General features: G+C 38.4%; 1 protein-coding gene and 1 long non-coding RNA gene across 4 annotated transcripts; both read right to left on the bottom strand.

Annotated features, from left to right (window-relative positions):
* Positions 1 to 24237: 24237 nt before the first annotated feature.
* On the bottom strand, positions 24238 to 127749 carry LOC136885215 (zinc finger MYM-type protein 1). 3 transcript variants are annotated; one of them, XM_067157649.2, is made up of 7 exons: positions 125938 to 126173; positions 112534 to 112593; positions 80154 to 80228; positions 75032 to 75106; positions 52896 to 52954; positions 31074 to 33141; positions 24238 to 24340 (listed from the first exon to the last, which is right to left on the bottom strand). In XM_067157649.2, the coding sequence occupies exons 2-6, from the start codon at positions 112588 to 112590 to the stop codon at positions 31074 to 31076; spliced, it is 2334 nt and encodes a 777-aa protein (XP_067013750.2). In that variant the 5' UTR covers positions 112591 to 112593; positions 125938 to 126173; the 3' UTR covers positions 24238 to 24340. The 3 variants fall into 3 exon arrangements, with proteins under 3 accessions (XP_067013750.2, XP_067013751.2, XP_067013752.2); XM_067157650.2 differs by lacking the exons at positions 24238 to 24340; positions 125938 to 126173 and adding an exon at positions 127508 to 127749 and having other exon boundaries at positions 28903 to 33141; XM_067157651.2 differs by lacking the exon at positions 24238 to 24340 and having other exon boundaries at positions 28903 to 33141; positions 126143 to 126223.
* LOC136885442 (uncharacterized) lies at positions 67036 to 69286 on the bottom strand. The gene is made up of 3 exons (XR_010861531.1): positions 69197 to 69286; positions 67285 to 67379; positions 67036 to 67183 (listed from the first exon to the last, which is right to left on the bottom strand). It is a non-coding gene; the product is annotated as an uncharacterized lncRNA (long non-coding RNA).
* Positions 127750 to 128495: the final 746 nt, after the last annotated feature.

The raw sequence follows: 128495 nt of genomic DNA, 5'->3' as shown, positions 1-128495 counted from the left end.
CCCCAAGGGTCTATTCTTGGACCTCTTTTATTCTTAATCTATATTAATGACATTTCTTCTCATCTGAACGACTGCAACTATCATCTTTATGCCGACGATCTTCAGATATACTCACACTTTAAGGTCCCCGACATTGACAAAGCAATCCACCATATGAACTCGACTTTAAATTCAATTACCTCATATGCTAAAGAGAACTGCCTATTAATTAACCCGAAGAAAATGCAAGCAACCATAATAGGACAATCTAGACTTTTAAATACGCTAAACATCATACAACAGCCTAACCTCATGCTCTGTGGTGAAGCTATACCTTTTCAGAAGTCTGTAAAAAACCTTGGCATTGTCATGAATGACACATTAAACTGGAATGACCATATAACAAGTGTCTGCAGAAAAGTATATGCATCTCTTCACCCCCTAAAAATGAAACAATCCATTCTTCCACACAGCATGAAAATAAAACTTATTCAAACCCTCATTTTTACAATAATTTATTACTGTGATGTCGTATTAACCGATGCAACTGCAGAACAAACTATGAAACTTCAAAGGGCAATGAACTCTTGCATATGATTTATATTTCCCCTTATTATGAGAAGCTATCCTGGCTGAAAATTGATCAACTAAGGAATTTACATACTGCGACACTAATTTTTCGACTTCTGAACGAATGTACACCTGAATACCTATCCTATCATTTTAACTTCCTCTCATCTTTCCATGGACATAATACCAGATTGACTTCTACCCTTATGATACCGGTTAATCATTCATCTGTATACAGCCAGTCTTTCCAAGTGTCTGGGGCAAGGCTATGCAACACACTCCCTGTCAGTATACGTAATAGCACTTCAACAGTCTCATTGAAATGGCCTTTTCGAGATTTCCTCTTAAATACGTGACCAGCTTGTATGAATGTTAGTGTGTATGAGTGCAAGCGTGATTTAGAACTATTGTTAGGTGATGTAGATGTAGATAGGCTAGATAATATTAATCATTAAAAATAACAATTATAATCTGTTATAATATTACTCCATAAATTTAGGTAGCTCCTAGGGTCTGCTAATGTTATTTTACCAAAGTATGTGATTATGTACTGTACGTAGTGGTTAAGTGTAAGAGAGGGCCGTGAGCCCTAACTTCGCCACATACAAAGGCATAAAATAAATAAATAAATAAATAAATAATATATATAATTGTTTAATTTGTACTTAAGGCTGATGATGGCACATAGATGCCGAAACTAGTACCATTTGACATGTGACTGAATCACAATAAAACGTCATTGAATTGAATAGGTGAGCAGAAATCCCATCTTGAGCAGCATAAATCTGCAGCTGCATACATGGCTAGCATAGCAAGGAGAAATAAGTACAGCAGCAAGAGTAAGCAAACGTTTATTTCTTCTGCAATTGGCAGGCCTGAAGATAACTTTAACTTTCGCCTATGTCAGGCATTGGGACAAAATATCCACATGGGTTGATGCCCCAAACAAGTAGCATTAAAAAAAAAATTAGGCATTGGTGTTTGTAAGCGTCCCATGGAACGTGACCATGAAAATATTCTTTGGAGACATCAATGGCTGCAGTGTACCTAATGAAGCCACTTTAAGGAAGAATTATTTGGATCCTGTTTACCAGAAGACATTAGATGAAATATGAGAAGATACAGGCGATCACTATATTTGGTGTTAAGTCGATGAAACATCTGACAGTTGCAGTCGCTTCATTGTGAATGTGTTACGAGGTGAGCTGGATCAAAATGAACAAGGTAACCCTCATCTAATTCTTTGTAAAAAAACTACATAGAACAAACTAAAAACAGCACAATAGCCTGTGCAGTGAGGGATGCTTTACGCATATTGTGGCCAGCAGAGAATCAAGATAGTAAGTTCCTTTCTTTACTGACAGACAGTGCTGCCTATGGGTTGAAGGTAGAGCAGGTTCTACAGTCCTACCCGAGCATGCTACACATTATGTGCTTGCACCGCCATGCTAAGAAGATTAGAAGCAATTTCAGTGAGTGAACAGCATGGTTCCTTCATTCAAGAAAGTTTTCTTAAAAGCCCCAACATGTGCAGTTTAAAGAGAAACTACCGGCAATAACTCTTCCATCTGAGCCGAAACTTACCCGCTGGGGAACTTGGCTCTTTGCTGCTATTTACTATGCTGAGCACTTAGAAGGAATTTAAAATGTCATCAGTGACTTGGATGAAACAGAAGCTTCCTGCATCACCAAGGCCAAGAAATCGCTCCAGTGCCCGACCCTCGTCGCTTCCCTAGCATATATTAAGACAAATTATTGTTTTATATCAGAAGCTATTCTCCAGTTGGAAGGTGCAACCTTGCCACTCAAAGATTCCCTGGATATCTTTGGCAATGTTTCCAAAAGACAAATATCTGGGCCATTGGGAGTGGCATGTTCTTCGATGCTGCAGACAATCCTTCAACGCAATCCTGGTTTTGAGGATATGAAAGTCATTAAGTATTACAGGGAGAAAAGTATTCAGGAAAATTACCTCTACAACGTGCTGCATTAGCATATATGTAATACGCTCCAATGACGTAATGTTCTGTTGAAAGAACTTTTTCATCATATAAGAACATGTTATGTGACAACAGGAAATCATTTACAGCAGACAATTTTGGTATGTACGTTAATAATTACTGCAATGCCAAAAAATAACTTGCAAAGGAAACAGTACAGTTTTTATGTATATGAAAATGTAAACTTTTGTGAAATAAGTACATAAATAATTTTTACAGTACCACAAAAACAGAAAATTATTGCTGCCTGTATTGATCCTAGAGGCAAAACCTAAAATAACCTATTTTAAGAATACAAGAAACGTAAAGTGAATGGGTTTTTTTTTTTTTTTTTTTGCTTTACGTCGCACCGACACAGATAGGTCTTATGGCGACGATGGGACAGGGAAGGGCTAGGAGTGGGAAGGAAGCGGCCGTGGCCTAAATTAAGGTACAGTTAAGGTACAGCCCCAGCATTTGCCTGGTGTGAAAATGGGAAACCACGGGAAACCATTTTCAGGGCTGCCGACAGTGGGGTTCGAACCTACTATCTCCCGAATACTGGATACTGGCCGCACTTAAGCGACTGCAGCTATCGAGCTCGGTAAGTGAATGTTTATGCCACCTAAATATCCAGGCTCTGGTCATTATTATCTATTAATATTTTCCCACTTTTATCTCTTACTACGCAGCTTTTGGCCTCAGCATTCCAATTTAATATTTCAATGCTCTATTATGTTCTGTCCATCCTTCCTTCAACAATATATTTTCTGATATTATCAGTTACCTCGAACTTCCATGCTTCTTTCGCTCTTCTACACAGAGTTGTAACTTGATTTTTCACTTTTCTGTATTGTTCTTGGCTTTCTATCGTGTTCTCTATCCTGTACTGATTTCTCCTCACTATCAGATCCAATACTTTTCTGGTAATCCATGATATTCTTGGTTCCAGTCTTCTTGTTCCCAATGTTTCATGGGTTTCACCTAGCAAGCCTTCTTGTATAATATCCTATTTCAATTTTTCATTTCCTTTGGTAAATTCATTTGTTTCTTTTTGTACATGAACATACCTAGCGTGATGGTCCCTTAGCTTGGCTAAATCTAAAGATTTTGCTTGTCAGTGATCGATTCTTTTCAGTTGTGTATCGCGAGGTACACCTCAACGCTGTGCATTCACATTCAGCGCCTAAAGAACTCCTCTACTGGTAAAAGAGTGAAACTGAAACTACACCTACTTAGAAGTTTAATCAGAAGAAGTCACCACTAAAATATCGAGTAATTTTGTTATTGTGCAGTTGCCTACACTGACTGAATTCATCAGTGTTTTGGTTGCCATTCATCAAGAAGTTTGGACATTTTCCCAGAGATAACACTACAAAAACTATGATCATGCACCCTGGTGCGAAGCGAAAGAACTTTTGATTTAAAGAAGTTTTGTATTCATAAGTTTTTTTCTGATTGATGTTCATTTATTTTTGGGTTGATAATATTTACCTTTTCTTTCCGCCAGTTTTGAGTCCAACCATTCACTAATTTCTGTAATTAATTTTCTACCTATCACAGGCTTCTTCTTGGATTCTGAATGTTACTTTTGAAATCTAACAATAAAATTCTGTGGGTTTGTCTTGTTTATTCATGAATGATCTCGAACCTTCCCTGAGGGTTTATAAACTGCGACTTTTCACGTCTCTTGGCCAATTGATCGTCACCTTACTAAGTGTGTGTGTCAAAGCAGTACATCAACAAGGTAATAGCCTTATAACATCTTTCTTTCTTGCTTACTTCACAGTTTAACCCGAGGGAAAGGTCCAAATCGTTAACTATGTAACCTACTTTTCTAAAAATGTAACTTTCTGCCGGCTCAGGTAAAAACTTCATAATATCTTTAACTTTAAATCGGGGATAGAGAGTGATGTACCCTCTCGAACTCCCCTTCATCTTGGTTTGAGGTGATACGTTTTTATAACTGTTTTTCATTCTGTAATGTGGTAAAGTAATTTCTATATAAGTCACCTCAGTAGTTTGGGAATAGCCCCTGTTTCGTCGGCCTAGAGCCCCTTAGGTTCTTTTAGTGTGCATATTTAAGAGTGCAAGTATTCGCCTCCATTCAATTTGTGTTTCGGGCCATTTACTTAACCTGTTCTTTTCCGCAAAGGCCCCGTAGGTTGAGTAATAGATACCATTGTATAACCTTACCTTTCAATTTGTAAGTTGTGCCTTGATGGCAAGTAATTGTAATTTTCTGACATCGCCTTGAATAGGCTAGAAGAAACTGAGAGCCTGTTAGCTCTTTTTCAATTTTGTGATTGTAACGAGTGCCTCTGGAAGGCTAGACATTGTTTTTGGGGAGCAAGTGCTCCATGAATTAGGGGGGGGGGGATTTCTGCCCTTGAGTAAATTTGTGCTCCTTTGTAATTTGAGCTTGTAGCTCAGGAAATGTAAAGCTAGGGGCTTAAAGCCCAAGGTGTTAAGGTTCTGAATCTTGAATTTTTTACCAATCTTTGTTTAATGTTTGCTACTTGTACCTGCAAAAATTGTTAAATTTTGAGTTCTGAAAATATAACCTTCAGTTTAAGCTTTTAATTAATTTTGACATTGTAGTTAGACCCATTCACCCCAGCACCTTCTTTAACCTCTTTCTGCTCGACGGGTATCTCCCGTAACAAGTTGGATGCTGCATTTGGCCATAACTAGGCACTGGTCACTGTCAGTCTCTGTCCGAGAATAGCTGTGACTTGTTTTGACTTGATTGTGATATCTTCTGTTAACAAGGATATAGCCATTTGATAACGGGCAGTGTCACCCGGGGCTTTCCAGGTGTATCTCCTGCGTAATGGAATGTAAAATAACATGTTTGTCACAATCATATTGTAATGATCGCAGAATTCTTGTAACATCTCCCCTTAATTGTTCCTGATACCTACCCCAAACTTTCCAATTCTTTCTTGGTCTGATTGCATTCTGACTGAAATCTCCCATGATTATTACATTATCTGATTCCTTTGTCAGATTCCATATTTCAACAATATTCTCATACATTTCTTCTATTTCTTCATCCGAGCTGTTTGATGTTGGAAAGTTTACTTGAACAAGAACCAGATACCTGAAATTTGTTTTGACTGTTATAACGAGAATCCTCTCATTATTGTTGATAAATTTAACCATGATAGGTTAATATGGTTCTTTGATCCATATTGACTAGTCTGAATGTATTACAGAACTATTTAAAATAGTCTTATTTGTATCCACCTTGTCAATACACTTATTAATGAAAGAAAACTATTTATTTAACCATACATGTTTTGGGAAGTCAGCCATTCCCTTCATCAGTGGTCACTTCAAAGAATAAAACAATATAACACAATGTTTTGTTTTTACAATTCGAAGAAGTATTGTGTCCGAATACACCATACCAGTGAATAAAGAAAACTTATGAAATATTATAAAAATGATCAATACATAAAATTTGGTTGAACTGAATGAGAATACTTATATAAATTTAAGAACTTCAACTTTTTCTTCTTTTTGTTCCTGAAATGATCATATGCTAGTCTAGCCTTCTGCACTTCTCTCATTTAAACTTGCTTCAAATTATTTTTTGTGTAAGATATATTTCTAAACTTTCCAGCACAGTCAATAATTTTCCTTTTTTGGCCAGATGTAATAATTTCATGTCATTAGAAATGTCTGTAAATTTATAATTCTTTTCAAACGTATGATCTCCCATTGCCAAATATTTTTTATGTGTGACTGCATTTTTTTTTGCTAGGGGCTTTACGTCGCACCGACAGATAGGTCTTATGGCGACGATAGGATAGGAAAGGCCTAGGAGTTGGAAGGAAGCGGCCGTGGCCTTAATTACGGTACAGCCCCAGCATTTGCCTGGTGTGAAAATGGGAAACCACGGAAAGCCATCTTCAGGGCTGCCGATAGTGGGATTCGAACCTACTATCTCCCGGATGCAAGTTCACAGCCTCGCGCCTCTACGCGCACGGCCAACTCGCCCGGTTGTGACTGCATTAACATGTTCTTTGTACCTTACAGGTGTTTGTCACATTTCCTGACCCGTTACATCTAATTAGCAGTCCTACTCCATTACTGTCTCCACTTGTACTACCACTATAGATCATTCTAAAGTCATCACTGCAGAAATCACCATTTCCTGGCCATCTTGTTTCACATAGGCCCAGAATATCTAGTTCTCTTTCATACACAACAATTTTAGCTTCTCCATTATTCCTGCTTCCAGCAGCAGTCTCATATTCCATGTTGGAATTATAATTGACTCAATATTGCAAGGACTTAGCTTAATGAGGACCTGGAAAGCCTTCTTCCTTCCCGTGCCAGATCTTGGGTTCTGCACCTCATGATCAGTAAAGGATACATTTTGCTGTTACAATACGGCATAATGGTTGCTTAACTTGGAATTAAGTAGTACAGTGGTTTCCCCCTAACCTGGAGAACAGATGCTACAAGGATGTTTTTTGTGATTTTCTCCATTAGGTTCTTCTGTTCTCTCAGCCATTTGGAGTGAGGTTTCTCTTCTATCTGTTCACCAGATTTCACCTCTCACCCTGGCAAGGAGCCCTTACAAGGTGTCACCAGCCTTGCCAACTGGACCAAAGTTTATTTAAAAGTGGTGGTGGTGATTATTGTTTTAAGTGGAAGTACAACTGGGCAACCATCCTCTATATAACACTAATCAGAGAGAAAAAGTGGAAGGGGTCCGACACTTCTAAAAATGAAGGTATCGGCCAAAGGAAGACAAGGGCCACAAAGGGCGTGAAAATGAAAGACTCCCTAGGCCTCCATACGTAATACCGTCATGGTCAGAAAAGAACAAGAGCTGACCAAGGGAGGTTGGATAGGATAGATGAAAGTGAGCAGCCAGGCACAAGTAAGTGGAAACAATGCCAGGACTCAGCTCAGGGCCCCGTGGTCGCCAAACCACGCTCCAAAGTTCAGAGCCCCTGGGGACTCTTGCGACAGGCAGGTGATACCGTGGGTGTTATTCTACCACGCCCACCCACAGGGGGAGTTTATTTAAAGAGGTATTACTCCTCTATCACTCACCCTGTGTCTTGACTTGTGACAGGAAGAGCCTAGCTTCCCAAAACAATGGGTTCAGGTTAGCTAATAAAATGTCAATATTAACAGTGTTAAATACACTTCTGGAAGAGGTAGAAGTGTCAATTTCCTGTCATCCATGGCTTTTCTTATGTCAACCATAATTCTAACTACAGCTGTATCCTTTTCTAAAAGCTGATTGATGGAGATCAAACAGTTATATTGTACCAGTTCTATCTATAGTAGTTTTTCTAGGGATTTAGAGAGAGATGAATGTATGTAAACTCTGATACAGCTTTTACAGGAGAATTCTTTGGAATGGGAATGATAAATAGATTTGTTATTACTGACAAATTATATCAATGATATTGGTGATATAGTGAGACATATCATATTGTCCCAGGTATGTTTATTTGGATATTGCGCAACACTGTGGTATCGCTGCATTTGAAAGACTTTGTTGGCGAGGCGGTTAGCCAACGGCTTTATTCTGGACCGCGCAATGGACGACGGCCGGTAGTTAGGATTGAATCAGCCTGTTATATGAAAGTTTGAACGAGCTCGCAGGGAGTGTCACGGCTTTGTCTAACGTGCGGTGAGTTTGAAGTAAGCCAATCGCGAGCTCTGAAGGCGCGGCCGACGGTCATGGTGAGTCCCAAGACAATTTTTCCGGATTGCCAACTTCATCCATCGCAGTTTAATATGGGAGAAGTGTGATACATAACCGGTGCTCCACGGTTTGGATATGAGCAGCAGTTGAATTTAGAGAGCCATATCTGTTCATATTTTGGCTAACTTCTACACCAACATTAAGTGGCTATATTCCAACGGTCGGGTGCTTTGTTTTGAAAAAGCAGTTGAGACCTCGAGCCATAGTCGACTGGGAACCCCCTCTTTTGAATGACACCGGTGAATCTATAAAACCAGCAGTGGCTAGGTGAAGCGCGGTCAGTCGTCAGTTATTCATTATTCAGAAGGCATGATTGTCATATTCTTTGACTGTTATCTAACTACTACAGTGACGCTATTTCTATATAACTGTGATAGTAATGTTATGAAGAGTGAAGCGTTATTGAAACTATATTAATATGCACCGTCCTGGTGTGAATTGCATTGAGAAATACGGGAGTTATAAATCCGTATGTGTGGTAGTTTCCTCTACACGTGTGACGCTTCGATATTATGCCGAGTGCGGGAGGTACCGCGTATGTAAGAACTTGATAGACAAAAGGACGGTAGCTGTGGATACCGGTACGAGTTGCGTGAACCGAATTAACTGTGCTATATGCTAACATTTATCGGGTCGGTATCGCGATCGCGGGGAAATCATGTGCGTACGTCTCGATAATTGCTCCTGTATACGAACTGATCCGGGACATATTCTATTGTACCTTTATTCTGAACAAAGATTTATTTCTTGTTTCTTTATTTGAGGTAAGCAATATCTGCTTAGGTAGAGTGCGTGTATACAGTTAAGCAAGTATAGAATTATCATATTTTTATTCATTTTAGGAGTGCTTTTCTGCAAAGACTATAATGGAATATACATGTGTTGTTCAGCTGTGTTGTAATGCCATCCAATGTTGTATCATGGCTGAGTAAGTCAACTGACGCTGTAGTTATGCAGATGGTGTGAAAGCTGAGAACAACACAGTTAAGTGGATATGTCATATTTGTAAGCATGTCTAAGGCAAAAGGAGTCAGCTTAGTTTCATCCAGTTTGAGTTTAAATTCATGTTAAATGTCAGCTCGCTAGAGCTGAGCTATGATATCTTCAATTATGTAGTTGGAAATCCAGGGCAAATACATGTTAGTGCCCTTACTTACTTCTTTGTTTAATAGTTAGTTTAATTATGGGTAAACGGTTGTGAATAGGAGTAGGTAGATATGTGTGTGTATGTGATTTTATTTTCAGAGTATTCCAATATGAATGTATTTGGGGTAATGCAGGAAGGCAGTTCTTTATTAACGAGACGAGTATCAAATTATTATATTATATCAAATTATTATATATTATTATTATAATTAATGAACCACCTTTCCAATACACAAAATCCTTATATTTAGGATGAAACCATTTAATCACAAATTGGACATGTTTCACTCAACTTTGTGAGCATCATCAGCAATAGTTAACATAAATCATTGGTGGGTCAGGGCCCTGATCCTGGTGTATATTGCTGATGATGCTCACAAAGTTGAGTGAAAAATGTCCAATTTGTGATTAAATGGTTTCATCCTAAATATAAGGATTTTGTGTATTGGAAAGGTGGTTCATTAATTATAATAATTTGTTACTCTGAACTCCAATACGGTTGGAAAATGAGATTTATAACTTGTAAAGAGACGAGGCCGCCTTATTACTGTGGAATACTTATTATCAAAGAGCAGTGTAGGATTTCTTTATTTACATGTAAATGCGCGTTTTCAGGTATATACTCTCAGCCAAAGGAGCGTCGCCGTTGTGAAGTTAGGATCTTCTAGGAGCAGGGCGGACAGGTGATCGGGAAGGAACGCGACGCGAGTGTTAAGGAAGACAATCTTCGCCTTATATATACTGGGGTGTTAATAGAGGAATTAAAATGCCTGTGAAGAGGGCAAAGAAGGGATATTATAAGTGAGAGCTGCTTTGAAAAAGGATGGGCTTGAATACGCCTGGAGATTCCGAGATAGAGTCAGGATTGATAAATTTCATTTGTTATTCCGTATTGATAGTCACCATAAGTCATAAATGAAAGAGAAGTTCCACCTAATCAATACTATTTTATTGTCAGATGTAGGACCTTATGGCATAATATGTAAATGCAATTCTAGTGTAGCCGAGGATGACCTTTTGAGAGGTCGAAACCGGTCCTACATGTAACAATAAAATAGTATTGATTAGGTGGAACTTCTCTTTCATTTATGACTTATGGTGACTATCAATACGGAATAAAAAATGAAATTTATCAATCAAGATATTAGCGCCAACCAGGCAAAGTGCAATGCATATAAATATAGGAATATCAGAATCAAATTAATGAACACAACTAAGAATATTGCATTTTTTAAGGAATGCCTCGCTTATGACTTAACTCCAAAGTTTTTAAATAAATACAACAATAAACACAGAAACACTTATCAAACATGCGAAACTTTGAGAAAAACTAATAGAATTTGGTTAAAAACCAAAATCAAATTTTTCTATCGTAAAAAGCAGTACCTGAATAATAATACTATACCCCCTACACCTGAAAGTGTCCCAGGAACTGCCACGCAGCTTTTGGGATCACTTCCAGCATGTCACAAACAAAAAAGTAGAAAATTTAGTCATAAAAAAGCAGAATACCTTAGGTAAAAAACTTGAGACCTTAAAACGGACACAGAAAGCACAAGTCACTCACTCCACAAAAACAGACAGCTTAAATCAATCTACAGGGAACAAAATCCACCTGTAAAAAATCTTACGAACACAATATTCAACCAAGCAGAAAATGAAATTTTAAGCAAAGGACCTAAACATAATTGGGGTAACACCTCATTACTACAGGATATCACAACCACGGTAACTGAAACAGAATTAGCTATACAAAGGCTTCCACATGAAATACGAGAAGAAGTCAGACACGAAGTAGCAAAAAAACTACCACAATACGTCAGTAAAGTACAGGCTAACATCTCTGATAACAATAGAGTAAATATAACGCATTTAAATAATCTCAAGAACAAAATCAAGCAGAATAATCTCCTTATAACAAAAGCCGACAAAGGAAACACAACGGTAATTATCAATAAAGATGAATACATTCTTAAAACGAAAGAATGTTTCAACAATGACACGTTTCGCATTATACGTAAAGATCCCACAAATACAGTACAAAGAAACCTAAAGAATCTACTCAAAAACACAAATTTCTTGCTAACTGAAACAGAAGCAAATAATCTTATAACAATGAATCCCCAGCTACCTAATGCAAAAGCCCTTCCAAAAATTCATAAAGAAAACACACCTATGAGAACCATTATAAATTACAGAACTAGTCCCACATATAAACTTTCTATATATATATTCAGAAATTTCTTAGAAACCATTTTTTTTTTTTTCAAGCAAATAAGTCCGTACGAAACTCAATAGACTTTTGTAATAAAACTAAAGATTTACAATTAGAACAGTACCACTCCATAGCTTCTTACGATATAAATAACAAGTACCCAAACATCCCCACTAAAGAAACTATAAGTATAATCAGAACTAATCTAAAAACTTACAGTAAGTTCTTTTGAAATCGAAGAATTCATGACATTACTCGAATTCGCAGTCAATAACAACTTTTTTAAGTTTCACGGGATCTCCCGCATCTGGCATAACAGCAGAAATATACATAGACCACCCAGAATACAATTCTATTTGCAAAATAGAAGGAATATTCTTCTGGTGTAGATTTGTCAATGACGTATTTGTCGTCATCGACAACAGAATAACCAACGATAATATTATACTAGACAAAATAAATGCCATAGACACGCATATACAATTCACTAAAGAATCTGAGAATAATTGTAAGCTAAACTATCTTGATCTGACGATTACTAGGCATGGAAAACACCTGACCTTTAAAATTTACCGTAAACCCACTCACACAATAAATACTATAAAGACGGACTCTGTTCATCCTGACTCCCATAAGAAAGCAGCATACCAAAGCATGATTTACAGAGCCTTTAATTTACCGTTATCATAAACAGACCTCAACGAAGAGTTACAATTAATTCATGAAATAGCCAGAAAAAATGGTTATAAAAAAGGAGATGATAAATTCCATTATTCGTAAGATTGAATCCCGTCCCAAAACTACACTGCTGAAACCAGATAAACCTAGAAAAGATTATGCAACTTTCACTTTTAATAATAAGTGCATATATTCCCTATCTAATGTCTTTAAGAAGCATAATCTCAAAATAGCTTTCAGAACTACACATAACAGCAGGCATATTATACATAATACCAAATCAGCAACAATAACAACAAATATTTTCAATCAGGAGTATATCGAATTAGATGTAACAACTGCCTAACAAGTTACATAGGGCGTACTGGAAGAAATTTTGCGATAAGGTATAATGAACATGTCAATGCTATTAAGCATAATCATTTCTCTGCAATAGGACAGCACATGCACGATTACAAACATAATTTTACGGATATAGATAATGATTTGAAAATATTAAATACAAATCCGAAAGGCCCTTTGCTTAATATATACGAGGAGTTATACACAACATTTGATCAATATACAAATCCCAACTATAATATCAACGAACTAACTGAGAAAACCAACACTTTTTTTAATAAAATTATCCCAATTGTAAAGAATGATTACATCAAATTAGTTAACAAACAGCGTCATACGCAAGCCATAGCGCAGACAGCGGACACGCCCGGCCCCGCCCATACACACAACAAGGCTTCCCCCACACACCCCTCCAACCCCTCCACAACAGCCGACAACATTATCAGAAGTACAAGGTACAATACGCGACAGACAGCCAAACAGCAAACATCTCAACCACCCCACAGCAGTAAGTAAATTTCATAGAACTCACACTAGTACTCAACTTTTATTCCAATCAGAATTTCTAATTCAATCATTTCGACTTGCAGATATTCACCATCATAAGAAAGGAAAGAGCCACCATTAACGACCTTGGATTCAAAAAGTGAACAATTTCTAGAACATTAATCAATGTCAAACAAATAGATTATCCAAAAGTTACGAATACTAAATTGGAAAGTGGTTGAGTAATATTCAATACATATTGGCAATGATTACAATAATTTAAGCTCAAAACTTGCAAACAACATAAGAAAGTGTCTGTCTCTTATTAATTTGGACTGTCAACTGAAGTTTTCATCCAACGCACATTACAGTGATTTTAATGTTTTAATGTGTTTAAGAGTTTTGCTTATGAGCTATTTCACATATTTTAAACATAGGAATTTCATTTTGTCCGTATTGAACTGAGAAAGGATGTTAGGAAAAACTTAAACGGTCCACCTTTTCAATACAAAAATGTTATATTTATTTATAACATGTATTTGCACTTGGAACTAGTTTCGACGCTGTGTTTGCGTCATCATCAGCCAAAATGTGGGAAATAGGCAAGATGTAGGCATTTATATTACACAAGGCATTACATTAAACAATACACATCTTATAAGGAGATAAAAACAGGGACGAATATAGAAACAAATGAATCGTTGAGAAAACAAAAGTTATACATATTAAAAATAACCTTAACCACATATCTTGCAGTGCGAAAGTGTTCTTCTTGAATGATTCCTGAATATAAAAAAAGAAACACACGCGCACACATTTCTGGAGAGCCAGCAGGCAGGACAAAGTAAAGTGAAACATTAAGAGTTCTTCTGAGAAGAGTTCCTCATTTTTTCTATGTTCCGACTAACTAATGAAGTCTCCCTTGAGTTCCTGATAAACATAAATAACAGGAAATTCACCTTCACTCTCAACAATAGCTCTAAAGACCAACGGTAAAATTTTTATTTTAAATATTGTGCAGAGACGTGAAAGCATGATTTTGAACATGATATAACTCCTTCATATAACCCAGTTTTTTAATACAAGGTGTTGCATTAAATAATACACATCTTACGAGGAGATGAAAACAGGGACGAATGTAGAAACACATGCATCGTTGAGAAGGCAAGTTATACATATTAAAAATAAGCTTAACCACATAACTTGCAGTGCGAAAATATTTGCCTTGAATGATTCCTGAATACAAAACGCGCGCGCACACACTTCTAAAGAGGGAAAAGTAAGGTGAAACCTTAAGAGTTCTTCTGAGAAGAGATCATGATTCTTTCTATGATCTGACTAACTAATGAAGTCTCCCTTGAGTTCCTGATAAACATACACAACAGGAAATTAAACAATACATATCTTACAAGGAGATGAAAACAGGGAAAGTTATACATATTAAAAATAACCTTAACCACACATCTTGTAGTGCGAAAATATTCATCTTGAATGATTCATGAATACAAAACACACGCGCATACATTTCTGAAGAGCCAGCAGGCAGGAAAAAGTAATGTGAAACCTTAAGAGTTCTTCTGAGAAGAGTTCATCATTTTTTATGTTCCGACTAACTAATGAAGTCTCCCTTGAGTTCTTGATAAACATGCACAACAGGAAATCCTCCTTCACTTTCAACAATAGCTATAAAGACCACGGTAAATTTCATTTTTAAATATTGTGCAGAGACGTGAAAGCATGATCTTGAATATAATATAACTCCTTCATTTAACCCAATTTTTTACACAAGGTGTTACATTAAACAATACACATCTTACGAGGAGATAAAAGCAGGGACGAATGTAGAACCAAATGCATCCTTGAGAAAGCCAAAATTATACATATTAAAAATAAGTTTAACCACACAACTTGCAGTGCGAAAATATTTGCCTTGAATGATTCCTGAATACAAGACGCACGCGCACATATTTCTAAAGAGCCAGCAGGTAGGAAAAAGTAAGGTGAAAACTTTAAGAGTTCTTCTGAGAAGAGTTCATCATTCTTTCTATGTTCCGACTAATTAATGAAGTCTCCCTTGAGTTCCTGATAAACATGCACAACAGGAAATTCTCCTTAACTCTCAACAATAGCTATAAAAGACCAACGGTAAATTGTATTTTAAATACTGTGCAGAGATGTGGAAGCATGATCTTGAACATGATATAACTTCTTCATTTAACCACCTTTGAAAGTTTCTCTCTATATTACATAGCTTCATTAACACACCATTCTGTAGATGCACAATATAATCTTGTAATCTTCACAGGTCCGGTATTCAGCTCGACAAGAATATAAAATAGGTATTAAGGAATCTTTGTTGAGAGTGTGGAGGTTGACTGTGCCAGTATTTGTGGTCTATTGTTGCAGCGTTACGTGTAGGGTGGGGGCAGGTTTCTATGATGTTTATTGCGGGACATGAGGCGGTAAAGCTATGGCGCGAGATGAACAGGAACAGAGCGTGTTGGATAGTTTAGGTCTGGGCAGCGGCCGTTGTTGGATTAGGAGGGGAGAGGGGCGGAGCGGTAGGGGAGGAGGAGTGGAATGGGGGGAAGTATGGAGTGTGATGAGGTGAAAGTGTGTGGCGTGACAAAGTATTATGCATAATCTGAAAGACAGATCTGTTTTTCGGGATATTCATGTTTTTGAAAAATTCAATGAGAAAGTCGAATAGGATCTTTGGTTTCTCTGAGATATCATTTAAGTTTAGGTTGGGATTGAAATATTGGTCTAAATGAATATAGAGGTTTTCAGTGACGTCTAGGAAAGAACCTTTGTTTAGAATATCTAATACCTCAAGATCTTGATTTATTTCGGTAAAGTTGTGCTTAAATTCTTTTATATGTAGGCCGACCGCGGAAAAACGGTTGTGTTTTATGGCATTGACATGTTCTGCATATCTGATTTTAAAGCTGCGTCCTGTTTGCCCTAGGTAAGAACTTTTGCAGTCTTGGCAAGAAAACCTATATACACCTGATTTAGAAAAAGGACTACTTTTATTTATTGATGAAGAGTTGTGTAGGATCTCTGTGCTTCTGTTGTTAGTACGAAAGGCTATTTTAACGTTGTGTTTTTTAAAAACGTTAGTGATGTTGTAAATTTCTTTATTGAAGGTAAATGTGGAAAACGTGGCAGTGCTAGTATTGTCTTTTATTAGGGTGGTTTTTGGGCGGTGTCTGAATTTATTGATTATTCTTTCAATAAAGGATTCATTATATCCATTGAATTTTGCTATAGAGCGAATGGTGTTCAATTCTTTATTTAAGTTTTTTTTTGACATCGGAATTTTGAATGCTCGGTCTACTAAGCTATTATATGTAGCCGCTTTGTGTGTTTGGGGGTGTAGTGAGTCATTTCTTATAGTAGTGGCCGTTTGAGTGGGCTTTCTATAGATGCTATATGTGAACGAAGAGGGGTGCCTGTTGATTGTTAGGTCTAGGAAGTTGATGGAGTTGTTTGTCTCTGATTCTAAGGTAAATTTAATGTCATGATGATGATGGCTGATGATGACGCAAAACACAGCGTCGAAACTAGTTCCAAGTGCAAATACATGTTATAAATAAATATAACATTTTTGTATTGAAAAGGTGGACCGTTTAAGTTTTTCCTAACATCCTTTCTCAGTTCAATACGGACAAAATGAAATTCCTATGTTTAAATGAAGCAGCCAACCAGGCAAAGTCGTTAGCCTATCATTACTTGGGCTTAAAAATCAAAATTGGGAAAATAGGCAAGGATATAGCATTTATCAAACAGTGCATTACACAGAATTTAACCCCTAATTTTCTAAAAAGCGTCACGAAACAACGTTTTGTTCCTCCCCATCAACAAGATGTTCAGGTTAGGACAAACAAACTTTGGTTAGAAAATGAACTAAAATTTCTCTATAAGAAAAAGTCGTTTTTAAATCATCGCTTATATGAAACTCACTTAGAGGCAGCCACCTTACTCTCAAATGCTCAGTGGAATCTTTTTCAAGATGAAGTCCAAATCAAGTTGTTCAATATTTCGTCCAAAAAACAGATAACACTAGAGAAAAAACTTGTAGCACTTAAAAATAAGGAAAAACACAGCAACTCCCCTCAAAAACCTAACAGCAAACCTAACCTCGCTAATGACACTCTACAACAATTCCACCCACCAGTAATTAATCTTTCCACCACCAACTTAGATGAGGACGATATAAGAATTCTTTCGAAAGGTCCAAAGCACAACTGGCCCTGTTTCAACTTGGCCCTTACAGCCTCCAAACTCGTAGTTGAATCAGAAGTTGCTATCAGCAAAATGCCATATGAACTACACGATGAACTCAGAATGGATGTAAAAAAACAATTAAACAAAAGTTTTTTCTTAAAAAATCACACTGCGACCCCTATCACCAAAATCAACAAAGACTCCCTTACTGAAAGAAAACAAATTCTCAATCTTAAAAAGAAAGTCAAAGACAACCACCTCATCATTACAAAGGCCGACAAAGGCAACACAACAGTCATTATGGATAAAACAGATTACATTCAAAAAACCAAAACTTTCTTAGATAATGACTCTTTTTCAATAGTCAAGAAGGACCCAACACAATCAATTCAAAGGCAATTGAAACAAATTCTAAAGAGCACATCTTTTCTCCTCACTGAACAAGAAAAACAAAAGTTAATTACTATGAACCCAGGCCTACCAACAGCTAAAGCACTACCCAAAATCCACAAAACCGGTGTCCCTATTCGACCCATAATAAACTACAGACCAAGCCCCTTATATAAATTATCTCAATTTATCCAACAATTTCTTAATAAACATTATAAATTCTCATCAAATAAATCCATCAGGAACACTGTAGAATTAGTGAACAAACTAAACAGTTTCAAGCTTCAACCATATCATTCAATGCACTCCTTTGATATAGTCAACATGTATCCCAGTATAAACACCAACTCATTATTCCCGATCATCGAAAAGAACTTACTTGCTAACAATCAACTAAGTAAACTAGAAGTTCAAGACTTTATGACCATATTAAGATTACTAATTAACAATAACTACTTCACATTCGATAAGATCATTTACAAACAAGATGGTTTGGCTATGGGTTCACCAGCCTCAGGAATTTTAGCAGAGATCTACCTTGATTTCCTAGCACACACCGCCATTGACAATAACATCAAATTTGCTAATATCCAATTCTGGGCTAGGTACGTAGATGACACATTTATAATCCTAGATGAATGCTCCATAGACGCGCCATCCACCCTCAAAAACCTTAATAATATTGATCATGACATTAAATTTACCTTAGAATCAGAGACAAACAACTCCATCAACTTCCTAGACCTAACAATCAACAGGCACCCCTCTTCGTTCACATATAGCATCTATAGAAAGCCCACTCAAACGGCCACTACTATAAGAAATGACTCACTACACCCCCAAACACACAAAGCGGCTACATATAATAGCTTAGTAGACCGAGCATTCAAAATTCCGATGTCAAGAAAAAACTTAAATAAAGAATTGAACACCATCCGCTCTATAGCAAAATTCAATGGATATAATGAATCCTTTATTGAAAGAATAATCAATAAATTCAGACACCGCCCAAAAACCACCCTAATAAAAGAAAATACTAGCACTGCCACGTTTTCCACATTTACCTTCAATAAAGAAATTTACAACGTCACTAACGTCCTTAAAAAACACAACGTTAAAATAGCCTTTCGTACTAACAATAGAAGCACAGAGATTCTACACAACTCTTCATCAATAAATAAAAGTAATCCTTTTTCTAAATCAGGTGTATATAGGTTTTCTTGCCAAGACTGCAAAAGTTCTTACCTAGGGCAAACAGGACGCAGCTTTAAAATCAGATATGCAGAACATGTCAATGCCATAAAACACAACTGTTTTTCCGCGGTCGGCCTACATATAAAAGAATTTAAGCACAACTTTACCGAAATAAATCAAGATCTTGAGGTATTAGATATTCTAAACAAAGGTTCCTTCCTAGACGTCACTGAAAACCTCTATATTCATTTAGACCAATATTTCAATCCCAACCTAAACTTAAATGATATCTCAGAGAAACCAAAGATCCTATTCGACTTTCTCATTGAATTTTTCAAAAACATGAATATCCCGAAAAACAGATCTGTCTTTCAGATTATGCATAATACTTTGTCACGCCACACACTTTCACCTCATCACACTCCATACTTCCCCCCATTCCACTCCTCCTCCCCTACCGCTCCGCCCCTCTCCCCTCCTAATCCAACAACGGCCGCTGCCCAGACCTAAACTATCCAACACGCTCTGTTCCTGTTCATCTCGCGCCATAGCTTTACCGCCTCATGTCCCGCAATAAACATCATAGAAACCTGCCCCCACCCTACACGTAACGCTGCAACAATAGACCACAAATACTGGCACAGTCAACCTCCACACTCTCAACAAAGATTCCTTAATACCTATTTTATATTCTTGTCGAGCTGAATACCGGACCTGTGAAGATTACAAGATTATATTGTGCATCTACAGAATGGTGTGTTAATGAAGCTATGTAATATAGAGAGAAACTTTCAAAGGTGGTTAAATGAAGAAGTTATATCATGTTCAAGATCATGCTTCCACATCTCTGCACAGTATTTAAAATACAATTTACCGTTGGTCTTTTATAGCTATTGTTGAGAGTTAAGGAGAATTTCCTGTTGTGCATGTTTATCAGGAACTCAAGGGAGACTTCATTAATTAGTCGGAACATAGAAAGAATGATGAACTCTTCTCAGAAGAACTCTTAAAGTTTTCACCTTACTTTTTCCTACCTGCTGGCTCTTTAGAAATATGTGCGCGTGCGTCTTGTATTCAGGAATCATTCAAGGCAAATATTTTCGCACTGCAAGTTGTGTGGTTAAACTTATTTTTAATATGTATAATTTTGGCTTTCTCAACGATGCATTTGGTTCTACATTCGTCCCTGCTTTTATCTCCTCGTAGGATGTGTATTGTTTAATGTAACACCTTGTGTAAAAAATTGGGTTAAATGAAGGAGTTATATTATATTCAAGATCATGCTTTCACGTCTCTGCACAATATTTAAAAATGAAATTTACCGTGGTCTTTATAGCTATTGTTGAAAGTGAAGGAGGATTTCCTGTTGTGCATGTTTATCAAGAACTCAAGGGAGACTTCATTAGTTAGTCGGAACATAAAAAATGATGAACTCTTCTCAGAAGAACTCTGAAGGTTTCACATTACTTTTTCCTGCCTGCTGGCTCTTCAGAAATGTATGCGCGTGTGTTTTGTATTCATGAATCATTCAAGACGAATATTTTCGCACTACAAGATGTGTGGTTAAGGTTATTTTTAATATGTATAACTTTCCCTGTTTTCATCTCCTTGTAAGATATGTATTGTTTAATTTCCTGTTGTGTATGTTTATCAGGAACTCAAGGGAGACTTCATTAGTTAGTCAGATCATAGAAAGAATCATGATCTCTTCTCAGAAGAACTCTTAAGGTTTCACCTTACTTTTCCCTCTTTAGAAGTGTGTGTGTGCGCGTTTTGTATTCAGGAATCATTCAAGGCAAATATTTTCGCACTGCAAGTTATGTGGTTAAGCTTATTTTTAATATGTATAACTTGCCTTCTCAACGATGCATGTGTTTCTACATTCGTCCCTGTTTTCATCTCCTCGTAAGATGTGTATTATTTAATGCAACACCTTGTATTAAAAAACTGGGTTATATGAAGGAGTTATATCATGTTCAAAATCATGCTTTCACGTCTCTGCACAATATTTAAAATAAAAATTTTACCGTTGGTCTTTAGAGCTATTGTTGAGAGTGAAGGTGAATTTCCTGTTATGTATGTTTATCAGGAACTCAAGGGAGACTTCATTAGTTAGTCGGAACATAGAAAAAATGAGGAACTCTTCTCAGAAGAACTCTTAATGTTTCACTTTACTTTGTCCTGCCTGCTGGCTCTCCAGAAATGTGTGCGCGTGTGTTTCTTTTTTTATATTCAGGAATCATTCAAGAAGAACACTTTCGCACTGCAAGATATGTGGTTAAGGTTATTTTTAATATGTATAACTTTTGTTTTCTCAACGATTCATTTGTTTCTATATTCGTCCCTGTTTTTATCTCCTTATAAGATGTGTATTGTTTAATGTAACGCCTTGTGTAATATAAATGCCTACATCTTGCCTATTTCCCACATTTTGGCTGATGATGACGCAAACACAGCGTCGAAACTAGTTCCAAGTGCAAATACATGTTATAAATAAATATAACATTTTTGTATTGAAAAGGTGGACCGTTTAAGTTTTTCCTAACATCCTATTTCACATAATTCTAACATAATACCCACTGCAACAACGCAAGAACTACTATTATCTGCTGTTTGAGACAGTCAACAGTGCAATTAAGTTAAACCATGTCCACTAAATTTTTATTGTGACTTATTGTTTTAATGTGTTTAAGTGTTTGTTTATGTGCTAACTTCTTATTATTCTAATATAACCCGAACTGTACAACGCAAGAACCAATATTACCTGCCGCATTAGACAATCAACAGTGCAGTCAAGCACGTTAAACTATATTTACTAATGTTTTATTTTGGCTAGTCATTTGTTTTATTGAACTATCAACATGTATATCTCTACATTTAGTGTAAATTATTGTTAAAACGACTATAATACTGATCATTTTACAATTGTTCAATTAAGTTCATTTCATACAGGACTAAATATTCAAAAGATTGGAGATCAATTAAACTGACTAGGCAAATGCCTATGTTTAAAAATACTCTGACATACTCATCACATTAAAGAAAAGACGAACTCATATTAGTTTTTCACATATGTACATTGAGTGTAGTAAGAGCAATTAATTTTTGTAATTGTATAATATTGAATTCTCAACATGGGTATAACCACTTTAAAATCATTGAATTCTGGAGTATGTCATTAGCTCTCAATATGAGGCATAATATGTAAATGCAATTCTAGTGTAGCTGAGGATGACCTTTTGAGAGGTCGAAACCGGTCCTACATGTGACAATAAAATAGTATTGATTAGATGGAACTTCTCTTTCATTTATAACTTATAGAGTCGGGAATCGAACTCCCAAAGCGCTAAGACGGAAGGCCATGTGTGACATCTTCTTCGAAGGAGATTTGTGTGGCCAATATGTTGAGATATGACGACAAGATGTTTCTGTTGTTACAGAATATTTTATGAACGGGAGAGATAATTAGTTTTAACGCACCGTGAGGCAGCAGTTGTTAACAAAGAGAGTGAGTGAGCCCGACGTGAATGTAGCCATGTGTGAATGGCCTGCGTTGCTCTGCGAGATACCATTCTTGACGTTACAGCTGTTTGGCAGTCCAGCGAAAGGGAAAGTCACCAATTACCCCAAGAAGGCGACCATTCAGCCCGGTCTTGACTGGCTCGTGTATTACGTGACCTGGTTATTAAGAAGTGGTTTGCCTCTGTATATATATTTTATTTATCTTGTGATTTTGCCTTCGTCTTTCTAGAATTGTTTGTTCATTTATGTGCCATGTATCGATGTGTATTGTCGTGTTTATTGTCATTGTGCAGTGTCAACGTTGTGTAATTATTTGCATCTTAATTTAGCCCAGAGCTAATTTTCTTGTGGGTAGTCGGCTTTATGCTGATCGATTCGTGACAGATTGGGTCTGTCAGTAGATGTTGTGTAGTATATGAGCTTAGGACCCCTGGATTTCAACCTTATTGTGATTAACTAATTTGTGTATGTAAATAGGTGTACATTCGGACTGAAACTTACTTGACTTTCTTTTGCAGAAGCATAGCTTGTGGACGATCACAATCGCAATTCCTCTCGGGGATATCGGCATATTCATTTGGTGACGTTCTAATTAACGATGTAGATCCGGCCAAGATTTAATTATGTTTTTATAATTTGTTTCTTTTATTTGATTGGCGTCTGGACCGACGAATCTTGTTTATGTTAACTTGTAATTATTTCCGACGTGCTACTTGAATGACGGTTTGTTATCATTTGATTTTGGATAGTATGAATATTCAATAAATCTATTTTACTCCTTATTTGCCTCTCATTCACGACAAACGCAACTGTTTCCCTTTTGTATATACCACTGGTATTTACTTCCTAGGAAATTAGCTTTAGTTTTACGCCCATTCTCGACCGAACGAACTGTGGAAGCTCACCGACTTAGCCTGGCATATCTATACTGTATGTGTGGATGGGAACGGTTCAATAAGAGATAGGAATGTCATCTGCTTCCACAGCTGGAGACTTCCTTACTTCGTGCTCTGTAATTGTTTGGAATGTGAATGTTGTGCGATCTGGTGGTTGTTGCCTTAGGAAACAATTTATGGTATCTTACATAGATTGTTTTCTGTGTTTAGGACTTGTTGAACTCATCGAGTGGGATTTCATCTCCATCATGACGCTAATGGTCGGAGGTATTTCCAAGATATTCCAATATTTATACTTTTACCTAAGTGTCGGAAATATCTTGTCACGTTTTAAGGCTTATTACACAAAATAAGAAATTAAAGACCATGTGATAATATTTAGAAATGTTAAAACACTGTAACATCAAATTTAAATGAGGTTAGAAATAAACAACATCTAGGTTCAGGATGCGGGAAACGGTGGAATTAGCTAAAGAGGTTAGCTAATAAGATGTCAATATTAACAGTGTCGAATACACTTCTGGAAGAGTTAGAAATGTCAGTTTCCTGTCATGCATGGCTGATAAATTGTCACCCTATGAGGCAGTGGAACAAAGATTTTTATGGCTGAATCTTCAGAAAGAAAAATTATATTCCTAAGAGTCCTGTTTACTATATAAAAGTACTGTTCAAAAATTCTAAACAAAACAAACAACATTTAGCGAACATGATATTAAATAAAAGGTTAGGTAGTCAAGAAAATTGGGCTTAATGTGGATGGCCGGATGAGTGTTAATAAGCTGAAAATCATTAAAATAAGTACCCATACCTTCAAGCTTCTTGGTTTAGTGGTACAGGGTGATGAAGGCACAAATATGTCATCACTAAGATGGACAAATTGAGGGCTGCAGCAGGATATCTCGAAGGCAAGATATACAGATGGTTCGTCCAGACTTGGTTCTGGTTGCTGAGCAACCAAAAAGAGGAATGCTTATTGCTGAAATTTCACATGATAAATATCATCATGATTCCATACCAATAACATATTTGTCCATCTAGTCAATGCAGTTATTAAATTTCAAAATCGTTACATAATTAGGATGTATTTTGGCCTATCTTCAGCTACATTAGAGAAACATTGTCTGAACAATCAAAATGTTACATCACATTCTTAAGTGATAAAAGTTCACGTTTTAAAATGTTCTGAGAAATGCTCTCAACATGAGAAAAATGAGCTGAAAAATTAAATTGAATTTGTAGTCCTCAGTATATTAAACAATCTTGTAGAAGTGTAGTAAAAACTCACCGTATTTGAAATTACATATGATTCATTTAATAAATGTTGTCAAATCTCTTGCTAAGAATCATCTTGTTAGCTCATTGTCAAAAAGATGGAAAACCAGTAAAATTTTAAAATTATTCGCGACAGAAGCGTTGTCTTATAAGGGTGTGAAATATTTATTTAAAACAGAAAACTATTAAGAATGAAGAAGTAAGTAAAAGGAGGAAAAGGCAAAGGTGAAATATCAGCTGTGCTCTGTTACTCACCACTCACCAGCCGCGCTGACACTAAATTTTCCGTGGGGGTGCTAGTAATGTCATCAGAAGAAGGGAACATGAGGTGCTGGTGGGAGGCGTGTTATGTAACATAGGCATTTAAATAGATAAGATGTAATGTATTGTAACCTAACAATTTTGAAATTATAAGCTGTATTGACTTGGTGGACAATCGTATGCCAATCCGGCTACCAAGGAAGCAAACTATTTTATGCATTTAGAAATTAATATAATGAAAATCAATAAGCATATCAGTTTTCTAAAACAATGTCATGAAAATGGGATCATTCACAAATTTCTACATTTCAATCAATCGTTACGTAATTCTGGCCTCTTTTGGGCATCTCCAGCTTATTAGACAATACAATCAGAATGTCACATTGTGATAAATGGTTCAAGTGTTAAAACGCTCTCTTAAAAAGCAACATGAGAAAAATGAGCTGAAAAATGAAATTGAATTCATTGTTCTTAGTACCGTCAAATGTGGTTACATGGGACAGTTTTATTTTTCAAATGCCTCTACAACCTAGAAATTAAATGTCACAAATGTTTTGATTTTACATAAACTCCACTAACTGTTAATGTTCATTTTCATCAATTAATTAATGTATGCCTTTTGATTTTACCCCAAAAGTACATTTTTTTTTTACTGTCCCAAATTACCCTCAAGATGGTGTAACTTAATCTTCATAATAGTCTTCTGTTCTGATGTCTCTGTCCCATGTTAAACACTGTATGTGGGACACTACCGCAATTAAGTAAAAGAGAAATAATTAATTGTCACAATAAATGAATTTATCTTCTAATTATTATGTAATTTCTTAATACAGACACAGGTACCATAGGCTACTTGATTCAACGAAAGCTAGGTACTCATTATCTTAACTGGCACAATAACCTCTTTCTTAGCATTATCTATCTCATCAGCTGTAAAGAAGACAAATATATCATTTTTCTTTTCTTCATATTTTTGCAGGAATTCGCACTGCTGGATTCTATCATTTTCTATTGAAAGAACTTACCTTACAAACAACTTTTCCTTCTGTTCCTTAGTGCCATCAAGTTTAATGGGTGTATCCAGAGGGCTCCTTGCAATTCATATCATCACCAAAACTCTGAGTCACTACTTTCATCAGATGAACAATTAAGCACTTCTGCATAAAATCTATTGAAATCCAGTTCATCACTTGTATCGTGAATTGAAAATGGTTCACTCCCCCTCATGACTGGAGTGAGACACTCTAGGCTGCCGAGAGTGTATACCCTTGCTGCAAACATTTGAGGTGAAACGCTTTGGGTTGCAGAAAGCTGAATTTTCTGCCATTTCTTCTGTGTTACAGAGTTTCTCAAGTCTGTGGTTCTTTTAAAAATTCTTCCAATGATGCTTTCCAGTGACACCCTTCTACAGTTTTCTCTGATAGCCATCTTGGAACTTAATGTGAATCAAGAGGATTTATTCCCCTTGCTTAGCTAGGTGATCCAAACACTTGTTCCACGATGCACCTTCTTCCACTCAAAGAATGTTGATCTAAGGCCCAAGAGTTGGAGTCCATGTGTACTATCACCAAATAATGAAGCAGGTTGGCCACATTCTTTACTGCTGACTGCAGACTGGGGTATACCAATGTCTGAGTTTGATGTAGAACTTCTTGTTGAAAGATTTCACTATCCAGCATGATTTTTGCGGCAAAGCGTGCACGAATCCAATCATAAATTCTCCGACATAGACAAAGACCTGAAAATTATTGAAACCATGGAAAAGGGACCCCTACTCAATATCAAAGAAATGTTTTACATATCCTTAGACCAACAAGTTAATTTTAATCATAATCTGAATGAATCCACCGAAAAAAACAAACATTCTTTATGAGACCATTCATCCCCTCATCATCAAGACATATCTAGACAGAATGGCTCGACAACGAATCACTTCGCCTCTCTCGCACACCTCCTCCACACCTCAACCAACCCAAAGCAAGCCACACCCGTTCCCCCCTCCTCTCCCCCACCGTCACCCAGCCAACAATAGCACCACACGCACACACACAGACACAAGCACAGTTAAACAGATAGCAACCACTCTTCTAACAGGCTGGTCAGCGTGAGCGGGTACAGAACACCTTCAATGCAAGTTTCCATAAGCCATGGCCATACCATCACCATTCTACATCAACAATAGTCGGCGACAGATACAACCGCATTAGCAAGTGTTCCATAATGAAAGGATGTTCCCCCAGCTCTTCAACCAACTTAAATCTACTAATAAGTTCATTCCATCTATCCTAAAACACTGCACGATCATGTAAACTAAAACCAGCAAGTTCTAAATGTTTCCATTGTCAAACATACTTTCATTTCAACTATGTCATATATCAAGTTGTTTGAATCAGGGCCGACAATCAAGTTCCGTGTTCCACTAACACACGGTAATAATTCTACTTTAGGCCCAAGATCTTTCTTAAATACAAAGCATCTCAGGCCAATGTATAATTTTGGCTGATTACCAAACGTTTCATGTGATGTGTGGTTGCAATAGACAACAAGGTTTGGTTTTTTTTTTAAAAGGTTCACATATTCCTGTTGATTGTGACAGGACCGCTCGACAAGTCTATGCCAAGTTGTGCAATCATACATATCAGTATATAAACTTTCAATCAATATATTCTCAACTGTGATAGTGCATTCGTTTCCAGTAGATTGAAGCAGGACCAGCTAGTTCTATTCTTTGTTCCACAAACACATGACAATTTTTGAAACCAAAACCAGAACTTTTAAATGCCAAGTGGTTTGTCTTTATACATTCAATGTACATAAGTTTCATCTAGTTTAGTCAGATAGAGGCAGGACAGCCAAACCCAGGAACGTTCTTGTAACACCAATGTTTCATATCATTATAAGTGTTTCATATCGTGTGTGCGTGTTTTTCAAACAGTATATGTGTTCCCAGTGTTCCGTGTCCATGAACACGTGACAGTTTAGGCCAGAACTACGTCTTTGTACATTTTGCTTCAATGTGTGTATATTTCATGCAATTTTTTTCAGATAGAAAGAGGACTATAATAATAATAATGTTATTTGCTTTACGTCCCACTAACTACTTTTTAAGGTCTTCGGAGACGCCGAGGTGCCGGAATTTAGTCCCGCAGGAGTTCTTTAACGTGCCAGTAAATCTACCGACACGGGGCTGTCGTATTTGAGCACCTTCAAATACCACCGGACTGAGCCAGGATCGAACCTGCCAAGTTGGGGTTAGAAGGCCAGCGCCTTAACCGTCTGAGCCACTCAGCCCGGCAGAAACAGGACTGTCAAGTCCAAGAACGCTCTTAGAGAACCAAGGTTTCATATCATTATAAGTGTCCGTGTCGTGTTTATGTGTTTCCATGCAATCACCTATAGGTACATGGTTTTTCGTTATAATGATCGTTATCAGATTCTCCTTGTTTTGATTTTCACCAAGAACTGATGATGACTCGAAGGGAGTCGAAACCAGTCTTCTTATAATTTAATATATTTTTACAATATGTTGAATGGTAGAACATCCCTCAAACTATCTCATATGAGCCAGTGTCAATGGCAAACTTTTTATCTTTAAGCTATTTTTGTTAACAGGATATTTTAGTGAAAATAGTTTATGTACTATATTCCCTTTTCATCCATGAATGCCCTTCTTTTCTTCCATGACACATACTTTTTAGTATAATTAAGTGAAACATTTTTAAAGGATTTTTAATGTGTATTTTAAAGAGTAAGACAATTGGAATGTGTCCTTGTTAATTATGCAATAACCCTAAACATATGTACCTGAAGATGTCTACAAAGTAGATGAGACATGTTCTGCAGTTTTTAATTTGCTTTTAGCAAATAAACAGTATTGATCAGGTGGAACCATTGTGCTTTTTTTTTTTTTTTTTTACTTTTTAACATTGGCTACATTTGATGAAAAGAAGAGAGAAAATGATAGGACACATCTTAAGACACTCAGGAATAGTGCAGGTGGTTTTTGAAGGAAGTATAGGGTGGCATGAAGGCTACATCAAACAACAGACATACAAAAGTTAATAATTGCAGACCCTCATTTCAAGATCAACTGCTGCAAAACAGTATGTCGCATCGACAAATAGATTGCTCCATCAGATGCCTTTTTCTTTTGTGGCCTACTTGGTACATCCTATGACATTTTCTTGTATCTCCTCTATTTATGCATTAGTATGAGTTTGAATCTTTGAACAGGGTGGAATTTGTGTACAGTTTTCACATACTGGTTTATTTTTACAGACTTACGTGGCAGCTAATGACATATGGGCACTGGTTGTGCATGTGCGTGCCAAATTTGATGATTCTATAGCTCCTACAAGTGTGTCAAACTACAAAATATATGTTAAATGTACAAAATTTACCTACATCTGAGAAATGCAGCTCTATTTAATGTATAAAGCATTGAGGTATAGATTACTCCAATATTGAGTGAGGGTAAAACTATAGGTGAAAGAAATGTTTACACTTTTGCTGAGCCACAAATTTCAAAACTCCCCAGCCTGGCCCCCTTGGGTACTTTTGAGAATTTTTTATTTTTCTAGGGATCCTGAGGTCATCAGCTACTCTCATATCGAGTTTTAAGTTTGTAAGATGCCTCGAAGTCCTCATTAATTCACGTCTATATTCATTTTTATACCTTTATACATTACTCCAAAGTGAATAATTTATAGACTAGTACAACAAAAACTTCAAAAATGTATATTTTCTCTAAAAATACTGTATAACTGCCTCTTTCCAATAGATACACTTATACCCAGAAATTTGAAATTTTAAGTGCAATTTGTTGCTAGATGGTCTTGCACAAAGTGTCTTTTTTATATGGCACCTTAAGACAAGCAGAATTCACATCCAGAACCTTCACAACATCTTGGCTCAATGGAGTGGATAAAGTGGGACAAACTACTTCTGATATGAATTTCAAAACATTTTATGATAATGACGGCAAAGGATTACCAGACTCCTCTAGCCTTATTCAATATATAACACATTCGCTTTAACTGACTGTATGTACAATTCATAACACATATTAACATGAATTCTAGCCATTGAGGTTTCATGACATATGAAAGTAGACCTCATCTGTGAACAACATGATGTCCACTACTTCTGGGATATTTTGAACAAAGTCTTGGATCTTTGCCATATATCCAGCTGCAGCAACACAACAAAGTTCCTTGTGGATACTGAGTAACAAACAGTGCACATGTTCAGTATGGCTTCAGTGGTTCATGTTTCCGATATTGTTCATAATTCTGAATGGTCTACCAACACAAGAACCCCTGTTTTGCAAGGAAAGATCTAAGTGTGGACAATAAATACAAATCAAATCTTGACGTTATTTTTCGAATACAGAAACGAGCTATCAGAATTATATTGAGACGTAACAGGTTAGATCATTGCAGACCATTATTTAAGAGACTAAGGATACTCCCAGTACCAAGTATATACATCATGCAATGCATTCTACACGTGAAAAAAAATATTGATCACTTCAGAAAGAATTTTGATAATCACAATTACCAGACGCGAACAAGAAATAATATTTTTATCGAACACAAGAGTAAAACCATAGCCTTGAGACATGTAGACTCTGTTGGAATCAGATTGTATAATAAGCTTCCAAATACGATTAAAGATATTAGTCCCGTCAGTTCATTTACCACAGCTTTAAAAAAATCTCCTGCTGAGTAGCTGCTTCTACAGTACAGAAGAATACATGATGAAGTGCTGGTAATGATGCTACTACTTATTAACTTGTAATCTAGTATATAGCCTTAAAAAATGTTAATGTCACTTTGACTATGTTCACATTATTAACACCACACCAATATATTTTTATTTTGTCTTGTAAATATTGGTTATTAATATTATTTTAAAAAATTAAGATGTGCTGTCCTAACATTGAGGTATGTGGTGTTTCTGTTCTTCTTTTTCAAAATGTTCATTGTTGTGCATATATTATTGTTAGTATTAGGAAATCACTTGACAACTCCTATACTGTTGGCATATTTCAAAATATGTAATTGTACAGTCTATGGAAGCTAAATAAATGAATGAATGAATGAAAAGTATTCCTAACAGACTCGGACATCATGTAGTAGAAGGTGCTACAGTTTTCAAGTAACAAACCCACTCACTCACTGACGATACATGAAGTCCATGCATTGCTGTTTTCTGCTGCAGAACTTCTCGATGACTTTATGGTTGAACCCTTCAATGTCAGCAACCATATTCTTCTCAACTGAGAGCATGGCAAGGGCATCGGGCCGTTGGTGTGATGTGGTATTTTGAAGAAAGATCTTGATTTTGTTGATGGTTTCGGGCTCAGCAGTTGTCATGGGTGTGGTGACTAATATTCTCAACAATCTGGTTATTTGAGAAAACGTGCTTTCTAAGCTATTGGTCAGGATGAACTGAAGTAGTGGTACAGCTCCTTCAATATTCCTTAAGTCTTGTCTTTGATATAGGACTGAAAGTTCCGTCTTCAATCTACGTTTCTCTAGCATGCTGTAAGCCTGGGCAGTAACATTAAGTTCTTTCTCAGGAAAATTACTTGAATACTTGTCAAATTTAGAAGAATCCAACAGTTTTGCTACCTCTAGATGGTCTAGCATCAGGAAACAATCTCGAGCTTCTGTCACCATTCTGTCGCACACCTCCCTAGCATGTGTACGTTTGCATGCCAGCTTTTGGCGCTTGCTATCAAATGTTGCTACTGCTGTTTTGTCAAATGAATCTCTTATTATGTTAATGGCACGAGTAAAATTTGAAACCGCAAATTTTACTTCCAGAGCATTGACCGACCTTACTTGTAGTTGCTTTTGCAATATATTTACACGAGACATTACTCTGTGGAAAAATTCCAGCCAAAAGAGAAATTCTTGATCTTGAAGACAGCGGCGGAGTCTAACTGCCTGAATACAAGTACTGTTGGATAGAGATTTCTCTAAAATCAATAAACATTCTAGCAAGCAAGTTTTGTATTCATATACAACATGTACAGTTAGCAACTTATAATTCCAGTATGCTGCTGATGCACTGGGGATCCTTTGAGCAACGACTGATTTTAAGGCAGAAAGTCGTTCTGGTGACTTTGAAAAGAAAATCTTTAATCTTGATAAACCCAGGAAGAAAACTCTTGCAGACTGGTTTTGTGAAGCAGCCCGTTCCATTGTTAAGTTCAGCTGGTGGACATTACAATGAATGTAATAAGCATTGGGGAACATAACTCTGAATTTTTCTTGAAGGCCTGCTTTATCATCACTCCTTAGAGATACACCATCATATGTCAAAGCAATAATTTTTTCTGGTGTATTTTTGAACATGTTATGTATTACATCTAAAATACATTTCGTAACTGCATCTGTATTTTGTCCTTCAGGATTAAAACATCCCCAAAATCGCTCGCATGGCATACCATTCTTTTCATACCGAAATACGAGTGCCAATCTTGGCTTTTCAGAAATATGAGTCACTTCATCAGCTTTTATTGCTATAAACTCAGCTTCCTTTATTTCTTCTGAAATTGCCTCTCGACAAGTTTCAAGCATACAGTCCACCAGTTCATTTGTGGCCCCTATGAAAATCTCATTACCTTCCATGTGTTCTTTAACTGCATTGTCTATGGTACATATTAAATCTGTTAATCCTAAGAATCCACTTGGGTTTTCTGTAGAGTCTGTTTTGTCATATCCCCTCAAAGCCAGTTCAAAGGCATTGCAGTATTTTATAGAGTCAATAATTTTAGACAGCACATACCTATTTTTGTCCACCTGCTGATTGTGTTTCACCTTCTCATCGTGATAGGCTCGACTTAATAACGTGGCGATGTTAATTCTGCCTACTGCACTAAGATCTAACACATTACACATGTGCTTCTCATTTTCATCATGCTTTTTAACTAAACTGTTGAGATGGGCAAGATCCTTCACTCCTACTTTAGTCCATGAATCAGTGTTTCCAAAAAGTAAACAAGGAAAACAAAACAGAGTGTTCCTAATTTCACACCCACACACCCAACTGTTTTCGTACACTTTTCTATCAAATTTTCTTGTGTATTCATTTCTTTTTTCTCCACCTGTTGCTTTCTGAGTTAAATTTAAATCTGGAGTAGGTCTACCCAACTGTTTCACTTCCAATTTCTCTTCATGACGTCTGAGGGAAAATGGCCTCTTCAACAGACTGTCAACCGTGTTGGCAGGACTCCTGTGAACAATAAATATACAGTCCCAATAGACAATGGCATTTTTACTGTATTAATGGTCATGTGAAGTATGCACAATAAATACACATTCCCAATATATCAGAGGTACTTGACCCCTTTAGCACTGATCTCATCTTCATGAAATTAGTTATCATAATGAACCCATCTGTCACATAAAGAATAATGACACATGTAACATTAATATTAGTACGATATACTACAGAGCCTTCATCACTGAAAAAATATAAAATGAACTATTGTCTTAATGACATGACGTGATGTTTTAGTGAACAGCATCCAGGGAAAGTTGGCCTCTTTGTGCTTCGTGCTTTGAGTGCTCTCACTCCAGAGCACTTTGTTGACAAATATAAGTGATATTATAGCAAAAGAAGTACAGTGGCTCTGAACTCTGAAAATTTGCAATAACATTTTCTTTTGCAGGCACTATGTTGGGTACCGCACAACAAGTGAAGTTAGTAGTGGTGCCACTGAGGCCAAACAGTATCTAACGTGCAACTAGGATGTACAACACCACATTAGTTTTCTTCATATCACCTTCTGCTCCACAACCAAATGCTGCTACAATAAAATAAAGTAATAACCATACTGCAGCGTCGTTGTGGGCAGACGCTGTGACGCCCAAAGCAGACACGGCACATTACTCTCACACCCTTACTGTGCAACTGCCACATGTCACCTTGGATTTACAAATGTTTCCAATTATCTGGGAATGGCTATCTGTAGCGATGTCAAAACATTCGATCCCGTAAGATCTCCCTGCATCGCCACCTGGATGCACTGTTCACTGTTGTATGTAGACAAAGTGAAGCGCTTTACAAGGAACAACAAGAAGCCAGAGGTGGCTGAAATCCCCAGCCCAAGCGGGAATGGAAGTCAGGAGTCAGACCAGATGTAATCAATTAGGTCACAAGTAAGATGCTACGGTCAGCAACATTGGTAAGCATTTTGGGAACTGAGAAGTGATGGCCAGCCACTTGATTGCAACATAGCAACAGACAACCCAGGAAGTGTTGACACGTTGATTTTCTCAGAAGCAGCAGCTATGGACGTTTTCTTGTTGGAGTAAAACTCGAAGGAGCATATTCTGGGTTTTGGGTGCGAGATTTTACCTAGTGTGGTGTGCTACCACACCGGAGTGCATGGCACAACCATAAAATACAAGCTTGTAAAATAACTTCTTACTGGTAAATTTACATTTATAATTATCTTATTAATGGATAGTTGTTAAAGTGGCAGATTGTTTACCTACTCTTCTCTACTATGGTTTTAATGAACATCTAAAGTTATTAATAATTTCCCTTGATGGTTCATGGTGTGGGTTACTGCAGTCACATCCTAGTTCATGAACCATGGTCAACGGCTGAGTGGCCTAGTAAGCGGTCCTGAAAGTCGGGATACCAGTTGCTACGGGATGGGAGTGGGCATCTCGGACCTGGTCCTCCTTGTGCTCAGGCGGCTAGGGCTATACAATCCACCGGATGTCCCTAACCCGTTAGAGGAGTGATCCTCACTTTGAATACATGTAAGTAGGGTAGCATCCTGCTTCATTAATTTACCAAGCTCAGAACATTCTAAGCAAGCCACGGATCTATGGGAGTAACGGAGTCCCACTCCCATTTGACAGGCGAGGGACTCCTTGGAAACAAGTTGGTGAACGAAATGGAATTCGATGGGGAGCTATCAATATTAACACGTTGAGGGCCAAGCAAAATTTCAAATTTTGCTCTGTGGGCCAAAACTGTATTTTTCCTCTTTGGTGTTACAGTAGCAACATTCTACTATGCTTTTATTTTTCCTCTTTGGTGTTACAGTAGCAACATTCTACTATGCTTTTAACGCAAAAGTAAAAATAAACATCAAAAACTAGAATGAATTAAGGCGGGCACCGGTGACCGCTGTGGCCTGTCGGGAAACTTACGTCGGCTGGCACGCGCACCAAGTAATGTGCTGAATATGTATGTCACTACTTGAAGTGTTTTGTTACACACATTTAGCACATTTCTGGGTTCACTAACGTGACCACCTTGGCCCGTGCCGACGTAAGTTCCCCAATAGGCCACAGCGGACACCGGTGTCCGCCTTAATTCATTCTAGTCTTTGACATTAAGTTTACTTTTGCATTAAGAGCGTGGTAGCATGTTGCTACTGTAACAATAGAGAGCATAATACAGCTTTGCTTCACAGAGCAAAATATCAAAATTTTGCTTTACGTTATCAATTTTGAGCCAGTGCACACCCGTGTCCTTGAAAATAGAATAACATTTATTGTACCTGAATGTATAATTTTGAAGCCTGGTGCATGAATTATAACTGTATGGGATCTGACAGATATTCTATATGGTCAAAGTCCGTATAAAGTCAAAAAAATTGCGTACTTTACCAATTTTGAGCCAGCGGATACCCGTGTCTGCAGTGGCACTCAACGTGTTAATAGGGCTTATGGAAGAAAGAAAGTATAAATGGCTGAGTCAGCAAAGAGGATGCATCTGGATAACGAGGAAGAGCTAGGAGATTATAAAGCTTCCTGGACGGGTGTTATAAAGAGAAGGGCAGAGTCTGGGGTAGGGCTGTTCATCACAACAATGTTTCTGTTAGGCACGTAAATGAGCGAATGATGTGGGTAGAACTGTCTCAGTGTTTCACCATGTGAGGGTGCAGATGAGGATGAAATTGACAAGTTTTATGAAGCATTGAGTGACATAGTAGTCGGGATCAACAGCAAGCATAGGATAGTGCTAATGGGTGATTTCAATGCGAGAGTTGGAAATAGAACTGAAGGATACGAAAGGGTGATTGGTAAATGTGGGGAATGGAAATTTTAAGTTCCCAAGAGGGAATTAGATATTTTTCCACCAATAGAGCATGTCAAATAACAGATCAGATGTATGGCTTTTCAGGCGTTTGCTCTATTAACCAGTGTTTTGTCTTAGGTCTGACACTAGACTCATCAGAGTGGGATGTGTCAGACCCTACCAACTGACGCTGGGGTGTTTGCAGGTGAACTTTATTTTTATTTTTTATTGTTAAGTTTTCATTCCCCGCCCAAAGGGCTGGGCGGGCCTCTCAAACGGTGGCACCCTTGCTCAGGCCGGGAGAAGTATGAGAAGGTAGCAGACGTGTTGAAGGAAAAAGATGGGAAAAGGATGATATTCTTTAGTGGAAGAGAACTGATAGGGCTGTTGGCAACAGAGATGGAAATTATGGGGGATGTGTGAAGGTTTAGACAAGGGTGCTATTGTTCAGGTGAAGAGTGAGGATGTGGATGGTCACAGTGATGTTGCATAAAGAGGTGGTGAGGAGTCTCAGGTTATCAAGGGTCGGAGTTGTTTGGAAAAAACTGGGTGGGGGACGTGGTGGACGGACAGGTTGACGAGTTTGGTATGGAGGAGGGGCCGGCCAGGTGCGACGACTTGCAGTGTTGGTGGGATGGCTGGGGAAAGGGTGGGGAGGGGATCGAGAGGGTTCAACTCGATGTAACTGGCGGTAGATATACGCTCCCGTGCTGATGAGGCGCTGGACGTCATCTTCTGTAGGAAGATGGAGGCGGACCGTAGACGTTCTGGATCCTGAAAGCTCTGCGGGCAGGGACGCCTTCTGCGTGAAGTTCACCGAGTACAACTATGGTGGTGGTCGTTGGGGTGTCGACGGTGATGGTGCGGCGGCGGCTGGTGTGCAAAGTAGCGGGGTGGTTTCTACAGAAGACAGGGTCGGTCAGGGGTTTCCGAGATCGGGAGGGACGAAGGGTGAGACATAGATATAGTGGTGAGAGAAACAAGGGAAAGGGTCATTGTAGATTGTGGTGGTGGTGGTAGTGATTGTAACGGCGGAATTGGATACAGACATGATGGGGAGCTGACTTTCCAATCGTGGATGCAGCTATATGCTTTATTGAGTCCGGCGGGGAGCTGCCACCTGGCCGGCAACAAAAATGAAGAGGAGTGTACTCGGTGATGTGTCGCAGTACATGTTATGATTCTCATATTTTGGTCCGTATTGAAATGTACAATAAAGTCAAATAAATATGAAAGTTTATTTGTTCCACCTTTTCAATACATAAGAAGAATTAAAACTGTAGGGACATGTTTTGCTCTTTAATTAAGAGCTTAATATATATTTATATAATATTTATAATATTATAAACCTCACTTAAAATGGACCACAGAAGCGTCTATATGCTATAAATTTTAAGAATTGGATCTGAACTCCACTCTGATTTATTCCCGACGTTCGAAATATTTAACACTGATAAATTTTCTCTACTACTCTTCTTGTTTCAATTTACCGTAGACCTCACTTGAAGTGAGCAATGTATTAATGCACCATTTGGAATTGTCAGCTACATTTTATTCATTAATGTGTTAATCTGTTTAGGATCTATTAGTTTTCTCTAAAGCCCTCAACCTTCACAGGACACCTATTTGCTATATTTAAACAAGGACTTTCAGGAGGGTGTATAAATTTCACGACTATCGATATTTTAATCTTCAAACTACAATCAGGTACCTGATTATTTACCTTTCAGTTCACGATATAGGCTGATGATACTCTTAACACAATGCTGTCCGGCCCATCTGACGTATAACTGGCCCCTGTGGCCGGAAGGTTTTGGCAGAGACATAGAGTTGTTGCAGGGTATCATAATTTAATAATTTTGGGTCCATTCACACTTATATCTGTCCACTTTATAGTTGTGGTGAAATTTTATATTTCAGTGCATTCTGGTAATGATATCTGTTTGATTGCTCCACCATATACTCCAACAAGTCATTACAAATGAACAACTTGACATCATAACCTATATTTTCAGGTTCACTCGGCGAAATTTTAACGCCAGCCGTGTCCGAGAAAGACTCCAAAAACAGTATAATATCCTGCTTAGACCACTCACTGCCAGAAATAGGAAGAATATTATCAACAGTACTTACATCTTTGCTATCTGAAGCAACAGGTCATTGCTCGCATGGTGCAATAAACGTGTCATGACACTAGCACTAGAATTATCATTATACAATTCATCTTCACTCTCCTCACAATCACTGGATACATATGACATATTATCAGCGTATAATTCACGTATCATATCACTAGGAGTCAATCCAATGTTTACCGGCGCTGCCATTTTTGTTTGCTAGCATTGATGGATACACGGGAGATATTCGAAGGCAAAAACAAATGCCATTTACGCACTAAAACGGGCAAAACCAGTACTAAAATAAGCGTAGATTTTCTACAATTTAGGTACATCAACGATAACCTCCAAGTAGTTGCTCAATAACCGTTAGATGGCATCAGAAGACAGAGCTGCACCAACACGTATTCATACGTGATCGGTTGCAGAGCACCGTGCTTGGAAACACGTACCGATACGTGAGCGGACAGCATTGTGTTAATTAAAGAGCGAAACATGTCCCTACAGTTTTAATTCTTTTTTTTTTTTTAATTCTTTTTATGTATTGAAAAGGTGGAACAAATAAACTTTCATATTTATTTGACTTTGATGTGTCGCAGGTCGGAGCTGTCCGTATTCCAGGCATTATGAAGTGTCCTGCCACATAACACCAGATAATGTACGACTGCCAACTCCATCACCATTGCCCAGCCAAAACAACATATACAGTTGTGTTACCTGTGGCGTGGAACCCAACCTACCAACAACAGCAATCCTCCAAGAAATCCAACAAGCAGGACTCCCGGTGAAGGATGCCATTAGGATCCGAAACGATGATGGACCAATGTGTATAGTACGCCTGCACCTATTTACGTCCGAAGACGTCCAGCGCCTCATCGCCCAAGGTGTATACCTCAACGGCCGTCACCACAGGATAGAACCGTCCCTCTCTCCGCCCCAAACTCCTAACCAACATAAATCACCCCACCTCCGCACATGCCCCCGGCCTGCACCCCCTCAGCAACCTCCCAGTCCACACTTCCGCTTTCCACCATCTTCACCCAGCAACTTTCCACCACCCCCACCTGCAATCTTCCCACTACCCCCTCCTCCATCTAATCTCTTAAGTCTCCTACTCACCTCCCTGGTAAATTTCTCATTCCTGTATCACATCATAGCACTTCACATCCTCCCTCAACCTCACGAAACCCCTCACTTCAACACACCACCATACACAACCTGGTTGTAAAATCGCACATGTATCTCTTATAAAAATCCATAAAGCTTTGTATATGTGTATGTATCATTGTCAATAAAGCACTGAGGAACAGAACTACCCTTAGCCAAGAGGCCATATCTCCAAATCTCCTAAACACAAATCCCCTTTTAGCCATCTCCCAACTCCAGCAAACCACCAAAACCCGCCACATCTCCTGGCCAGAGAGAAGGCGTTACCTTCTACGTGGCCCGCCCTTCCCTTCGGGAAGGGGAATGAAAACATCCCCCTAGGTCCTAGTTCACCTGCATAGTGCTTATGTTGTCAGTGCATTGACGTCGCCCTATGGACTATATGAACTCTTGCTCCAATGCGCTACGATGCAAATATGCTCTCTTCGTTGTATATTCATCATTTTGTTATCTTATTCTGTAAACATCTTTATAACTGTGTATCCTAACTCGTTATCCTCCCACTTTTCCCTTATGTATGTCTAAACATACCACTAAACATTCAATTTTCTTATACGCATATACATTGTATGTGGCCTAAGAGCTACTTTGTATAGCTGACGGTCTGCCTACCCATAGGGTAGGAATGAAATAACCTTCTAATAAATAATAAATAAAAAAATAAATTCTAATAGTTCACCTGCATACATCCCAGCGCCAGTGGGTAGAGTCTGACACATCCCACTCTGATGAGTCCAGTGTCAGACCTAAGACGAAACGCTGGTTAAAAGAGCAAACGCCTGAAAAGCCTTACATCTGAAATGTGGGGAAGATATAGAAGCTAATAGGAATGGGAAGCATTTGCTGGACTTCTGTGCTAGTATGGGTTTAGCAGTTACGAATACATTCTTCAAGCATAAGGCTATTCACTGCTACACATGGGAGAGTAGGGGAACCAGATCCATAATAGACTATATCTTAACTGACTTTGAATTCAGGAAATCTGATAGGAATGTACAGGTTTTCGATGAAACAGACCACTATCTGATCTGTAGTGAACTAAGTACTCTAGGCCTAGGATGAAGTGAAATCTGTGTGCAAACGAATAAGGGTATTAAATCTCCAGGACGAGGAAATTAGACAAGGACATGAATATAATTAGTGAGATGTTCCAAACAGTGGACAGTAAGCAGGTTCAGGATATATAAAGAGAATGGGTGGCATACAGGGATGCTGTAGTAGAAACAGCAAGGGAATGCATAGGGTCAACTGTATGTAAAGATCGGAAAAAGCAAACATCTTGGTGGAATGATGAAGTGTGAGCAGCTTGTAAACATATAAAGAAGGCTTATCAGAAATGGCTCAAAACAAGGGCTGATGCAGACAGGGAATTGTATGTACATGAAAGAAACAGAGCAAAACAAGTAGTTGTTGAATCCAAAAAGAAGTCGTGGGAAGATTCTGCTAATAACTACGAAAGGCTAAGTCAAGCAGCAGGGAAACCTTTCTGGACAGTAATAAAGAATCTTAAGAAGGGACGAAAAAGGAAATGAACGGTGTTTTGGGTAATTCAGGTGATCTCATAATAGATCCCAGGGAATCACTGGACAGGTAGAGGTAATAATTAGAAAATCTTCTCAACATGAAAGGAAATATTAATGGTGGTGTCGCGAACAATGGAGCTCATGGCAGGAGTATAATGATGTTGGTGAAATTACGCTTGAGGAAGTGGAAAGGATGGTAAATAAACTCCATTGTCAAAAAGGAGCAGGGATAGATGAAATTAGACCTGAAATGAAGTATAGTGGGAAGGCAGAGATGAAATGGCTTCATAGAGTAGTAAAATTAGCGTGGAGTGTTGGTAAGGTACCTTCAGATTGGACAAAAGCAGTAATTGCACCTATCTATAAGCAAGGAAACAGGAAGGATTGCAACAGCTATCAAGGTATCTCATTGATTAGTATACCAGGCAAAGTATTCACTGGCATCTTGGAAGGGAGGGTGCGATCAGTGGTTGACAGGAAGTTGGATGATAACCAGTGTGGTTTCAGACAACAAAGGGGCTGTCAGGATCAGATTTTCAGTATGCGGCAGGTAATTGAAAAATGCTACGAGAGGAATAGGCAGTTGTGTTTATGTTTCGTAGATCTAGAGAAAGCATATGACAGTGTACCGAGGGAAAAGATGTTCGCCATACTGGTTGACTATGGGATCAAGGGTAGATTATTAAAATCAATCAAAGTCATTTATGTTGACAAATGGACTGCAGTGAGAGTTGATGATAGAATGAGTTCTTGGTTCAGGGTACTTACAGGGATAAGACAAGGCTGTAATATTTCACCTTTGCTGTTCGTAGTTTACATGGATCATCTGCTGAAAGGTATAAAGTGGCTGGGAGGGGTTCAGTTAGGTGGAAATGTTGTAAGCAGTCTGGCCTATGCTGACGATTTGGTCTTATTGGAAGATTGTGCCGAAAAACTTGAAAATAGATGGAATGAGTATGGTATGAAAATTAGCCTCTTAAGACTAAACCGGCGTCATTAGGTAAGAAATTCAACAGAATGGAATGTCAGATCAGTGATTATCACCTGCAGTGGGCAGCAACCTGGAAATTATTATTGTGTTTTGTAAAATTATCTTATCTAAGTTCGGACATCAATCAATCAATCAATCAATCAATCAATCCTGATCTGCATTTAGGGCAGTTGCCCAGGTGGCAGATTCCCTATCTGTTGTTTTCCCAGCCTTTTCTTAAATGATTTCAAAGAAATTGGAAATTTACTGAACATCTCCCTTGGTAAGTTATTCCAATCCCTAACTCCCCTTCCTATTAATGAATATTTGCCCCAATTTGTCCTCTTGAATTCCAACTTTATCTTCATATTGTTATCTTTCCTATTTTTAAAGACGCCACTCAAACTTATTCCTCTACTAATGTCATTCCACACCATCTCTCCACTGACAGCTCGGAACATACCACTTATAATGCCAATATAAATGGTCCATTATTGGCATGATAAATTTTCCAGCTAACTCATTCCTGGTTGCCAGCGTTCCCCCCTCGTGTGCTAAGCTGGGCTCATCAGTTGGTACCTAGCACACCTACCAAGACACTGACTAGTGCATACCGCGGAGGCCACTGTGTAGGCTAATTGTAGCCACCGAGAGTGCCAATGCACTTTGAGAGACTTTGTCTCATAAAAAATTGAAGCCTGCTTGGCCAAGCCAGTGTCTTGGTAGGTGTGCTAGGTACCAACTGATGAGCCCAGCCTAGCACACAAGGGCAAAATGCTGGCAACCAGGAATGAGTTAGCTGGAAAATTTATAATGTCTAATAATGGACCATTTATATTAGTATTATAAATTTCATGTTTGTGGGTTACTGTAGTCACGTCCTAGTTCGTGAACTATGGGCAACGGCTGAGTAGCCTAGTAAGTGGTCCTGAGTTGGGATACCAGGTGCTATGGAATGGGAGTGGGCATCTCGGACATATTCTGAGTCCTGGCCCTCCTTGTGTTCAGGAGGTTAGGACTATACAATCCACCGGTGGTCCATAACCTGTTAGAGGAGAGATCCTCACTTGGACTATGTGCAAGCAGGGTAGCATCCTGCTTCATGAATTTACCGAGCTCAGAACATTTTAAGCAAGCCTCGGACCTATGGGAGTAATGGAGTCCCACTCCCATTTGACAGTCAAGGGACTCCTTGGAAACAACTTCGCGAACGAAATGGAATTTGATGGGGAGCTATCAATATTAATGGGGCTTATGGAAGAAAGAAAGTAGAACTGGCTAAGTCAGCAAAGAGGATGCATCTGGATGTGCTAGGAGTAAGTGATATTCGGGTAAGGGGAGATAAGAAGGAAGAGATAGGAGATTATAAAGTGTACTTGACGGGTGTTAGAAAGGGAAGGGCAGGGTCTGGGGTAGGGCTGTTTATCAGGAATACCATTGCACGCAACATAGTTTCTGTTAGGCACGTAAATGAGTGAATGACGTGGGTAGATTTGTCAGTTGGAGGAATTACGACTAGAATTGTGTCCGTGTATTCACCATGTGAGAGTGCAGATAAGGATGAAGTTGACAAGTTTTATGAAGCATTGAGTGACATCGTGGTCAGGGTCAACAGCAAGGATAGAATAGTGCTAATGGGCGATTTCAATGCGAGAGTTGGGAATAGAACTGAAGGATACGAAAGGGTGATTGGTAAATGTGGGGAAGATATGGAAGCTAATGGGAATGGGAAGCATTTGCTGGACTTCTGTGCTAGTATGGGTTTAGCTGTTACGAATACATTCTTCAAGCATAAGGCTATTCACCGCTACACATGGGAGGCTAGGGGTACCAGATCCATAATAGACTATATCTCAACAGAATTCGAATTCAGAAAATCTGTTAGGAATATACGAGTTTTCCGGGGATTTTTCGATGATACAGACCACTATCTGATCTGTAGTGAACTAAGTATCTCTAGGCCTAGAGTAGAGAAAGTCAAATCTGTCTGCAAACGAATAAGGGTAGAAAATCTCCAGGACGAGGAAATTAGACAGAAGTACATGGATACGATTAGTGAGAAGTTTCGAACAGTAGACAGTAAGCAGGTTCAGGATATAGAAAGTGAATGGGTGGCATACAGGGATGCTGTAGTAGAAACAGCAAGGGAATGCTTAGGAACAACTGTGTGTAAAGACGGGAAAAGGCGAACATCTTGGTGGAATGATGAATTTAAAGCAGCTTGTAAACGTAAAAAGAAGGCTTATCAGAAATGGCTCCAAACAAGGGCCAAGGCAGACAGGGATTTGTATGTAGATGAAAGAAATACAGTGAAACAAATAGTTGTTGAATTCAAATGAAGTCATGGGAAGATTTTGGTAACAACCTGGAAAGGCTAGGTCAAGCAACAGAGAAACCTTTCTGGACAGTAATAAAGAATCTTAGGAAGGGAGGGAAAAAGGAAATGAACAGTGTTTTGAGTAATTCAGGTGAACTCATAATAGACTCCAGGGAATCACTGGAGAGGTGGAGAGAATATTTTGAACATCTTCTCAATGTAAAAGGAAATCATCCTGGTGGTGTTGCGAACAGCCAAGCTCATGGGGAGGAGGAAAATGATGTTGGTGAAATTATGCTTGAGGAAGTGGAAAGGATGGTAAATAAACTCCATAGTCATAAGGCAGCAGAAATAGATGAAATAAGACCTGAAATGGTGAAGTATAGTGGGAAGGCAGGGATGAAATGGCTTCATAGAGTAGTAAAATTAGCATGGAGTGTTCATAAGATACTTTCAGATTGGGTAAAAGCAGTAATTGCACCTATCTATAAGCAAGGGAACTGGAAGGATTGCAACAACTATCGAGGTATCTCATTGATTAGTATACCAGGCAAAGTATTCACTGGCATCTTGGAAGGGAGGGTGCGATCAGTCGTTGAGAGGAAGTTGCATGAAAACCAGTGTGGTTTCAGACCACAGAGAGGCTGTCAGGATCAGATTTTCAGTATGTGACAGGTAATTGAAAAATGCTACGAGAGGAATAGGCAGCTGTGTTTATGTTTCGTAGATCTACTGTAGAGAAAGCATATGACAGGGTACCGAAGGAAAAGATGTTCGCCATACTGGGGGACTATGGAATTAAGGGTAGATTATTAAAAGCAATCAAAGGCATTTATGTTGATAATTGGGCTTCAGTGAGAATTGATGGTAGAATGAGTTCCTGGTTCAGGGTACTTACAGGGGTTAGACAAGGCTGTAATCTTTCACCTCTGCTGTTCGTAGTTTACATGGATGATCTGCTGAAAGGTATAAAATGGCAGGGAGGGATTCAGTTAGGTGGAAATGTAGTAAGCAGTTTGGCCTATGCTGACGACTTGGTCTTAATGGCAGATTGTGCCGAAAGAATGCAGTCTATTATCTTGGAACTTGAAAATAGGTGCAATGAGTATGGTATGAAAATTAGCCTCTCAAAGACTAAATTGATGTCAGTAGGTAAGAAATTCAACAGAATTGAATGTCAGATTGGTGATACAAAGCTAGAACAGGTCGATAATTTCAAGTATTTAGGTTGTGTGTTCTCCCAGGATGGTAATATAGTAAGTGAGATTGAATCAAGGTGTCGTAAAGCTAATGCACTGAGCTCGCAGTTGCGATCAACAGTATTCTGTAAGAAGGAAGTCAGCTCCCAGACGAAACTATCTTTACATCAGTCTGTTTTCAGACCAACTTTGCTTTACGGGAGCGAAAGCTGGGTGGACTCAGGATATCTTATTCATAAGTTAGAAGTAACAGACATGAAAGTAGCAAGAATGATTGCTGGTACAAACAAGTGGGAACAATGGCAGGGTGGTACTCGGAATGAGGAGATAAAGGCTAATTTAGGAATGAACTCGATGGATGAAGCTGTACGCATAAACTGGCTTCGGTGGTGGGGTCATGTGAAGCGAATGGAGGAGGATAGGTTACCTAGAAGAATAATGGACTCTGCTATGGAGGGTAAGAGAAGTAGAGGTAGACCAAGACGACGATGGTTAGACTCGGTTTCTAACAATTTGAAGATAAGAGGTATAGAACTAAATGAGACCAAAACACTGGTTGCAAATTGAGGATTGTGGCGACGTTTAGTAAATTCACAGAGGCTTGCAGACTGAACGCTGAAAGGCATAACAGTCTATAATGATAATGTGTGTACATATGTATGCATGTTATAAATTTACTCATTCGGAACAAGTATTTCAGATTCCCTATGGGAATCAACATCTATATGACATACCACTTAGTTGAGCAGCTCGTCTTCTTTCCCCCCAATTCTTCCCAGCCCAAACTTTGCAACATTTTTGTAACGCTACTCTTTTGTCGGAAATCACCCAGAAAAATAATTGAGCTGTTTTTGTCTGGATTTTTTCCAATGATTTAATTAGGTTAGCCTGGTGAAGGTCCTGACACAGGTGAAGAATCTCTTGGAGGTGGAAACTGTTTGTAAAAGATTTTATTTGTAAATCTTTTTAAGTAGTACTTACTAAGATTTTTCTGGTGGAAAGATTATTCCAAAGGTGAGGTCGTCACATTGCGGCATTGCAGAGTAGTGTTTGGGGTTACGTGCAGCCCATTCCTATTAGGAGCAATGATAGCGCATCACCTGAGTGAAGTTTCAGCTGAAGATCTGAAAATGGCCAAGAAGCTGCAGAATTCTTTCTATGTGGACAATTGTGTCACTGGCTGTGGAACCAAAGAAGAGTTGAGCGAGTTCATTGAAAAATCTACTAAAATGTTGAGTTCAGCACATTTTGAATTAAGAGGGTGGATAAGCAATTCACCAGAAAAGTCAGAGTCAGAGAACATGTTTCAATACTTGGTCTTATGTGGGATGCTCGGTCAGATGAGATGTTATGTATCATTAATACAGTTGAGCTAACCACACTTTCAACTTCTAAGAGAAGCTTACTGTCAATTGTACAACGTATTTTTGATCCACTTGGTTTCTGTGTCCAGTAACATTAATCCCTAAATTATTGATGTAGGAAGCATGGAGAGAAAAATGTGGATGGGACGAGGAATTACCACAACAAATAACAAACAAATTCCATTCTTGGGTGAAACACTTACCTTTGTTGAAACAATGCAGGATTCCAAGAAGACTTGTACCATAAGAATTTGATAGCAGGGGATTAACAATTCATGTGTTTGCTGATGCCAGCAAGTTGTCATATGCTACGTGTATATTCCTAAGGGCAGAAAAGGACTCTATTGTGTCATTACAGTTGGTCCAAGCTAAAGCTAGGGTTGCACCTTTAGGACCGATAACTATACCCCGCCTAGAGTTGTTAGCTGCGGTCATAGCCACTCGGTTATGCACACAAGTGAAAAGGGCATTAAACCTCCAAGACTGTAAAACATACTTTTGGAGTGACTCTACAGTGGTGCTCACCTGGATCAAGACAAAAGGAAACTGGATTGTATTCATAAGAAATCGTTGTGAGGAAATACGCAAGTTCAGTAACCTGAAGGATTGTCATCATGTTCCAGGGTTTTTAAACCCTGCTGACCTACTATCCACAGGCATGAGCGCAAAGTTTTTGGTAGAAAGTAGGTGGTGGAAAGGTCCCACATGGCTCAAGGATGACCCTGAACGATGGCCTAAATTGGACATTGTGGCTCCTGAAGATGAAGTCAACAAGGAGAAGCAAAAGATTCTCGCAACGAATGCAGTATTTGATAAGGAAGAGTTTACATCGAGACTCTGCTATTTTTCTAGTTACCGTAGAACGTTACGCATGACTGGCTGGGCACTGAGATTTGTCTACAACCTACGACACCGAGATGCCAAAAGGAAGCGAGAACTATCTGTAGAAGAAGTAGTCGAGGCAGAAAGGTGTCTGATAAGATGTGTTCAAACAGACAACAGAGAGATCATAGAGCAAAAGATGAAAAGGAAAACTCAGATTTTTGAAGATAGTCAGGGAATTCTAAGGCTGCAAACAAAGTTAGCCTACGGTGATTACAAAGAAAACCCATTGTGCTACCTTCAGATAACATCGTCATTGAGAGAATGGTGATGGAAAAACATTGCCTGTCTAAGCACATTGGACTTCAAACTTTATTAACAATGCTTAGAGAAGACTTCTGGATCATAGGAGGAAGAAAGTTGGTTAGGCGAATCATAATGAGCTGTGTCACATGTAAGAGGTATTGGTCCAGGTCAATGGAGACACAATCTGCCCCACTTCCCAACGAGCGAGTTAACTGCACCGCAGTATTTCAAGTCACCGGGGTAGATCTTGCTGGACCATTGTATCTGAAGACTGGAGAAAAGGCGTGGCTCATGTTATTCACCTGCGCCGTCTTTCGAGCAGTTCATATTGAGCTTGTCAGGTCTCTGTCAACAAACACATTCCTACAAGCCCTACGAAGATTCATTGCTCACAGGGGCAGGGTGTCGGTTATCTACTCCGACAATGGCACAAACTTCACAGGGGCTAACCACGCTTTGCAAGGGTTAAACTGGGAAGAAATAGTTTCCAGTTGTGTTGTAGAAAGAATAACTTGGAAATTCAACCCTCCAACTGCTGCATGGTGGGGAGTGTTGTGGGAAAGGCTTATTGGAATGGTGAAAGAGCTGCTTTGTCATAATTTGGACAAGGCTTCGGTTACTTGCGAAGAGTTAAGCACGATACTGTGTGACTGTGAAGCTATTATAAATTCACGGCCATGGACATATGTATCCGATGAATTACACGATCTGAAACCACTGAAACCAGCTGATTTTCTTTATGAGATACCCAGTACTGATGTGCCAGATTTGGATGCCATCGACAGAAAGGGAATAGAGTTAAGATGGTGTTATCTACAGAAACTGCGGGACAATCTTCGGCAGACGTTCCGTAAAGAATACCTGGCTCTTCTTATTCAACAGGGAGGTAGGACATCCAACAAAGTGCACGTTGGAGACGTTGTGCTGACTGGAGCTGATGACATCAAACGAGTCGATTGGCCACTAGGTGTCGTCCAGGAGGTGTACCCTGGTAAGGATGGCGTCGTCAGGGTTGTCAAGCTGAGAACGGCTGTGGGCGAAAGGGTGCGGCCGGTTCAAAGGCTTTATTCCTTAGAAGTCGCCTCATCAAATGAATCTGCAGTAGTACAGAGCAATCGGCCAGATTCTATCCTGGAGATACAGCCAGAGAAGGCTTCGCATGGATCACCTGATGCAGTGGCAAATCAACAAGTGAAGTTTACAAGAAATGGTACAATAGTGAAAACACCAAAACGCTTGGACTTATAAATATTCCAGAAGAGACAGACATTGTATGAAAATCAGTGTCAAATGAAAGATTGTAATGTTTTATTGTAGAATGCTGCTGTCTATTTTCACTGCGTTGCAATTTTATCTGTGGATTAGTGTAAACAAAAATTGCAAGGTGGGCAGGATGTTAAGAGAATTTTGATTTCTATCCTGTTATGTGTTTGTAGTGGTTGGTATCAAGTTTTGTTTAAAACAGAATGACAGTCATGAAGTGCGAAAGACTTGTGTTTTTTTTGTTCTATTGGAAGTTTTTTTTCAATAATGGTGTTAGGAAATATTCCTGTACAATAAATTATTTTCCTTATAGATTAAGCTCCAAATTTATTATTACGGAACACATTGTGTATTTATTCTAATGATGCTGATGATGTAGGCTACTTGACACCTTCTTTCGTCCACATGAAGATGATGTTTAGAAGTTGAGCAAGGAGAACTGACACCAGAATCTATTGTTCTAGTGATGTTGCAGAATCAGGAATGGTTGGGATCAGGTAGCTGCATATGCAGAGAAAAGAAAAAAAAACGGATTTGAATGCTCATGATCTTCAGTAAATGAGAGTAAAAGCATAATGTTGCCCTGAAGTAATGCGGATCAGCGGTAGAGTGTCGGCCTCCAGATCCCAAGATAGCGGGTTCAAACTCGGCAGAGGTAGTCTGATTTTTGAAGTAAGATGTACAATATTATAGGTTAGGATCCACCTTTCAATACTCCGTAATAAGATGGTAAAAAGTAGTTACAACCTGTTTAATGGGACCGGTTTCAACACATTTTAAGTGTCATCATCAGCCAATTAGCGAAGATCTTAAAACATCTAGCACATTGAATACAGGCAAAAAATTAACATTGTATCATAACGCAGCAATTCAGTAAATGTTCAAAACACAATAATCACAGTCAAGAGAGTAAACAGAACATCACTATCTTGCGCCGAAAACAAATATAGCTGAAGTTCATAAGCAGGTCAAATATTCACTTATGTAAAGTCGTTGCTAGGCAGGTCTTGTAGGCATTTGTTTCTCCGGCCGAAGAGCAAAAGGTGACGTGAATGAAGTCCTAGGAAAGCAGTGTAGGATTTAATTTTGTCAAATTTCAAAGTGGATATATAGGTTTTTTAAAATAATTTAAAACGTTAAAAAAGAATAAAGCCAAATAAAAAATATATTTAAAAAAATAGGAAGAAATAATGAAAGAAATACGAGGTTCAACTCGAAACAACTTGCCGTAGTAATTGATAAAGAAATGATAAATAGAGAAAGGGGGGGACGTTAATTAGAGGGTGGTGATGGTGGTGGTGGTGGTTATTGTTATAAGAGGAAATACAATTGGGCAACAATCCTTAATATAATACTAATTCGAAGAAAAAAGAAAGAAAAAGAACCGACACTTCGAAAAATGAAGATATCGGTTAAAGGAAGACAAGGGCCACGAAGGGCGTGAAAATGAAAGACTCCCTAGCCCTCGCAAACCTAATAGCATCGGGGTCGGAAAAGAACAAGAATTGACCAAGGGAGGTCGGACAGGATAGGTTTGCGAGGGCTAGGGAGTCTTTCATTTTCACGCCCTTCGTGGCCCTTGTCTTCCTTTAACCGATATCTTCATTTTTCGAAGTGTCGGTTCTTTTTCTTTCTTTTTTCTTCGAATTAGTATTATATTAAGGATTGTTGCCCAATTGTATTTCCTCTAATAACAATAACCACCACCACCACCATCACCACCCTCTAATTAACGTCCCCCCCTTTCTCTATTTATCATTTCTTTATCAATTACTACGGCAAGTTGTTTCGAGTTGAACCTCGTATTTCTTTCATTATTTCTTCCTATTTTTTTAAATATATTTTTTATTTGGCTTTATTCTTTTTTAACGTTTTAAATTATTTTAAAAAACCTATATATCCACTTTGAAATTTGACGAAATTAAATCCTACACTGCTTTCCTAGGACTTCATTCACGTCACCTTTTGCTCTTCGGCCGGAGAAACAAATGCCTACAAGACCTGCCTAGCAACGACTTTACATAAGTGAATATTTGACCTGCTTATGAACTTCAGCTATATTTGTTTTCGGCGCAAGATAGTGATGTTCTGTTTACTCTCTTGACTGTGATTATTGTGTTTTGAACATTTACTGAATTGCTGCGTTATGATACAATGTTAATTTTTTGCCTGTATTCAATGTGCTAGATGTTTTAAGATCTTCGCTAATTGGCTGATGATGACACTTAAAATGTGTTGAAACCGGTCCCATTAAACAGGTTGTAACTACTTTTTACCATCTTATTATGGAGTATTGAAAGGTGGATCCTAACCTATAATATTGTACATCTTATTTCTCTATTCAATACGGAACAATAATGAAGTTTTTAACTTTAAATGATTTTTGAAGGGCGGAAAAAAGTCCATTCGACACTCCATGTTGTACGATGTCGGCATGTAAAAGATCTCTGGTGACACATTTGGTGTTTACCCGACAAAATTCATTAAATCTCAGCCATAGACGCCCAAGAGAGTTTCGGTTTACTCGGTCTGCCATCTAGTGGGGGCCTAGAGTAAAACAGAACGTCGAAATTGACGAGCAGACAGCCAGATGGCATCAAATTGAAATGTCTGCACACGGTAGCTGAGGCCATACGATTATTATTATTATTATTATTATTATTATTATTATTATTATTAATGCGAGAGTGGTTCGAGGGTGGAGATGCACATCGTAGGAAAAGGGTGTGTGGTTTTTAGTGGGTAACAATACCACATGCTTGTGGAATGCGAACAAGTGTCTCATGCAAGATTTTCCACACTCCCTCATAAAAAAAGCCAACGGCTGTAGCCATGTTGAAACACCGGATCCCGTGAGATCTCCGAAGTTAAGCAACATTGGGTGTGGTCAGGAGTTGAATGGGTTGCCACGCGCTGTTGGTGGGGGGCAAGGGAATGAAGGAGCGGAAAGGAACTGGCCACCCTACAGCACATAAACTCCGGCTCAGAAACGCCTCTGCGGAGGTTCGGACCTGCCTTCGGGCAGAATAACCCTTACCTACCTCATAAAAAAATTATTATTATTAAAGGTACCATGAAAAAGTGAAATCTGATATGCTGATAATGTGGTACTGTGCAGAACCACAGCAGAGGAAGTAGAGCAAAGGTTGGATGAGTAGAACAGACAGTTTAAAATTTTTGGCCTAAAAAATAAATACACCTAAAATATCAACTGTCAAGGATAATCAGCCAATTAACATCCTTCTGCTCACTGACAATGGCACTAAGTAATAGGAACACAGTTTCACCTCCTCAGGGATAACCAAGTACATATACTGTACTGTAATTACTTAATTCCCTTAGTGATCTGAGCCATTTCAGTAAGAGACTGTAGCAGACTGCAAAATGCAGATTACTGAGGATAACAATTCAGAAAATAAGACAGGATAAGGTTAGGAATGAAAAACTTATGAAGATGAAAAGATAAAACATACTGAAAGATTTAGACTACAATGTTAAATGAATGGCACCTAACAGAGATGTGGAGATATGATAAACAGAGGAATAGAATGGATAGGACGATCTACCTAGATTGGCGGAGATGGAGGAGGCTCACAAATCATACCCAGAGAAGTAGAGATGATGATGATGATGATGATGATGATGAGCATGTGGGTACTCAAGGTCACAAAGTGCAGAACTGTTAAGATGCTATGACATTGTTACTATTGGAACTAGTTTTGTATTCTGCATAACTATGACTTACATCTGGGCCTTCAAATAACAGAAAACATGTAACATGTAAAGCATTCAAGATTCTGTCAGGAAATGAAAATTCCTTGAAGGTATAAAACATTCCAGTTCTAGACTGTATTATACAAATACAGAAGTAAATAAGACTTCATAAAACACTTACGTATTTGGAAGTTGTCCAATCAGGACAGAGGCAGAGAAGTTCAGTTCTTCTTCCTCATCCTGCAAGAGAAGAAACTGTTGAACAGGTTTTTTCTTGTAGTCCATTTTAAAAGACAGATGCAACCAGTTCTGAATTCAGTATGAGAATCACCATCAAAAAGAATTGGAGATATGTTTCTAGTAAGAGTGATAATGTTCCATTACCAGTTAAAATAAATGGTGAAATACTTGAATTGATTCAAATACCTCTGCTGCTAGATTGACCACCAATTAAATCCAAGTGTAGAAATCAGGACTAAGATTACAACAGCAAGAAATTAGTTTATTTGAATGAAGCAATTATTCAATGATACTCAACTCAATTTACATCAAAGAATGAGATTAGTTAAGAGCAATGTTTGGACTACTCTCCTATATGGACTGGAAGCTGGGAACTCTTAGCGTGTGTTGAACCTGACAGATGACCAACCAATGCAAGATCAAAGAGAGTGCTGCTTCACAACATTAAAGACAGTATACAGGAGTTGAGCAGCTGGCATTATAACACAGGAACATTTGGTAGTCTCAGCGTTTAGGCATTCTCGAGGGTTCTACTGACTTAACTTCTAAGAAGCTCTCAATGAAATGGAGTGATATTGCAATTTGACCTCAATATACTGTGCAGGCTGCAGTATGGTGTGGGGGAAGGGGCAGTCGCTGATTGGCTGTTCTTTGGCCAATGATTGAAGCAATGTGGGACCTAGTGTTGGCAGAACTGCTTTGATGGAGACAGCCATTGTCTTTTTTACTATTTGCTTTAAGGTGCAGCAACAGAGATAGGTCTTGCGGCAGCGATGGGGCGTGACCTTACTCAAGGTACAGCTGATGTAAAGATGAGAAACAACAGAAAACCATCTTCAGTGCTGCTGACACTTGCTTGGTCTCGATGCTGTGGCCACCGGGTCCTCCAGGCTTCGTTGATCCATTCAGATCGAGGATGTTGGCAAGACAAGTACTTGAGTGTTGCTGTGCTGTGGCCACAGCAGGTGTCTACAGGATCCCTTGGCTTACAATGGAAGAGGACATGCGGATAAAGTACCCTTACAGTGTGAAAAGCTAAGTCATACTGGAAAGGTCTTAACATTTTTTTTTAAAGTTAAAATTCTTACAGCCAATCAATACTATTACTTGTTATTCAATCTTACATATTTTGTCCCAACCACTTAATTCTACATCATTCTCACTCCAATCACCAGTTAATATTTAATAATTATAATATTTAAAACAGACTTCAGATTTAGTTTAACAATGATTCAAAACTTCCTGTTTTCGAAAAAACTAATTGAAAGTTCACTAGTGAAGGGTATTTGTAACTGTCAGAAATGTATCCAATTGTCTTAACTCACACAACAAATTCCAGTCGAGAATAAATTACATTCAACTGTAACATGTTTCCGATAAAACCACATGAAGTACTGTAATTCTGCATCACTGTATCTATGTGCAGTATGTAGTAAGTAAATTCAGTTGCTGACTGAGAAACTACAGCACTTAAGGCAATTTGCTTTTTATGATTTTAAGTTCAAAATCAATTTTAAGATTCCCAACTGACTCAAAAAGACAGTTTTGTAGTAAACTAGGAAGTGTTTGGTCTGGTAGTACCAGGCACGTCAATATGATAGGTTTTCGACCTGGCAGCAACAATACACTTTGAGTCCCATATCGGTCAGCCAGACGAACCTGATGTTGAAAAGAGCGCTATCTACCAGCTAACTAGCTGTACAATCATCTGGATGACATCATCGGCACAACCCTGTACCCTGCTTTTAGAGGAAGACATAATAAAACAATAAAATAAAAAAAGTTCCCAAGTTCTATGCACACAGAAACAGACAGTATCTTCAACAACGTGATCCCTTGGGCCTTGCCATTACTCCAATAACGTCCAAATTACAGAATTCTCTCAGTGTATTCTACTTAGATAATGGCACTTCAGGAGATAACCATGATCAAGTCCTTGCAGACTTTCACAAACTTGTGACGTACATATTGTAAAACACTTGATTTGGACATTTCTAAAAAATAAGGAATGTGAATTATTCCTTTTATCTGGTGTGAATGACAGGAAATCCCCCAGGTATCCAAACTGACTTGCCTCAAATCAAGAAATATCTGTCCACATAAACAAATTTCAGAGAATTTATGGGCACTGAATTCCTATACAGCATATTTTCTGCTCAAAATAGTTTTACAATTTTGAAATGAACTGTCAGGGTTGTTTTCTCCACTCCTCGCACAATCCAGTGCTTGTCCTCACTGTAATGTTAGCTAAAAGGTTACTCGAGGACAAGAAAATAAACGGAAGAAAAAGCATAGACACTCGCTTCAAAACTGGATTACCTGTGTGATGAATGAATTTATGTAGAGAGCTGAAAATGGAGGATCACGCTGCGTATCACAATTTATTTTGACTATCACGCAAACGGTTCAGATTTTTTATGTTTAAAGTTAACACTAAGTTGCAGAAGCAAAACACTAATATGAGAGAAGCAGTGCTGGGAATTAGCTTATCTCTTCCCTGTGTCAAAGTGTTCTACATCACTTGCAGATTCGCTGAAGGAAAGGTTTATAAACTCACAAACGCACACCTATTCAAAAATAACAAAAATTAAATGAAAGTAATAGTGACAAATTGTTGTTCATGTTTACATGTATTTTAAACTAAGACCACATATAACATTAATATATTGCACCCAGCTTTCCTACATTGTGCGATTTTATATCAGAATCAAAGCAGCGTTCAACATTTCTAACAAGAACTGGACAACATGTCTCAGTGGCCCACCAGAATAGTTGAGATAAGCCACCAGAGCACCAATTATATCATACATGCTCTTAGCAAGAAACTGCCACCCTGCGAGAGAAACCGTCGCTCACTGCCACACCCTGGGATTTACCACGCATCTTTGTTTGACAGAGAAACCTGAGATATGCGAAGAGGAAAGAAGATTGATTTAGATGTGTAAACCTCGTAGAAAAATGGTACAGCCAATCCAATTGCTCCATTCTTAAGCGCTAAAATTTCCCACTGAGAGCATTTAGTCTATCCTGGGAGTTTGAGTAATGTTACACGTAAACTCAGGTGCTAATGAGATATCAGAGTATATATAATTTTTAGTGGACATTATCAAATTAATTACAGTCCAGCCCCGCAGTGTAGGGGGCAACGCGTCCACTTGTCACCCGGTGGCCCCCGGTTTGAATCCCGGCTGGGTCAGGGGTTTTTGATTGTAAATGATATCTCTGGCCTGGGGACTGGGTGTTTGTGTCATCCTTAACATTCCTTTCCTAACATTCAACACGTTACACTTCCTCCATTCCAATTACACACAGGTTCATGTTACATGGTGTAAGTAGGGGTAAAAGATCTCTATAGGTCGACACTTCGAACAAACAGCATTTTTTTAAAATTATAGCTTAATTGAAATACTATCACTGTGTGCGACTGATCACAATTTGATGGCATCAGTAGAAACGGAAGTTGAGGAAATATCGCCATCAACCAAGTTGCCGACGTTTGGTTTAATGTTTAATGTTGAAATATTTTGTTTACTCTGGAATTAGTTCAGTTTTTTAATTAACTTAAGTTCCAAATATTTGTTATAAAGGACTTAAGTTTTATAGTAACTGGGTAATGAAGGCGATTCTTGAGTAGGTACTGTTAGCGAACCTATAGGTGGTAACGCAAGGTTAATTTGATTGGTTGTATGCAGGTGGAAAGGGCCTAAGGCTCCAGTTAAATGATGGAATTACACCCTGTAAATAATTTTCCTAAAGAGTTTGAAATGTATGCTTTGAAATGGTAAACAATAAATTATATGTTAATGAGAATGTTTTTCTCATTATTAAACCAAACACAAAAGTCTAATATCTCAGTTCCATCCAACTCTGGCAGAGCCCACTCTCTCACTCACTGCCTCAATTATAGTAGGTTCGTTCCACCACAAGTCCCTGCCCTGACCGTCTGACGCATGTGCAATTGAGAGAAAGTGTTCCAACACACACCAAGCCAATTCCCGGACTGATGCACGTACTCAAATTCGGCATTCCAACACACCTTAAACTGCAGTTACTGACCGCCAGTACTTGTCCGCGGTTTGTGACATGAACCGGTATTACGGACATGCGCGAAAGAGGAAACTCACTGAACAGGCCACATGCACTTCCACTCCTGTTCTGTTCCTTGTTCTTCTCACATGTGGTTTGTTAACATTTCCATAACCTCTAAGCGGTAATAATTATTTTTAACCTGTTAATGAATTCTGTTAAGGTACTTGTGAATTGAGGAGTAGAAATAATAATTAAGTAAAAAAACTTTAGTATAAGTCCGTTATAGCGAGAATTCACAACGTCGAAAAATTACTCGCGATATCGGATTGTCGTTATATCCGATTTTTGTAAAAATCGGGAAAACCCCCAATCACATTAAAGTCAGAATGAAATGGCAATCAGTTTGTTAAAAACTTGCGTTTTCGCGGATAATATCCACAATACGGCTTACTTGCTTGTTATTTTTCGAAATCCGATACTACATGAAAGCGTGCGTTTAATTTCATTGGGAAAAAATATATTACCGTATTTCACCGAATCCAAAACGACCCCCACTTTTTCCTTCAAAATTTTTTAACGAGGCTTAAAAGTGCTTTGTAAAATCATATGAATGTCTTTCTTATAGAGTACGCATTTTTAGACTATTTGTAGACGTTGTCCGACTCGTTGGCTGAACGGTCAGCGTACTGGCCTTCGGTTCAGAGGGTCCCGGGTTCGATTCCCGGCCGGGTCGGGGATTTTAACCTTAATTGGTTAATTCCAAAGGCACGGGGGCTGGCTGTATGTGTTGTCTTCATCATCATTTCATCCTCATCACGACGCGCAGGTCACCTACGGGTGTCAAATAGAAAGATCTGCACCTGGCGAGCCGAACCCGTCCTGGGATATCCCGGCACTAAAAGCCATATGACTTTTCATTTCATTTGTAGACGTTGAACATTGGCTTTAGTTATACCGTATTTTTTGCGGCTGAAGAATTATGCTTTATTTCATCGGGTTTAATAACCATTAACTTAAAATTGGCATCATAAGATCGAAGGGATCTCGCTGAAAATTTGCCGCCAAATACACATTCCACGCGTCTCTATACACTACGACGATCCATCAGGAAAATATTCTTGCTTACTATAAAACTGTTACTTTCACTCAGCGTCAGATATAACTGGCTGCCGCTACACGCACGTCTTGCTTGCTGGATTCGGCCAACTTCAGCGGCTAACTATGTATAGGTCTTAATCGCGGACTTTGAAAGTCAACGAAAGAGTTTATTGCGCCGCGGTATGGCAATTCCGCCCTTGCATTTTTGTGCACATACCTCGCAATTTCTTCTTCGGCTTCTTTAAAGCGTCCTTGTTGCGGGCCACTGAATACATTTTTTGTGCAGTACGCATTTTTAAGCTAACTTTGTCTTCACTGTAACGCCGGATATTGGCTTTAGTTAGGCATATGCCGTATTTTTTTGTGGCTGCACAAGTATTATACATTTCCGAGTGTTTAATAGCCATTAACTTAAAATTGGCATCATAACATCGACGAGAACCCGTTAAAAATTTGCCGGCAATACCTGTTCCACGTATCTTTACAATACGACGATCCATCACGGAAATATTCTTGCTGCCTATAAAACTTAATTTTACTAAGCGCCAGGTACCGGTACAGCAGACGCGATATAACTCTGGTACTGAGTAGCCTTGGCCTTTCTAAGAATTCGAAGGCTCGCAAGTTTTGATGCCATTCTGCAAATTTAAGAAACGTTTTTGTAGAGGATAACAGAATGTCATTCTTTCCCGAGATCCAGTGACGTTACACACAGGCACTCCGCGGCGCGCGCGGCGGGGTGAAAAGAAACAGCGTGGTTACTGCCAGTGGTGTTCAGGCCGCGAATGCAAAACGACCCTTGATTTTGAACATGACATTCTGAGAAATAAACGTCGTCTTGGATTCGAAGAAATACGGTATCACTCCAGAGGAGTCCGTGGCAAACATTTCAGTTTTCTTCTTCAAACGGCTTCACCTAACCTAACCGTGTATGTACCTATCATGGAAACCTATCTGAAACGCATGTAGAGAAATGATAACGGTATTTAGCATTAAAATGAAGCGATTATCTTTAACGAGTTAACAACAGTTATCGGACACGTTATTTACGCATTTATTACGAAAACACGTTCTCTTTCATTTTCCTTGCGGAAGAGCAGTCGACGGGTATTACTAATCGACTCCGACATTACCTTCGAATGTCGACGAGAGAACTCGCTGGTGGGCATAGCGAGAAACGATACGGTATCGAAGATGATCGATCGAATGCAGTATAATGACGGTGCATAAATATCGGCAACAGAAAAATCGAGCGCACATAATCGCTCGTAATAACGGGTCGCGTCAGTGAAAGGGCTCTCGCTGTAACCGAAGGATAATACACAGTTTAATATAGGAATTTTGAAGGGACGCACAAACGTTATCGTTATAACGGAGTTCTCGTTATATTCCGTACTCGCTATAGTGGACTTCTACTGTAATTAGTAAATAAGTAATTAATAAATACGCAATAAAATGGAAATGTAAGGGGATTTCGTTGAATCTTTATCCAGTGAAGATGAGTTGGATATGCAGTTAGCAGCACCAAGGAAGCGAGAAAATTATTTGCCTAAGTTTTATTGTCAATGGTGGAATTCTCGAGGTTCTTTCTAATCGTGTCATTCTGATTTCACTGTCCAATCTACATAGTGATTATTCTAGTTGTTTTTTCTAATGGTAGAAAATGACAGGGTCACAGTCACATAAAAGTTAATTAGTAATTTGAAACTTGTACATCAAAACGGAAACCTACTTACAACTTCTTCCACTGCTTCCCTCTCATCCTATAGTAGGGCCTGGGAGCGAACTGTATTGCACATTGCACCACTTAGCGCAATTAATTACACAAATACCCCAAAGGACAGCACAAAGGCTCTGACCATACCTAAAAGGTACAGACTAGAGTTGTGGAAATGTGCAAGTCCAAACAAATATCAAATTTAAAAAAAAAACAAGTACTCACCATTTAATAAACCGGTGACACCAGAGGGGTGGATTAAATGGAGACCTGGTCATCATTCTAAAATGTTTACCCATTTACAAAAAAAACACAACCTCTTACTTGGAAACAAAGAGAGATTTAATAATAGACCATAAGAAGCTTAAAATTTAATTAAAATAATCCTTGCTGGAAATAAACCCAAAAAACTTTGTGCTCAAGGATTTTTAAAAAATCTACGGTTGACCGTTTCATTAGAAATTAATTAATTAAGACTATACACCATACTGAAACACTTCTTCCACCTTTAGATATTCTATAAATACTGATATATTTCACTCCAAGTTTCATATCACCATCATATACCTTGTTTAAATTCAAAAATAATGTTCACTTACTGTAATTGCCTTTCCTTTTTTTTTTTTATCAGAAATGTTATTTGGAGTACATCCCAAGCAGTTCCTACAAGGAAGGGTGTAATATCATGATCAAGTTTCAAGAAAAGTTTACCCCAAAATAATAATAATAATAATAATAATAATAATAATAATAATAATAATAATAATAATAATAATAATAATAATCAGGTCCGCGACACGGGGTAGGAAAACATGGCAACAGGGAGAGAAAAATGCCAAACATAATTAAAGAAAAACAGGCTAAACCACCCACAATACTAATTTTATAACAGGAACATCAATTCATTTCCACCAACATCCATCAACAATCAGCATCACCAACCATAACATCAGCATTACTATGGCAACAGAAACACGCCAGGTCAGTTAAGGGAAAGGACCAATCACAGGCCGCCAATCAACAACAGGCGAATACATGTTAAGAGACAAAAGAAAAACCGGACGACAAAATACCACGAAAATACCAAGCAAATTAATAATAAATTTAATTAAGAAGTCGGAAAAGAGTTTAGAATGGAAATGGAATAAGAACGTAAACCCCACACCCTTGTAGCAACTGGCTTGGTTAGTAACCTTGCCAAAACATTGCGTTAACCCCTACCTATCAGGCCTAGAAGGCCACAACCAAACATTAAGTAATGAATTTACAATTTCCAAGAATAAGAATTAACATTAATTGACAATAAATGCAAGTCCCTAGTGAACAAACCACAAGGCTACATTATTTGCACTTCACGTTCACCACACAGAATCAGTAAAAGGAAAAACACTTACATTGCACCAGCTTGAGAAGTAGCTCCAGCCTCATACGTATGGCAGAGGAAATCCTTAAATGTACACAATATCTCTAGGCGAGGAAGATGAAATTATAATAAAATTTAAAGGAAACCTTCAAAGTTCACAAGGGCATAAGCCCTATCGAAGTAATTTAAATACACAGTCCATCCCGCCAGGCAGAGAAGCACGCCGCCCTTCCATCTCGCTTCACTCTCAGAACGATAACGGCAACTACTCAGGAGCCTCCAGTCAGTCCACAGCCGCAATGATGACGTGCGCATACACGCCCAGTGGAGGGGGAGCGAGTGGCGAGGTAGTTCACACTGAACCCGTGACCTTTGTGCCCTAAGAATATTATGTATTAAATTGTCAACTGGAATAAGAAGTTCGATTTCTTGATAGCGCGGAGTTGACACGTGGCTGGGGATAGCTACTTTCCGTCCCACGCTCTGGGATACGAGACGTCATTCGCACGTGTCGACAGTGGAAGAATCTAAGTCATTTTTGTGGGCTATTTCAGAAGAGCGTGTGTGTATGGCGTGCCCAAGCCAAGTTGACAAAAATATAGTGCCTATCAAATGAGGTCATTTATCCAGCTAATTGAATATGTATAAATTTTAAATGTCCATGAACACTACCGCCAGCAATGTAGCAAGTATGTGGTTACCTTCAAAACTCTTTTAATTACAGTTAAGTCAGAAAAGTTACGGAAATTTTCTAGGCGGCAAAGGGAGATGCCGGAGAGAGGGGGTAGTTTCTATAAATAAGAAGGGACGCCATGATGAAGCCCCCTGCATTTTGTATCACAAGGCTGAACACAGAGGGTTGAGCTGCTCTGTAAAATCGAATGACAAAAGGAGACTAAGTCCAACCAACAGATTTTAGCCGATATGGCTGGGGACTTGACTCCATGTGGAGATAGTTTTTCTTGGGTGGAAATAATTGTACAAAAGGACGGTCAAGGTACCGAAGAAATTTGTAAAAATTGTGTGTGGTAAAGAAAGTAATTCGTGTGCGGGAAATAATTACAGTCCGTCGTGTGCGATCAACAATAACGACAAGTGAAGGGCATTTTCTTTTTTTATATGCTTTATTTCCAGGAAACCGGAAGATAAATTCATCTGTAAAGCCAGAAATGTAAAAATGCCAGGGTCGCAGGTGAGCCCTAAGATGAATGCTGGCGTGACTTAGGGTATGTGACTTACCATCTTACCACCTACTATATCTTGTTTCATGATGTCTAACTTATAGTTTATTTTATGGGGTATATACGACGCAGTTGGTCACCCCTATGTGGTTTTTGTAAATGTCAGAATACGACAAAAAAGGGTCATTCGTTTTATTTTCCACTTGGATAAATTTTGAAGTCTTGCGAGTGTTGTATGATGTTGTAAAAAGTTATTAAATAGGGTTTCGAAGTGATATCACGTCCAATGTAGATCGTCACTTTCGTGTGTTTATTGCCTATATTTTGTGATGTCAAATTAAGATGTTCATTCGACGTAAAATTTTCAGTTGGAATTTTGATGGAGTTGGTGCAAAAGGGATCCGTGGTTACCCATTGAATCGGATGGAAGTGCTGTATGTTGTGTTGAGTAACTCATGTCAGTGAATTGCCACGAGTTTAATATATTCTATGTCCATTTAAACCGTGTCTGAGTGACAATAATATCAGGAAATTTATTAATATCAGGAAATTTATTAATATCATGAAATTTATAAGTCATTTTCGTGAAAATCCAGTTATTAAAATACAATATAATTTTATGCGAAGTTATTCATTATTAAAGCATTGTGTGTTATTAGACGTCGTGGATTCTAGTAAGGATTTTTATTCTAGTTCTTTTGTCAGTGATAAACGTTGAGTTTGGGAAACAGAGATTAGCTGTGTCGTGTGAGTCGAGATAGGATTTGTAAATCAGGTGTTTGGAAACCTGTCAATGAAGCCGGGACTTGTGGGGGCCCAAGGAAAATTTTATAATGTTGGGAATGGAAAGCAGAATACGAGAATCCACGCCGGTATTAATTTGCGACATGAACAATTATTGTGGGTCTTTTTAAAGTAAATCTATGTGCATATTTGGTTGGTCAGAATATATCGTATTTTGTAATTAGTCTTTTTGCGAAGTTAAATGTTTCATTCTTTGAGGTCAGTCAGACCACATGAACAGATGTTTCATATCGAGGCTGACAGACACAGGAGGGTCGTTTGTGTCAAGACCGGCAGCTGACCAAGGGGGGTACAGTTTTTATAACGGAACGTGTAGTGGTTTGCGTGTAGGATGGAGATTGCATTCTTGGTAACGAAGATAAATGATTACGGAATCTAGTTGAAATTTCCATCCGGGAATAACTTGCGAGTTGTTGGATACTGTGAACTGGTTTAATTGAGATCGTAATGACCATTTGAGACCACGAACTTAGAGTATAATGAGCAAGGTTAGCCAAATTCAGGGTTGTCCCAAATATAGAGTGGTGGTAGTGGTGATTGTTTTGTCTGTGAGTGGTGCACAAACTTTAGGAAATGTTATGACGAGATATGACATCGTAATTGGCTTACATTTTATGGTGAGTTACTTTGGTTTGTACGTAATTATTAGGGTTATCCAAGTGTTAATAATGGCCAGGATTAGATTAGATTTAAAGAGTGAGGTCATGAAACAAGATATAAACTGGACATGAATGATGTAATATTTCTTTTCCAGCAACAAGAATCAACAGATAAACATCAAGTTTTGTGAAGAAACCATTCATCCGTGGAAATAGAATTTGTTGTTCTTTAAGATTTCATTAAATCATTTAAATTTATTTAATTATTAAATTCAGTGAAACCGTATTTGAAATAACTTTAAAATCAAGCGAATAACTTGAAGATGCATTCTGGAAATCGTAGTTTATTTTCTGGGGTATATATAAATGTTAACGTAACGATTAAGGGGACATATCTGAAGGTAATGGATTTTACTGCCACAAAGTATTGTGAGCATCGTTGTTTTTGCATGATTTGACTTTGTTTGATTGAGCAGAAATGTGCTGGGGATAGTAAAGTGGAAACTTTGGTCATCAACCAATGTAACTTAATTGTGTTTAGCCTTCAGCTTAGAAAATTGGATGGTCAGGGGGTCATCAACCTCAGTGACTTAGATTAGGGCCATATGCCGCTGTAGCATCATTTTCCTTGCAGTCATCATCCACAATGACTTTCACACATTGATTCAAGAGTTGTCTGTATCAGTGTGACAAAAAACAAATAGCAATATATATCACTGATCTCTTTCATTTCGTTATCGATGGCTTGCAATTTGCTTAAACTGATGCCCAAGCCTCAGATTTTTTCTCCTCAGGCTTTTTTTTTTCTATTTGTTTTACTATCTCCCGGATGCAAGCTCACAACTGCGTGCTCTTAACAGCAGGGCCAACTCGCCCGGTCAAATAACGAAGAAAGACTGCAAAAGTATTAACATAAATGCTCTGTTATAGGAAAGTAACGCTCGTGATGAATATGGAGCTGAGAAATTTTAAAGCTGTAAACACAGATCAAGCATAGCAAATCAAGGGGTAACTAGATTGGGTGAAACTTTAATAACTGGTTTGTGAAAGGGAGTATGACGTAAGAAGGCCATAACCATGGCTAGTGACAAGAACATGACAGAATATGAGATATGTCCAACTAGTGACCAAACCATTGGTCTGGATTGGCTAGGTCTGCCTAGTAACAAGACCAAGGGGTTTCGTTACGTCTGGCTAGTGATGAGACGATTGGGCTGGTTTGGGGAGGACCGGCTAGTGACAAGACCGTTGGGATAGACGCAAGCAGAGGGGGTCTGGGGGCGTACGCGGCCAGCAGGCCTGTAGCATCCCCAGGACAGTACTGGCTTGTGACAAAACCATTGTACTACAGCAAAAGCCATTGATAGTAACAGGTTAGGTTGTGATCCACCGAAAGCAAATTATAATGACCACTGATTGTTGCAGAGTTAGGTTAGGTTCGACAGGATTTGTACTTGACCGACTGTTGTCTTTGAAACCACTGTCATGACGACTGAATACAATAAACATATAAAACTGAATCAATTGGTCCACAAAGTTTTCATCCCGTAGATATGCCAGGAACTGGCAAACTAACACCATACATACAAAGTTTAATGGAATCAACAAAACAGGATATTAATTCATGTTACTCACTGTTTTTTTTTTAAAGAAGAAATATCCAGTCAACAATAGCTGCAGTGAATGTGGTTTTTCACTATTATTGTCCGGCCCCATGGCTAAATGGTTAGCATGCTGGCCTTTGGTCACAGGGTCCCGGGTTTGATTCCCAGCAGGATCAGGAATTTTAACCACCCTTGGTTAATTTCTCTGGCATGGGGGCTTGGTTTATATGTCGTCTTCATCACCATTTCACTATTATTGTGTAAAATAGCACCTTACTAGTTTTGACAAGCACAGTATCCCATCATACACATACACACAGACAGCATGTTCAACAAGGACTCACGAACGATGATGGGCAGGATGTCCAACCTCGCTAATCTATATTCTAGACTTTCTACTTTAAAAAATTGTATTTGTCCCCTAATGTGATTTTGCAATTTTTGCTGAATATTTATGTGGCTGAAATGAAAGTGGATAAGCTACATGGTCTCCTTTTTATAGAAGGAATGCATTGTGGAAATGAAACTCAAAATTTGGGTTTCATGTACATTAGAGTTTCTCTAAGATATGTTGATAGTAATTCAGTCATGTACGACGACGATGTCTTTCATGGTAAAGACGAATTACTTCGCAACGCTATCTGTCTTAATGGTAATGTACTATGTATCTGTACAGCCTACATATAAGACTTTTTACAATTACCTCTCAAGTGACATTCTAGCTGAGTGACAACACTAAAAAGACTATGGACTTAGAGATTGGTGGTTCAAGTCAACCCATCGCCAGGAATTTATAACCAGTAAGTTAAATTCACGTAAGATGCAAATATATATGGTGTAAATAAATGTAAGACAAAATAAGTACAAATTAATTTTAAGTTTTGTGATTAATGTGTTATGATTTAAATGAAGTTCATACGTAGTTTAACAGGCGTACAATGCTTACATGTTGCATTGCCGTCATAGTGCTGTCTCCCTCGCCCGCTTCTCCTTACATCGCACCACAGCAGTTCAAAATAACTTCTCTTTGATTGGACACTGACGACCCCCACCTGCACATCTATACTGCCCTGTAACTTGTAGATACATTCAGGATAAGATGCAATACTCGAGGATTTTACATATTTCAGTGTGCTCTTTTGAATGGTGTATAAACAGGTTTCAAGTTTTCTTAACATTGGCTGATGGTCCCTTGTTAGTACACCTAGACTGTGGTACCAGCATAAAATAGCTATGTTTACAAAAAAGGTAGCATTTCCCCACAATTTTCAAATGTAACTTTGTTATATCATAAAGGACAGGGTAATCAGAATTGTATTATTTCCCAGTAAAGTTATGAAATCCTTAATCTCATGGAATGGCTCTTACAATGGTACAGCTAACTCCTCAGCTTCTCCTCTTCTTTTTTCTTCTTTCTTTTCTTCTCCCCCCTCTGATTCACTGCTTCCATCATGAATGACTCGTTCCTCCACTTCAGGAACAACTCTCACCTCATTATTGTAGATCTTCTTCTCAGTGTGTTTCACTTCATTTCTCCACATCTCTGCTGTCACCTGTAGGATATATTGAAGTATAACAACCTGACAAGTATATTATAAACTCCACTTGCCCATATCCAATAAATAACATTTCCACTTGGCCTACCTGCTCAAGAGATACTTTCCACACAGCTCTAGCTCGGTCCAATCCATGACCAGGTCTTGAAGCCACTATTTTGTTATAATACTGTTTTGCCACAGACCATACTAATTCGATGGCAATGAAAAATGAGTGGTATGGAGAAAGTCGTAGGACAGTATGGTCTTCATTGTGTAGCATCTCGTCAACAATGTACCTGGTTTTAAAGAAACAGAGAAATATTGTTATGCATACATGAAAGTCAACAACATGAATGTAAACAACATTATCTAAACTTATGTTTAGGTGCTTCTGTACCTCTTTAAGTGACTTCAATTCATATGACACAACCTTTTCAACTCATCTTTTGTAGCATTTTCTGGTGGAGAAACCCCATTCTACATCAACCATGACTATAAATTAAAGGAAAAATTAAAATTAAATTCCACAACATCATTAAATATCATTCAGTAGAAGGAAATAATCAGTGTACTATAATTACCACTAATTGATCCTTCCTCCATTTCATTGTTGGTTGATGCTCCACAAGCTTACAGTGATATGCTGCATTATCCATTACAGTAACACAGGGTCCTATATTTCTTAATGCTACAAACTTAATTGTGTTTCCACCCACATCTGAAATTTCTCACTGTTCATAGCACCATGATAATCTTGATTTCTCTTCAAGTTTGTGGCAAATATCAAATCAGCATCTGTCAGAATTTTAAGTTTTAGAATGAAGTTATTTCTTCTAAAAAAGTATTCCCTAAAAATATGAGATCACCCTCTTCAGGGATAGGCCTATTAATTGACAAAAAACCAAGCTCGATAGCTGCAGTCGCTTAAGTGCATCCAGTATCCAGTATTCGGGAGATAGTGGGTTCTAACCCCACTCTGGGCAGCGCTGAAGATGGTTTTCCATGGTCTCCCACTTTCACACCAGGCAAAGGCTGGGGCTGTACTTTAATTAAGGCCACAGCCGCTTCCTTCCCATTCCTAGCCCTTTCCTCTCCCATCACCGCCATAAGACCTATCTGTGTCACTGCGACGTAAAGCAATTTGCAATTGACAAAATAAATTATTTCTGTTGAATGATTGGAAAAGATGTCTGATTTTAAGTGAAACCAAGTACAATGTAACAAAGTCACCTGATGATGAAGTCAATGAATTACTACTTACACTACTTTATCCTAACATCTGTCATAATGTATTTTCAGTAATAGGCCATTATCTAGATTAGAAGTCCATGATCACTTGTATTAATGATATAAGTATAAACAAATTTTAATACCTTAGAATAAATATAATTGCTGCAAACACTGAACCTGAAGAAGCTTGGAAGGTGTTCAACAGTCAGGTGTCATGCACTGATTCAGGTGGAGATTTTCGAATACAGAACAAACATAATAAATAGGCCTACAATACAAGTAATTTACTGATTTAAATATCCAGTAATATTAGATGAAAATACAATGGAGAAGTTTTGATTGAAGTTCTCTAAAGTTAATTGTTGACCTAAAGCAAATACCTGCAGTTTTTCAATAACCAACAGATCCCTTAACAGTGGAGAAGTCAAAATCAAGAACCACATATAGAATCCAGTGAGCAGTAAGTTATAATGCCACCACTTCCGATATAGCGCTAATCAATTTCAATCAACCAGTCACTCGTGATCTGCACTTAGGACAGTCACCCAGGTGGCAGATGTATTTTACCTAGTCTTTTTTGTAATAATTCAAGGAATTTGGAAATTTATTGAACATCTTCCTTGTAAATTATTCAAATCCCAAATATTTGTCCCAATTTTCCTCCTTAACTTTATCATTGTACTGTGATCTTACCTACTTTTAAAACACCACTGAAACATTCATCTACCAATGTCATTCCACACCACCTCTCCACCGACAGCGCAGAACATACCACTTAGGCCAGAAACTCGTCTCCTTTCTCCCGAGTCTTCTCAGCCCAAACTCGACAACATTTTTGTAATGCTACTCTTTTGTCAGAAATCACCCTGAACAAATCGTGCTTCTTTCTTTTGAACTTCAAATCAAGTAATCCAAGTGAGGGTCCTATACACTGGAAATATACTCAAGTTGGGGTCTTACCAGAGACTTATGTGCCCACTCCTTTACATCCGTACTACAAACCCTAAATACCCTCATAACTATGTAAAGAGAGATCAGCTCACTATAATAAAATGAAGTAAAATAAAGTAAGAACATACCAGGTACAAAGCCATCTTTCGTTCCAGCATAAACAATAACCAGTCTTCCTCCCTCAGACACAGGTCGATGAATTACTCCTTGAACATCATGTCCAGATTTGTGTGGTTTATTCCAGGAGTATGTGGGTGACCCTGAAAGAGAAATGCACGTTTGAAACCAAAGACACCTGATGAAGATAAATTATTCTATGATTTTTATATAAAATATAATATGTAACATATATATTCACCATTCATAAAAATCCAAGTCTCATCCAAGAAAAACAACAGGTTTTGATTTCTCACTGTCGTTATTCTGCATGTATTCCCTCAGAAAACAGGATCTCTTAAAACAAATGTCTTCATTTTCTCTGACATATGCATAGGGATCCCCTTTACTCCACACAAATCCCATGGCCTGAGCCCTTGTACAAATAACTGTCGTAATTTGCTTTCATGTGGTCGAAAAGAGCTGTATGTCAATACATGCACAAAACATTTCTGGGAGGTTATCTCACCTGCATGCCAATTTTTATAAATAATGTTGCAATACATTCCTTGTGAAGTTACCTTACCTTTATGTAATTTATCACAAATAAACCTTGCGGTCGCTTCCTTAGAAAAACTGTCTATGCCGGTCACTGCATGTTCACGCTTCCGGCGTTTACCTGGTGTAGAAAACTCAACTCCCTTCTTGAAATTTTCTATTACTTTCGGACTGAACTGAAACACACTGTAAGAATACACACAAGGAAATATATTACATACTATACATATGCCGTAAGTCAATACGAATACACAAAGGTTAAGTCGAGACATGACAAGACATGGTATACATGGTTAGGTTAGGTTCAGAATGAAGTACTCCTCCATTTCAACTGATTGTCGTTATGTCAGAAAGTTATGATAGAAATAAGATAAAAATAAACGCTTACCCCAGTTAATTTTGAAACTCTTATCATTAGGTAATTATCACTACCACTGATACCTTCTTCGCCATCTTCGTGTTTCAATTGTTCGTAGCAATGTATAAGCATTTCTTGACCTGATTTTTGTAAAGGACGTAATGTTGCTTTCCTTTTCGGAGGAGTTCTTGCAGATTTTTCTTGCTTCTTAGACATTCCAATAGAATTCTGTATGTAAGTATGGGACGAAATAGGACCGTAATTAATAAAATGATGTGTTCGTCATTTCACACAAATGATGTTATTAAATACATTATGCAAACATACCACAATTCTTTACCTGGCATTAGCCAAATAGATTTACAATACTACAGAAAAAGAAAATATATGCTTTAAATATACTCGCAAATGCATCACTAGTGACTTTAAGAATACTGCAGTGGCAATACGTAATTCAGGCAACAACTATGAACGTTGCGAACGTGGCAGCTGAACGGTAACTGTAAGAGGTCATATCGGGAAGTAGGGTCCCTAAACTGTATGGCTACCGACACTGCAAAAACCGAACAGCAAGAAAAGTTACTATAAATCACTACCTTAACATTACAGGGGAGAGAGAGGAAGGTTGCACCCTTCGTGTATAGGCTTACGTGCCCTCATTCGGCTGCTTGGAACAGAAGTCAGGTTTTTAATTATGACCGCTATGGAGTGCTGTGCAGAACAGTAGAAGATCGAGCAACAAATGTAACCAATTGCATGTTAGACACAGACATCTAGACTGGCAATGAGTAGCACGATTCTGAAGCCGGAAGCGTGCGGCCGCCGCCATCTTACGTCACTCAGTACCCCAATGCATTAATGTAAAAACAGTGCCTAAAACGGGAATACTGGACAGGAGATAATTAAAATAATTCAAAGCACATGGAAATAAGAACAATACTACTGATTAATTAGACCTATTAGGTCCTTTATTTTACTGTAAAAAAAAAAGAAACACTGGTATATCAATTTACAAATGCTTTAAATCCATTCACTCTCTTGCAGCATAATATGCACATACCTTCAAGTACAGTGATGCAATTACACTAATAAGGCGTGCCGGGCTGAGTGGTTCCTTCTGATTCCAACTTGGCACATTCGATCTTGGCTCAGTCTGCTGGTATTTGAAGGTGCTCAGATACGTCAGCCTCCTGTTGGTAGATTTACTGGCACGTAAAGGATCTCCTGCAGGACTAAATTCTGACACCTCAGCATCTCCAAAAATGGTAAAAAATAGTTAGTGGAACGTAACGCCAATAACATCACTATTATTATTAGTGTCTACTGTTATTATTATGATTATTATTATTATTATTATTATTATTATTATTATTATTATTATTATTATTATTATTATTATTATTATCATTATTATCGTTATTGTCCAACTCATTGGCTGAATGGTCAGCGTTGAGACCTTCGGTTCAGAGAGTCCTGGGTTCAATTCCCGGCTGGGTCAGGGATTTTAATTGTCTGTAATTAATTCTTCTGTTTCGGGGACTGGGTATTTGTGTTTGTCCCAACACTTTCCTCTTCATATTTACATACCACCAACAACCACAGAGACACACAATAGTGATTACATCCCTCCATATAGGGTTGGCATCAGGAAGGGGATCTGGCCGTAAAACAGGGCCAAATCCACATGTGCGGCACAGTTCGCACTCATGTCCCCACAGGTGTAAGAAAAGCAGTAGAAAAAAAAATATTATTATTAATAGGCACTAATAAGGTGATAAACATACATGTCCATTGGGTTTAGATCTAAACCATATGAGCTTAGCCTTAAAAACAAATTTGTTTCATACAACTGAGCTGTGACTTCATTAGCTATGTTCCGTTTCAAGACTGAGCTTAAACTATTACAGTATATGTATCCAGTCTGAAATACATCTCAGGAAGTTTGCACACGTGAACAATATATTTCGTAGGAAAATAGGTCTACAGCCCCTATTCTTAAAATAAATGAATGGATACGAATGTTCTTTTTGTACAACTACTTCCTTACAAGTATCACATTGTAGAAAATTTAAAAAAACATCTCTATCACAAAGTCTGAGATATACGGTATTCAAATAATATTCTTTTATAACAAACCTAAAACCTACTTCGATTTATGCAAGATTACTCTAATCCTTCCACTCTAACTTTAACAGTATTTTTGACATCTTTAGAACATATCATTAAAGACATGTGTTAGTGATGTATTTAGTTTTAGTAACTAGAGGCTATTTAGTGCCGTATATTATTTGCTAGTGCTTCACTGAGTTTGGTCAGATTTTACCACATGGGATTGCAAATAAAGGGTACAGAGCTTTGCACATTATTATGAGGGTATTTAGGGGTTGTAGTATGTAAAGGAGAAGGCATATAAATCTCTGGTACGACCCCAACTAGAGTATGGTTCCAGTGTGTGGGACTCTCACCAGGATTACTTGATTCAAGAACTGGAAAAAATCCAAAGAAATGCAGCTCGATTTGTTCTGAGTGATTTTCAACAAAATAGTAGCGTTACAAAAATGCTGCACAGTTTGGGCAGGGAAGACCTGGGAGGTAGATGACGAGCTGTTCGACTAAGTGGTATGTTCTGAGCAGTCAGTGGAGAGACGGCGTGGCATGACATTAGTAGACGAATAAGTTTGAGTGGTGTCTTCAAAAGTAGGAAAGACCACAGTACGAAGAAAACTTGGAATTCAAGAGGACAAACTGGGCAAATATTTGTTTATAAGAAGGGGAGTTAGGGACTGCAATAACTTACCAAGGGAGGTGTTCAATAAATTTCCAATTTCTTCGCAATAATTAAGGAAAGGGTAGGAAAATAACAGATAAGGAACCTGGGTAAGGTAAGCGTGTATTCTGCCCGAAGGCAGGTCCGAACCTCCGCAGAGGTAGGCCTGAGCAAGAGTTTACATATGGTAGGGTGGCCAGTTTCTTTCCACTCCTCTATTCCCTTACCCGCACCAACAGCACGTGGCAACCCATTCAAATCTTGACCACATGCAATGTTGCTTAACTTCAGAGATATCACGGGATCCGGTGTTTTAACACGGTTATGGCCATTGGCTGTCCCCTGGGCAACTGCTCTAAATACAGATCAGTAGTGACTGATTGGCTGAGACTACTAACATAACCAAAATGAAATCTTAACCTATAACCAGTGTTGTACCAACATTTCTATTATTATTATTATTATTATTATTATTATTATTATTATTATTATTATTACGACTGCGCCGCACTCCATCACAAGGAAGTGATCTCCGTCTCCTACATAATTAGGCATTTTTAATAGTTGATTTAATTGCATTAATAACTAGATAACAAGTGTACATGGGAACACGTAAGCCACTTACCGGTGTATTGAAATTCCAATTATTTCCTTCTTCTTACTTCGTGAATATGAAAAACCACACCCAAACATTACGCAGGTATTCACCATTCTGTCATGCAGTAGTTTGCTAAATAATTAATGCAAAATATAGATAAAAACAGCTTAAACCAAAACTGCAGATAACGGTGTGTAGTGACGTAAGATGGCGGCGGCTGCAAATTTCCTGCTTCATTAGTGTCAATGCTATGTGATAGAGCACTGCCAGTCTGTATTCACAGACAATAATATACAAGAAAAGTCAAATGGCGAAGCGATTGCCCACAATTATATTTCAATTTAGTCCAATCAAGATTCTAGATGTACCACAATTAACAAATTACAGTCAACTGCTGTCTTCCAGTCCACAGCGCATTGCCAAATGGTAATTTTTTCAAATTTGACACATACCAAAGTCAGAGGTGATAGTTATTATACTAATCCCATTTAAATTATACCGCCACAGTGTAGTAAATAAATTATACATAGATACGATTTCTACCTTCATTAGGGTAACATTCAAATAATTGGCAAGTTATAGGTCCTCCTTGCATAGTAAATAAGTTGACACAAATTTCTATATCCTCATGGATAGTCACAAATAAATAAAATTATATAGTCACAGGCAGTGTTGCCAAATTATATTTTCAAGATCCGCTAAATACTACTAAAATCCACTAAAATTCTGCCAAGAAATCCAATCTCAAATAATAATAATAATAATAATAATAATAATAATAATAATAATAATAATAATAATAATAATACAAGTAAATATCTGCACTCACCTGAGCAGTGAGTTTCACTGGGTATTAACCCCCTGCCTGCCAAACGGTGAGTTAAAACTTGTTGGCGTTTTACTGCCGGGAGCAAACTAGGTGAATCCCCTACCTCAAGGGCCACACACAGAACAGGCCAGTTCATTAAATGGTCTTCCTTCATAGCATAAATATTAAATACTACTCTCTCACAGTTTCATTATCTGTCATCATTCGTCACTAAGAGAGAAGTACCCTTTCCCCATGCATTACAAATCTATGATACTATGATCTCAGAACATCATATCCAAATGTGACTGCTAGCTCCTGACAAGAAATACAGAATAGCTCAGAGACAGACTGGAGTACAAATTTAAAAAACGTAAAATGGATAAAACACTAAATTCCGCTATAATAAATCTAGAATTCCGCCAAAAAATCTGTTGTCTGCTAAATTATATATTTCTCTGACGACAGTCTTCTAATTCCACCAAATTTAGCGGAAAATCCGCTAAGTTGGCAACACTGGTCACAGGACACTATGCTAATATGTCAACTGTTTTAAACCTTTTATTATTTTACCGAGTTGATCAAAAGAATTGTGCGTTGAATAAGGTGAAATATGTGTTTAAAGAAATCATAATTAAATAGCACTGACTGGCTGTAATCATTTCAACTTCTATTTGCCATAAGGGTCACTGTCCTTCACTAAGAAGACAGCACTAGAACAAGAACCACTTTATGCAGTAAAAGAGACTTCAAAATGTTTCTAAACTTTTAGACTCACCCTTGCAACATCTTCACATAATTTGGACTCAAACACATCTCCTTCTATTTTAACATCAGTTTTCAGAGCAGCATCCTGCAAAAGAATGAGGGATTATGACAGACTAGGAGACTGATTCAATACCAACTTTATGTGGGACCCAGAATTGGTCATCACTCATGAAACTCCAACACTGTATTGGGGGATTATTAAAACAATCAAAGGCATTTATGTTGACTGTGACCTGTGTTAGAACAGTCATCAAGAAAGGATGGAGAAATTTATTTGTGTTCTAGAATTTATTGTAGTATACATTTTTATTTAATTTGGAAACATCAAGACAGGGCGGAGAAATTTACTTGTGTATTTTATAATATGGTAAAACCGTGTGCATTACCTAACATTTGTGGCAGCTTGTACTGGCACGTGAAATTTCTACATGTTTCACAATCAAACTCTCTAGAACTTGCCCATGTAAGGAAGTGTATTTCTACTGGTTGGAATAACAACCTTTTCAATTGGTGAATATGGAGATCTAGGGAAATTCCGTGTTTTCATTGGTTACCTTGCGATCGCTCGATTTCCAGTTTCGTGCTCCTCGAGAGACCAAGGTAACTATCCACGTCTTTTGAATACTGATCATCTTAGTGTCTGTCCCGCCTTGGGACTCCAGCCTTCTGAGGTTGTGGACTTTTCACGGTAAGCGCTATTTCCCATGGTTTATTTAATGTACATTCTTTCTTGTGCTTTGGCCCCTTTTCTCATTTAATGTAACTTTGGCGATAATGTGAATTTGTTCTACGTGTCGGAGTTTCCTCTAGACTTCCACATTCACCCATTTTGAGTTTTCTGAATGATTGTGCTTCGACAGTTCTTTTGTTCTAAATTTGTAATCTATGTAAATTGTAATTAATGTAAATTTAACTACCTTTGAGTTCACCTCCTTTAATCCAGAGTCAACTTCTATGTTAAAGGTTTATCTCCTATTATCTGAAGAACTGGATTACATGACACTTTATTTAAACATCCTTTGATTTTACTGTTCTTAATTGTCATCTGCTATGTCATTTATTTTTATTTGATTTTTTTTGTATCCTTTCTTTTCTTAATAATTAACAGATTGAGGGTGATTATCGAGAACCTTTTCTTCCCCATAACGTTATACTTTCCCACAGACCTCAACAGGGCTCCTGCCACTTCCACGTCCTTTCCGTAGTTGTCATTTGAACTACCTGTAAGTTCAGTTTTGTCTCGCGTACAGTTTTGAATTGGGTATGTTTGGATTTTCATATATTTTTTAAATTAAACATCTCATTCCCATCATTTTATGTTTTCAACTTAAATACACCACCACACTGACAATTGGACTAGAGTGAGAATTCATGGCAGAATGAGTTCTTGGTTCAAGGTACTTCCGGGGTTAGACGTTTGTTGTTCATAGTTTACATGGAACATTTGCTGAAAGGTATAAAGTGGTAGGGTGGGATTCAGTTAGATCGAAATGTAGTAAGCAGTTTTGCCTATGCAGAAAACTTGGTCTTAATGGCAGATTGTGCCGGAAGCCTGCAGTCTAATATCTTAACTTGAGGTGCAGTGAGTATAATTAGCATTTCCAAGAATAACTGATGCCAGTATGGAATTGAATGTCAGTCTGGAAATACAAAAATGGACAAGTATTTACATTGAACAAAACTGGAACAGGTATTTAGGATCCTTATTCTTCCAGAAAGGCAATATATTAAGTGAGATTGAATTAAAGGCCAGCAAAGCTAATGCAGTTAGCTTGCAGTTTTGATAAACAGTATTCTGTAAGAAACAAGTCATCAGCTGGACAAAACTATCTTTAAATTGATCTGTTTTCAGACAAACTTTGCTGTATGGGAGTGAAATATGGATGGACTCAGGATATCTTATTCATAAGTTACATGTAATAGATATGAAAAGAGCAAGACTGACTCCTGGTACAAACAGGAAGGTACACTGAATGAAGAGATAGGAGGCTACTGACAAAAATGAGTGCAACTGGACTAGATTTATCATACTCAGTGTAAAAAAAACTTATGTGCGACAATCTGGAAGGAACTTCTTAATTAGATATCAAGAACACGTCAATGCTGAAAAATACAAAAGATTCTCTGCCATGGGATCCCATATGAAAGAGTCCAACCACAAATTCACCAATATCAGACAGGACCTTCAAATTATCTGTATGATAAATAAAGGAAATCTAATGAACAACGTGGAAAACATCCACATCGTTCTTGATAAATTAGAAAACGGTGAAGAGAATCTTAATGAAAACGAGGAAAAAAAATCTTATACGAGAATATTAGTAAATACTTGGAATGGGTAGACATGAAACAGACTGGATGAACAAGAGATATAATCAAACACGACATCGCAGGAGCACAGCCCAATCTCTCTCCTCCCTCACATGATATTTTAGATGACGACAAAACTCTACTTCCTTAATCTCCAGAGCTTTGCATGAACTGTCAGACTGTGTCACATCATTACTTCACCAGGTCGCGCTCAAAGACAGATCCTCTAGACAGCGCAGGATAAACATCTTTTCCAAACAAGAACGAGAGGCAAGATGTCCTGTTCTGATGACCTCAATTTTTTAACAAAGGAGTCTCCAAGGAACTTTCATTTGTGCTTATTGTCTTAATGTTTTTTCTTCTCACTTCTTTCTTTATACAGCTGAAGAGGACATGTCCTGTAAGTGTTAATTTATATTCTATTTTGGCTGAGGCAATAATAAAGTATCGATTAGGTGGTTATTTATACTTACTTCTTGATTACTATCAGGAGACCAGCTGCATGGAGGTATGACAACCCTAGGGGTGGGAGGGGATACGATATAAATTAATAAAAAATAGTATCAAATCCATTCTTTTCAGGGTCGCTGATATGTATAGTGACACTCCGGATTTTTTAGAAGTCCAAGTTCAGCCTCCTTTCTTATAGGTGGTATGAAATGTTGAAAAAGATTAAAAACAACATTTCCAAAATGACTGAGATAATGGACATATGTGTGCATGTTCCAACATGGCTCTCAACCATAACTGCTAAAAGTATGACTTACTATCTGGAAAATAATATCTTGGGGGTAAGAGACCTTTAGCCCCCTAGAGTTGGTCAAATTCATAGTTTTCAGAGTTGCTGAGATGATCTGTGACACTCTGGATGCTGTTTAAAACAAAGTACAGTCCCACGCGGCAGGGGGGATGAGAACAGGTGAAGAAAGGAAAATGTCCAAAGTGGCAGAATTTAACGACGTGTGGTACATATATGTCTTACTATCTGGAAGAAATTACTGTGGGGGTAAGATACCCCTAGCAACCCTAGGGGCAGGAGTGAATTACTAAAACACAGAAAAAGTGGTGAAATATAAAAATCATAAGAGAATGACAAATATTAATGTACGGTCCATACTTTTTGGGGTTACTGAGGTAAATAATGACACACTGGATGTCGTTCAGCCCTCATTGGCATGGACATGAGAAGTCTGAAGTAACCGCAATTAGGATGTATGTGTGTTCCTTCCAGCATAGCCTTCACATATGATTTACTACCTGAAAAAAATACTGTTGGGGTAAAACATCTCTAGTACTCCTAGGGAAGGCGGTGAAATATTAGAAAACAAAAATGACTGATATTAATGTCAAATACATTGTTTACGAGGTCCCTGAATTGATCTGTGACACTCTGGATGGTTAAGTCATATTTCCGCACAATCAGTATGAAGTTGAGAAGGGATGGATATGAATGTAAAAATAACCGAGAATATGAATATATGCATGTACGTACGTACGTATGTATGTATGTATGTATGTGGGTATGTAGGTATATATGTATGTATGTATGTATGTATGTATGTATGTATGTATGTATGTATGTATGTATGTATGTATGTATGTATGTATGTATGTATGTATGTATGTATGTTCCATAATAGCTCTCAACAACTTGGTACACGTATGACTAACCATCTGGAAAAATACTACTATGGAGAATAAACATCCCAACCCCCGCTCCGGGTGGTGAATGGGAGGGGAGGACATGTAAAATTATGAAAAATAACAATGCATTTAAGTCCACGTTCAGCCTCCATTGAGACGGGGTCTGAGAGGGGCTTAAAAGTCAATAGTGTAAAATGACCAAGAGTAGTGTTGGGGTCACAAGGCTGATTGTCTCAATGACAGTTGAAATCGTATACATCATATCAATAGCGTGACAGGTAAATAGGCGTACCTATAGTTATCAAATATACCGAGCTCGATAGCTGCAGTCGCTTAAGTGCGGCCAGTATCCAGTATTTGGGAGATAGGGGTCCGAACCCCACTGTCGGCAGCCCTGAAAATGGTTTTCCATGGTTTCCCATTTTCACACCAGGCAAATGCTGGGGCTGTACCTTAATTAAGGCCATGGCCGCTTCCTTCCCACTCCTAGCCCTTCCCTGTCCCATCATCGCCATAAGACCTATCTGTGTCGGTGCGACGTAAAGCAACTAGCGAAAGTTATCAAATATTTCCCAGTCAATTCGAGCTTCCACAAGGATGAAGTTTTACTCGAAAATTAAATCATCTAAAACTTGAAATCAAACACATCTATAAAACTCTAAAACTACATAATAGATCAAAAACTATCAATCAACATCTCAAAAAAGACATTCTATAAAAATACACTTCACACATTACTAACTGGTAATAAAAATCTTAAAGGTAAAGATTGAAAAACTATCTGGGCAACGCCGGGTACTATAGTTGGTATGCAATAAAATTAAAATGTAATTTTAAATCAAAACTGTTAACACTGTATTATATTGAGACATGGCACAAGCAGAAGAAGAATTTTTTACCTAATTCCATTACAGTTATATTCATTAGTATATTATTTGCAAATGTGCAAAATGTCTTACTTAATCAGCATGCCCTCCATAACATTTTAAGTATTTTGACACATCCACAGTACCTACATCACGCAGCCATACAATCTTTCCTCTATAATCCACATTTTCTAGGCCTTAGTTGCCATCCAGTTCCAATCCTATTCCCGGTATTAACACTGTCAAATTGATGTCAGATGTAATCTTATACAGAAATATGTTCAGGAATACGTGCAACATGTGTTACATTACCTCAGCTAGATGTTCTTCTTTTGGTCCACAATCAGGTTCAACTTTTACCTCGGCCAGTTTTTGAATACTTGTGCCCTAAAAATGAAATAAATTGTACATTACCATACAGCAGAGTTAGTTTCCAGTAATCCAACAAGGTCAGGAATGGAATGAATGAAGCCCCCATCTAGCAGTGAGGCCGCCAAAGCCTCTGGGGCAATGATTAATGACTGACAGATGAAATGAAATTATATTGGAGAGTGTTTGGAATGAAAGATGACGCAAAACCTGGAGTACATAGAGAGAAACCTGTCCTGCCTCCACTTCATCCAGCACAAATCTCACATGGAGTGACAGGGATTTGAACCATAGAATCCAGCGATGGGAGGCCGGCGTGTTGCCTCGTGAGCCACAGAGCCTCACAGCAGGTTTAGTAAAAAAATAATTCTTAAAAATAAAATTTAAAAACATGACTTTATTTCAATATTGTGTTTTAAACAGATATTCTAAAATACAGGATATTTTTATTCAACTGTGCACATTCATACTTTATTTATTTATTCATTCATTCATTCATTTATATGCAAGTGAAACCATCTTCAAAACAACTAACACTACACAAATAGACAAAATACTCCATATAGAGAGAAGAATCATCAGAACGTGCATCAACAAATCATACTAAAAAGATGGACACTGGAGAGTAGCTTCTAATGGAACAGTCTACAAGGAAATAGAACCAGTAATGAGCACAATCAGGAAGAAACGCATCTCACTTTTTGGACATCTAATCAGGACACCAGAGAACAGGATCATCATGAGAATAATTAAAAAAATTATGCGATAGTAAGTGCTACATTAAGTGGATTACAGAAATCAAGGAAGATATGGATGAAATACAAATTACAGTGGAAGACCTAAGAAACAAAACCAACAAAATCAGGACACTCACAGACAAGCAAACCAGACTGCAAAGCAGAATCAACAAACAGACAATGGGAAGGGTGATTTCTGATGAAGAAAGAAGGATAAGATCAGATAGAATGAAGAAGTACAGGGCTACAGGAAACTGAAAAATTCTTTGTATAAAGTTGGCTAGAGTGGTCCAATGAAGGCCATAAAATGTAAATAAATAATGTGTAGGATATGAAATTGCTAAATTATGAACACAAATATACTGTACATTAAAATTTACAGGATAATAAGAATGACAGGGGCAGACATAATAATGAAAAGTGTCGCGAAGCAGTCTGGATAACCTTGTCACTTCCTGTTAACAGGTGCAGGTTTTCTCCAGCTATCTGCAAATGAAAAATGTTCTGGATCCTACAGGTTTCCAAAAACCATAAAGCTCATATGTGGTTATATAGGTCCACACAAGTTCTGAGTTAGTTCAGTGCCTTCCACGTTATATACAATAGGTTATAACCGGTAGCAGGTTCCTGTCTGACATTCCCCCAGTGCCACAGGTCTTCTTGGTGAACTCCAAGTGACGACGGAATTGTCTCTCGTATGCAAAAATCCTCTTTCTTGACCTCACGCTCAAGGGTTGAGTTTCTCATCCAAACATGGAGTGACAAGGTTCCTTTTCCAGCTTCTTCTTCCCAACTTCTTCTGCCAATCTTCATCTATCGTTCTGAGGTGCTATGCTCATCAGGGATAGGTCTCAAGCTGCCTCTTACAATATACGATTAGAGCAATATCAACTTGTCAACTTGTCTTGTGTAAGCAGAATTTTACCAGACTCGTGCAGAATATCCAGCAGCGGAGAAATACAAGAACAAGACCAGATGTGCGGAGAATGCTTGGCTACAACACCCTCTCCACCACCACCACCAAACAGTACCAATAAGTTTCCCGATGATAATGTTCTGGTCACATTCATAAAGTTTTGTTTCTTTGGAGTGGGCTTAGAGTGAGAGGATGGGGTCCAGTTTTACTCCTTGGGCATTTTGGAGTACCTAAGTTATAATCAGTCTCCTCTGTGCATCCTGTTTCTCCGGTGGAATGCATGGGCTTGAATTTTTCCAGGGTCATGCTTCAGATGGTCTGTATCAAAATATACAGATAGTTCTTCAAAAGTGCTGCTGACAATTTTGTTTCTACCTCCTCAAAAGTTTTCACATGAACAGCAATGGCTGTGCCATTTACTTAAATAAATGCCTTTGTATCAGGTCTGATCAGCTGATTGTATAGATGTTAAACAAAAATATAGCCAAACATACTGCCCTGAGGGTGACCATTTTTTCTCAGTTCTCGGACATGTTGTCCAAGGTTGCAATTAACACTGGACGCACTGCAACAAGTGGTCATCTTTGGTGATGGTGTATATCTTTTCAATCAACTTCCTGTGGTTCCTACAGGCAGAAGTAAGGTTAGCAAATGTTACACCTCCGATCTGCCCACTTTCATAACCATCTTAAGTTGAGTATTTAGGCAGTGCACAATTTTCCTGGATGAAAATCTGACTGTTCATTGATGAGCTTTCAGCACTTTACAGAAAAGCAAACAAGCGCCTATGATCAGCAGTTTCTTGGGTCTTCAGGTTCTTTTCCATGTTTCAGTAGTGCTACAACTTTTACTCTGTGCCATATCCTTGGAATCTGCTGTCTTGAAATACAAGTACTCCTTCAATTTAGAATCTTCTTCATGTTGTTGTTGAATCATCAGTCCATAGACTGGTTTGATGCAGCTCTCTATGCCACCCTATCATGTGCTAACCTTTTCATTTCGATGCAACTATTGCAACCTACACCTGCACTAATCTGCTTGTCATATTCATACCTTGGTCTACCCCTACTGTTCTTACCGCCTACACCTCCTTCAAAAACCAACTGAACAAGTCCTAGCTGTCTTAAGATGTGTCCTATCATTCTATCCCTTCTCCTAGCCAAATTTAGCCAAATTGATCTCCTCTCACCGATTCGATTCAGTATCTCTTCATTTGTGATTCGATCTATCCATCTCACCTTCAGCATTCTTCTGTAACACCACATTTCAAAAGCTTCTATTCTCTTTCTTTCTGAGCTAGTAATCGTCCATGTTTCACTTCCACACAATGCCACGCTCCACACAAAAGTCTTCGAAAACATCTTTCTACTTCATATACCAATGTTTGAAGTGAGCAAATTTCTTTTCTTTAGAAAGCTCTTCCTTGCTTGTGCTAGTCTGTATTTTATGTCCTCCTTACTTCTGCCATCGTTAGTTATTTTACTACTCAAGATTCATCTACTTTCTTTAAGACTTAATTTCCTAATCTAATATTTCCAGCATCACCTGCCTTCGTTCGACTGCACTCCATTACTTTTGTTTTGGACTTATTTATTGTCATCTTGTACTCCTTACCCTAGACTTTGTCTATACCATTCAGCAGCTTCTCGAGATCTTCTGCAGTCTCAGATAAAATAACAATATCATCGGCAAATCTCAAGGTCTTGATTTCCTCTCCTTGGATTGTGATTCCCTTTTCAAAATTCCTTTTTGATTTCCTTTACTGCCTGTTCTATATAAACAATGAAAAGGAGGGGGGAAGACAAGCTGCAGCCTTGCCTCACTCTTCTCTAGATTGCTGCTTCTTTTTCAAAGCCCTCGATTCTTATTACTGCAGTCTGATTTTTATACAGATTGTAGATAATTTTTCGTTCTCGGTATCTGATCCCAATCACCTTCAGAATCTTAAATAGCTTGGTCCAATCAACATTATTGAATGCCTTTTTTTTTAGATCTACGATCACCATGAACGTGGGCTTCTCCTTCTTAATTCGATCCTCTAAGATCAGACGTAAAGTCAGGATTGCTTCACGTATTCCTACATTTCTTCTGAAGCCAATCTGATCTTCTCCCAAATCAGCTTCAACTTGTCTTTCCATTCTTTTGTAAATAATACATGTTAAAATTTTGCAGGCATGAGATACTAAACTAATGGTGCGGTAGTTTTCATATTTGTCAGCACCGGCTTTCTTGGGAACAGGTATAACAACATTCTGCCGAAAATCATATAAGGCCCAAAATGTTTTTATTACTTGGATGGCAATCTGCTATATTGAAAGAGGTAACAAGAGGTAACCAGTTCTCTGGGACACAGTCAATCTCTAGATCATCTTGTTGAAGGTCAAACATGTTGAAATATATGCAGATAACATTGCATGCCCCTCCTACCTTTTACTTATTATGCATATCAATTTGTCAGTCTACTGTTATTTCTAATAAAACATGAAGTTACATATTCTTGTTTCCAAATCTGTGCATTCCTTCCCAAAGAAAACAATTTAACAGGTTATGGATAGTTTGATGTTATTTTCATTGTGATTACTTCTGTGGTTGATGGATACTGATTCTGCACTTAAAATTAGGTACACAATGATGATGTTTCCAGATTCATTAAGACTCCCACATCTAACAGCATGTTGAAAGGGGATGATGATGTTGTAGATAAGGCAACACGATGCCAAACCAAGAAATGTGACTGTTATGTGTAAAAAACTGAGTATGTAAAAACAGCTGATGACTGCTCTCAAGAATAGTTTTGTAAGGGAAAGTATGCTGTCAAAGTTGTTCATAAGGCTAAAGCTATTACAACTCAATAGTGAAAGTGGCAGGACTTGCAGAAACATTTTATGAACGTTGATTATTTTATTAGGGAGTACAAAATTAGAAGAGAAAGATAAAGTGTGTCATCTTCTTGAAATGACTACCACCATGCTTACATTAGAATTTGTTAAGGCAAAATTGCTAGATTTTGAATTAAAAATGAAGAATGAAAGAAATTTAGATGTGTCCTTGGAGCTATCGGGCTTTAGTGCAACATTAAAAGAAGAAACTCATATATGTCATCGTAGCCATTGGTCTTTGGTAGTACTTTTCAAGAAAATGTTTTAGATGTGCGAGTGATAAACATTTGATAGCACAATGTCCAGAGAAAAATCAGACATAATTTTGAAGAAATCAGTGTTCATCCTTTCACAGTAGACTCAAAAGATGAAGTGTGAATTTGAATGTTGGTGACAGTGAGAGGGAATCTGAAAGGTACATTAAAATTAAATCTATTATATGGTTCCATCTTTTCAATACAAACTATTTTGTAATGTGAGTTATATTACAGGTTGTTTTCACATGGTACTAGTTTTGATTCCAGATCTGGATCATCATCAGATGGTAACACAAATAGTGCAAGGTACTAAAAGTCACAAAACCAATGTACAAACACATAACATGAAACATGAAAGAAATGAAATGATTTTTTTTTTTTTTTTGCTAGGGGCTTTACGTCGCACCGACACAGATAGGTCTTATGGCGACGAAATGAAATGATTAGTTAAAAAAGATAAAAATATAAGCTTGGCTTTGATGTAAGTTCAAATTGATGCTAAAACTATGAACATACGTATAATACAATAGATGGGGCATTTAAAAGTCATTAAAATGTTTGTAGATATTCATCTTGGTGCAAAGAGAATTGAAATCAATCACCAATATGATGAATAGAGTGGAATGCAGTTCCGCAACAGATATAATTAAAGTTGACATTCGATGATGTCTTTAAAATTTATGTTGAAGTGCTGGCAAAGTTTTCATGTGAAGGTCAATATGTTCTAACACATAGATGGTGTGAGTTACGAGTTCAATGCGAAACCATATTTGACGTGATAAAAGAGCCAAATTAGTGCTAAGGAAATTTGAAGGCAAGGGAACGAAAGGAAAAGTAAATAATGTATGACTCACCTTGCACAGTGAAATGAAAAGCTTGACATGCATTGAGGAACTGAACTTGGAAATGTGTACGAGAGAGGATATGAAGTGTAGCAGGGTGAGGAGAGAGGGAAAGGGAGGGACAGGGACAGGAGAGGAAATCTTAAGGCAGGGCTGAGGGGTGAGGCAGTAGGGATGAATGACGAGGAAAGGTACTGTGCACGGAATGAAAGATCAAACTCTGGTTTGCTGACATAATTTTTTTTTTTAAATGGTGACAAAGTCAAATAGAATATTTGGTTTCTCTGAAACTAAATCTAGACAACATTATAACTGTATTGAATGAAAATGAAAACCTACAACCTGTTTTCCAGTCATTGACCGGGTCAGGGATGTAATGAATGAAGCATATATAGGCTGTTATTACGATGGGGTCGCCACTCCCAAAGTGATATATTAATGACTGATAGGTGCTATGAAATGAGAATGCAGAGTGTTGCTGGAATCAAAGATGACAGGGAAAACCGGAGTACCCGGAGAAAAATCTGTCCTGCCTCCGATTTGTCCAGCACAAACTTCCACCACAGATGAAAGAACTACCTCCAGAAAATTTTTGTAAAGAGGTAAAAAGGATGTATATATAATGAAAACTTCTGTACATAATATAATTTTTCTACTGTGTGAATTTTCGGTATGAGTGAGAGGACGGATGAAAGTTTAAGTGATCCCGAGTGAGTGAGACTGTACTGCATGTGGGTATGAGCGAGCCGGCCTAGCTAAAGTATATGTGGGGATTCGAGAGAGAGAGAGAGAGAGTATGTGTGCGTGCGCGCAGTGTGTGGGTGTGTGCGTGCGTGCGTGTGTGTCGAATTACTTGAATGTTGACCATGTCTTGTGAGTAGTATGTAAATATGCCTGTAAATACGGTAACTGTATATAAGCACACTATGTAGAATGTAACTGTATATTTGAATATTGTAATTTTAAGTGGTGATGGGGACACTTTCGTGTATGTGGGGCTATGCCCTTTCTCCATTCACCATCCATAAATTGTACCTACAATAAGATCCGATATAAGGAACATAACTATTTCGCCACATTGAACATCAACTCACTACTTAAGCTAGGCAAACTGAAGCATTTAACTGATACTTTGACTCACCACAAGATACTACTCCCAGCAATACAGGAAACCAGGTATACAGATGAGCATGCCTTTGATTCGCAGGGGTACCGTATTTTTAAGGGAAAGGTAGGGCGCAGGAGAATGAAGAATGTGCCACACCTGGGGACTGGGTTCATTGTAAGCCATAAGATACTGGACTCGGTAATTGACTTCAACTCGCCCAATAGTCGAGTGTCCCTTCTAACCTTCCGGTGCACTAACAAGATCTACACTGCAGTAAATGTTCATGCACCTATCAATGAGGACAATAAACGTAACCCTGAAAGTACCGACAAATTTTGGGAAGAACTAGAGGACATCATCAGCAAAGTCCCAGAGCGTCATACAATCATTCTACTCGGGGACTTCAACGCACAGTTAGGGAAAGAGCGCAAATTTAGAGACATTGTGGGAGAATACCCAGCTCACTTACGAACAAATAGAAATGGGGAGCGTCTAGTGGGACTCTGCAAAGCTTTCAACCTGGTAATGAAGTCAACGGCCTTTAAGAAACTACCAAGGAAACAGAAGACCTGGACGTCACCCAACAACCTCTTAGGGGAATTTCAGATAGATCATGTTGCCATTGCAAGGAAAGCCCATAGAGAGATCCAGAATGTAAGAGTGTTAACAGGAGCGAATTTGGACTCCGACCACTATCTCTCCAAAATAAAGCTGAAATTTCTACCTAGGAACACTAAAAGAACCAAGTCAGTTAAACTTACTAAGTTTGATTTAGAAAAACTTGCAACTTGCAAACAGTTTACAGAGAAATTGGAAAGAATAGAATGCAGAGATTGGGATGAATTGAGGAAAAATCTAGTAAAAGTAGCAACAGAGACTGCGCCATTACTAAAACAGAAGAAGCATGCCTGGTGGACAGCTAGATGTGAAGAAGCGGTAATGCAGAGGCAGATGGCCTGGTTAAAGTGGAACTCACAGAAGACACAAGAAAACAGACAGAAGTTCATAGAGCAACGGAAGATAACTTCCAATATCATCAGACAAGTGAAACGGCAATTCACAAAAGACCAATTGACACAGTTGGATGATGACTTCAAGAAGAACAATACCAGAAACTTTTACAGAGGCTTTAAACGGAACGTTAGTCACTACAGTCCACCCAGTCTCCATTTCCGTGGACCAGATGGGAAGATAGCCTATAATGACACTGACAATTGCCACCTTCTCGCCAAGTACTTCGAGGATCTCCTTAATTGTGAATCACCTGATACCTTTTTTGTTTACCAAGACAATATCAAGCAACCAAACTCGCAACCACCATCCAAAGAAGAAGTAATACAAATCATCCAGTCTCTGAAAAACAACAAAGCATCCGGAGAAGATTCGATAGTAGCCGAACTATGGAAGCAGGCTGGAGACAAGACTGTAAGCAAGCTGACAGAAATTCTACAAAACATCTGGGAGACCGAAACATTACCTAGTGACTGGACCACTGCATTGATTCATCCCTTGCACAAGAAAGGAGACTTGACTGACATCAATAATTATCGAGGAATCTCATTGGTACCAGTCACATACAAAATTTTCTCTAAAGCCTTATTAAATAGAGCCGAACCTCAACTAGACCCACAATTAGGAGAGTACCAGGCAGGATTTAGAAAAGGACGCTCTTGTACAGAACAGATACTCAATCTGCAATCAGTATTACATCAAGCAAAAATGGCTGGTAAGAAATACGTTGTCATTTTCGTCGACTTTACAAAGGCGTATGACTCGGTAGACAGACCTACTCTTATGAAGATTTTGCAGGAACTAGGACTTGATGAGAAGACCCATAACCTAATCAAACAGACTTTAAGCAACACCAGGTCACGAGTAAAGTACAGAGGAGTCATATCAGAAAGTTTTGAAATTAAATCAGGAGTGAGACAGGGAGATGGTCTGTCCCCTCTCCTCTTTAACTGTGCCTTGGAGAAAGTAATAAGAGAGTGGCGAAAGGAGTTAGCTAGAATGGAGATTCCAAGTGGCATTTATTTGGGACATAAGCGCAATGAGCTCAATGTTGACTGTCTGGCGTATGCCGATGATCTGGCCCTGATATCTAATTCAATAGAAACTTCAGTCAAACAACTAAATGTTCTCAGACAACAAGCAGCAAAGGTTGGGCTACATGTGTCTCTCGAAAAAACACAATTCATCACGAACATCGGTGAATCTCCTTGTACGTTGCATCTGGAACAGGGAGAGATCAGGAAAACCAATAGGTTTAAGTACTTGGGAGAATGGTTGGAATCCAATCTCTCTGAAGGAACAGCTTTGTCAACTTGAGTTAACAGGCTTGAAATGGCCTACCAACTGACCAAGAATACGTATAATAAAAAGTGTCTCTCTCGTAATACTAAGATGAAGCACTACCAGACAGTCATCCGCCCTGAAGCTTTATATGCTTCAGAATGTTTAACATTCAACAGGAAGGGACTCATGGAAAAACTTGAAATCCAGGAAAGAAAGATAATGAGGAAGATACTGGGGCCAGTCAAGGAAGGGGACAGTTATAAAAGACGGCCTAACCAAGAGCTCTACAAGTACTGTGAAAGAATAACGAATGTAGCAAGGAAGAGACGCCTAGCATTCTATGGGCACGTCTACAGGATGCATCCTACCAGGTTGACCAACCGGATTCTCAGCTACTGGCAAAATAGGAAGACCAAGTCACCATGGTTGATGGAAGTGAATAAAGATCTACAGGAACTGGGAATAACAGAAGGAATCTTAAAGGATCGTACAGCACTCAGGAAGATGCTTAAACATAAGAAGTTCCAGGATAGATTATCAACAAAGAAGACTGGCGCCCTTTGGACAAAGGAGAGGAAGGAGCAACACAGCCTGAGGATGCGCAACTACTGGGCAAACATCAAAGCCCATTCCAAAATGCAATAGTTGAATGTCGTGGTCCTTAGCTGACCTATACGAAACAAGAATAATAATAATAATAATAATAATAATAATAATAATAATAATAATAATAATAATAATAATCTCACATGGAGTGACCAGGATTTGAACCACGGTATCCAGCGGTGAGAGGCCTCATTATAACCAGTACTTCAATCCTAACTTTAACCTTAATTATATTTAAGAGAAACCAAATATTCTCTTTGACTTTTTTAAAAATTTAAAAATTTAAAGTTGGCAAACCAGAGTTTGATCTTTCATTCCGTGCACAGTACCTTTCCATGTCATTCACCCCTCAGCCCTGCCTCCTGTCCCTGTCCCTCCCTTTCCCTCTCTCCTCACCCTGCTACTCTTCATATCCTCTCTTGTACATATTTCCAAGTTCAGTTCCTCACTGCACGTCAACTTTTCATTTCACTGCGCAAGGTGAGTCATATATTATTTACTTTTTCTTTCGTTTCCTTGCCTTTAAATTTTCTTAGCACTAATTTGGCTCTCTCTTAACAGGTCAAATATGGTTCCGCATTGAACTCAGAACTCACACCATCTATGTGTTAGAATATTTTGACCTTCACATGAAAACTTTGCCAGTACTTCAACATAAAATTCAAAAACATCGTCGAATGTCAACTGTAATTATTTCTGTTGTGGAACTGCATTCCACTCTATTCATCATATTGGTGATTGATTTCAATTCTCTTTGCACCAAGACAAATATCTACAAACATTTTAATGACTTTTAAATGCCCCATCTATTGTATTATACGTATGTTCATAGTTTTAGCATCAATTTGAACTTACATCAAAGCCAAGCTTATATTTTTATCTTTTTAACTAATCATTTTATTTCTTTCATGTTTCATGTTATGTGTTTGTACATTGGTTTTGGGATTTTTAGTACCTTGCACTATTTGTGTTACCAGCTGGTGATGACCCAGATCTGGAGTTGAAACTAGTACCACGCGAAAACAACCCGTAATGTAACTCACATTACAAAATAATTTGTATTAAAAAGGGGGAACAATGTAATCTCAGTTCAACACGGACCAATATGAAATTCTTATCCCTCAATCTGAAAGTTGTCAAAATGTGCACGAAAATGTCACCAAGGAGGTAAATTTAATCAATCAATCAATCAATCAATCAATCAATCAATCAATCAATCAATCAATCAATCACTACAGATCTGCATTTAGGGCAATCGTCCAGGTGGCAGATTCCCCATCTGTTGTTATCCTAGACTTTTTTTAAATGATTGCAAAGAAACTAGAAATGTATTGAACATCTCGCTTAAAAAGTTATTCAAATCCCTAACTCCCCTTCATATAAATGAATATTCACCCCAATTTGTCCTCTTGAATTCCAGCTTTATCTTCATATTGTGATCTTTCCTACATTTTAAGACACCACTCAAACTTATATGTCTACTGATGTAGTTATTTATTGGTTAGTTATTTTACTACCCAAGTAACAATATTCATCTACCTCCTTTAAGACTTCATTTCCTAATCTAATATTTCCTGCATCACCTGCCTTTGTTCGACTGCACTTCATTACTTTTGTTTTGGGCTTATTTATTTTCATCTTGTACTCCTTACCCAAGATTTTGTCCGTTCCATTCAGCAGCTTCTCGAAATTCCGAGAATTTTCCCTCGACATCTAAAATAGTGACGATAATGTAAAGAACGTGTAAAGTAGCTGGTAGTGATGTTGATGCTTCTAGAGGAGATAAGTAACAAACCTTGGTAGGAATTTAATTAGAACCAAAAAGAAGTTGCATGCAGAGCTAAATTAAAGCAGATTGCAAATAAAGTCAATGTGTCAAGTGAAGCTGAAGACAGTCTTAAGTTCCTTAGCAAGAAACAAAAAATAATTGTCGAGACAATACTAAAAAAATGTGGCATATGCCTGAAAGGAATGCGCTATTCTAATGAATTTATACTAGATAGTTTGTTTTTGAAAATCAAATTCCCTAAGGGTTACTGACATTGTCTGAAGCATGAGTTACTTCCTCTCCCTCTCATTTGAGACGACCATGCAAAGGGTTCAAATGTAATTATGGTATTAATGGAAATGCCGTGAATGCGATTTAAGATTTTTATTTAAACGAGCAAGACGAAAACAAGCGACTAGGTATCGTGAGTTTTGATGAAGTGAAATTGAGAGAAGACATCAGATTTAATACAACTACACTGACAGTTGATGGATTTGTTGATTTAGGAGATGAAACTCCCTACGACAAAAAGAATGCCCTTGCCTATCACACACTTCTATTTTTATTTGTCCCTTTGTTGCACAGCTGAATCCAGCCTGTAGCAGTGTATACCAGCAAGAATGCAACTCCTGGAGAACTATTGTTAAAAATAATAATTCAGGTCATAATTGAATTGGAACAAGCTGGGGTGAAAGTAATTGGTTTTACGTGTGATGGAGGTCAGTGTAATAAAAGGGTGTGGATGAATTTGGGAATTTCAGGAAAGAATGGTCAAATAAAATGCTCCATTAAAAACCCAGCAGATCATCAAAGGCGAGTGTGGGCATTTTCTGATTCCGTGCAAATTTTGAAGTGCATATGTAATTATTTCCACGATAATGTTCTTTTGCTGTAAAAAGGCAAAGATCACCTCTTACAACTTTTATAGACAGTTATATCAAATTGACACTTCTCCTGAGTTCGCTGGTCTTCGAAGATGTCCTAAGATAACATCGTCTCTCAAAGACCCAACCTCATTTCAGAGGATGAACGCCAAGTTCGCTTTTCAATTATTCAGTAATAGTGTAGCCAACGCATTTAAGCTGTTTAGAGAAATCAAGCCTAATGAATTCAATGATAGTGAGCACACAGAAATTTTCACATGAGAAATCAATGATCTTGCAGATGCCCTTAACTCAACATCACCTGTAAAAGGGCTTTATAAAGGTTCTCTGTCACACAAAATATTGCTTGAATTTTTAGAAAACATCACATCTCAGAAAAACACACTTGCATCTTCAAGAACTTTGAAATCATTAAGAGTAACTTTGAAAAGTATTCTGGAAATGGTGGACTACTTGTGGAGCAGAGGATTTAGGTCTGTCCTGACGGCAAAATTTAATCAAGATCCTTTCGAGCGCCTTTTCGGTATTTTGTGTTCCCTTAGTTGTGACGATCACCCACTGTGGACTTTTTACATTTACACATGATGCAGTCTGTGTATATACCTACCAAACTCGTCTTAAATTCAACCGCAAATTGCGAGTCAGGGATAGATTCCCCCCTCACTTCATCTGTTAGTCATATCCGTGCAATGGCTAAGGGAAGGGAACATAAGAATAAAGAAATTAAAGATTCAGCAGAGGGCAAAATTAAAGAAAAATTAGTACTCATGGACTGGGAAAATGAAATAACTCTTCCTTATGAGGGAAAACAGAATTCAGTGTTTCATTTGGCAGGCTACATAGTAGTGAACAGCCACCTGAGCTTCCACTGGCAATATTTACCCTCATTAAAGATTTAGGCTCAAAGAAAGACTTGACATATCCTTCACCGTGCTATTGCAAGTAGAAGAGGTTGTCTCAGAAAAATTGCGACCAGAACAAAATTTATGGGGTGATATATTTTTTCCATGTTTGGACAGCATAGACTCTATAGTTGTCCAACCCACAGCCTTAGGATGCAGCAGTGATCACAGATATGACCTTGTGCGAAAATTAGTGTTTCATTACATCAAGTGCCAATTCTTCTTCCGTACAAAGGAAATAAGGAAAGAGCTGCTATTGTCCAAATCAGCAAAATCATCCTGGAAGTTCTCCAAGGTTTCGGACAACTAACGCTTTCGAGGGTGAGTTAAAACTTTTTGTATATATCCTAGATAATGTGAAATGCATAGTAGTTTCAACTATATCTCAATACTTTGGAAGTCATTTCAGAATTACTGATGTTCAAATCTTTTCAGAGGATAACATTAAGCCATTAAATTAGTGTGTTTACCAGCTTCCTCTATTCAAATATTCCTGGACTGTACACACTTGGCACATGAAGGGGAATAATTCAAAGGTCATTCTGGCAAATGGAAGTCTTAGAGACTTTATTTTGTGTACGTTTTGTACAGTGCCGTGCCCGCTTAATGTATTAACGTGAGCAGCGCTGTTCACCCATAGCTACACTAGCGCAGTCTGGCGCCACCGCCTATTAACTATGAGAGAACACTCACTTCCTCTTTCAATACGCTTTGGTTATAAATTGATCCTGTTTTTAAAAACCAGGCAGTTTTGTTACAAGAGAAAGGAAAGGAAAGGTGTTTTTTTTTTTTTTTTTGAAATCTGTATACATTCAATACATTTACTAAAAAACAACACATAATCGTGATAGATTACAGACTTGGTCCTAGATAATTAACTTCACACCTCAAAGAATAGCCATGATACAGAACCAAAAGACAAACAGTAAAATCACTACACACAATTCAAAACAACAAATTCTCAACATATCTCCCACCCTGAAATTGTGAGAATAATTTCAGTCACTTTAATATCACAAATAAATTATGCCTGCAAATTTCACACGACACTTTGCAGCACAGCTCCATAGACTATAACTTAAGAGGAGTATTTTGGATCGGGGACCACTCTGTGACCACTATGGGTTCTGTACCCATGGGGAATGTTATCAGTTGAGGAGGCTTAGGAAACTAAGGGGTTTTCACGAGTATCTATCTCCAGAGATTACAATCTTATCAGTGTTCCACCTTACAGTCTTAAATTGGCTATCTGAGGTACACTGTCCTTGCCAGAAAAGAACGACTCTCTCTTTTGTTGCTCACAACTCTCCAGAACAATAATACCAAAATAAATGGTCCGTTATTGGACATTATAAATTTTCCAGCTAACTCATTCTTGGTTGCCAGCATTTCGCCCTCGTGGTGAAACGGATGTTGCTGATGAACTCATGAACAACTTAGATGAAGCCAGACGGAACAAGTGGACAGAAACTATGGAGACTATGGATTTCAAACATTCTAGCAGGAAGGCTTGGAGCCTCTTAAAGAAGTTGGGGAGATCACCCCACATTCCACAGCCCAAATCTGCTGTATCACCTGATCAAGTTGTCAAACGGATTGCTGGATTGTCTAAAGTGAAACCCAAGAAAGAACTCAATCGGTTAATAAGAAAAGAACGAACCTTCATGAAAAGACAAAATATTGGTTTATCAAATATTTCTGCCCCTTTCACTGAAGAAGAGCTCCTGTCTGCTCTGAAGATAACAAAGAACCGCAAATCACCTGGTTTTGATGGTATTTACCCTGAATTCCTCAACCATTGTGGGAGGAACACAAGGAAATAGTTGTCACGGTTTTTCTCAAATATTCTGATTACAAGCAAACTTCCTCCAGAGTTCAAACGAACCAAGATTCTGGCTATTCTGAAGTAAACTTTCTGATTGTCCTGAAAGTTACCATCCAATTGCTCTAATAAGTGTTTGTTACAAACTTCTGGAACGGCTCATCCACAATAGAATAAGCCTGCTAATTTTACGATCACTCCCAGCAGAACAAGCCGGTTTTAGACCTAACCGTAGTTGTGAAGACGAAGTTCTTGCGTTAACAACCCACATTGAAGCAGGTTTTGAAAAACGACTGAAGAGTGGTGCAGTATTATTATTATTAGCATATGGTAATGTACACAAAACAATACAAAGATTAAATATACAGCACGAAATATTATATACATAATTACAAAATAAACACATAACATTGAAAACAATCGTGCAAGTAAAAGGGTTCAAAGAGTTAGATCTAAGTTCTGTAGCCATTGTATGGCCTCAGAAGAAGCCACCACAAAGTCCTGGCTGGATCCAGTGAATGCCCTTCCAATGCATTCGGTGACAATATGGTTGATGGTCTGCTTAACTGCACCACAGTCACAGGCTGGAGATGATCTCATACCCCATTTAAACAACATTGAACCACATCTCCCGTGGTTAGTACGTACTCTGTTGAGGGCTACCCATGTCTTGCAGGGCAAATCAAAGCCAGCTGGAAGATTCTTATAACTGAACAGTGTCTGCCATTGAATCGGAGCTACGCTGTTCCACTCTTGTTGCCAGTTTTCGGATTGAAATCCCTCCTAACAAGTTCCTGTGCTGTTTGAATAGGAGGAAATCTTGATTTGAGGTGACAATCTGACGTTAACATCTTTATAGATAGGGAGATCAGGATTGGTTAATATCTTGTTGTATTCTCTCAACAAATTGTTCAATCTTCTAATTCTAGGAGGTTCTATGTGGCTGAGCACTGGCAACCAGAAAAGAGGAGTAGATTTTACTGTGCCACTTATGACACGCATTGTTTCATTCAAGACCGAGTCCACCTTTTTAGTATGAGAGCTGTTGATCTGATCCAAACTGAAGAACAGTACTCAGCTGTGGAAAGCACCAACGCCATAGCTGAAGTACGCAAAGTAGATGCAGAAGCTCCCCACGTGGAGCCAGCAAGCTTGTGGATGATGTTGTTGCGTGACCTTAATTTGGCTGCTAGGTTGGTTAGATGTTTCCTGTATGATAGCATTCGGTCGAGAGCAACTCCAAGATATTTGGGGTTGGCATTGTGAGGGAGAAGACTTCCATCAAGTGACACTTTCAAAGTGATATTCGCTTGTCGGTTATTTAAATGGAAGAAGCAGGTTTCCATTTTACTAGGGCTTTGTTTCAAGCACCACGTTTTGAAGTATGCACACAGAACATCCAGGTCTGCATTTTAAGTTCTCTCTATCACATTAGCATCCACATGCTGGCTAATTATTGCCAGATTGTCGGCATAAGCAAATTGACGAGAGCTCGTGACAGGTTTGTCCGCAATATACAGGTTAAACAGTAATGGAGAGAGAACAGATCCTTGAGGTAGACCATTGTTAAATACCTTTATTTTGCTGTGATTTGTATGCATGGCTACCTGGATAATTCTGTTTGAGAGCATATTGTTAATCAGACACAACATTTTGCAACCTTACCAATTAGTAAACCAAACATTCACAAGAAAAGCACAAACATCAAGAAGAAAACAAGCACAATACTTACCGAAAGGCAGTAGCATAAAATATGAAGCGTGGAAGGCACAAGCGAGAATTAAAAAGCCAGGATCTTACATAACTTTGACAGGTTGCCAGGTAAATATTGCTAGCTACTAAATGACACACCAGATAAATTTGAAATGAAGAAAATTTACTAACCAAATGTAATTTGAAAATGGTATAAAATAAGAACAATAAAAAAATATATAGTTCTTTTTCTAAAATTTAAAAAATGCAATCAAACTAGATGAGGAAAATAGTATTTTAAAATAAGGTTGAAATTAAGGAAAAATGAAGCTCACATAAACATAGGCTTCCGCCAGCATTAAGGTTTGAAAATTCATTAATAACTCATTACCATACATATAGAAACATTAAAATTGTTTAAAATTTGGTTGCAACCGATATGCGGGCCCGCGATATAAAATCACTTTAAAACTGAAATTTGCTACACTACTAAATACTAAGTTACAAGACGCACACAAGGACACACGAAAAAGAAGAAAATTTAGTGGCTCCAACCGCGAATAAACATTACACTAAAGAAACGAGCTAGATGAAAACACGATAAAATAATAGTACACAGCAACCCCAACAAAATGAAGTATATTAAAGGAAATTTACAATTAACGGTGCACTCATAAAAATAATAAAGGGACACAGAAACACCAAACAGAAGCTACCCGTTACCGACGCGAAGCCAAGATCCCATAATAATCATCAAAGCCACCCAAAATATTAACGTATCATCAGATAAGATAAGAAGGGGTGACATGACGTAATAAAGACAAAAGCAAGGAACCCAAACAATGGGAGAAAAGATAATAAGACAACGAAAGAAAACTCCCATTATTAAACTTAATTTCGACCAGCAAATTTCAATTTTAAGATTTTAAGTTATTAAAATAATAATAATAATAATTATTATTTATCCAAGAGGAGATAGTGCCAGTTTACATTAGCCTTACTTAATTAATTCACCAGCGATTTACATACTTTAGAACAGAGGGGGCCGTGGAATGCGCTACGATGCGAATATGAGGTGTCATTAATTGAGGCCCGTAACAATGCGATAATCATCACGTACAGATAACCAGCCACGAAGGCAATAGGACAAAATCAGACAGCAATAACAACCAACCAGGACAACACTAAGGGAGAAAACACGCACCGAAATGAATTACCAAAAAATAAAAGTAATAATAATAATAATAATAATAATAATCGCCATCATAATGAATATCAAGAAACACAGTTGGCAAAAATGCACCCCGACAAAAACGTAAGACAAAATCACTTACACAAAATATCACCTCATAGATGCATAACTAGCGATCCCGAGCTCCCTACATTACATTAAATTTTCTTTTTCAAACGGTTTCAGTTCAAACAGATATCAAATTTTGCTTACAAGGTTGCACTCTACCAAAATTGTCGTTTATAATGTTGCTCATGTCCACGATGAAATTACTCACACTGGTGCCTGAACGAATGGGATCCCTTCAATAAATTATAATTTTCAGTACTTACTTGGAGTAAAGATATCCAAACTTACAAGACACTTGAAACTTTTAATACCGATAACGGATAACACACTGCACCAAGTTTACATGTTACATTAAGAAAATATTAAGGTTGGAGCACACTGAATAACTTCAAAAAAAAATAACAGGGCCTAGCCCTCACATTACTCCTTAACCGCCTGAGTCAAGCTCCATTATAATAGCTTTCCCTTCTCGCCAAACCGTCTGCTTGGGAGCTCCATACAACACAGCCATCTTGGAGAGTAACGGCAAGCTGACTACTGCAGACTACCGAGCTCACACCGAGCTAGCCGAGTCGCCAGTCCCATAATTCAATGCGCGCACCGCGAAAGTGCGCAGAAGTTACAAATGATAATTCGGCGCATTACAGAGTCCAGTCAAATGCCTGACAATAATGGATAGATAACTTGAATTAAATTGGTCTGGTAACTTCCACAGTTAGGAAAGATTTCCAACAATGGCCGATAATACAGATAACGGCTGGATACACAAGTCGACATGACAGATGAATAAATAAATACACTTAGATGCTTTGATGTAATAATTCAGTTATGTCCAGTAAATATTAGTTCCCATTTTCACATTACAGTCCTCCCCTCCCGAAGCCAGAACACAGGGGAGGCGCAAGTCCAAAACAACGGATAGCATGCCAATGGTATAATTTCAATGTCCAAACAAATCTTCATACGTTGGATACAGGAAGAGAGACACCAAAATTTTTTTTTTCAGGTTCAAATAACAAGGAATGGTCTTACTTGGTTGCAGGAATGTTGACCTTCACACAATACTAGCAGATTACATGTTGAGTGTGAACAGAATGGGATGCAACGTGGCCAGCGTCTCATCACACACCACACAAGTTGACAGCACATGACACAGAGTGGGATTATCATACCAGTACAGAGTGTAGTAGGCAACCATAGGTATCATACATTCTTGCTCTCTTAAGGTAGTTGCATGGTTGGAAAAGCGCGCGCAACACAAACTGCAACATAATATGTCGGAGCACAGAATAATGTTCCAAAGACCGTAAATAATTTTGCAGGTCGAAATACACAACACAGGCATTAATGGCGTCGTGGCATGGCACATAACTAATCACTCGAACAGCCGAAACGAAGTAGCACTCGAAAATGTCTGATGGAGGATACCGTTGAAAATTTAGATGTATAAGTTTTGATGTCACTTGAAGTTTATAATCATAATAATTTACATAGTCTGTCATCGATAGTAATATCTGACAATGTATCTTGCGTGTGAGTAAGTTACATAATTTTGAAGAAAATAATACACGCTATTTTTAAGGAATTCAGTTTACATGACCATAAATATGTTTACAAAATTTTGATGATTAAGTAGGCTTAATTTGACTCAAGTGTACACGTCTAATGCGTTTGGCAATTGGGTCGTTAACTAACAAGGATACTGGAGTTAAGAACTCTAATACCGTACAAGGACCGTGATAACGAGCTGCTAATTTAGCAGAAAATTTATTTACAGCTTTACTACTAGGATAAGACTTGACAAAAACAGTGTCACCCACAGATAGATTGGTAGGCCTGCGTCCTTTGTCATACTTCTTTTGCACATTATCATAGGAAACAACAAGTTTTGCTCTAGCTCTGTTCCACATTTTACGAATCTCCTCCGGATCTGGATCATCAGGGAGGAGGGAATCAATGTTAAGCACATTAGAAATGGGGGAAAATGGGGTAAATCCAAGCATTAAAGACATGGGTGTTTGGCCATGAGACTCGTGAACAGATGAATTAAACGCATAAGTAAGCCAATGAATACAAGAATCCCATTTAGATTGTTGGTTATGATGGTATGCAATGAGGGCAGCACGTAAGTTGCGGTTAACTCTTTCAGCAAAACTGGGGTTGGGATAGTAAGGAGTAGTGGTGACGTGAGATATCGAGAGATCAAAACAGAACTTCCTAAACAGGTTACATGCAAAGGATCTAGCATTGTCAGACACAATAAACTTAGGAGGACCAAATACAGAAAAGATCGAATTGAGACAAGATATAGTGGTCTGAGCATCCATCTTTCTCGTCGGGAAAATCCAAGTAAAACGGGTAAAACCGTCAACACACACTAGTGCAAATCGATTTCCTTTAGAGCTTAATGGGAACGCTCCGACATAATCAATGAACAGTCTCTCCATTGGTTTAGTAGGGTGAGATGAGGACAACAACCCAACACGGGTATTCAAACTAGGTTTACTTATACTACACAGTCTACAAGCTTTGACCATTTCCCTAATATGAAAATCCATATTCTTCCATATGAAATGCGTTCGTATCTTTTGACAAGTTTTGAAAACACCTAAATGTCCTCCCATGGGGGAGTCATGGTAATACTTAAAGATTTCAGGGATGAGGATTTGAGGACACACAATTTTGTACTTATTGTCATGTCTGGCCTTGCAGCATAGGACATTGTTAACAAGCTTATAAGGCTTAACAACGTTACCATCTTCAAGTTGTTTAACAATGGAACTAATTTCAGGATCACTAGCTTGCAATTTTGACATATCATGGAACAGCAACGGAGAGTCAGTCAAGATAGCATTAATGCAATTGGATTGGCATGCAGAATGGTTAGGAAGGGAATTGACATCAAAATCAGGAGGGTGAAGAGGCTTTTCACCAAACATCCTACTCAATCCATCAGCTACAACATTTTCAGTACCACGGATGTGGCGAACATCAAAATTAAAGGCGGAGATGCGGATTGCCCAACGGGTCAATCTACCCGTGCGCTTAGGTCTATTTAATACCCAACTAAGTGCCATGTTGTCAGTTTCAAGAAGAAATTTAGAGTGTTCTACATACATGCGGAACTTTTCAAGGGAAAAAATAACGGCCAAACATTCAAGTTCGTATATGGAATACTTCATTTCATCTGAATTCAGGGTACGCGAGGCATAAGCAATGGGTCTTCTACCTAGCTCATCTTCTTGGAGGAGGACACCAGCAACGGCTGAACCAGAAGCATCAGTTTGAATAATGAAAGGTTTTGAGAAGTTAGGAATAGCCAGGACAGGGGCGTTTGCCAGAGCAGATTTAAGTTTATCAAAAGCAATTTGTTGAGGTTCCTTCCAGACAAATTTAACATCCTTACGCCGAAGGGCATTAAGGGGAGCAGCAATTTGGGCAAAATTTGGGATAAATTTTCGAAAAAAATTGGCCATACCAACGAAGCGGGCTATTCCCTTCTGATCCTTAGGTACTGGAAAATCATAGATGGCTTGGGTTCTACTCTGGTCCACAGCTACACCATTAGGTGATACGATATGACCCAGGAAAGACATACGAGGCTGCGCAAAGGAAACTTTAGATCGCTTGACAGTGAGACCAGCTTGCTTAAAGCGACGAACCACTTCCCTGATATGAGAGAGATGTTCCTCAAAGGTTTCCGAGTACACGACGACATCGTCAAGATAATTGTACACAAACCTGAACTTAATGTCAGACAATATGGAATCTAGTAGTCTCGACAACACAGCTGCGCCCGTACTGAGGCCAAACGGGATTCGTTCGTACTCGTATAAGTTCCAGTCCGTGATAAATGCGGTTAAATGCTTACTTTCCTCGGCCAGAGGGATCTGGTGATACGCCTGATTGAGATCAAATACAGAATAAAATTTAGCACCATAGAAGAATGAAAAGCAAGTATGCAAGTCAGGTAGTGGAATAGATTGCAAGATAATCTTCTTATTGAGAGATCGGTAGTCGATCACAGGCCTGAAGCCACCTTGGGGCTTAGGGACTAGGAAGATGGGGGACGCATAAGCAGAAGTTGAAGGCCTGATAACTCCTTCCTCAAGCATCTTATCAATAATTTCTTTCAGAACCTTCATACGTGGGGGAGATAGACGATAGGGAGGAGATCGAACAGGGATGGTGTCACTCACATCAATTTTATACTCAAGCACATTAGTTACCCCTAGCTTATCCGTGAATACCTCAGGAAATTCATCACACAATTCATGTATCAGTTGAGCTTGTTCACTAGTTAAATGACTCAGGTCACATTTTTCCTCAGTAACTTGGTCGTGTGCATCAATAGAACAGAGATGTTTACCAGAACAAGGGAGATAATTGACCAATGGCAGAGCATAATCTGTACAAAACTTGAAAGACAGACAACGATTATGGGCATCAAGAATTAATCCTACATGAACAGCAAAGTCGTAACCAAGAATTACATCATGCGATAATCCTTCGACCACAATGAAATTAAATTTCCAGGTGAAATGATTAATACGAATTTTGACCTTTACATAACCTTTAACATCCAAGACAGAGCCGTTAGCGGCATGAAACACAGTTGAAAGGGGCTCAAGGTTCGGAAATTTACAGACAGATTGATTTTTAGAAAACCAAGACCAATTAATAGCAGAGGTAACACTGCCAGAGTCCACTAGTGCAAATGTAGGCTCATTATTGATTTCTACAGGAATAATCGGAATTTTAGAATGGACACTCCCTGAAATACTTTTACAGTCACCAGGACAAACAACATCATTATCATAGACATAAGTATTATCATGGTCATTCAAATTACTCATGGAGGGGCTTGCGTTATCAGTACTTTCACCTAGTCAGATGCGCTGATTAGTATTACTCAAGTTGAAATTAGCAGAGGGAGGTGGATAATTTGGCACCGGGTAAGCAACGCCTTGAAATTGGGGGCTAGGAAAATTACTAGTAGGCAAATTCTTCCTCTTTACCAATGGGCATTTGTTCCTCAGATGGTCTTTAGACCCACAAGCAAAACATTTTTTTGAAACAGCACCTAAACTACTGGCGTTCAGGCCAGACGACTGCCTAGGAGAAGGACCAGTTGGAGGGGGTACATTAACAGGTCTACAACTATCACCATGTTTGGCTTCTTCAGCCTTAATACAAGCCACTTTCAGCTCACTAAAGGTTTCAGGACATTTCCTAAAGGACAGGTATGAACAGTACTCAGGGGATACACCACTCATTATACTATCTACCATATTTGCCTCATCAATAGATAGCCTGAACACATTACAATAAAACTTAAGGTCATTGACATAGTTAAACAGGCTTTCAGAATACAACTGTACCCGAAAACAATGTTTCGCTGTTAAATCCTTGAGCGCTCTGAAAGGTATAAACTTCCTTAAAATTCCATCATGAAATTGGTCCAAGGTCGTATCACCCGAACAAGCTTCTAAGATCTCAGATTTAAGGATACCAACACAATGGGAAAATAGGGTTCGGAATACACTGGAAGAGCTAAGTTTAAAACAATTTGCGGTCTCTTTTACCTCGACCAGTAATCTCAAAAAGGACACAGTTTCCTCAATTGAATCAATGGACAACTTGTTAACCCCTTTAAGCAACTCACAAACAGGGTTCACATTATCGCACCTTAGCATGCCAGGATTATCAACCAATAATACAGGTTGGCCATGAAAAGCAGCTAATGAGTGATTACCCAAAACAGAGCCAGAAATGGGTTGGTTAAAATCATGAGCAGCAGAAATATTGGGGTCATTATCTTGAGAACCAGCATTAATATTAATACTTCCCAATTTAAGAGTTTGCATGATGACGTTCAAATCAGCAGATATGTTAACAGCCCTAGTTAGCAACACAGTACATTGGTTCAGAGTGGACCGATCCATTTTTAAGGTAAACAGATCCTGGAGGCGATTCGTGTAATGCGTTACACGAGCTATTTGTCTCTGAACCTGGTACTCTGAAGGTTGAGATGTTTTAAAGGCTTCAGTTAATTCACTTATTTCATCTAAGGCATCAGTAATGAACAAAACAGACTCACCAATCTCTGCTTCTGACATGTCAGGTACAACAATGGGGAGATCAGCAATTTCTGAAAGTAATTCTACGTCACCCTGGATAGTACCGGATGGCTTCCTACCGCGAATCTGCACCTCATAGCTTAACTCCAGCTTCCGCAACATTCTAGGAACTGGCAAGGGGCGAGACTCCATGATTGACATGAAACAGACAACAGTTAGATTAGACTTTACACTTGGTCTTACAAATACAAGTTTAAATACCAGTTATTTTATTTTGAGCAACTAGCAATGTTGACCTGGGCAACTTATCAAGGTGTTAGAATAACAATAACAGTAACCACAGCGAATTGCTACCACTCACTACTGCAACCTTACCAATTAGTAAACCAAACATTCACAAGAAAAGCACAAACATCAAGAAGAAAACAAGCACAATACTTACCGAAAGGCAGTAGCATAAAATATGAAGCGTGGAAGGCACAAGCGAGAATTAAAAAGCCAGGATCTTACATAACTTTGACAGGTTGCCAGGTAAATATTGCTAGCTACTAAATGACACACCAGATAAATTTGAAATGAAGAAAATTTACTAACCAAATGTAATTTGAAAATGGTATAAAATAAGAACAATAAAAAAATATATAGTTCTTTTTCTAAAATTTAAAAAATGCAATCAAACTAGATGAGGAAAATAGTATTTTAAAATAAGGTTGAAATTAAGGAAAAATGAAGCTCACATAAACATAGGCTTCCGCCAGCATTAAGGTTTGAAAATTCATTAATAACTCATTACCATACATATAGAAACATTAAAATTGTTTAAAATTTGGTTGCAACCGATATGCGGGCCCGCGATATAAAATCACTTTAAAACTGAAATTTGCTACACTACTAAATACTAAATTACAAGACGCACACAAGGACACACGAAAAAGAAGAAAATTTAGTGGCTCCAACCGCGAATAAACATTACACTAAAGAAACGAGCTAGATGAAAACACGATAAGATAATAGTACACAGCAACCCCAACAAAATGAAGTATATTAAAGGAAATTTACAATTAACGGTGCACTCATAAAAATAATAAAGGGACACAGAAACACCAAACAGAAGCTACCCGTTACCGACGCGAAGCCAAGATCCCATAATAATCATCAAAGCCACCCAAAATATTAACGTATCATCAGATAAGATAAGAAGGGGTGACATGACGTAATAAAGACAAAAGCAAGGAACCCAAACAATGGGAGAAAAGATAATAAGACAACGAAAGAAAACTCCCATTATTAAACTTAATTTCGACCAGCAAATTTCAATTTTAAGATTTTAAGTTATTAAAATAATAATAATAATAATTATTATTTATCCAAGAGGAGATAGTGCCAGTTTACATTAGCCTTACTTAATTAATTCACCAGCGATTTACATACTTTAGAACAGAGGGGGCCGTGGAATGCGCTACGATGCGAATATGAGGTGTCATTAATTGAGGCCCGTAACAATGCGATAATCATCACGTACAGATAACCAGCCACGAAGGCAATAGGACAAAATCAGACAGCAATAACAACCAACCAGGACAACACTAAGGGAGAAAACACGCACCGAAATGAATTACCAAAAAATAAAAGTAATAATAATAATAATAATAATAATCGCCATCATAATGAATATCAAGAAACACAGTTGGCAAAAATGCACCCCGACAAAAACGTAAGACAAAATCACTTACACAAAATATCACCTCATAGATGCATAACTAGCGATCCCGAGCTCCCTACATTACATTAAATTTTCTTTTTCAAACGGTTTCAGTTCAAACAGATATCAAATTTTGCTTACAAGGTTGCACTCTACCAAAATTGTCGTTTATAATGTTGCTCATGTCCACGATGAAATTACTCACACTGGTGCCTGAACGAATGGGATCCCTTCAATAAATTATAATTTTCAGTACTTACTTGGAGTAAAGATATCCAAACTTACAAGACACTTGAAACTTTTAATACCGATAACGGATAACACACTGCACCAAGTTTACATGTTACATTAAGAAAATATTAAGGTTGGAGCACACTGAATAACTTCAAAAAAAAATAACAGGGCCTAGCCCTCACATTACTCCTTAACCGCCTGAGTCAAGCTCCATTATAATAGCTTTCCCTTCTCGCCAAACCGTCTGCTTGGGAGCTCCATACAACACAGCCATCTTGGAGAGTAACGGCAAGCTGACTACTGCAGACTACCGAGCTCACACCGAGCTAGCCGAGTCGCCAGTCCCATAATTCAATGCGCGCACCGCGAAAGTGCGCAGAAGTTACAAATGATAATTCGGCGCATTACAGAGTCCAGTCAAATGCCTGACAATAATGGATAGATAACTTGAATTAAATTGGTCTGGTAACTTCCACAGTTAGGAAAGATTTCCAACAATGGCCGATAATACAGATAACGGCTGGATACACAAGTCGACATGACAGATGAATAAATAAATACACTTAGATGCTTTGATGTAATAATTCAGTTATGTCCAGTAAATATTAGTTCCCATTTTCACATTACACATTTGACCACACTTTGTCAGTTTAAAGAACTTATACACAATACCTTCTCTCCACACTGTATCATATGCAGCTGTTAGATCAATAAACACTGCTCCACTCTTTAACTGCTTTTCAAAACCTGTCTCAATATGTGTTGTCAAAGCAAGCACCTGATATTCACAACTACGTTGAGGTCTAAAACCAGCCTGTTCAATTGGAATGAATCTAAAAATTAGAGGGCTTATTCTATTGTAGATAAGCCGTTCCAAGAGCTTAAAGCAGACACTCATTAAGGCAATTGGTCTGTAGCTTTCGACAGAATCCGTAGGTTTACCAGGTTTTAAGATAGCTAGTATCTTAGTTCGTTTAAACTCTGAAGGGAGTTGACTTGTTCGGAGTATGTTTGAGAAAAACTGCACTAGCCAGTTCCTTACATTTTTTCCACGGTGCTTCAAAAATTCTGGGTGTATACCATCAAAACCTGGGGATTTTCCATTTTTCAATTCATTTAAGGCAAGCAAAAGCTCTTGCTCAGTAAAAGGAGCAGAAATATTGGAAGAAGTAGTGTACTCCTTTTTCAAACGAAACAGTTCGTTTTTTTATAAACCTTTTGTGTAATTTGTCTGGCTTGGATTTGGACAAACTGGCAATGTGACTGGCAATATGATTAGGTGAAACCTCTGGTTTCAGCTGGGGACTGTGAGGTATTCTTCCCAGCTTCTTTAGAACACTCCAAGCTTTTCTACTTGAGTGTCTGAAGTCCAGTGTATCTATGGTTTCCTTCCATCTGCTTCGTCTAGCTTCATCTAGTTTATGAAGGAGCTCGTCAGCTACATCTTTTTCACCACTCTCCTGGAAATCCTCATAAAGTACTTCACAAGCCTCATCCCACCCTGGTATAAAGTCATTTCTCACTCCACGGGGAATATGTCTTTTAGCACACGTTAGAATAGCTTTCACAAACCTAGAGTAGTTACTAACCTCAGGAGGAATCCATCATATGGTACTGTCAAGATCAGCTGAATAGCTCTCCCAGCTAGCTTTACTAAAGTTCCAGCGAGGGAGTAGAGAAGATCTTATAATAGGAATCTGCATTCCAATTTCCAGAAGGACAGGTCGATGTTGACTATGTGGAATGTTCATAACAACTTTACGAAACACAGGTAAGCTTGATCCCTGATCACATGAAGCAAAGCACAAGTCAGGATTGGTTTCTGAGTCCCATCTTCCTGACTTGAATGTAGGTTTGTCTTTTGGATTGAAAATCAGTTGCATGTTACAAAGCTCTGCCCACTCTATAAGTTTTTCTCCACACTGATCACTATATCTATAACCCCACAGAGTATGATGACTATTGAAATCACCCACATAGATGGATGGGTGAGAGATTGTTTGAAGAACATTGTTAGGCCACTGAATTCCTGGAGGTTTATAAATATTTATGATCAATACATCATTAACTTTTGTAGTGATGTTGAAAATGCCTGCATCAGAATTAGCAAAGACTAAATAAGTACAGGTGATGGAATTTCGAACAAAGGTTGCAGTTCCATAAGACTGATGATAAGTAGCTCCCAGTAACTTGTATCCAGGAATGTTTCCTCTTGAACGAAGCTGAGATTGATCAGAGGCATGAGTTTCCTGAGTGCATATCACATCAACATTATTTTCCAATGCCAGTTTGGAAAGGTAGTCACTTTTAGATCTACTGATTCCTTCGATGTTGATTTGAAGGACTCTCAGAACAGTTCCCAAGGGCTTTGCAGATTGGCTCTGAAAAGAGCTAGTATCGTTCGTTTCGTGTACCATTAGCCAGGAGATCACAAGTGATAGTCTGGCTACCAAAAGCTGACGTTCAGTTCAGTACTGGCAACACAGTTACCTGTACCTATCCAGGGGCTCCACGGGGAGGAATCAGCATCACCCCCAGTGGTGCAGTGTTCATAGACCTTAGAGCCGCTTATGATACGGTTTGGAGAGAGGGAGTTGTGTATAAGTTTTTTAAACTCGTTGGATGCAGAGTAATGTCTCAACTCATAAATAACATGCTATCAGATAGATTGATCCAGGTAGTTATGGGTAACAAACATAGTAAAGTTAAAAAACTCAACAATGGTCTCCCTCAAGGATCTGTGCTCTCTCCATTGCTGTTTAATATGTACATTGCCGATATACCTGGCACTACATCATGCGAATTTGCTTATGCGGACGACCTAACAATAGTTACTCAGCAATCCAATGTGAATGAGATAGAAGCAATTCTAAACAGAGACCTTGACATTTTAAGTGAGTACTTTGATAAGTGGTGTTTGATACCCAGCACCAGTGAAATAGAAACCTGTCCCTTTCACCGTAATAACTGGCAGGCAAACATTACTTTGAATGTTTCCCTCGGCAACTCTCCTCTACCACACAATCCTAACCCCAAGTACCTTGAAGTAACTCTTGATCGAACACTATCCTTCAGAAAACATTTAATGAATACCGCTGCTAAACTGAAGACCAGGAACAATATCATTCAGAAACTTGCAGGTTCTACATGGGGAGCATCAGCATCCACTCTTAGGTCGTCAGCACTGGGACTGGTATACGCTACAGCCAAGTGTTGTTCTTCTGTTTGGCTGAATAGCCCTTATGTTAAGAATATTGATGATGTTCTAAATCAGACGATGCACATTGTTTACGGACAGTCAGATCCACTCCTCTTTTTTGGTTGCCAGTCTTGAGCCACATAACACCTCCAAGAATACACAGGCAAAACAACCTAATATGCGAGTTCAGGAAGATAACAATGAACCCAAGTCTTCCCATTCATGAAGATATGGTTGTAAGGTATAGACATCTGAAATCAAGATCTCCTCCCATTCAGACTGCAAGAGAACTCATCAATAGCAACTTCAATGTTTCTAATGAATGGCAATTGGAGTGGACCAACACAGCTCCGGAAGAATGGCAGACCCTCTTTAGTCTTCAACACCCACCACCTGGTTTTAATCTCCCCAGAAGAACTTGGGTTCTTCTCAACAGAGTCAGTACCAATCATGGTCGATGTGGTTCACTGTTGCATAAGTGGGGTATGTGCTCCTCCCCTGAGTGCGACTGTGGTGAGAAGATACAGACCATCCGTCATATTGCCATTGAATGTCCAAGGAGGTCATATTCTGGTCAGCTGAAGGAGTTTGTGTGTGCTTCTGATGGGGTTGTACAATGGTTGGACAGTTTAGATTTAAGCTTATGACCTGTTTTTGAGATTGGTTGATTGTTTGAGGTGTTATATTGTTTGATTTTTTTTTAACATTATATGTATAGTTATGTACTAGCCATAAGCTAAATAAATAAAAAACTAGCACAGGCATGCCTGGAACTTCTTCTTCTCGAGATGATCAATAACTTGCACAAAACCCTCTCCAACATCGTTAAGAAACATCAATAGTGTCCAAGTATTTAAATCTTCCGTATCCTCTGATATATAAGTCAGTGGATGTCCATTGATAACAGCCTGTATGTCACAGAGCAAAGTCAGTAATTCTTCATAAGTGAGTACAGACCTTCCAAGCATTCGTCTCAACAAAAGGAATCAGACGTTCCCGCCATCCTCTCCACCAACTCGCAGTAGGGGGATTGAACTCCCACTCTATTTCTTGAAACCTAGATTGTTGTTGAAGTGCTTGGAGATCTAGGCTTTTTGTGCACTGGAAGCCCCAACAAAATTGGTACCAATGTCAGAATAGATAACGAATGGATGGCCTCTTCTAGCGATAAATCTTCTTAATGAAAGAAAGAAAGCTTCCATACTTAATGACGAAAGTAGTTCCAAGTGGATTGCTCGGAAGACGGCACAGGTGTACAGAACAATCCATACCTTAGAATTACCTCTCAGAATTAATGGTCCTGACATGTCAATGCCAACCACTTTAAAAACATTGGCATCATTTACGTGATACTTATGGAGAGATGCAAACTCTGTTTCAGTATTCTTTAGTTTATGACATTTACACTGCAGACAAATTGCTATCACCTTATTTACAGTCTTCCTATCCAATACCTTTTCCTCAAATAGGTCATTACGGGGTGAGTTGACCGTTTGGTTAGGAGTGCGCGGCTGTGAACTTGCATCCGAGAGATAGTGGATTCAAATCCCACTGTTGGCAATCCCTGAAGATTGTTTCCAGTGGTTTCCCATTTTCATACCAGGCAAATGCTGGGGCTGTACCATAATCAAGGCCAAGACCGCTTCCTTCCCATTCCTAGGCCTTTCCTATCCCATCGTCGCCGTAAGACCTATCTGTGTTGGTGCAGCGTAAAGCCACTAGAAAAAAAATAGGCCATTAAAAACCGCAAACTGGCATGACAATGAAGTCCATGTTGCTCCATAATCATTGCTTCAACTATTTCCTGTTTCTCAGGCAGCAAAAATGGGTATCTGAGTTCATTTGATCCTCACCCATCACAATCTTAGTCTTCACTGGGATGAGACCTTCCTCGTCCCTGACATAATTTATCCCATTGGCGTTAATGCATTCAGCTGGGAATGAATCTGATTGAATACCATAGACGACAAACAGCTCTGTTGCCTTTATTCCTGAAAAATGTACGGGACCTGCATGGGAGTTAATCTTCCTTGCATTACTACAGAATCTAAGAATCCATTCCACAACCCTAACTCATTGAGAAAAGCTTGAATTTCTTGTCATTTCTAGGCTTAACACTGTCATTGTGTGGTTCAACTTCTTCGTTTCAGCTAGGATTGCGGTTTCATCCTCACTGTCTTCCAGCTTGTCTTCTTCTGGCTGTTTTAACCATGACGAGTCCTTCACTTGGATTGGATAACAGCCTGGGAATAGTGATGATTTAGCTAACAGCAGCTGCACTCAAACTTCTTGGTCACTTTCAGTTCGCAGCATATGCGTGTTGGCTAGTGTCTACGAAGGTCCTTCCTTCACACCACCTGTGATTAGTCAAGGAACATCCACTCGCTTTAGCAGTTTATTTCTTGATGACACTTGTGAAATTCATCAGTAATACTCTCAGGCAATGGCAAGTCCCACTTCTGTTTGACGTTCTTGGTTTTGTTTTCTACGCACCGCACCTTCTGCAACAACAGCTGGAATGGGAGAAGTGCTGGAGTGAGAAACCCAATGATATCAAAAATCTTACGCATTAAGGAAAGTAGTCCGAGAACCTTTGTAATGACCTTGATTCAGCTCATATGACAAAAGTGATATTCAAACTAGGAATTAATAAAAAAAAAATCCCTTAAATGTTTGAAATTGGTGATGCTTCAGTTTCAAATTATAAACCACTCTGTGATTCAGAACATAGAGGTTTATTGAGTTTGTGACGTGTTCAGTATATGCCAATGCAGTCTTTTTACAGGACGGGTTAGGTTCGAGCAGACCTCGATACTGGCATATTGCATTTCTAAAGTTCTTCCTGCATGTATGCAACCACTGTTTCCATAAGGGAACTGGTGGTATGAATAGGCTATGCTTTAGAACACTAGAATGGAATAATAATCAGGTATTTTATTATTTTGTATTCAATACTAAACAGTGCACAACAGAGAAACTCCCTTTAAGAAAACACAAAGTAAATGGTGAACTACTTGTGAGTTTTGATTCTGTAAACCTTACACAAACAATCTCTTTCGATAGCTCACAATATTATATTAGAAGGACAATAAGAACTTACAGATGAGGGTGACTCTGCAGGTCCAGGCTCACATTTGATGAAGGGCAGCTGCTCCATTATCTAGAACAGAAGAGTATTCCTTACTTACTTACTTGTGCCTGCAGTCTACCTTTACAACAGTGAAATTATACACATTTACACAAATGTACATTATGTCAACATGGAACCAACATGACATCCATAAGTCATAAATGTACAGCTGCAAATATTGAGAAAATGTCTGGTAATCAGATGTCTTCATCCTGAAAAAAAGCCACTTCTAGGGCATTCTTACTGGCAAGCATATCAATCTAAATATGACTGGTTATATTCCTCCAGACATCAGCAGAAAAGCAACCAGATAAAACCCACAAAAGCTCTCTCCTATTCATTGTTCTGAAGAATCCAGATCGTCACTCCATCACTAACTTAAGTTTTATCACCAAATAGAGAGAATGGTCGAATGAAAATCGACCAACAAGGAAGGTTGAGGGACTTCATCCCTCCCGATGTGAATAGTATACGAATAGGACAGGGGATGGGGTTGCATGGGATTGTGAAATGGGGAAGCAGATGAGGCAAATCGTGACTCTGATACTCAGATCGTAACATTAAAAAAACATGGTGGTCAACATAGCCGGACTGCTACTATCACGGAGTTAATGTATCATACGGAAAATCACTGTTACACATATGAAAACTACCACATGCACAACAAGCTCTTTATTTAGATTTCACTTCACTCAATAGATGGAAGTACATCATCATTTTGAATGTTTAAAAATAAATTAAGGTTACACGTTTTAAATTTCATACTAAAGCTCGTATTGTCAAAGTATCAACTCGTGAAAATTTAAATTTATAATTCCACCTTTACAATACTGTAATTGTCTTTATTGAAAAGACTACATTAGACTATACTCGTGATACATGTTTTGTCCTCTTATAGGACATCTTCAGTCACACCTACAAACAGTGAAAATAAGGTGAGGACAAGTTGAAATAAGTAAATAAAAGGTCTTTAGATCTTATGACGTGGCTTGTTAGCGTCTTGTCAATCTTGAATGTTAAAATGGTGCAGCATGAACATGATATGAAGCATGAAGTCCAGTTAAAACACAGATTAAAACGTTGTTATATGTATAGAATTGCCCAGTTATAAAACAACATGAGTGGCTGTGCAAATAGAATCAGTTCAACGCTTGATTTTGCCCAACCAATTGAACAAGCAGGTTTCCGCCGAGGTTTTGGAACAATCGACCATATACTCACCCTTCATGAAGTTATCAGCAGAAGTAATGAATATCAAATGCCGCTCTGTCTAGCCTTTGTGGACTTTGAAAAGGCTTTTGACTCGGTGAGCCACGCTGCTGTTTTGCAAGCCTTAGCTGAACACAGTGCCGATGCTGCCTACATAAGAGTTCTCCAGCATATCTACGAAACCTCTTCAGCCTTCGTGAACATCAATGTGCCAACCACGGATTTTCCCATTCAAAGAGGTGTTAAGCAAGGGGACCCCATATCTCCCAAGCTGTTCTCAGCCGTATTAGAAATGGCCATGTCAAAAATCAACTGGCAAAGCACAGGAATCAAAATCAATGGGAAAAGGCTGAACAATTTAAGGTTTGCAGACGACATTACACTTTTGGCCAACGACATCGATGAACTACAAACTCTAATACAAGATCTTGTCTCAGCCTGTCAAAAAGTGGGACTAACCATGAACCTTTCTAAAACCAAAGTGATGCTTAACAAATGGGCCCCAGCAGGAAAGCTGCATGTGGGAAACACCACATTACAACAGGTCAATGAATTTGTCTATCTTGGGCAACTTGTAAACATGAAAGGGGACTTAAGACCGGAAATCTTCCGACGTATCAAACTAGGATGGCAAGCCTACGGAAGAAATTCTTCAATTTTCAAATCCAACATGCCACCCCACCTAAAGAAGATAGTCTTTGACCAGAGTGTTCTCCCCGTACTGACTTACGGTTGTGAAACCTGGACATTGAGCGAGTTTGTTAAGCAAAAACTCAGAACAACCCAAAGAGCTATGGAACGGTTCATGCTAGGCTTGACAAAGAAAGACAGGAAGAGAGCAGATTACATCAGGTCAGTCACAAAGGTCAGTGACATTTTAGAAAGGGTATTTACCCTAAAATGGCAGTGGGCAGGACATGTTGCTCGGAGAACTGATGGTAGGTGGACAAAGCTTGTGCTTGAGTGGTGTCCGAAAGACCATCTCAGACCAAGGGGAAGACCACCGGACAGATGGGATAAAGACATCCGGAAGACTACTGGGATCAATTGGCAGAACATCGCTCAAGACCGTCCCAGATGGAGAGACCTCATGAAAACCTACCTTGCTTCGGACTTAAAGAGGCCACATCGTAAAAACGATTGAATATGGCTGATAGTGATAGTGACACATAAAATAAGAGTTTTGTCTGTACATTGCTCAGAATTTGAAAAGAATGGTATTTCCGTATTGATCATGTCCACAGTAACAAGGAAATGCACTTTTTACTTTTCCGTAATTTCTGTCTGTCTGTATGTATGTATGTATGTATGTATGTATGTATGTACAAGCATCATGAGAAAATGGCTGAAGATAATTTAATGAAAATTGGTATGTAAAGTCTGGGGATGAGCCACTACAATCTAGGATATAAATAATTTTATTCACACTGAGTGAAATGGTAGTTTAGGGGAAGGCCTAAAATTTCAATTTTCAAATATTTCTATTGTTAGAGGTCCTATTGATAAATACTACATGAATAAAGTTATATAGAACTAAATTTCTGATCATTTATGTCTTATACATTTTTACCGTACCGGCTATGATAATACAGATATTCATGAATTTGTATTTTTGTTGCTAAGTCCATATCAACGTCGAGCCATGAGAAAATGGGTTAACAGAATTTAATGAAAATAGGTATATAGAGTTGGGAAATAAGAAACTACAGTCTAAGCTATAAATAATTTTATTCACCCTGGGTGGAATTGTAGTTGAGGGGAAGGTGCCTATAATTTTTAAATACCTACGTTGTTGGCCCTATCAAAAAGTACTGCATAACAAAAGTTAGAGACTGCACTTTCCGATCATTTATGTTTCGTTCACTTTTACCGTACCGACTATGATAAGAGTGGTATTTCAGAGTCGGAAGAAAGCTAATGTGAAGGCCTACAATATCGAAAGCGCATAACATTCATCAACAATAATATTACATTGACCATTGTTTATTGTAATGTTCTTTGTCTCTTTTACTGCCAATCAACTCTGATAGATGTGGTTACTGTACTGCTGCATACTGAGTATAATAGCCTGACTGAATATTGGCTCACTCTTAGTAGTAGTAGTAGTAATATTAGTAGTAGTATGACCTGGTCTAGAATTTTCATTTAAGCCTCTTCCAAATCTCAAAGCATTGAAGACTATCGGTGGTGTCCTCTGTTAGGGTCCAAGAAAGACAGAGATTAATCTTAAAGTCCCCGTTACAGAGGAGTCCTCGCCTGCTCAATCTGGGACCTTATTTCAACAGCAGTGTTCCAGCTGTGATCAAGTACGCCACCGAGATACTTAAACTATTGGAACAAACATCAAATACTGTTTGGAACCCGAGTATGGACACAGAGGGCACCAATACAAATAATAATAATAATAATAATAATGTTATTGGTTTCACATCCCACTAACTACCTTTATGGTTTTCAGAGATACCCAGGTGCCAGAATTTAGTCCTGCAGGAGTTCTTTTACATGCCAGTTAATCTACTGACATGGGGCACTGACCTTCAAATACCACGGACTGAGCCAAGTAGGGTCAGAAGGCCATCTGAGCCACTCAGCCCAGCGGCACCAATTACTGTCACACCTGCTATCCTGAGGGAAGCTCCATTGCCAAAGTGCTGGTGATTCCTTGTTGTCACTAACTGAAAATTGTTTGCTTATGCATAGATTTTCACAAGAAAATATTCTTCCGAAGGCTTTGATACTCGTATTTGGAAGAAACTATTTCTAGCTTTTAGCACTTGATGGCCTTGCAGAGGGTGAAACTGGATGTTCTCAGCCTTAAGTTGTTGACAATCAGCTTCAAAATTTTGACACAAGAAAATTCCGATGCCTCAGACATGTAAGCTGACAATCTCTTGACTTGACTTATTTCCTTTAATTCCAGGTGGAACACAGGGCCTTGACAAAATTTCTCCAGCTTGCTCTACCTGCTGCCAATGCTTTCACCTCCCTCCATGTCTTGTTCACTCCAGCAATCTCTTTGTCCATGGTTCACTTCCATGTAATCCTCGGTCTGCCTTGCCTGCAACTGCCTTGTGGATTCCAACTCAATGCCTGCCTTCTGATACCTTCTTGTGGTCTTCTCAGGGTGTGCCCAATCCATCTCCATTTTCTTCTCATTATCTGTTCCTGTATGGGACTTTGACTTGTGGCCTCCCAAAAGTCTTTGTTTGAGATGATCTTTGGCCACCATATTCTCATAATGTACTTCAAACATGGATTTATAAAAGTCTGTAACCTTGTGGTAATGTCTTTGGTCACTTTCCAGGTCTCACTTGCATACAGTAAAACAGATTTAACATGTGAGTTGAATATCCTTAGCTTCATTTTTATATGAATGTGAGGGGATCTCCATATTGGTCATAACTGTGCAAAAGCTCCTTTGGCTTTATTTATACGACTCAACACATCTCTAAAAGCACCTCCATCCTGGCTTACCATGCTTCCCAAGTAACAAAATTCCTCTACCCTTTCTATATCCATTCCATCTAGAGTCAAGCTACAATTGTTACGATGGTTTATGCGCATTTCCTTAGTCTTTTTGTTATTAATCTTTAAGCCTACTTCTTTAGCTTCTATTTTTAAGTCATTCAGTTTGATTTCAATGTCCCAAAAACATTCTGCAAGAATACGGAGATTATCTGCATAATCTAGTTCTTCCAATCGGTTATTAAATCCCCACTGAATGCCACACTTTCTATTCGTTACCTCTCTCAGCATACAATCCGGTGTCATGATAAACAAGACTGGCACCAGTAGACATCCTTGTCTTACTCCAGATTGTACAGCAAAAGGTTCAGACAGCTTCCCTTTATGTTCTACTTGACAAGTATATCCATCATACATTGCCTGTATAAGACGGACTATCTTTTGTGGAATTCCGAACTTTTCCATAGCCTTCCACATTTTCCTCTGGTTGACAGAGTCAAAGGCCTTTTCAAAACCAATGAAAAGTATACACAAAGATGTCTGATACTCAACAAATTGTTCAATGAATAGCCTTAGTGTGTTAATCTGATCCACAGTAGACCGACCTTCTCAGAAACCTGCCTGTTCTTGACGTAGTCTCCTGTCAACGGCTATGCTTATTCTGTTCAGTAGGACTCTTGACATCACTTTTCCCCCCATATGAGAGCAGCGTCATTCCCCTCCAATTACTGCAATCTGAGAGGTCACCCTTCTTCGGTATCTCGATGAGGACACCCTTCTTCCATTCCTCAGGAAGGTGTTCTTCGTTCCATATTAGTGTTAGAAATGGCTCCATGATTTCCGCTGTTAAATCTGGATCTACCTTTAGGGCTTCTGGGATAATGTTATTTACACCTGGGGCTTTGCCACTCTTCATTTGTTTCATTGCTTGTGCAATCTCTTGTCATGTTGGTGGTTCTACCGAGATGTCTGGATCCTCCAAAATGGTTTCAATGGAGTAGAAATGATTGTTAACAAAATCCTTGATGAAAATGTGGATAGGGTAGACTACGTTACTGATAGATTAATCAGAGTACAACTGACAACCGAAGAAGGAGTGAAAGATTTCATTGAAGTTCATGCAACCCAAACTGGAAACAGTGAGGAAAATATAGAGGAACTGTTGGAAAAACACGATGAAGTAATCACCGATGTGGAAGTGATAGTCATGGGAGACCTCAATGCGCAGCTTGGAAATGACAATTGGTAAAGAAGAAGTGACTGGATATGGCGAAAGAAGCAGCGAGGGAGATAAGCTGATTGATTTTTGTGAGTAAAACAGAATGATTGTGGATGACACTTGATTTAGAAAGATCACTAGATATGGCTGGGGTGAAAGAACAAAAACAGTTACAGTAGAACCCTGTTTATTTGAAATAAAGGGGGCGGAGCCATTTCGGTTCATGCATTTTTTCAGATGACACAAGGTAAATATTTTCGGAAGTTAAATGTTGAAATAAAATTGCAGAACTCTGTTAAGCAAAGATGCATACTGTATATTAACATTAAAATGTTTACATAATGTCACTCATTGTATAAAATCAGTGATTTTCTTGTGAATTTTCTTGGCGCAGCACTGTCGTGCAGCTATGTCGCGCCGCTGTTTAATCAACAGTACATCAGCTGGTGTAGATTCATTAATTTGTCCAACGAAGTGCAAAGCAATCTGAAATAAAACAGTTTATTTTGTTACTACTGAACTGAATACCGTATACAGTAATTTTATTACAGTACTGTAATTAAAGCGTGCGGTATTGTATTTTAATAAAAAATCGAAATCAATCTTACCTCCTATGCATTAAATCCATCATCTGCTCTAACTCGATTCTCAGAACTGCTATTGCCAAAATAGGGTTTGCCTATTAGCTCTCAGCACATACAGCAAGATAATTACTAATATCGAGGGCTAGAAAAGGGGGTAAAAACAAAATATTAAAATATAATTTTGCCAGAGCATTTCGATTAAGCCGGGTTTCGGTTAGGCGAAGTTCGGTTAAAAGGGGTTCTGCTGTATATCTTTTTTTTTTTAGAAATAGATCGTAAACTGTTATTGGATGCAACAGCACTATCGGAAGAGGTGTTTGATGGAGACACAGAGTAGTGGTAGCAAAACTGAAAATAGCTAAAAGTGTGAGATTAAAAGAAATAAGACAGAAGAACATAAAAGTTTCAGGAGGAATGAAAACAGCACATCCCTGTATCAGAAACAGAAGAAGAATAGAGCAAATTTTAAAACACATTTGTAAGCTGTAAAGAGAAGATTTGTGGCAGAACTTTGGCGAGAGTGAAGGAAAGGGTGAAATGAAAAAGTGAAGCAGGATGCTAAACAAAAGAAGAAAGAATGGCAAGAAGGGAATGTAAATAGGAAAGGAGGAAGTACCAGCAAGGAGCAAAGACCTATCCATAGATCAGTACAGGGATTTAAGGGGCATTTATCATGGCGCTTGAGTGAGGATCAGGGAACTGATAGGACAGTGCAGTTTCTGCTCGCAGTGTGGAACGTTTGTCTGTTTGTTCCCATGCTGGTCTCAGGGAAAGTCCAACCGGACAGCGTGAAAGTCAATGAAATGTCGTATGGCTTGTAGTGCCGGTAGATCCCAGGACAGGTTCGGCTCGCCAGGAGCAGGGCTTTCCATTTGACACCAGTAGGCGACCTGCACATCGTGATGAGGATGAAATGATGATGAAGACAACACATACACCCAGCCCCCGTGCCAGGGAAATTAACCAATGATGGTTAAAATTCCCGACCCTGCCGAGAATCGAACCCCGGACCCCTGTGACCAAAGGCCAGCACGCTAAAGATTTAGCCATGGAGCCAGACGTGAAAGTCAATGTATGATAATCAGGTTAATAATAATAATAATAATAATAATAATAATAATAATAATAATAATAATAATAATAATAATAATAATAATAATAATCAAGGAAACTTAAAATAAAGCACTACAACACAGTAGTGAAACCAGAATGCCTTTATGCCAGCGAATGTCTAGCACTGAACTGCAAGCTTGATAAATTAGAAATATTAGAAAGAAGAATTATAAGGAAAATATTAGGTCCTCCAAGAATTGCAGAGTTTTGGAAATTAAGAAGTAACAATGAAATTTACCAGAACGTAGAAAACATATCAGAAACAATAAGAAAAAGGAGATTGCTATTTCTTGGACACATTTACAGAATGGATGACAATAGACTAACTAAACGAATCTTCAAGTACCTTTGGGAAAAGAAATCAACTACCACCTGGATTCAAGAAGTCAAGAAAGACCTGGAAAGGAACAACATACGAGAAGAAGAATTATTGGAAAGAAAGATTTTTAGGAAGAAAGTCTTACAAATGGAAGGATTCCAAGGGAGGAAGGAAAAGAAAACAGGCACAAAGTGGACTGAAGACAGGAAAAAGAAACACAGTGAAACAATGAAAGAATACTGGAAGAAAAGGAAAGAACAACTAAGGAGGAACAATTGAAATTGTAACGTGGTCCTTAGAAGGCCGGAACGCAAGAAGAAGAAGAAGAAGAAGAAATAATAATAATAATAATAATAATAATAATAATAATAATAATAATAATAATAATAATAACAACTCGGCAAATGGATTGAACCTAACTTATCAGAAAGAGCATCATTGTCCATGAGAGTCAAGAAGTTGGAACTAGCCTATCAACTAAGAACAAGAAATGCCTGTCACACAACCTGAAACTTAAACACTACACATCAGTCATACGACCAGAAGCCCTCTCCTTAAACCGGAGAGGTCTGGTAGAGAAATTGGAAGTCTGAGAGAGGACAATCCTCAGGAAGATCCTAGGCCCGATAAAGGAAGATGGGGAATTCCGAAGGCAACATAACTGTGAGCCCTATGAACATACTGCAAGGAAAAGAAGGGTAGCTTTATGGCCATGTTGCAAGATTGCCTCCAAACTGACTGCTCAACCGTCTGTTAACCTTCTGGCAAAACAAGAAGGTTCGTACCACTTGGTTGACAGAAACCGAGAAGGATATTAAGGAACTGGGAATAACAGATCTTCAAAACAAACAGTCTGTGAGACGCACCCTGAAGGAAGTCTGTGGATTTCAGGAAAAACCCCGAAAGAAAGGTACCCCCTGGACAGAAGAGAGAAAGGAGTTAAGGCCACCACACACAGAAAGCTAAGCTAAGCTACACTACGCTAGGCAGCACTTTTATTGTCGCGCTGTTGTAAATAATCAATTACTCTCTCTGCTCGGCGGCATGTTTCTTTTTTTTCCCGAAGGGGTTCAACTGGCTGAGATTTTGTTAGTGTGGGGGCGGACGGAACAGATGATGAATCAGATATATGTGATAAGGAGTGTAGGTCTTCACATTCCGGACTCTCAATCATCTGAGTGGCTACTTCAGTTATCTCTTGACCTCGATATATTCCCTGCCTGTCAATGTTTGAATGTGTGCTGTAAGGAAAATTAAGCTACTAATACACATCCAAAGGTATATTAAGAAATGACACATGGAGATTTGTTTATGGACAATGAGCATATTGAACTGTCCTAGTGCTTGTGCTTCAAACACAATTATTCATGTTGTTTATTTAATTAGTAAAATGTTTATGCTGCCTTAGCTGAAAAACATAACAAATCGAGACGTTATTATTTTCTTATAAGCTCAAATGAATTACATGCGTTTTAAATTATAATGTAACATATGAATTCACTTATAACTTCATCAATTTTTAATATTTAAAAATATGTTTAAAATATTTTAAATATTAGCCATACTACGTTAAAGTGACAGCTCACCTTCTTGTAGAAATATGAGGCAGAAGGAATTCCATTTGTTTATGGAATTTTCAATCCTTCATTTTTTCCCTTCCTGCCCACTTTTACTCTCTTTTTGTCTCGTTAGTGCCCCCTTAAAATAGTCTCTCAGTCTTTTCCTCTTTACCTAAAACAATATATGTTATTATTTTACCCTTCACGTTCTTAGTAACTGTTGATATATTTAAGAATATGGCATACAGTTACAGAACAGGTGCTTCAACTGTATCTGCTAAATTGTAAGTAATGTGCCTAAAGCCATGTGAAAAATGTATTCATCAAAAACAATTAGAACTGTCAAAATTGTGATTATATAACTAATTTATAAATGGTAGTCTACTTACAATCAATTTGAAGTACTGTACTTATTTCCTGCCAACAGTTTTCCTTTCTTGTCAAGTTTCTGTAGTAATTTGCTGACGTATCATAAAGGCAGGGATATCTTTTCACCTCCGCAGTTAGTCGTTCTTCTTTTGGTCTGTTATCCATTGTATTAAAATAACGAAGTACTACCAGAAGAGACTCACACGACACGACTAAACACACACGACAGCCCGCCAGACCAACTACTCAGAACTGAAAAGCGCATGCGCCAGGCCAGCTACAGCCAAGAAAATCGCCTGCCTAGCGATCTGTCTAGCTTAGCTTAGTTTAGCTTGGCTTAGTATAGCTTAGCACAGTGACCTGTGTGTGTCATCGTATTTAAATGCATTGTGAGCGATATTTTTCATAACACCGTGTAGCTTAGCTTAGCTTAGCCTAGCTTTCTGTGTGTGGTGGCCTTTACACCAGCAGAAGATGTGACAATACTGCACAAAGATCAAAGCCCAACAGTTAAAAAAATGTGGTCCAAAGTAGGCCCATTTAAAAGAAGAAGAAGAAAAACAAATAATCAGAGCATATTCAATGGTAAATAATAATAATAATAATAATAATAATATTAATCATAAAACAGCCATGGATGAGGATGACCATAAAGTGATGGCCAACACGGGAGCTCACAAGTTAGTGAAATAGAATGAGCTCAGAGCATCACACTGTAGTGATATTCCACAAAAAGTGTTATGCGCTGCACAAATTACCCAGCAAGATGGGAACTGATAAGGACAGCAGGTCACCTTCTACACCCCTTATATGAAGAAATCAATCGAACACTGTACTGAGCTGTTAGTGGGACGGTCCTCATTTTACGTAATACCCTAAATTTCACACTTGATACGTTGTGGGCCTGTAACATAATGGTTATGGTAGTTACCTTGATATTGAAAGCCATGAGTTTTGAATCCATTCGGCTTCAAATTTTGTCACTATAAAAAAATTATTGTCATAGGCCTGAGGGCCAGTCCAACAAATTTTATACATAAGTATGATAATTCTTCATATATAAAGTTGTAAAAGAGACTTTAGGAAATTCTGAACACTTCTTTCTTGTCAGGAACATCATAGTTTACTCACATAACCCCAATTTGTATTTTGTACATAAAATATTATCTATTTCTGTCTTCAGAGGTAAATCAGAAAATTCAAAGTACAGCAAAAGGGAGATAGCAGCATGAGGTGAGTTCCCCTGTAGAGTCTGGGAAGATTGGCGTTACCGAAGAAGAGCAAGGAAATAGACCAACACCCCTATTCCTTAATAAAGCAGGTATGTTGTTAAGTTATCTGCCTCGTCCAGTGCTTTGGCTGAACGGTCAGCGCTTCATGCCCCTTGATGATACCTTTATTCTTAGAAGTGTCAGACCTCTTCCATTTTCCTTCTGATTAGTGTTAATAGAGGATGGTTGTCCAATAATCACCACCATGGACTGCAGTTCACAGAACCCCGGGTACAATTTCCAGACGAGTCAGAGATTTTAATCGCATCGGATAATTCCTGTAGCTCTCTGTGTTCCTATTTATACACATCTTCAAATACATACAACACATCACACCAAAGAAACATGCAATAGTGAACACATCCCTCCACATAGGGTTGTTTTAGGAAGGACATCCAGCCAAAAAACTAGGATAAATTCATGCAAAGTGCTGACCGCAGGCAACTAGGAAAAGGCCAGAAAGAAGAGGAGAGAGTTGGTATTAATTATTCCTTCTGGAGGGTGGGTGGATCCCCAAACAAATTCTGCTTTTAATTTCTGAGGCAGCAAAAGGCACTTCTCCATGCTATGGAAATGAGAATGCTCCGATGAAGCTTTGAATGCACACATTTCAACTACGCAAAGAACGACGACGTCCGATGATGACTGGAAGTCACACAAATTGTACTGTAAATAAACTATGGGAAGGTATGGGCACATCATTCACAGCAAAGAGACATCTGTAACAAGGACAGCCATAGCCAGCGACAGCGTGGTCGAGCGAAGACTATGGATGGATCACATCAAGGACATGGTATATGTGAATGCCACCCCAGAAGATGCCTTGGATAGGTCTAAATGGAGACAGATGTGCGGACAAGTGGACCCTGGCTTAAGTGCGGCCAGTATCCAGTAATCGGGAGATAGTGGGTTCGAACCCCACTGTCGGCAGCCCTGAAGATGGTTTTCCGTGGTTTCCCATTTTCACACCAGGCAAATGCTGGGGCTGTACCATAGTTAAGGCCACGGCCGCTTCCTTCCCATCCCATTGTCGCCATAAGACCTATCTGCATCAGTGTAACGTAAAGCATATAACAAAAAAAAAAAGCGGACGCTGTCACTGTGCGGGGAAAATGCTACAAAGACGATGATGATTATTCCATTATTATTATCTGCAGCGTAACGGTTGGCATTATTAGCTGCCGTCCTCGGGGGCCCGGGTATGATTCCCAGTACTGCCAGAAATTTAAGAATGGCACGAGGGCTGCTATGTGGTTAAAATGGTACATGCAGCTCACCTCCTTTGGGGGTGTGCCGGAAAAGAGCAGCACCACCTCGCGATGAGGACACTCGAGTTTACTTATCATTGAATCCATAGAGAGAAATCTGACAACTGCCCTTATAAATCTGTCAAGCTTACTGCAATCAGAACCAACTCAGACACAAGTGTGTGCCTTCCACTGGAATAGGGAAGCTGATCGTGAATGGTCAGGTATCCAATTGCAGCTCTCCAAAATTCCTGGGAGTGGCCCTTAATAGAGCTCTTACGTTCAAAATCCGTTGTAAGAGTAATAAGATGAAAATATCTAGATGAACAAAAAAATCCATATTTTAAAACTTCAGTCTTAATTATTATGACTGTTCAATTATTTTGTCAATACCGGTATTTCCAATGAGTGGAGACACATTTCTCTCAACTTCTCATATCACCGTCACTGTCCACACTCGACTCAATGTTGCTGAGATAGACCTGTCCGGTGTAGGTATACTGAAGTATTTGGCTCAAGTAGTGCAAAGGTGCAGAATTAAGCCATCCTGCAGAGGCAGAGTAAACAGGAAAGATATAGGAGTGAATAAAAACAGATATTGCTCAACATTTTTGATAGCCAATCTGTAATCTTCTATGCTTTGTAAATAGTTTTCTTTCAGTAATTGGGTGTTCATTTATGGAGTTTATTGTTAAGTTAACAGCTAACATGAAAGAAGCTAATCAGACTATTGTTCAAACATGTGTAAGTTTGTATTTGTATCTTATTCAATAATAAGAGCAACGGGAAACAAACAAAAATAGTTAAAATCCATACTAAAAAAGCATGTGATCCTGAGTTTTCGGAGATCAGTATATGCGACTTCTCCCGTCTTAACGTTGTTAGTGTAGAGAACGATTTGGATGATCAGGATCACAGCGAGGATGTAGTTTAGTTCACACAATATTTTTTGTAACTGTGATATAAGGAAGGTTTCAGATGTAACTTGCTGTTCAATACTGCTTTTTGAAGGTACTCACCACAATATTTTATTGAGAGCAACTATCCCCGTCAGCTACTAACAATTAACATAACCACACCTTTCAACCACAGAATTGAAGTCGTAAAATTATAACGGTAGTGTCCGAAGTTCATAGAATTTGTAAAATTGTCATTTGTTCCAACACACAATAATACAAAGACAGAAAGAAAATATGTTATCGGGAAAAATGTCATTGTGCTTACTTTAGGAGGTAAATAAAATACCGGTAGCCACTTGCACTATTCCCATTTCGAGAGCAACCCACATTTTCTTTTGCTATCGGGGAACTATGCTCAGCATATGAAGTATTCCACCGCAAGGAAATATATTTTAGCCGGTGGATTACAGCATAGAAATTCATGATTTCATGCGGAAATGTTTCTTCTTCTTATTCTCCTTGAACGTTATTGAACTTGCCGTATAGATAGCCTCCGTCCAGCCCCTGAACCTCTTTCATGAGTATATACATCTATATATATAATATAAGAGTTTTGTCTGTACATTGCTCAGAATTTGAAAAGAATGGTATTTCTGCGTCGGTCATGTCCACAGTAACAAGGAAATGCACTTTTTACTCTTCCGTAATGTATGTCTGTCTGTCTGTCTGTCTGTCTGTCTGTCTAAATTTATGTATGTATACGCATCACGAGAAAACGGCTGAAGAGAATTTAATAAAAATCGGTATGTAAAGTCGGGGGATGAGCCGCTACAATCTAGGTTGTAAATCATTTATTCACGCTGAGTGAAATGGTATTTTAGGACAAGGGCTAAAATGTAGTTCTCAAATATTTATATTATTAGTGGCCCTATCGAGAAATACTACATAGCTGAAGTTATTTAGAATTAAATTTCCAATCATTTATGTCTTATACATTTTTGCCGCACTGTCTATGATAACACAGATATTCATGAATTTGTCTTTTTGTTGCTAAGTCCATATCAACGCAGAGCCACGAGACAATCGGTAAACAGAATGTAATAAAATTTAATGAAAATTAGTGTGCAGAGGCGGGGAATAAGAAGCTACAGTCTAGGCTACTCATTATTTATTCACCCTGGATGAAATGTTAGTTTCGGGGAAGGCGCCTAAAATTTAATTTTAAATGCCTACCGGTATGTAATTGGTCCTATCGAAAAGTACTACATGGCGAAACTTATAGAGAATACAATTTCCGATCATTTATGTTTTATTCGTTTTTGTTTTTTCGTCGCATCGACACAGATAGGTCTTATTGCGACGATGGGACAGGGTAGGGCTAGGATTGGGAAGGAAGCGGCCGTTGCCTTTATTAAGGCACAGCCCCAGCATTTGCCTGGTGTGAAAAGTGAAAATATGAAACCACGGAAAACCATTTTCAGAGCTGCCGACAGTGGGGTTCGAACCTACTATCTCCGGAATACTGGATACTGGGTTATTCAGTTTTACCGCACCGACTATGATAACAGTGGTATTATAGTATCATGCTATTATGGTGCTATTATAGCACCACGATTCACTAAATAACTACAAATTCAACCCTGAAACCCTGAAAAAAGCCGTTTCTTAAGAAAAAATTCTTCCTCTTCACCTTTATTAAATTTTACATTCATTTTATTCCAAATTAGCAGTGAAGAGGGGGTTTCTCCTCTGACTTGAAGGAAAATTTGCCTCGCCGTCATTGTAGTGAATTGAGATTTTCCGACGCATCGGGTATCGTATGATCAATGTTGTTGCTGTTGTTGTTGGAGAGGTTATGGGCTCTATTATTTCACCCAGCCACTACACTTATTATCGTGATATTACACTTATAATGCGAAATCACACGCAATTATTCACACTACGAAGGTCACACGCAATGAATCTCACTACGAAGGTCACAAGAACAGAGTTGAGCATCATGTCTATGTACACATCTTAAGTAGCGTGTAACATATCAAAGGAAGTGCGTAGAAGCAAGAAACAGTGGAAGCAGGAGTATGTAACCGTGCGAACAATAAAAAGACAGTAATTTACAAATGAATATGAGAGTCATCCAAATATTGATTGATAGCATGTATTATAGCAGGAGACATCGGTAAGCAAACAGGAGACATTGGTGGGGAGAGCTTTCTGAAGACTGAGAAGACGAGAGATAAAAGCCGGACGAAAAGAATCATACACAGGGCATTGGAATAATAAATGATTTACATCAGCACTCAGAGTACCACATAGACAGGAGGAGTGGGGGGAGATGTTAAAACGATGTTTATACACAGGAGTAAGGGCATGATTAAAGCGAAGACGAATAATGTTGGTAATGTGACGGCGAGAATAGTTACCCTTCAAATACCAAGGATAGGGAGGAATACAAGGCTGGATATTGTAATAATAGCGACCTTTATAAGAAGCTGATCGAGTCCAATCTTCTTGCCACTGACGATAAGCGTAATGTTTAAGAACAGGGTAAAAATCGGGTAGAGGAACTGCAAGTTTAAGTAGGGATTTTCCATCACGAGCAGCTCGCTTAGCGAATAACTCCGCCTGTTCATTCCCATAGATACCTATATGACTAGGGACCCAGACAAAAGTGAGAGCCA

This window comes from Anabrus simplex, chromosome 14 (assembly GCF_040414725.1).
Source record: "Anabrus simplex isolate iqAnaSimp1 chromosome 14, ASM4041472v1, whole genome shotgun sequence".
Classification (NCBI taxonomy): Eukaryota; Metazoa; Arthropoda; class Insecta; order Orthoptera; family Tettigoniidae; genus Anabrus; species Anabrus simplex.
This window is presented reverse-complemented; position numbering and strand designations above follow the sequence as displayed.

Excerpts from the sequence above, each read along its gene's own strand:
- LOC136885215 (XM_067157650.2), bottom strand. The coding sequence starts at position 112,590 with ATGGAGCAGCTGCCCTTCATCAAATGTGAGCCTGGACCTGCAGAGTCA. Across the intron at positions 80,229-112,533 it reads CTGCAGAGTCACCCTCATCT|GGCACAAGTATTCAAAAACT; the intron begins GTAAGTTCTTAT and ends TTTCATTTTTAG. Across the intron at positions 52,955-75,031 it reads TATGTGAAGATGTTGCAAGG|GATGAGGAAGAAGAACTGAA; the intron begins GTGAGTCTAAAA and ends CTTCTCTTGCAG.